A 113,397-nucleotide genomic window follows, 5' to 3' on the forward strand; every position below is an offset into this window, starting at 1 on the left:
AAACCATTAAAGTTTTGCTCTATCAGTCGTTGATGTGTTTAATAATTGAGTCGTCATTCTTATTCGTCTCGCTTTTTCATTCTTACTATTCCAATTTAAAAGGCAGATTGTACTTCTTGAAATGCAATATGTGCCATTCCGTGCAGTGTCCTCCTAATATTATATTCTCTAACTCCAAATCATCATGGAGGATAAATCTGGTGTTGCAATATTGTCGGTATGTGCTGAGCTGAGGGATGGAGGGTCATTCAGCACTGTCAGCATGGTAGCACTAGTCCTGCATTCTGCATCCTGCCCCAAGGTGACTTCTCTGCTGTTGGCAGGCAGAGCCTTGAAAACAGCTTATTCTCATCTTGCCTGCTGTTCCTACTCATCAACATTTAGACAATAATATTCCCTCCATCCATCCCCTCCCCCCCATACAAACACACAATTTGTGCCAGCTGCATGATTGTTTTACAAAACAGATCAGAAAAATTCAATCCGCATCCTGTCTGGAGTAGGATTTTGACATTAGCTCCTCTCCAACAAAAGAGCACATGGCCTTTTCCTATTTCAGTTGTTATAGTAGAGAACCTACGCTGCAGCAGCAGCAGCTCTTCACCCTCCCACACAGGAAGATAATTTGTAGTTGCAGAGTATGTGTCTGTGTCTTTAGCTAGACAATTCAATCTTCAAAAGAACATTTCTGTGTGTACAGCTTGCAGGTATTCGATACAGGAACGAGCAATTGAGGCCATCGCCCTGTGTCTACACTAGGGCATCTATTTTAGTCCAGGGTAATTCTTCTCCTGGGTGTAAGTGTGCTCATTTCCTTTATCTGTCTTCCTGTCACTCTTCCCTGTGTGGCATTCTGTCTTTCTCTCACTTGGTTAATTGGTTAAGAGGATCTCAACCCGCGGCTGCAGTCTTGAGCTCAAACCACAATCTCGTTTCTACGTAAACACTCAGATCAACTTTACACACGCTCGTTGACCACAGGGATCTTTGCCTCTGCCCTCAACTTCAGCCTAACACCAAACTTGCTTGGGTTTGTTCACAGAATAGGTAACCTTCAGCCCAAGGCCCATATACAGTCCACAACACCAAGCGAAATTAAAGTTGACCCACAAATGCAGATTAAGAAATATTAATTGCAATTATAATACAGGTACAGGCATTTGAATTTTTCCATAAAAGTCCAAATGGCGTTTTATAGGAAACAAGATTCACACCACTTGCCTTTCACAGTCCAATCATCCTTAATTAGTCAGTTAGTCCCTGTAAAATTGAGCTATTATGGTTAAATATAGTAGTTTCAGCTTCAGACACAGTAGCTAGTATTAGAAAAAGTGGATGTTTGCATGCAGTGCAAATAAGGATGCATCTCTGTTACATACAAGCAATCCCTGAACTTTGCAGACTTGAAAGGGTATCTTCAGGATTTAAATGGCAAAACAGTTTATGGTGATGAATACTTGATGAGAAACGACCAGCCTTCCAGTGTATCATAACTACAGCATCAGCTGTGAACACCTGCAACCATGTTGGCAACTCATCTTCGGCCACTTCGCTTCATCAATCACAACCTTGCTCACGCTCTCCAACTAATAATATCATAGAAATCATCGTGAAACGCAATTAAACCACACAGCACAGCACCTCTTACCTTTGTGACAGTCATGCAGAATCAATGGGTGAGCTGCAGGCCAATGTCCCGTTCAAACAGAGATCGATGCTGCAGGAGTGGCAGAGTGATGAGGAGGAGAGGAGGGCAGCTCTGCTTGCTGGAAATGCAGAGAGAGAAGGAAAAGAGGAGGGGACAGACAGGGTTGTGTGTCTCGCCCACTAAGTACAGAGAGAGGCTGACTGACTGCTGCTGCAGTGAAGTCACGGCTGGTGCTCTGAGTGCTGTTTGGTTACTAACAGAGGGAAAAGCTTCCCCGCACTCTGCGGGACACACCCCTCCCCTCCCCTTCAGCCTTACCACATGGCTCATGCACGCAAGGAAACAACACAGCCTCCGTCCTGCTTTGTCACTCAGTATTCTTGGTGATAGTCAGGTAGAGCTATGCAGGACGGAATGACTCAGCAAAAACACCATTGGCTAAAAGGAAGACATTGTGTGTTGCACTTTGCTACCCGGCCTGCTGAACATTGCTGCGTGTCTTGCATGGCTGATAGAATCAATGTCATTTTTCTGCAAGGGCACCTGCGTGTTATCTGCACAAAATGAGAATGCATATGATAACAGGTCAAGTTTGTGTCTTGTGTATTATTGCACCTTCAATCTGTCGAGCAGAAAAAAAAAACTACTTGATATATATATATATATATATATATATATATATATATATATATATATATATATATATATATATATATATATATATATATATATATATATATATATATATATATATATATATATATATATGTACACTTACATGGATGGATCCATATCAAGTAGTATATATAGATAAATAAATAAAAACAAATATATATATATATATTATTTGATTTAGTTTTCATTGTGCTTTTTACTGCTTAAGATGTTTCCAGGGTGCTCTCCACCTCTCGCCCAGTTCGCTGAGATAGGTTCCAGTTCACCTGCTATCCAAATGAGGACAAGTGGTCAAGAAACTGGACCGATACAGTAAGTTATGAAATTTTGTTTTTCACCACAAACATACAATTGGACTGTTTTCATCGTTTACTGCAAAAATGTTTGTGCTGCATTATATTCACCTAAGGCCAATTCAAATCAGTTGCAATGTAGGATTTAAAATGTCCATCTTCTGCCGATGTTTTGTTCCAATGTCACATTAATAATGAGGTGAGGTAATCATTGGGTGTTGGTATTACATACCAGAAAGTCGGACTCTGAAGTAGCACACCTGTCTCGTGTTCCATCGCTCTCAGCAAAAGTGCAAGTGAGCTGAAATGTATTATGTATGGATGTTCATTTTCAGAATTATAATGTAAACAAGTCTTTATCTGGGTGAGCTTCAGTAATCCAGTAAAACTGTTTTATATTACATTAATACGTTATGGCATGGTGATTGACTGGTTAGAACATCTGCTCCACATTACAGAGGTTGTGGCTGGCAACCAGTTCAGGGTGTCCCGTACCTAATGCCCAAAGTCAGCTGGGACAGGCTTCAGCATGCTCACAACCCTGGTGAGAAGCAGTTCAGAAAATGGTCAGATGGATATTATATTTTATGACATTTTTGACTCTTTGAGACCTCTTAAAATTGACTTGTGAAATTGACAATTGGTCCAAATGTTAATTATTTCCTGCACGGTAGGGGGAACAAAGCCAACAAGATTTAACCTAACAATTACCATCCGTCCATCCATTCTCAGAATCGCTTCTCCTCACGAGAGTCACGAGCTAACCCTAACTAAAATCTTCACAAATTATACATCATTATCAATTCTATTATATTTTCCACTTATATTTGGTGCATACAATTACTGTCAAAGTATAAAGGTGCAATTTTAATGACCACTTATCATAATTCCCAATTATAACAATTCTACTGTAAAAGAAACCTTTTTTTTTTTTCTTAGTACAAACCCCCCCAGAAAGTTGGATTGTCCGTCCAATATTTACTGCCAGTTTCTCAGGAGCGAACATAATTGGCCACCCCTGCACATTACAGTTCCTTCCATAATTAACCGTTTGCTGCCCTCTTGTGGCTTAGTTGCGTTATTACTTTCAAATGTTTAAAAGTGTTAATATCTTCCACCTTCCTGTGGTTTGGCTTGTATCGGCATGACAGCATACAGTCAGTCTCCCCATTCCTAACAACAGCTGTGCAACATATTGTACCTCAACTTTGATCCCTAAATAAAACAGAGGAGATGATTGTACAGCATGAAAACCTTCACAATCACACACAACCATCTAAAACAGCATAATTTTAAAACAGAATTTATGGCAAATATTCACAATGCGCATCAGCCTGGAATGTAAAAAATAATACATAGAAAAAAACTACTATTTATGTGCATTGAGTTCCCTTGTGTATGAATTGTGCTACTATACTATGCAAACTATGCCTTTCCTATTATTGTTACAATTATCTATTATGAAACATGGACAATGCAAATGCTAGCCTGCTACCAAAGCAAATTGACCCAACTTCCTAAGCGAGTTAGATTTTTAACTCAGCAGTTGTAATGGTGTAGTTTTAACCCATACTCACCCATATAGAGCCCATAACAGACCCAGACTGGATGGACCAGTTCTGACCCCACTGCCCACTGAGCAGATTGTAACCCATGCAGCCCTTACTGACCCATGCCCATGAAACCCTTATGGAACCGAGGTGTGGGTGACCAGTTTTAACCCATGTCCACAGAACCCTGATTGCACCCTCCATTTCAGATCAGAGCCCAGATGGAACCCACATGGACCCCAATTGCAATGCCCATTTTTTATTTCGGAAGCCCACATTTACTCCAAATGGGGGCCCAATGGCTGGGAAAGTACAGTATGTTCTCTCTCTTCCACATCTTCTAAAAACACTCTTCATTTTGCACGGAGACCACCAGAGGGACCACCTTCAGGGCTGTAATACTGAGCAGTGATTCTCTTAAAAAGCCCTCCTCTCACTCTTCTTTCAATCCTTAATCACTGCACCCCCACTACACCACAGCCCCCATTATTTCCCCTCAGAGAAACTGTTGCTCTATTGGAACATATAATGTACAGCTCCTCAAATTTCAGCTTCTGGAGCTGACGGCACAAAGTTCCAGTCAGCCGCAGTATGCGCACAAAAACACTTCCTCTAGCCTCCATCAGCAAAATGAAGAGAAAGAGAGGAGTGAAAGAAAGGGGGAGTAGAGTGAGTAGGATTGCGAAAAGAAAAGCCAGAGGAAAATATGTATTGTGACGTTAGGTTGATAGAAGCAGGATGTATGAGAGACAGCTAGTAGTGAGCTCCATTTAGATTCACGTCATTTTCGATCATATTTTGCTCACAGATTCCTTGACACTTCCATTATTTATGGATTTATTGTATCACTGAACTGAAATCGTTTTCCACCGTGTCCTCCTTTCTCAACACCAGTCAATCCTTTCTCAACTTTTCCCTTTCCAGAGCTACTTGTTTTCTCCTTCCCTCTTGTTTTTTCACCTGGCCGTCATTTAACGCTGATTCATCTTCTAATAAGGGAGGGGAAAAAAAGCTCAGACACCTCACAACCCTCACTTAGAGCCTCAATTATCGAGAAGTCGTAGTTGAAAGTTAGGTTTTGAAAGTTAATCGAATCGGTAGATTGAATTAAGAGTTCCGAGCACTTTTGTTGCGGTTGGGCTGTGTTATTTGGAAAAGGGCTCAATATAATCACCATTGTTTATTCATTCTCATGTCTTGCGCAATCTATTTTCACGCTCATTGATTACTTTGTGCTGGCGACCAACTCTTTGCGAAAGACAGCTCGGGATAGACTCCAGACCTTATTTTGGGCAAGAGCTACAGAAATCGAATGGACGCTTGATTATTTGACTTTGCCTTACAACGTCAATAGACATTTTTCTAACATAGGCTGGACAAGTGCAGAGCAAACATGTTTTTCTTCTTCTCAAGTTGTTTTTGCTTGCTTCCTCCACTTTAATGTTTTAAATCAGTTGCACAGAATCTATAGCAACTGTGAAAAACAGACAACACAAAACAAACACAAAAAGTAGTTTTAGAAGGTGCTTTTATTTATTATGGGGAAAATATAGGCAATACTACCTGGACCAATGTGAAAAAGAAATCGACCCCGTTATTATATCATGACTGTGGTTAATGACATCATTCCCTTGTTAAAGTCCGGACTTGAATCTGATTGATAAGCTGTGGCGTGATCCTGAAAAGACCCTCCATGCTCCAAAACAACCAGTGATGCTGAATTCAAGTAATTCTCCAAAGATACATAAACTGACATATGTCGAGAGAAATGTTAAACGTTTGAGAGGGAAAACCTATGGGGAAAAATCTAGAAGAGCGCAAGAGGACATCTTTTTTTTTTTTTTTTTTTTACAGTACGGTACTTCTTTTATCATGACACGTATAAATGTCTTCAATCGTCAATCTTTATTTTAGTAACTCCAGCCTCCATCGATGACTGTTAGTGTTTCTGCTTATTTCGTTTTTTTCACAATCAAATCTATTTCTTCTCTTTTTTGTATTGTTTGTTAGTTTAACAATACATTGTTTTCTTCTTCAGAAAACCACAGCTTGAATTATGTGTTCATTCATTGAATTTAGAACAACTTTTGTTTGGTGTCCCTCATTTTTATGTCATCTGAGGAAATTGTTTTGGCCTTCTGTTGAGATAATAGTGTTACAAAAACAGCCTTGCTCTGTATGCTGTTGTGTGGTCCTCTTTTTTTTTTTCCAGACTGCAGAGAAAAGGCAGGCTAGCTTCTGGTTCAGTACTGAATCCAAAACTCTTTCTTCAATTAGTGAAGCTCCTGCCGTTGCTTACACAGCTTGTTGGCAAGTCTGACGTTTTCACTCCCTCGCTCAACACTAACAGACTCGGGATTATGAAAAAAAGCAATGGAATGCTCTTGAACCTTTAGATCCAACATTGTAAATATGTAACAGTGGATACGGAGGAATATAACATATTTGAATTGTCTTTGAATACACCTTGGAGTGACATGAGAATGAAAAACCTCATCTGGGTAGTTAAATTTCTCTGCTTGTATTTAAAAAAAAAAAAGAGTGTTGTTGTTTTTTCAGATTTTCAAATGTAGTCCCTTTCACCTCTCTATTCTATTGAATTGTTGGAATCAGGCAAATAATCGGAATCTAACTGTTTGGTTTTTGATTGCCTTGCAACTTCCCATCATGATTGTGCCTGGTAATCAAAGTGGGAGCACATGATTACTGCCAGCCGCCCAAAACCAATGGCATATTTCCACCACATGGAACAAGTGACAGCAGAATGGTGGAAACAGTTTCTGTGTGGACTTTGTACGTTCTCTCTGGCCCCTGACTCTGCGCCCTCTCATATTCCAAAAGCATACATGTTAGGTTAGTTGAAGACTTAATTGCTCAGTAAAGGTTATTGGCGGGCCGGGGGGCATAGGATGCTGTGGTTGCCAATGCGTCTTGGCGTCATTGTCTTGGGCACGCACTTGTGCGCTGCTGTTAGAAGAAAGGTGGACGAGGAGACAATCAGACCAGATCCGGACCAATGTTTCACAATCTTATGAAAAACAGGCTTGCCATTGCCCAAGCAGTTTCTGGGACGGAACGATGGCTAGCGCACTTCCTGAGAGAGGTCTGCCCCTAAAATAGGACCATTTTCAACATGGCAAGAAATTTGCTATGAATTAAAATAGAATAGGCGGCTCGGTGGCACACTGGTTAGCACGTCCCCCTCACAGTTAGGAGGGTGCCGGTTTGATTCCACCTCCAACCCTCCCTGTGTGGAGTTTGTATGTTCTCCCCGAGCCCGCATGGGTTTCCTCTGGGCACTCCGGTTTCCTCCCACATCCCAAAACATGTTTGACAGGCCGATTGAGCACTCTAAATTGCCTCTAGGTGCGAGTGCGGATGGTTGTTTGTCTCTGTGTGCCCTGCGATCGGCTGGCAACCGGTTCAGGGTGTCCCCCGCCTACTGCCCGATGACTGCTGGGATAGGCTCCAGCACGCCCGCGACCCCCGTGGAGACAAGCGGCATAGAAAATGGATGGATGGATGGATGGATGGATGGATGGATGGATAAAATAGAATATTTTTTCACTGTCACTGGGCATCTCACATGATGAAAAAGCTGACTGACTTCAATAAACACTCTCCTCTAGTCGTGCCATGGGTGAAAATGATTATTATTATTATTATGATTATTATTATGATGATGATTATTATTATTAGTAGTAGTAGTAGTGGTAGTAGTAGTAGTAGTATTTAACAAAATTAAGTTACATAATGCAGCTTTAAGCAAAAAATAATAATAATAATGCCACCCTTGATCTGCCCTGATGAGGTTTAGAAATGAGAGCGGCTTCCTAAATCATCCTCAGTGACCAGTGATGTGAAGGTAAATAGAGAATATCATGAACTCACATATTTGGTGTACAGAGGGGAGCCCTTAAGTCATGTTATTGAACAGGATCTCCAACTGTCCACAACCACTGGGGGGCTTAGTGTCCTGTAACTGGCAAAAGGGAAGATAGTTACTTAGCAGCCAGCTAGCACTAAATCACAGTAACAGTAGGTAGTGTTGAAAAAGCTGAAGTCTGAGTCGGTATTTCCAGCTAAAACGCTCATTCCTGGACACCAGCTGTTTGGCTGAGGAAACTGGGGCACCAGCCAGCTGTTTCAGCGGTTTTGGTATAGGTACACTCTCCGCGTCCCTTTTTCCAAAGACTTCTTTCTGATGTTCTTTTTTTTTCTGGTTGTGTGTTCAAGTCTAGTGTGTCTGTGCTGGATGGCTCAGCCTTTCTCACGACAACTCCAGGATGTCTGATGAAATCTAATCTGCTGTAATTCATCAGCTTTGAGGTTACTTGGAAATGAGCTTGAAACGTTAGCTCTGACCACCTCAGCCTCATTATTAATTGGCTGATAAAGTCAATAGGTCATAGTATAAAGAAAAAAAAAAGGTCGATGCCACATGTTTTCCTGTCACAATAACAATAATTTGTCCAAGATTCAACGAGCCGAAGTAATGGATTTTTGTTATTATGATGCTTTCCCCCTCCCTTTGACCTAGAACACGGAGAACAGAATATGATACAATATGATACCATATGATACGGTACGATACAATGTGATATGACGTGATACGGGACAATGCAATACAATTTTATTTGTATTCCACATTTCACAACAAATAACACTGTACCTGGTAACAACCACAAACACAGTGAAAACAGTCCTTCCATCCATTATCTGATCGTTTGTCCGCAGAAGGGTTACGGAGACGAATAGCCATCCTCACTCACACCTAGGGACAATTTGGAGCGCTCAATTGACCCACCAAGCATGTTTTTGGGATGTGGGAGGAAAACCCGGGGAAAAATCCAGACAGGCACGGGGAGAACATGCAAACTCCGCACAGGGAGGGCAGGAGGTGGAATCGAACCCGCACCCTCTTAACTGTGAGGTGGACGTGCTAACCAGTGCGTCACCTTGCTGCCAATGAAATGCAATAATTATTGGAAAAAAATATGCTTTGCAAATCTGTCTGCCTCCATACCAAGCAAACGCCAAGCCTGGTAGAAAAATAAATGTTCAATTTTAAATTTGGACAGTGCCAGCTGGCAGGTTGTAGAGCAACAGAGAATAATGGCTCACATACTGGAGGAGTGAAATGTTGTTCTTAGTATTCCATTTGAAAAGTCCAGGATTTGTGGATAATTTTTGTGTGTAGAATACTGCAGACTGTTTGGTTTTCCATTCAACTCCAAAAGGACAAAAAAAAAAAAAAGCTACAGTTTTTCCATCTGTCTCATCAAAATGCAAGCGCAACGAAAGAAGATAGTGCGCTCTCAACGATGAAGGCATGACCGAAGCATAAGTTTATGTTAAACCACATGACGGCATGACCTAAGCATCTGTTATGAGCAGTATAATTGGATAAATGAATGTGGTGACATATTTTTTTTCACCATATTTGCCCTGGAAAGCAATAAGACAAGAGAAGGGCTTGTATAAGATCATTTTGGACATGTGTTTCATATTTAGTTTTGTAGGATCGCTGTTAAAAGCAAAGAAGACCAGGAAATGATTCATGCTGAAAAGAAAATATATATTCCATAAAATGAATCGAACAAGCACAATCAAAATGAACCACAAGAGGAATTTCTTTATTTACAAATATCAGCAAATTTGAAAACAAATCCGCTAGACTGTTGTACCTTGTGTGTTTAGCTTTCTGACCAATTAGGCGCTAGCATCTCTTCACGTTCCATAAACTTGATTTGTAATTATTTTATTAATTGATCTAATCACGGTATCTTTTCTGCCTGACCTCTGTCACACTCCAGCGCTGTCCGTCTTGAGGCGTGTGGCCTTAAGTTCCCATATAAGTCTAGTTCCCCTCTATTCCTGCTTCCATAAGTCAACCTCGCAGAGATCTGGAAAAGTTCAAATGACTCACTCAAACCCAGACAGAAACATTTACCTTTCACGTTCTGTGTGTATTGATCTTCGCTGTTTTCGCTTAAAATGTACTGTACAGTATGGATTTCCCAGAAGCTCTTGAGATTGTATTGGCCAAAGGGTAATTGTTTTTCTCGGTGGGAGATTCACCCATGCTGAATGGTGAAATAGTGGTGAGCAAAGCTTCACAGTTCTTAGATTTGAGTTTGCAAGCTCTGGCCCTTTTTCATGCTATTGGTTTCATGTCCTCCAGCATTCTCCCACATTCCCAACAAATGCATCCACCAAGGTTAATTGAAGTGTCTAAATTGTTATAGGTGTGAAAGTGAGTATGACCAGTCATGTGTGCTTCATTTCTGATCCAAAACATATTTCAATATGCTGCAGCTCACCTATAATCCTAATAAGGATGAAAAACTATGGATGGATAGTGATGTATCCAGAACGGAATGTGCTACTGCGCCAAGTATGTAAAATAGGTGCCATGTATGGAGCTGATCCCATGGTTTATCTATACCTTACTCCTGAAATGATTCTGATCCATAATTAATAAACAGTTCTTGCCCATAGGGCCAGCAATAAACAGCAGGCTGCTTAGCAATTTTTCATCTTCTGCTTAGTTGGTCATCATAAAACGTTTTACACGTTGGTAGCAATTAGCACACATGACTAAATTCAATAATCAGCCATCTCAAGATGTATTTTTAAAAGAACTGCTCCAGATGATGTACATGGCACAATACAGTTGCAAAATATTATATTGCACCTTTTGGTTTCTTTAATTGCTGGAGAGGCTTGACTGGGGATAAACAGATTTTTGACCCCTGCCCTCACTGCATCTGACCATGTGTCAAGTTAGAACTAACAAATACCAAACACACGGACTATCAACGGCTTCTTGTCCAAATACATTCCACGTGATACAAATATGAAATATGCCTGAAACCACTGAGTTCCTCTCAACCTTTCAGTAACATTCGCCTTACCCACTTCCACTCACCATGCACTGATTTGCGTAACCTCAACAGTGGTCAGCGACTTCATCCCATTCCAGAAAAATGATCTCATATTCATTTCTTTATTCCGGTAAAAGCAGTGCTGCAAATTTGCTCGTTGATGTTTATGTCAAACTTGCAGTTGACGCCGCGATACGTAGCACACTTGTATTGTGTTATCAACTTCTACAATCATGAAAAACATGTTATTATCCTAACATTGTTTGATTATCATGAACTGTTTAGAAATAGAAATAAAAAAAAAAAAAACTAGCTGTGGAGTAAGTGCTTCTTCCTGCAGATTTCCTTACACACTCTAATATTTTCTCCAGATGAATTCTGCTGTCCTCACAAACCTTGTTTGATTGAGCTACATAAAATCATTCATTGTTTCATCCAGCCTTACTTGGCTGTGATTTGTGGAAAGTGACATCCCCAGTGACGGCAATGTGCTCCGGTGTGTAGTTACCGTTTTATGTCTGAAAGATGATTTCTACGTTTCTCTCACTGGCACACCAAATTGTTCTTTAGACAAACAGGAAATGGGTTTGGGGCCTTTCAAGGCAACAAATTGCGGTGCTATTGTGAACTTGCTTTTTCAACTGGCTCATCCGTGAGTTGAAGCGCATATCTTTGTTCTTATTAATTGTTTAAATTAGGTGCCATCTCCTTTCATTATTACGACAAATGTTATTATTGTTGTATTCAATCGGGATAAAGAACACGTTTCCATTTCTAATTGCATTTTTCTTTGTCCTGGCACATTGTGTGGTCATGCGTGATGCAAAACAACACCAACCACCAATATAAATTTCAACAATAGCAGAAAAAAATGATTATTTTCCCTGTTTTTGTTAGTGCTTGAAAACCCATGCAGAGCAAAAAGCTATTGTGGACTGGAAGAATGATTCATTTTTTATTCTCCACAAATGTTTTGACTTACCACCCACCCACCCACCTTGAAGGTCTCAAACTTGACAACATTATGATAGGTAATAGATGCTAAGCCCCAACATGAGGCACGCATCCAGGCTGAACTCTGACGGGGATTAGCACTTTGCTGCTTGGTGTTTTGATCCCCGAGGAGTCGTGTTGCTACCGTTCTCGCTTGAGGAGACTCATATGGATCATCCAAGGTGATTGAAGTAATTGCTTGCAGTTGTGCTGCATTGTTGTTGACCATCTCAAATGGTGGGGTAAATGCTATTCCTTTTCAGTGTTGATTTTATTTACTAATCCTACGCATTGGAACTTTGGGTTGTTTGCAATTGGTGACATTGACGTAGTGTGCATAATTTGGGATGACAATGGGTCCCCTGGTATAAATTGTTGTGCGTGATCTGTGTGTTGATAGGTGTGGCCTTGCCTGTCATGACAATGCCTTCTCCGTGCTACTGAGGCCGTGATCAGGCTTCCACATAGGAGCGGCAAGTTTACACCTGTTTTGTCTAGACATTATTTGCTTCACTCAAACTGTATGTGGCAATGAACGCTAGATTTTGGGAATCAAATAATGTTGTGGAAAAATTAGATTTCTATTTGGTTTTTAATTTGAGAGATCGGGCCCAAAATCGGGGAATAACAGTTTTCATGCGCTCTGATTGGTGCGTGGTGATCGGATTATCAATCGACATAAACCACCACTCTCATTCGTAATAAAATATTGATCGGAATGGTCTTAATCGGGTCAGACTATTCTGAGTGTGGTCTGTACATGCATCTTTTTTATTCCTATCAGTTTTCTAATCTGAATAAATGTGTCTATGTAAACATATAGCCACTGACAGATCCTTGAACCGCACTGGCACATGGCCTTCATTCACAGCACTTGGTTTTAAAACTTTTGATCTGGTTCATCATCTGTCTTGCAAGCTCTGGGGGGCTCTTAAGATACTTTTTCTACCCACAAAAGACGATAATAATCCTTATTATGAAACATTTGTTGTTCATGAAGAATGCTTTAATGTTTTAATTGCAAACAACCCATGCAATCCCTTGAACGTCCCTCCAATTTACATGAGAGCTGGTGTTTTCATGTGCTGTGCAGTTTTACTTTCTAGAGCAGGGGTGTCAAACTCATTTTTTTCGCGGACCGCATTGTAGTCATAGCTTCTTTCGGAGGGCCATTATGACTGTCAACCCAAATAAATGTATGAGCACCTCATATTATATACAGTAAAAGCGACAAAACAAACTCGTCAATAACTCGTTTTCAAATCAGACGAGTAAAAACTGGTCGAATATTAACAAAAAAAGATATTAAAAGCGAAGACAATTTGCAATTCTAGTAATGACACACGAATTTGATGAACAATTTGTCTTCGCGGGCTACATAAAATGATGTGGCGGGCCGTATTTGGCCCCCGGACCTTGAGTTTGACACCTGTGTTCTAGAGTATAAGAGTATAATGCCAATGTCAGTTTTACTTTATGAAGGGTTTTTAACTGGCAATAAGCTAAAGATGTTTGTATCTCAGGCTTATTACTTATGTTGGGTAATTGCACTTGTGTCACCTATTCACAGTCCTAATTGTTGAAAAGTTTAGCGAGAGGATTTGGCGTGGGTGGAGTGTGTGTTTCTTTCTTCGCAATAGACATAAGTAAGAATTTGCTCAGAACACAATTATATTCAGGGTTTCTATGAAGCTGGAGTCTTTTTTGCTCCAGAACTTTGCGGGAAAATATATGAACCTTAAGACGTGACGATATATACGATGACCACAAATGGATTTTAGGGAAACTAATGTACACACAGTGTGCAATATTATCTAAGTAGGATCATTATGTATTCTGTTAGGACTGGATGGTCTAACTGCGAGGGGATGAGGTAACATACAAAGACCAAGTTTGTGTTCCACTGTTAATACTCTGATTAGGTTGTGGTTGGAACATGATGAATACTTTGAGTCAGCCAGAGGACTGTGGCAATGCTTAGGTACTGATATTTTTACTTGATTCACTCAAATCTTTGGAAAGTTCAGCAACTCTGCGTACAAATGTTTGCAATCTGTGCTCTATTCTCAAAATCACTGACCCTCAACAGTGCTTTTAGTAGAAAACAATAGGTCACCTTAGTTCGACTATTGCCAGGTAGATTTAGCAGTGAGTGACATCAAATCAAATAAATATACGTATGAATAGATTGTAGAAAATGAATTCATTTTTTTTCTCTCTCTCAGGTTGTCTGACTGCATTTCAATGCACCTCACGTCTAATACAAGTTGCGAAACGTCAATGTTTACACTCCGGAGACCTGTGCTAGCTGTCTCACCACCACGCAGACTAACTTCGAAATAAAAAATGGTGTAAGATCAGATAGTATGAGTGTTGCAAAGTACAAGATGGAAATAGAACAAGTAATGGGTACTGTGATCACCCTTGCCACCTTTACATCACACACCTGCGGAAATCTGTTTGCAGTTCCTTATAAACATGCTTTGCGTGCTTCAAACTCCTGCACGGATTTCAGCAAATTAGTTTGTCCTTCTGCAAAGTTAACGACTGATATTAGTAATCATAGTTTGTTGGTGAAATAGCAAAGCCCGTACACATGAATAGCAAAAGTGATGCCATTTCTCTTGAACAAAATGAAATTGCAGGTATCCGAAATGACAATTCTGGATCGGAAGAATGGAGATACGGCTTTCTGAGCGTCTCTTTGGGACTGACCTTGACTTGAAACTCAATGCCAGCTAGGACATCTTAAAACAATATATATTTCTCAGCTCAGTTTTGTGAGGCAATAAATCTCAACTAAGATTCTTGGTAGTTGATGACCGCTCATTCTGATTTGGATTCACTGATTTCAATGACTCTTAACATTCATCCAATTCATTTTGTTCTTTGCTCATCAAATGAAAATAACTGGCAATATCTAGCGCAGGCTGCATTTTCACAACACATGTTTTTCCATAGCTTCACATGGGTCATTGTAGTAAAATATTGAATGACTATTCCCGCCTGTTGTCTACAGATGTGGACCTCCTCCTCCTGCTGCAGCTGCAGTCCCCTCCTACTTCTCTGAGACATAGGCAGTGCTTTAACTAAAAGTTGCAGTCAATCAGAGTAGGATCTTTAACAGGGCTTTCCGCTGGATTTCTTTGCCTCGGTCAACCTCACACACACTCACAGCAGTCATGCATGCATGCTCCGGCCCACATATGGAGTACTACTACTTACTTCTGCTATGGATCTGCAGCCAGCTGTTAGGTGGGTGAAAGTTTGTTAGATGTGCATGTGTATGCCATTGTTTTTTATTTATTTATTGATTTCATATATTTGAATCTATAATTTGGGGGTTTGGTGGACCCATACCACATATGGTAACATTAATATTGTTATGGCTGAGAAGTTGATGTGAAAATAAATGGAATAACTTTTTAAAGTGACGTTTAACCAAAAGTGAATCTTGGTCTTTGTTGTATTTTAAGAATACTCTTGAATATCACCCCTGAACAAATAGCTGTTAATGTGAATAGCATCCTTTCCTGGCCTTTTGACCTTGTGTCATGGGTGCGGGAGATCAAGTCAAGAGACTATTGCGTACTCGACTGTTTCACGTCAACAGAGGTACCCTGTGTCTCATTGGAAGCAGACGTGTCTGCTTCAAAAGGAAAGTTGATGCTTTTCTTCTCACAGTCAAGTTTCCAGGGACAGTGTTCTCAGCCAGAACTGCGGTCAATTACCAGTGAAATCACTGTGGCAGTCACATCTAGACGTAGCAAGAGAGACAGACTGTGTGAGAGCTGTCCAATCATATTGTTTCTTTAGAACACAACTAACGTCTGCATCTGTACGACGATTAGTGTTTAGAGGACCCATGACGTGCTAAAATGGCTATTTGGAGCTTTTAGTCATATTAAAATGCCAATCTGCCACTTGAATATGGGTGGTTTCCTTCTTTCGCTCATCGTGTTGGATTCCAGCTCCTGTCTCAGAACCAGCCTCACACAATCCAATAAAACGACCGGGTCTTCACCTTGTGATGTCACACCGCCCCTGCAGACTAAAAACATGCCCGCTTTTTCAGAACAGCTGTCCCTGCAACTTGAGGTGGCATGTGGCTGTTCTGATTTTGGTGCATCAAATCACTTAGAAAATGTTTCTACATACACTCTGCTATGTTCAAATACTTGTCATTGCTGTTTGCAGGTTCTTTTTCCCTATGTTCTTTGAGATGTCTTGCTTTGTGAGCGGAATCCGGTTGGCTCCGGCCTTCCACTGTGGAGTTTGCATGTTCTCTCCGTGCCTTTGTGGGGTTTTTCTGGGTACTCCGGTTTTCTCCCATGTTTAAAAAACATGCATGGCCGTCTGATTGAATGCTCGTATTGTCAGTGGCCGTGGTTGGTTGTGAGTATGAGTGGTTTTTCTCCTACCTACCTACCTACCTACCTACCTACCTACCTACCTACCTACCTACCTACCTACCTACCTACCTACCTACCTACCTACCTACCTACCTACCTACCTACCTACCTACCTACCTACCTCCCTCCCTCCCTCCCCCCCCCCCCCTCTCTCTCTCTCTCTCTCTCTCTCTCTCTCTCTCTCTCTCTCTCTCTCTCTCTCTCATCTGAACTTCCTCATCTGTGAAAGGGAGAGATTGCTGGCTATGGTGGGAGGACAGCTGTTTTGTCAGACATATTCATCAAATGACAGCGATTCAGATGTCGTTCGCTGTTTGTGTATTCTGGGGTTTAGGGTCAGATGATTCGATCACATCAAGTGAGAACATGCTGTATCATCTGAGGGAGGAGACAAGTTCTCAGGCTCAGATAACTGTTTCCCTTCTGAAGGTCATAGACCCTTTTTATGGGACTTCAGTCCACTTGCACTCTTTTGAGTTGCCTCCCCTTGTTTTTTTCTTAGCCCTTATTCTGTTTAGCAAAGCCACTCTACCTGTAAACATCTAACTTCTCAGTCAGCGTCTTTTCTAGTCAAATCTTTTTTTCTGAAATGACGTGGCTATACTGTAAATTACAACGCATGGTAAAATCTGTATTGAGCAGGCTTTTCAAAGTCAAACTTAAAAACAAAGAAAATGTACATTTCTCCAAAACCTAATGTGCTTGAAAAAAAGTAAAAACATTTTTAACAGTGTAACAAATACATAAAGTGACACATGAAGCAATTCAATTCAATTAATTCAAATTTGCTGTTTACCGGTGTTATATGTTCCTGTTTTTGCAGGACAATCCCTGATCATAACTAACTGCTATGTGTTCGGGGTGTTCATAGTCCTTGTGTTGTGACGGTGGTGATGGCAAATTCCATCTGATCTATTCTTTCATTTGTATTTGAGGATGTGTTATGGTAGAAACTCGGGTGAAATGGCTGGAGAGTCTTTTTCTGGTTCATGAGGTTAATAGCCTGTTAAGGAGAGCACAGTTGGCTGTTGTGTGTCAGGAACATCTGGTTTCAGATACGCCATTTCTCACACTATTTACGTTGGCGTAGATTAATAGTAATGTAAGATGCCAAAATGTTTACAATACAAAGTATTGTCCGCTGTTTTTTTATCCCAGAAAAAAACATTGAAATAGAAAACCCACAGTGGCTCAATGGAAAAACAATGCAGCCTTGAGACTTTGAAATTCGGTTAACACAGAGAATCTTATTGTCTTTTAGCCTGATGTCAGGAGTATGCACACCCACATCGACATCCCAGGACGGGAAGCAAACATCTCCATAACAAAAGAAAAAGCTGTGAACCTTATACTTAATGTTCAACCATAATTGCATGCAACACACTTGGGCATGTCTGATGTAAGTGGCTAACATGATGAACTCCAACGGCTGTTATGCGTCATTGGATCTGTGGTCGAGCTCCTACGGCTTGATTTGGGGCCAAATGCAACGTCAAGCTAATACGGGTCACACCGACAGCCACCGGCTTTAGGTTTATTTGTTTGGGCATGGAAGCGGGTACACAGGAAATCCAGCAAGACCCTGACCTTGCATTTAACACATCCTGATATTTCTTGGAATATTAAATCGCACTGCCACTTGAGCAGCTTGAAATGGAAACTGGAATCCTCATCCATTCTCATATTTTCACATGCGCTTACTTTTTCCTGTCCATGGCTTAGCTTTCACTTAGTTCCTGGTAGCACATTATAGTTCCTCTGGAAATTCCTGTCTCTGTACATGAAGTACTCACTGGACTTCTGGTCTTACTAACTAAAAGGAAAAGAATCCTAAGAGCCGTTATGACTTAAAATGGATTGAAGAGTAAACTTTTAAAATGCCTGAATTTGCATCCATTATTTTCCCACGTGCAATTTCATCTGAGTTTTTCCAAACATTTATTGTTCCTCAATAAACATCAACTAATGTTTAGCAGTGAAATCAAACATCGGTTTAACATGGAAAGCATTCATGCAACAGGAAATGAGCGTGTGGAGAATGTGTCAATATTTACAAGAAGAGATCAGAGTGGTGCCTGTGAGATAATTGCGCCTATTTATTTGAGTTGAGATTTATTTAGTTCCGTTTTTTTTTTTTTTTTTTAAACCAAGCAAACTGAACCGACGCTGTGTGTGACAGCCATGACTAACTTGATTGACAAACATTGACGCTTCTTTTGACTCGGCGCAGCTTTCCAAACACTTTCAAAGGTACCAGGGAAATAGATGTTTGGTTTTCTGTTTGTTTGTAATACAAACATGCCTAAATCTTCTCTATCTAAGGAATGCACATTGTGTCAAACATCTGTTCACATGTAGCGATCCTTAAAAACTGTTGCACAGCTGCACAGCGTTCCAGATGAGAAACAGCAGATACTAGGAGTCCTTTCACACGATCATGTTAAACAGGATTATGCCGTATGAGCTGCCATTTTCAAACATGTTTATTGTCACTTCGATGGAATAGCTCAATGATCATTTTTTTCCCTCTAGAATATCTTTTACCTGATCATATCACATATCCAAAGCCCAATGCTCATTGCAATTCAAATACCAAACAAGGGTCAAAATGCAATGTGTCCTTGGACAGCAAGCCAACACAAACAGGAATTTAGTTGCAATTCATACCTAATACACAAAAGCGAGTGTTGTATGATTTAAATATATTTATTTCACAATTGCAGAACTGCTTTCCCTTAAATATAACATGATATTAAACCAAAAAAAAAAAAAATCACACACTTGGGCTTAGTCAATCAGCTGTCTGCTGTAACATTGCTTGACCCTCATTCTATGATAGTGACTTCAGAGCAAAATCAATCCATATCCAACATACACACAAATATGTGTCCATTTAGGAATAATTGGCTGCACGAATACAAAAATATCCTTGTCTCAACTGTTCCTCTTGTTCTGTAGCCTAATTTGACTTGCACATTTTCAACCTTTCCCCTTGTTTGCATTCAACTTAAAGATCCCCTAGCGGGGAAAAAAGACACACTTGACTTGACTTGACCCTGTGTCCTCACATATGGGGAGAGAGATCTAAGAGGATGTTTAGCATGTGGGTGAGTGATTGAATAAGCCTCACAGTGTGTGGACAAGAACTGCTGAGATGTAACAAGTCACAGTTTGTAGTGGTTAGGCCAGATGAGACGCTTTTGTGTTTTCAACTCAACTATGCTACAAAACAATGAGAAAATGTTAGGACGAAGCAATAATATTCACAGCTTCATCGGAAATAATTTTATACAATATAAAGTGCATTGTTGTTCTGTAGTTTGACTCTGTGCAGGAAACAGTGTCCGGGGAATTTGATTTATTGTCTTTTTAATTGTAAAAGTCAGTCGGGTCCTTGACTTTTTATCAGCACTGGAGACGGAAAGTTTCTGGAAAATGGAGAAAAGACTATCAGCTGATGTAAGTCGATGACAGATGAGTGGAGAGAGCTGGACTGAGAGCAGCACAGAGTGAGTGGTTGCTGGTTATTTTTGTACATCTTCACAGACCAATGTAAAATCTCAATTGTTCAAAATGTGCACCAGTCCTCAGATGCAAATGTCTCCATGGCTCTTGTGTGTGCTTCATGTCAAATCTTAAAAGCGTGTTTTATCTTGTGTCTTGCTTTTTTGATGGAAAACGGGCTCACTGTTTTTTTCTACCACCCGCATAGCTGTCAGCTGATGTCAGTGACAGTTTGAACACAATGGGGATAACATGTTTGCCATGATCTGCAATCACATCAGTAAAACCAAAATGCTTTTGAGGTTTCTACGCTTTTTCTTTGCTTGTGTTTTGAAACAGCGATGGCTGAAACTGAGCACATCATTGACATTACTGCAGCACTGCAAAGAGCATTGGAGGATAATATGGAAACAATTGTGTGAATGTGTGCTAAGGAAATGATGAGTCCCACTCGTTCCAGTTTGCACAGTACAACATGTAATTATAAAGCCATTAAGCACACTATATGTCAGAGTACGCTGTATTTTATGTATAAGTACAGTTCTGATTTTTTTCCATCCTAGGACTGTTCTCTATTCAGGCTTCAATGCCTTCACATCGCTGAATTGTCAAACAATGATATCACAGTATTTTGCCTTACTTGCCCTCCAGATCGCAAGGCGTGCCTTCACTCTGGTCGGTCATATTTGTAGAAATACCCCCAAACGGATATAAAATTATTTCTGCTGCACATGGAGGGATTCGAGTAAACAATCCTGGGGTCTCCAAGTGCACAATAAAATATAGAAAAGGTAAAAAGGTGTATTTTGCATATGTCACCTTTTAAATCTTGTTATTGATACAAATATTGATGAAAGGTGGCCATCTCTCAAACAACATTATAGCCCACACTAGACAGTTAACTTTACAATTTACAGTATGTTTGCAAATTTTGCACCTTACTTTTCAAGTGTCAAAATAATGAAATAAATTAAAACCAGATTTAAAAAAATACAAAGTAACTTAAATGTGAATATGAGTTACTCAATCTACAGCTAGTGTAATATTGTAAGGAATCTGATTTCTTTAAAGTGTAACTAACTATAATAATTTGTAATGTAGTAGAGTTTCTAAGTTACTCAACCAACACTGGTTAGATTAACTCAACACTTACTTGCCAAACTGCTAAAACATACAATGAAGCCTCAAGCTTGAGCACCATCTGTTCTGTCGCAGCCTTTGTTCATCCACAGCTCATCTTCATTCTTCTTATCTTTATCCTGCTCAGTCATCAGTTTGGTTACTAAACATAACATCATCTTTTGTTGGCATAGCAAAGAAATATTCTCATATACTTACAGATGCCCTCAAAAGCACAGACTCGTGTGATGGTATAATAAAGAGCCACAGAACGTTTGTTTATAGCCACACTGGATAAAGTGGTCCTTTTGGAATCAGTGCTGAAAAATGCCCCAAATGTCACAGAAACAAACAAAGGATACAAAGTGAATCCTTTGCGAGCCAAACTGATCTCAAGTTAAGTCTTTTAAGGTATGCTGACATCGCGCATAAAGTTTTTGTGGCTGAACAGGAACATTTCTGAAAACACTGCAATATGAATTCCGACAGACAGACAGACAGACAAACTGTCAGACAGTGTGGGTTGAAAACTGTGTACTGATTGAAAAAGTGACTACTGAACTATTCAATATCTAGATTTAAGATTTTAAGTGGATGGTTATATTGCTTTTCGGTTGAATCATCATGAAGTGTCTGAAGAATGAACATATTGATTTCATAACAGTTGAATAACTTTCCATCTTGATTTGATCATTTTTGTGTGTGGTTACTGAAAGTGAAGCATTTTCTTTTTGTCTTATTCTAGGATGCCATTACTGCTTTAATATTGACACAACAAAACACCGGATCATCAAAGGTCCAAAGCAAGCACAGTTTGGATACACTGTTCAGCAACACGTGTCGTCTGGCGGAGAAAAATGGTAAGCTACTCATCCTTTGAAACATTTGCCTTCTGAGATCCTGATCGAGTCTATCATTCATTTTCAAACAATACGAAAGGAGACTTGACTTTATGTCTGGTGTTTAGATTTTGTGTATCACTTGACTGTACTAATTTTTGCCCTTTCCCCAGTGAATTTGTCTTGGATACCTCACAATCATCATATTACCTCAGGAAGCATGCTCCTGACTCACACACACGCACATCAGTTAGCCAATTGGCGCAGTGGGATGGCCAAAATTAGTTTCTGGCATTCGCAAACTGTGTCCAAAAAGAAGTGTGTGTGTGTAAGTGTGTGTGTGTGTGTGTGTGTGTGTGTGTGTGTGTGTGTGTGTGTGTGTGTGTGAAACACATTAGTTCTGTTAATAGATTTTTATGGATCCGCATCTTACTATTTATTACCCCAGTGACAACCCGGCTTTACAAATAGAAGGATAATTTGTATTACTGCGGATATATTAAATATCTTTTGTTCTCACTGACCCAGTGTATATCTTTTGTGAATTTATATCTCACTGACGGCGGCACGGAGGGGCACTGGTTAGCATATCCGCCTCATAGTTCAGAGGGTGCGGGTTCCATTCCACCTCCAGCCCTTTAAGTTTGCATGTTCTCCCTGTGCCTGCGTGGGATTTCTCCGGGCACTCTGGTTTCCTCCCACATCCCAAAAAAATGCATGGTAGGCTGATTGAGTACCCATAAGTGTGAGTACAGATAGTTGTTCGTCTCTATGTGCCCTCTGATTGGCTGGCAACCGGTTCAGGGTGTCCCACGTGGGGACGAGCGGTATGGAAAATGAATGGATGGATGTATCACTGACATCAGATCGAACCCTCCTATGCCACACTTTGTCCGGTCAGGGCAAGTGAGTAAGTATTGGCAGCCAGTGCACAATATTACATGAATGACAGTATTGATGAACTTATCCTGAAATCATCATCACACTGAGAGGAAGTAAAGCATAATAGTGAATTACTGGCATGAAGAATTTGGTTGATTTTGTGTGGAAATGATTTATTGTGTAATGAAGCATTTTAGGAGTGACTTACTTGGTTAAAACAAAAGAGGAACAGCATAATGAAATGTTGATTGTTGATTTTACCCTTGGATAAAGGATGTTCAAAAAAATGCCTTTCCAAAACAGGAAGTGAAAAAAACAGACATTGTCTGCTTTTTTGAAAGCTTTTTGTTGATGAATGCAGAAGAACATTTTGTTGTAGTTGAGGCTGTGGTTCTGTTTGGTCAAATCTTGTCACTCCTCACCAAACTCTCTTGCATTTTGTGGGCTGGTAAACTGTTGGGTCGTGTTGGAAACAACAAGGGACTTCCCCAAACTAATGCCACAAAGTTGGACTTGAATAATTGCCCCAAAATATGATTGATGATTGAGATTTAATAGAAACTGAGGTTCAGTTGAGCCACTTATTCATGAACTCATTAACTATGAAAAAAAGTTAACTTTTAATCAGCATCTGGAGTGCAAACATGAATATTGTGCATATGTTTAAAACCTGTAATTATTGTACTTAATCATTGAGAAGTGTTCAGTCATAACAGCAACAGCAGAGTACAACCTTTCAGCAATATTAAGAATGCACAATACAATAAAATATGGATTTTATAGCAATCTGCTAAATGGTAGAATAATGCCAAAAGTATTTATGGGGACAAAAACATACTTCTTGCACTGTCCAATGTTGATTTATCTGACTGTTTTTCATATTATTAATCTTCTTTTGACCTCAGGCAGCTCTGGCTCATCATGGCCTTTACTTTTGTGTATATTGAAATGAAATAGAGTATTGTATGCAGGAGGCTTCAGCTGCCAATAAAATCAACCTCAAACCTCAAAGCTTGACTGACAAAATGTTGAGAGGTTTCTAGAGTGAGTGAGTGAGTGAGTGAGTGAGTGAGTGAGTGAGTGAGTGAGTGAGTGAGTGAGTGAGTGAGTGAGTGAGTGAGTGCTATTTATGTCACTGTTTATTTACATAGCTCCGAGACAGATCATATGCAAATGCTCGCAAGGTGCTACGGGAGCTCCATGATAACGTTAGCTCCCCACAAGGCATTTTAAGAATCATACCAATGCAGGTGGATAACCATAAGCGGTGCATAAAGAGCCCTCCCATCATCCCCAACTCGTCCTTTTCACATTGTCATCCTGAGCCAATAAACTAATGAGGAAACCGCCCAAGTCAGAGCGTCAAGGTAAAGCAGGAAATTCTTAGTACGCCTGCTCTTGCTGGATTTCTCCCCTGGCTTCAACACCATCAGGCCGTAGAACCTGGTGCAAAAGCTGAACATTCTTGGGCTGCGTCCATCACTGGGGAACTGGATTTTGGACATCCTGACCAACAGACCACAGACTGTCAGCAAGTCAAACAACTGTCCCCTTCTCCATTAGCCTCAGCACTTGAGACATTTCCCAAGCTCTCATACAGACAACATATTCGCAGTGAGATGAACAACGATGAGTCAAAAATACAGAGAAATGGTCTGATGGAAAGGTGATAACCTTTGATGACCTTTGCACCAATGTGCAGTAGATGGTGGTGGAACTCTGGGAGAAAAGACGTCCCCTTGTTATTCTTGCAAATAGTTGCAGCTTGCATTTTCATCCAGCGTCATTCCACAGCCATGCTGCATTGGATTTTTGCGCACATTCAAACCTTGAATAAGCAGCTCCCTTTTTATCATATTTGGCGCCAAGCCAAAATATCTGACAGCAAAGTACTCAATTTTAAAAAGTGATGAGCTATATGGAGAAGGCTTCCTCGTAACATACACCTCAGCACATGCCAATGTTTGGTTTTCTACTTTTGTTTTCGGGCACCCAGTTGGGAATTTGACCTTTAACCTTTGCTCAGTTGCTCATTTCGCATGTCAGAAATAACTGGTAGTAGCTCATAAAATCTAGATTGAGTTTATTACTGTGAAATTATTCTAGCTTTACTTGTAGCTGTCGGTAAAGCAGCATAGAAACATGTTTATACCTTCCCATAAAATATGACATAAATGTCATTGGATCAATTACCTTTTGATTAAAACACAACACTTACATTAAGTCATATCATTTTTGTGCAGCATGAGAATGCACTGCCCCATGTTGTTATACATTGCACAGTGTGAGGACACTAAATCCGATACATTCCTTGCAGGGCTTGCATGCTTATCAGACATTTGGCATGTTTAAGCATACCGGAAGATTCCGTTACGTGCAAGTGCTCACAGAATTTACATTGAGGTAAATAGGACCAATGCAATGCTACCTCAATTTACGAACAATGCTTTTTACACATTTTTCAAGTTGAGCAATGTTGTTTTCTTTGTAGAAAAGCTGCCTTTCGTAACGTACGTTTTTAAGTGAACCGTCTCAGCATGCACGAGTGGACGAATATGTTTTGTGCTTTCTTGTACTATTGAAACATCATTGGCTCTGTGTGTAACTCATTAGTTGTGCTTATTTTACTCTTACTTAGACTTCATAATGAGTTTCCTGTTTATTGCATCAAAACCCCACATTAAACGTGATGTTTATTTTGCAACAGGAGATTGGTAAAAAACTGTTGTGTTTGTAGCCGAAATGTCTGCTTACACACATGCTGCTTCCAATCACAGTTCAAACAGTGGTCCCCGAGATTTCTGACTAAGAAGACAAAAAAATGTTTTGTTCTTGTACAAAGTGTGTCAGTAAGCAAATTAGGTTTTTTACTTGTGGTATTGTATTTGGTAGCTCAAAATAAATATTCTGCAAAAAAACGCAGAGCTGAATTTTGATCATAGCAGATACTGAAAATGTTTTCTTTTTGGCACCTCATTGTTAACAAAAATAAATAAATAAATAAATAAATAAATAAATAAATACATGAATTTAAAAAGATATCTATATTATTGGCCACTTCTCTCTGAGAACATCGTGTTTTAAGCCACGCAATGGTGAGGTACTGTTGACCAGCTCTTATGTGTTTCGATGACAAAATGGGAACACCGTGATGAAGAGGACTGTTAAGCATTTGTAATTGAACCTGCATGTTAAATAAATTCCTAATGTACTTTATTGGTCTATGAATGACTCAGACATCTGTTGTGAATGTTTTTTCCTGTTGCATGTTAGAGAATAGCAAGTTATGCAAAAACTATTGAAACTATGAGCAATTTGGACAATTCTAAAGTTTGAAAAAAAAAGTAACAAAGTAACAAAATACAGCCATCTATCAATCTAATTCCTGAAGAGTTGAATAAAAGCTCTATAGAGTGCAACAATTGTATAATGTATTAAAAAATAAAACTAATGTTGACCTTTTTTGTTTGTTTTTGCAGGTTATTAGTTGGAGCACCATATGAAATGAACGGTGTTTACCAGACAGGGGATGTATATAAATGTTCATTGACCAAACGAACCAATGGAAATGGTTGCACTAAGCTTAATCTCGGTAAAGTAACACATTATCACCAAAACAGAAAGCAGTGCACAACTTGCATGACTTTATTGAATGTAACCCATTGAATCTCGTGGTGGCATGTGTGAGACAGACAGTGTTTACATTCTTCGTTTTATAATGTTGTGTGTTCTTTACATTTCCATGTGTTTTGTACCACTAATGTCACCACACAGCATGCCAATTAACAAAAAGTTTCTGTTGGCCTTGTAACTTTTGACATATGCAGTTTTTGCCTGTAAATCTGCGTGTGACCAGGAAATACTCTGTGTATGTACTGTAAATCTGTTTGGTTCGTAAATGAGCCTTTGAGATCATTTCTTGTTTTGCATCAAGGAAGGATATCTCTGACCAATGTATCTGAGCGGAAGGACAAGATGAGGTTGGGAATGACGCTTATGACCAATCCCAAAGACAACAGTTTTGTGGTGAGACCATCTAACTACACATTGAATTGCTTGTCAGATTGAGGATAAGGAAAAAGGATAGTATTAGTGAAATTGTCTTTCTTCACAGAAAATGCCTATTTACTGAGGGTGTTGATCTTTATGTATGAGGCCTGAATGATGCTTTTTTTGTTTTGTTTGTTTGCACAAAACTGCACTCTTACACACTGACACTTGAGCTCAGATTTACTTTGTCAAGCTCCTGCCTCATCTGGCCCAGGATCCAGCTCACCACAACCCTGCTCCGGACATACATCATAAATAATGGATTAGGAATTCCTATCAGATTTTATTGTTGAAACAATTGCGTCAGAATTCATTAATAAGAGACCAGTGGTTAAGTTGCAAAAGTCCAAAAGTGTCTCAGTTTTGTTTAAGATTGCAGTTCCATCATCACCATCGAATCATTTGAGGTTGATTATAAGAATGGATACGCATTCCTTCCAGATTAAAAAAGAACTACATAGTGAATGCTGGGTTTTTCTGCATTCTAAATATTTGGCAGGAACACTAATACTCTACAAAAACAAAAGAACTACAGTTTACAATACGACTTTAATACTATTCTTTGATTTTTCAGGCCTGTGGTCCACTTTGGTCATATGAGTGTGGCAGCTCTTACTACAGCACTGGTATCTGCTCCAGAGTCAATGCCAGCTTCAAGTTCTCCCGAACGATTGCACCGGCCTTTCAGAGTAAGCCTTTAAGACTACAAACCTTGACCCAAATTTATTTGCATGTATGCCGAGACAGCATTTTTACCATTTGTCATGTTTTTTTAGGATGTGAGACCTATATGGACATAGTTATTGTTCTGGATGGCTCCAACTCCATCTACCCTTGGACTGAAGTGCAGGCTTTTCTCATCAACGTTCTTCAGAAGTTCTATATCGGACCAGGTCAAATTCAGGTGTTCTTTTTTTTTTTTTTTTAATCCCCGCAACATATTGTTTAACTGGAGCCGTACTCATTGTGGTTTGTTATCGTGTCTATTTTACCAGGTTGGAGTTGTTCAGTATGGTGAAAAAGTTGTGCACGAGTTCAAACTCAATGATTTTAAATCTGTCGAGGAAGTGGTAAAGAGAGCACGCAATATTGACCAGCGGGGCGGAGAGGAGACTAACACGGCGCTCGGCATCAACATTGCACGGTACCTGCCAACGGATCTAGAGTTAATTTTTAGAATGTCCTTTGGTTAAAATATGATGCATGTTGCGCTAACAGATCTGAAGCTTTCAAACAAGGAGGTCGACGTGGGGCCAAGAAAGTGATGATAGTGATAACTGATGGAGAGTCTCATGATAGTGCTGACCTCCAGCCAGCCATTGAGGAGAGTGAAAAAGATGGCATCACCCGTTACGCCATTGCTGTGAGTCTGCTAGACCTATTACTCACTGGGGTTTGGGCTCCTCTTTTATGAGGTTTCGTTTCTGGTGGCCACAGACCTTCAAGAGCAGCTTTAAAGCAGTAATGGCATGTTAACAGTAGTGACCTCATCAGGTTATGTAGGAATCTTATGTTAACAGTGGAGCCAAAAACAATCAGCCCAGAACTCCACTGAATGGATGTACAATTAAAGGTGTAAATGATGTTGTCCAGACCACATTATACTGTGGTTTGGGCCTCTACTTCTTGCTAATAACATACTCACGTCTGTGATTAATGACCAAAAACGAAATGGAATTGGTAAGATCAAACTTATTACAAAACCATATGCCCTTTGCTGAACATGGCTTGCATCTTCACAGGTTCTCGGTTACTACAACCGGAGAGGGATTAACCCTGAGGCATTCCTCAATGAGATCAAATACATTGCCAGTGACCCAGATGACAAACACTTTTTCAATGTGACGGATGAGTCGGCACTGAAGGACATTGTGGATGCACTTGGTGAACGCATCTTCAGTTTAGAAGGTTAGATTGATAATCCTTTCATTCATTCCAAACATTATTTCTTCAAGAATAAAAAATGCGTGGAAGCAACTGGGTTTGTTCCGAGAGGAAGACACGGTCATAGTCAGGCCAGCGATACCGTTAGAAGTGTGGCTATCCAAAAAAGTTGTTGGGGTGCGCGTCATTGCAATAAGTTAATTCACAGCTAAAATAGTAACCAAATTTCTCTTCATCACACTGGAGAACAAAGGTAATTCAGTTTCAGAAACAAAAAAGCATTATTTATGTAGGTGTGTATTGTTCTTATCTACAATACCGCATTATGTACCTTTAAATTATGTGGGGCTTTTTTTTTGTTGCCAGTTCATGTAGGTATTTGAAGTTTTTACAGGTCAACACTTTATGCGTCAGTAGGTGATAATCTCACATTAGTCTCGTCTTCTTAATTATGGCTATACGTAATTCTCAATTGCCATTTAGTCAGACTATCTATTTTACATGTTAAATATTCAAAATGCGACATTAAAAATGCAACTCCAATATCATCGCTCTCCATCTGTATGGTATGCCAGATAAAATGTGTGTGTTCCCAAGGCCTTCAAGACTTATTTGTTTACATAGGAACCAGTAAAAATGGAACAGCGTTTGGTCTCCAGATGTCTCAAGCTGGATTCTCCGCTCACAATGTTGAGGTGAGTCGCACTTATGCCATCACGTCGTCTCATACCGTCTGTCATCATATGGAGCAACACATTGTCTCAATTTTTATGGCATTATAACGCCTCCTCATAGCCCACCATTTATCACTTTTCACTCCCCCTCAGAGGTGCCAGAGGAACCCATAGGTCTAGGTGATCTTGATTTAGGGGGCCTTGGCAGTATATACAGATTTTTTTCTTTCCACTTCAGTCATGCAGGGATGGGAAATAAAACACCGCTTCTCTTCAGGGAGACACGTTATGTGGACTTGAAACAGTCGGGTTAGCTGCAGTCTGGCTTTTTGCTTTGCAATCTCTTTCTGGGTGACACAGCAAAAATCGAGAGGGGAGGCTTGTTTCACGTCTTGGACACTATACAGTACCCTTGCTTGATGAAACTCTATGCTAACTCAATGGGTTAATGCGTCGGCTTTTAAATTTCCCCTCGCAGTGGGATTTGTCAAGAGGCAAATCCATTTATCCCACTTATGCTGAAAATAGCAGAGACTTTGCAGATGGGCGAAAAGGTCGGAAATTCTCTCCACAAGGCCAGATTCCGTAGATGCTCTGCAGCAGTCAACCTGAGGGTTGAAAGGAGGAGAACTTCTTGGAAGGAATGTTGGGATTTAAACGAGGAAGAATGTCCTGAAGGCCCAGATGTTTTTCTTGAGACTGCAAGCTGCTTATGTCATATACTAGCAGGCATTTTATACATCAGCATTTTATTGTTTATCCAGCTGTTGTTTGTTTAGCATGCTTAAACTGAGCGTAAATAAAGTTTTGTTTTCTTATATTCGGCAAACATCAGCTCTCCACAGGGGCATAGTTGCAGAAAATCGCTGTGTATGGATTCCATGGGATTTCTTTTTCATGGTATACCCTGGCAGAATAATCAAAATAAAAAATAATTGAAAGTTTTCTACTAAAAGTCAAGAGAGAATAAAGCAATGTGCCAAGATGTGCCATTCATCAGGGTATATTATAGACGGAACACAAATCCCTATTTAATTAGCCTAATTTGACCCGATCAAAATCAGACAAATTGATACAACAATAAATAGTTTGGAATCTATTGCTATCTTTGTCTTTCCACATTAGACATAAAATAAACCCACACAGTGCAGTGAATCTGTCAACCTTTTGAAGTCTGTTTTGACAATGATGTCAAATGTCTCCCATCACTAGGATGGAACTCTGGTGGGAGCTGTCGGGGCTTATGATTGGAACGGGGCAGTATTAAAAGAGACACGGCAAGGGAAGGTGGTCCCTCCAAAAGCTTCCTACATGCAGGAGTTTCCAGAAGAGCTCAAAAACCATGGTGCCTACTTAGGTGAGTTTCCCGCCAAATTTATTAACATACAAAATATTTTTGTTGATAAAGTAGCTCTGCCGTTGACATGAATTCAGTTCCTTGACTTTCCCCATGTGAGACAAATAAAAGAACATCTTATCTCATCTTATCTTATTTTAGCTTATTTTATTTAAGTAATTTGATTACAATCTGTGGACTTTGTATTCAGGTCGAGTCGGTAATCTTTTGTCTGTATCATTTACATACGTCTCAAATTTCAACATAAAATTACAATAGATTTTTGCCACTTTTCATAGAGGTCAATTTGGTTTGAGTCTGAAAAGATACACTAAATCAGGACCTCCCCCCCTTTTTTTTGTCTTCATTACGGACCCCAGTGCCCCACCTCTCAGTCTTTTCCATCCTCCCCAGCACCATCTATCTCCTCCACCACAAAACCTGTGTTTTTACCATCAGTGGTTTGTTTGACTAAGCTTATCCAGCAGGCCGCCAGCTAAAGTAGCTTGAGTCGTAATATGAGGTGGAAGTAAAATTCTAGACAAGGAGTATTACGGTGGTGGAAAAGTACATGTTGATCAAGCGGAATAAAATACTGGAAAAAGCGGAGAATTCGTTGAGTTTCAGCTCTGCACATTGCTGTACTGAGATTCTGGCAAACATCTGTTTTAATATACCCTCAAACCTTACTTATATCAATGGATAAACTTTATGTATGAACTTTATTCAAATGACAAATTTGCTTCAAGAATGTCTCTTCATTTGCAGATTTACTCAGTGAAAATATGGGCTCCATTGAACTTTCAAAACTAATAGTCTTTTTTTTTTCTGACTAGGATATACAGTGACATCAGTGGTATCAGCCAAAAGTGGGCGTCTACTCGTTGCTGGAGCACCACGCTTTAACCATACTGGCAAAGTGATCATTTTCACTTTGAAGACCCCTGGTAACCTCACCATCCTCCATTCCCTCAAAGGCCAGCAGGTGCTTACATAAATTACTTTTGTTTTGACATAAATATGAATAATTTTAATTGTTCTATTCTATAGAAATTGCTTCAAAAGTTAAACTCTGGGTAATGCTACTGTCACTTTGACACATGTGCTTCTGTGTCTTTGGAGTAAAGCACCCAAACATATACATTTAAATTAAAACATTTTTGTGAGTGAAATAAATAAATACACTGCACTGTTACACTTACCAGTAAAGACTGTTGATATGTTTATATTTGACTTCACTTTGTATATTTTGGTTTAATTCAAATGTGTTAATAAAAACACGACCGCATAAAACATGCATTTGTTGACAGGTTGAGTAATGTGAAGCCAGTTAAATTATTGAGGAAATGAGCCAACTCATGTTTCCTTCTGGGGAAATGTCCAAGTGACTCTGAAAACCAAAAGGGCTACTGTAGTATGTTCCTTTGTATAGTCGGTAGAATGTATAAAACAACTGAAGAATGATAATTTGTTACAGTATGAAAAATATATCAGTGTAAATTATTTCCATCCATCCAGCAGGAGCTTGTTCTAGTGATGGTGTGCAGTGTATATGTAAATTCCTTCAAAGATTGGATCATATCCAACCAGATCAGATAATAAGACAACCAGACTGATATTTTCAAAATATTATGCCTAAAATAAGTGACGTCCACCTCACAGTGTGGAGGTTCAATTCCGGCCTTCCTGTGTGGAGTTTGCATGTTCTCCCATTGCGTGCGTTGGTTTCCTCAGAGTACTCCTGTTTCCTCCCACATTCCAAAAACATGCATGGTAGGCCACTTGAGCTCTTTAAATTGCCCTTAGGCGTGAATGCAAGTGTGGATGGTTGTGTGTCTATGTGTGCCCTGCGATTGTCCGGCAACCGGTCAGGGTGTCCCCCGCTTACTGCCTGAAATCAGCTGTGAAGGGCTGCGGCACGATTCAGAGAATGGGCGGATGCTTAAAATACTTAATACTCTCCAATCTGATTTTAACTGTATATTGGATTGTGGTAAAGGTCCTTGGGACAATAAAAACGTATGAAATGGCCAGTACAACAATATTCGTCTCAATGACTTTTTTAAAGAGAAAGTGGCAATGTCTTCTTGACCACTACACTCACCACTAGAAACTGGCCTGTAGCCGCGCGCCAGTAGCAGTTTACATTTTATCTTGGCAGCAGCAACAAATTACAAACAGCATATAAATTTGAACGGAACCTGGTAAATTTCTCCTCTTTTCAGATTTTTTTTAAATGACTATTTATTTTTTAGGGGCAGATGTTACTAATCAAAAGCCAGATAGACAATGTTCCATGACTGATCCAGTAATGTTCCCACAGTCAGAACACTGACAAATATGTCATAACAGTTAAATTCGTAAAACATAAACCCACATTTGCTTGGAATATTGAGGACATAGCGCCAACTTCAGCCAGCAAAGTAGTAGTAGAGTATTAGTTTGAAATTTGAAGATAATGCTCATCATAAATAGATTGATCTAGAGGTTGAAATGTTATTTTCATGTGGTGTGTTTTCAGATTGGCTCCTATTACGGCAGTGAGATTGCACCAGTGGATATTGATGGAGACGGTGTCACTGATAACCTTTTGGTGGCGGCACCTATGTTCTTCAGTGGTGGCATGGAGAAGGGAAAAGTATATATCTACAGAGTGACAGAGCTGGTAGGTGGAAACTCTTCAACCTTCAAGAACGACACAGAGGCAGACCATATACGTACATACGCATATGCTGTACTGGCATGAGCCGAATTGAGGCCAGGAAAACTGTTTTAGTAAATTAGGTCATCACCTGTTCGAACTCCAGACATCCCCGGAAAGTTCACAACACACCTCAGCAAAGTTGTCCCACCAATGCACAAAGAAACAGATTGTTGCATTCCAGCTCTGCAGTTAACTTCAGGCACACATTTGCCCCATGACTTTGACCAGATCAAATGCGGAGATCAAAAAGGAAAGACTTTGCAAGGCCTTTGTAGCGACTTTAATAGATGTTCTGTAATGAACTCAACAGGAAAGTATTCTCTCCCTGTTATAGAATAATCATTGCAGGCGAGAACTTTCTGTAATTGAAGGAAATTCCAGTTCCAGGTCTGTCTTGCTCATTGGAAAAATAAATGGAAGCGGGCACTTTATGGTATGAACCAACCACATGTAGCTGAATAGACTGCATGTGAAAAGTGAAATCTACGTGGACGTCCAGTTGGAATCCCAAACTGTTTTAGTTGGGATGATGATGATGAATGATATTGCCAATCAGATCAATTTAGATCAGATCAACATGCTCGGAGTAATGTTGAAAAAAAAAAAAACATCCATGTAGTAGGACTGACGTGTGACAGTGTCCCTGTGAGGTTAAAGTCATCATTTGGGAGAAATTGGCAACCATTCCAAACCTTGACCCGAGATATATGGTAACTGCTCAAAAAAACATTCTGTTCAGTGTCTAAACATTTACACTTTAAACAGATTTCCACTATCCTGGACCAAACCAATGTCTTGACCAGCTCTGAATTTACCTTTCACGCTCACTCTGGATACTCATCAGGTAGCTGAAACGCAAAACCTGCCCTCATAAATCAACTCCATTCGCATTTATGCAACTAGGGAAAAAAAAAATGGTCATCTCATGTTTCGTCTGCTCTAAATTTTATTATGAACTGAAAAGCCAAGTAGAGCAATGACATGCATGACTACTGGTTGAGTTGCGTTTTCCTCCATTCAGTCAGAATGCTTTCTTTGAAACATTTTCCAGTCCGTTAATTACTTCCATAAACTTGGATTTTTTCCATCTGACCTTTTACTTGGAGTCATTCCGGAGCGTTTTTATCCTCCAAGGATTTAACGGCCACTTTGTTTCGTCAGCAAATTTGATCTAGATTTTACAAAAGTCCTTTTGTGACTCTTTAACTCTTCTGCTTCCTACATTCCATCATGATGTGGTCACTAAAAAGCTAAGAATAAATACTTGGATTCTGCCAATGGTAAGATCAGTTGGCTCACCTTGTCACGGAAAAGTTGAGCAAGTTGAGGTGAAGAGCAATCGAGACAGATATTATTGTCTTTTCAGGCATTTTATCATTTCAAGTTCTTCAGTGCCTACACGTAATTCCACATCCCTGTCGTGATCAGTAGCTGTAATTCATCAAGTCAACTTTGACTTGTTAACCCCAGACGCTGACATAAGTGCTTCTCAAAGTGGAATGTGACTTTTCCCATGTGTCTAATTTCCTGTTGTTCTGTTTTGATGTTTTACGAGATGTTTTTGCTGATGAACAAAAAACAAAATGGTCGATGATTAAGTATACTCTAGGTTCATACCATCACTATCTTAAAATTATTTTTTTCCTGAGATAAAATTCCTTTGTTTAGTACTAATCCTCACTTGTTCACAGATGTTAGAAACCATCAAATTCAAGATCAAACAGACAGAACTAATGGATTAATCATAAATTCCAGAAATTGACCAACATTACTTTTATTATTTGGTTTGTTAATCTGGCTCGCCGATGTGAAAAGTCACTTGGTACTTTTCCTTCATAATTGACCTAAAAATTATTAACAATCTGAATACCATCATCAATGTATGTTTTAATGATGGAGAACTAGATTTGAGACTGTAGTCCTACAAATCAGCACATGTGCTTATAAAGTCCAACGTATGTGTCGTTGAAATGTGAGACTCTCACAAGCCCTAAACATACAAACTCAAATTGCTTCATCGCCCACTGATGTGCGGGTAAGATCTATTTTAAGCTCATTTCAGCATTATTTCTCATCGAGAGCCCGGAGCCTCTCGTTCTTGTATTTATTCGTCATTCTCCTTTAACATAAAAGTCCACAAAAAGCTAACACATATGTCTTTCATTTTTCAAATCTTTCAGAATCGTTTCGTTTTTGAAGGTGCATTGGAGATCCATAACGGTGGCCAGAATGCTCGCTTTGGCTCGTCCCTTGCACCCGTACCTGATTTAAATGGAGATGGTTTCAATGACCTGGTGGTCGGGGCCCCGTTAGAAGACGAGCACAAAGGAGCAATCTATGTTTTCTTCAGTCAGCAGAACAGAATACTGCGCAAATACAAACAGGTATGTTGTCATGTGAACTCTATTCTACTTATATCATGTTGCTGGAGTCACTTCCAAAACTATCACTTGAAACACAAGAAAATGAAGAGGGGAAAAAAACGGCTTGTTTTTTTTAACTGCAAACATTGCATTGTTAAACCATTCAAGATGATAATTTGTAAAACACAATATGGGGACTGCCAATGGTATCAATTTGTGAAGTATATGAAAAATCCAAAATATGCTGCTAATAAACACCCGTAGCAATCCGATGTAAGCTTTGAGGGGAACATAACTGGTCACAGAAACAGCCAAGGCGAGATTCTAATCCAAAATCTTTGACTGTGAGGCAGACGTGCAAGCCACATTCACTCCCGTGCCGTGCCAGAAAAATATAAAATGAGAAAATACAATATTACTAGAACATTGATGTCCATGCCCAGTGTTCATACAAATATTTTACCTTACAGCTATTTAAGTTGGCCTGTTTAAATGATATTATTTATGTGTGGTACTTCATAAAAAAGATTTTTCCAAGAAATGTAAAATCACAATCATAGAAGAGTTTGGTGACCATTCAAAAGAAGATCTCTCGTGCAGACTGGAAAATTGCAAGCAATTGTTCAGTCATCTCTCTCTCTCTCTCTCTCTCTCTCTCTCTCTCTCTCTCTCTCTCTCTCTCTCTCTCTCTCTCTCTCTCTCTCTCTCTCTCTCTCTCTCTCTCTCTCTTTCTTTGTATTTTTTTATATCAATGAAAAGTAAATAATTGAAGGATGTTTTTACTTTTCTTCTCTTCTGGAAAGAGTATGTGGCTGCTTATCAATTTAGATGTTTGTTGTTTACTGTGGCAGCACATGCCATAAGCTTAAATGTACAGATACTTAATGCTTGTGACAGACTGTTTGTCTTTTAAATCTCCTTCAGATGCCTAGCCTTGACAAACTGTTTTGTAGGGTATTTCTCGATGGAGATTTAGAACAATTTAATCAAAATACCTGATTTGCCAGAAAACTAATGAACAGCCTGGCATTAAGAAAACGGTTTGACCAAACAGTTATGGGGTGTGATTCTCAGTGACACTGTCAAGCTACTCACTGAGATGTGTGACAGAAAGAAGGTCTCTCGATAAAAGGCAACAGGCGAGTAAATATATCATGTGAGGGGTTTAAGAGAAGTTCACGTAAAGCATGAGCACATGGAATCAACCAAAAGTCGCAAAGAAAAAAAAACTATAATCAAATGAACTCCAGCACAGATTGCCATTCCAAATGGGTTTGTGACAATAGAAGTATTATTTGAAAAAAAGAATTGATACAGTGGTTCTGTCTAAAAAAAGCCACAATGCTTACTGAAATTACAAATACCAAGATGCATACTGACAAGCCACAAACGCCCCTGGGAAGTTCTTTCGACAAATGAAATAAAACTCGAGCGCTCTGCAAACTTCCATCAGTTTTATGTTTATCGAGGGGAAAAAATGAACAAAGAAAGAAACTCTGATGTGTCTTGTTGATCTTCTGTAGCTCCTGTGCTGCATCCAGCACAGTATCTCCTAAATCTCAACAGGATACAATTTCCAATGCCTAATTACTTTTCGCTATTTACTTGCTCTATAAATTGTAATCTAAAGGAAAATAAAAATTTGTGGAAGGAGCTGAAAAACTCCTGGAGGCACACATCAAATTTGAGACAACTGGAGCAGTGTTTTCCATAAGGAGGGGCCAAATTCCTGATGGCACGGGCATAAATCTCATTGAGAGTTACAGAAATTATTTTGATTGCTGTGAGTCCTTCAAAAGCTTGTGCAATGAAAGTTTGAAGAATGAGTCAAGGCTACCACCATTTTTTTGTTGTTGTTTGTTTTAAATATTTTTTTGTTTGACAGCAATTCCAAAATAATGCATGATTTATGCATTTTCAGTCAATCCCCTTGTAAACATCTATCTTTATGTTTGCCAATTATGAGGAAGACTAACAACAATTTTGACAATGTGTGTGAAAAACACTACATAAGACCCGGTTTTGTATATATCTGTTGTTCTTTGTGTTTTGTAGAGGATTGCAGCAGCTGACTTGGCACCTGGCCTGCAGTACTTCGGCCGGAGTATCCATGGAATGATGGACATGAACAACGATGGTTTAGTGGACCTGGCAGTGGGATCACTTGGTGCAGCTATTCTCCTCTGGTTAGTTTAAAATAAAGATATAAATTGGCATAGCTATGCTCTCACCAGTTAATATGACATCATCTAGCAGACAACAAACTGTTCCAACGTTGTTTTCAGAATGGTTTCAGTCTTGATGCCACTTATTTGTAATCCTGATTCTTCTTCTTTTGCCTTCACAAAGAAACATTGTTGCAATGGTAAATGCAATAATTGTCCAATGTTTCATAAGTGTTCAGGCCGTTCTCCCACAAGATCCATAAAGTCCTGAGCATTTCCCCTTCTTGCTCCATCAGCTTGAATAGTAAATGAAAAGCATCAACTGAAAAGTTCTTGATGAAGAGTTATTTGTAATTTACATATCTTGTCTGGCCGTCCATCCACCATCCGTCTGCCCATCTACCCATCATCCACCCATCATCCACCCATCATCCACCCATCATCCACCCATCATTCACCCATCATCCACCCATCATCCATCCATCATCCACCCATCATCCATCCATCCATCCATCCATCCATCCATCCATCCATCCATCCATCCATCCATCCTCCCCCACTTTTTACAGTTATCTTTTGTAATTAAGTTATGTGGTAGCTAAAAACTGTAGTTTTTGGAGAGAAAAAACATCTTGTTATCAATGTATTTATGCATGACAGACTAAATGGAGACAACACCTCTCCCCTCTAATGCCAAAACACTAATGACAGTAGTAGTAGTAGTAGTAGTAGTTTCAATTTTGCATTTTGTTGTCCACACAAAATTCGAATTCATGGATGACAATACATCAATAGTTGATCGTCAGGTGCATCAAGCCATTCTTTGTTGGCCTAAATACGATAAAAAGCACCAAAATCCCATTAATTGGTTCACAAATGTATATTTGTTTTGTTTCTTTTGGCTCCATTGCTTCCAGTTGTGTAAGAGGACCAATTTCATTTTATTTGATTTATCGATCCATCCAATACCTTCAGAATCAGTACTGCCGGCTGATCTATCACAAAGTATATTATCAATAGCAAGTCAATGATTTTATATAGCCCCCAGTCACAAAAGTCACATCTTTATTGTGTGATGTACTATTTCATTAATTTTTTCATCAAAGTGGACAAATATTGATTCTGAACTCTAGTTGATGCCAGCATTGGTTTTGTATAGTACAGATGGATTCCAAATTTATAAGCACATCTGCCTTACAGTCGAGAGTTTGTTTGCGGGTTCAAATATGGGCTCTGGCCTTCCGGTGTGAATGAAAAATTCTCTCTGTGCCTGTGGGTGCTCCAAGGCTCTGTTTTCTTCCCTTATTCCAAAACACATTCATGGCAGGTTAGTTGAAGACTCAAAAATATCCTTAGGTGTGAATGTAAGTGTTAATGGTTGTTTATTTATTTATTATTTAAAGGTCAAATATTCTGGAACCGTTGGGTCTTGACGAAGATACTTTCTGCATGTGTTCACAGGTCAAAGAGCGTTGTCCGCATTTATACTACTGTCAGGTTTGAACCCAGTAAGATCAACATCTTTGTGAAAGACTGTCAGAGGGGTGGCAAAGACGTGACCTGCATGTCAGCCATTGTTTGCTTCAACATCACCTCGAGAACAGCCATTTCTGCCACAGAGGAAATTGGTAAGCCAGAACAAATAATCAACTGCTTTCTAAGTGCTTCAGTCAAGTTTTTCACTCATGGTTTGGTTTCATTTAATATCGTTCGAAACACATTTTTAAGGTCCAGTACAAAATCACACTGTGCTTCTGAGAGAAGTGCTGACAAGTGTTCTGTTGTCACTCTGCAATACCTCGTTGGTCAGCTGTTATTTTGTACTCGGTGAACCATGACAGGAAGAAACCTGGCCGGTTTCAAGCGGAAAAAGCCGTAAAAGCCAGTACAGTATATCCTTTATGTCCTGCCTGAATCTACATTTTCAGGGTGTGCTTTCCTGTGCAGTGTCTCCCGGTTACAAGTGGCACCAAAAGATTTGTAGCGATCTTTACGATTAATCTCACCGCTGTTTCCGAGTCTAATGTTGCTGCATCTACAGCTGCTTAACCACATATTTGCAGCCAGACGTAACGATTTTTAGAGTCTCCGTTATTGTACCAAGGCATCTGCAATTCCATCTGTTTTGCTCAATTGTAAACTGATGGCTCAATCTGTCAGATGGCTGGTTGGCCACCTACACAAATTCTCAGCTTCTTCCCGTAACGTTTATTTGGAGAGATATAATCGTAGGTGTCTTTGAGTGTGGAAAGATGGCAAGGAAGCTGAGCTTAAGGTGGAGTGTGTTCTTATTCAACCTCTTTGCCCCATACACCTTTTTCAAATAAATCAGACATGTCAAAAACAAAGTGGAAGGAGCACAGAGGGACTTATCTTGTCTTTCCTGCATGCATACGTACAGTGCAACACATTTATTTAATTTTCTGCTCATTGTTATGGCTGGTGAGTAATGCTCGGCAGATGTGGTGCATTAGTCGTGAACTAAACTATGGAGTAAAATTTTCATGCAAACTTGCATTATGAGTATCTCAAAGTGTTGTTGTATACACAATGTTTTAGGAAGTACCCTGTCAGTCCTAAATAGTGTTGTCGATGGAAAATGTTTGAAAGGTCAAGATCAGTGTACTTCTTTTAATTTTTCAGTCGGGCCTAGTTTCAACTTAAACAGCAGTCACTTTTTCCAGTCACAAAGTAAGATTCAAGGCGATACTACATGGAAATTGTCTAAACAATGTGGCTTGGAAAGGACTCAGTTCTGCAGTTCGGGATTTGGATTCTTGGATAAATCAGTCTCAAAATCATCTCATGCGAAGCTTAAATTGCACTGGACCGCCACAATGATGTCATTAGGCATTGCCACTATTTGACAATTTTTTTTAATTTATAGGTCTCTAAATAAAAGTCCATCTCTCGTCTTGCACAGAGTTTCTTGTACAAAAAGATTATTTTTTTCATTTAATTCTACAAATATTATTAAAGTCAATATACATCAATGAGAAATCGCACCACTCCAGTCAAGTAGCAAGAAAAACAAAGTCAATATTTAGGTACATTTTTTAATATTTAATATTATCTATATTTAATATTTAGTTTGATATGATTGTGATAAATTGTTTGTGCCTGTTCCTGTAAAAGTAGTTGTTAAGTTCAACATATATATATATTTACGTATCTATATATTTACGTATCTATATATTTACGTATATATATATATATATATATATATATATATATATATATATATATATATATATATATACGTAAATCTCGCAGCTTGATTCTCACAACATTGCAGTGTCTTTCATTTAATATGTACTGTAAATTTTACTTGTATTCTCTGAAATAGTTTACTTCATTATTGTAACCTAACTTTTTGTCATAATTTTACAACAACACATATTTTATTGTGCCTTAATCATACTTTACAAATTTATTTTATGACCTCGTAGGGCTTAAATATAACGTGTCCATTGCGGAGCGACGTTTCAATCCTCGAGCCATCCTGGACAACCCAAGCAAGTCTCAGCCTCAAAACCTGACCCTTCTTCCTGGAGATGAAGCGTGTGAGCACATTTACTTCCATGTTATGGTAAGGCCAGTCTCAAATGTCAGCTACTAATGCAGCACTATTGCATTGCGTCATAATTTAAAGGCTAAATGTTTGTTGACTAATTTGTCATTGCTATCAATTACATTTCTTTACCACTTGATAATGTACATAAAGAATGACAATGATCAACTACTTCTTTCAGTTTTTTAATTAGAGATGCAAATAAAGTTTTCTAGATAAATTTTTTTGTGATGATTCTGAATCTCTCCTTGTTTTTTCTCTAGCGCAAAAAGTTTTTATGATTCGTATATTAATAATATAACCACAATAATATAATATTTATGACTTGAGGGTTAGGTTCAGCAACTGGTGGAGTATTTTCTTCAGAAATGTCAAAGCTTTAAATTATAACGAATGGTAAAATCTGTATTGCACAAACTTTATATAGGTCAAACTTAAAACCAAAAAATGAAAACATCTCGAAAACCTGTTGTGCTAGAAAAAAATAGACATTCTTGAAAACATCAAAATATTTTTAGGGAGATATAAAACCGCCTAAGATTAAAATTTGCTGCTCGCCAGTGTAATTAAAAAAATGATATGCAGTAAATAAACACTAAAAAAGCCTACATGGTTGATGGAGATAGTTTTTTCATACATTTATTTCGCAAGACATACTAAATACATTAGATAAGGTAAAACATGAGTGTTAGCTTAAAGTGCCTCATTCAGTGGGGTGAGCAAGTCTATAAAACTGCAGGTTGTGTGAACAAAATTCCAAAATGTGTTTTGAATCAAGGTGGTGATGCTAAACATATTCATCAGAATATCAGAAGAAAATAACTGTGCATTATCTTTGCGAATAGAATGTTTTTTACAAAGCACTTGGACTCTAATCAACATAGCTACTGTAAACAACATTTCAATTAAACATTTCGGAATTTGTTAATTCCGTGCATCTCAAGCTTTCTGTATTATAGGAGACAACCGACTATGCGAGGCCTATCGTGTTTGCTGTACAAGTCGGGCTGCGGGATCCACACAATGGACCAGTTCTAGATGAAAGCTGGCCAACGGAGACAAGAACTGAGGTCAGAAGCAAATAATCACAACACAGACCTGAGCATTGTTTTTCTCAGTCTCTTTCTCTCTCAACACTTACTTTTCTTTCTGTTTCTAGTTGCCTTTCTGGAACGGATGTGATGAGGATGACCGGTGTATGCCAGACCTAGCCCTGCATAGTGTGACAGACCTAATGACTCAAAGGTAAGTATCCACATAGAGCGGAGGGGGGGGGGTGAATACTGTCATTGTTTGATCCTCTGGTGATATTCGAAGTGCACTCTAACAAATAAATGAGTGGTCTTTAAATTTTGACGTTTCTGAATCCAACTGACTGCCTCCCTCCTTGTTCTGTACACGGAATTAATATCTTCTATTATACATTTTCAACCACAATCGGCTATGTAGTGTCAACTGGAACAGGCTACAAATCCATCAGAAGTAGCTTGGTGAGAAGGGAAAAAAAGAAATTGTTTTTAAATGAAAACGTACAAACTAGCGGTCAGTTGCTCATGGTCTGGAGACGAGGTGGGCTATTGTAAAATCTTGGTGATTATGGGCTGTCAATGGATTTTTGAGTATGACAAAAATATACAGCCAATGCAACAAAGGAATTTGACTCTGATGTGAATGAAGATTCAAGATGATGTTTCTTGTAATAGGGTTAACTTCCAAAGTCAGGAATGTCATAATTATTTTTTTCATTTAATCCGACAAAGCGTATGGTATGGTACACCAACAGATGTTTGTTCACATGATTTACGGTATGATTTCCATGTTGTATTCTCACCTCACTGCCTCCCAGGCAGTTCTGCTCACAGGCTGTTCAGTCCGGAGGTGCTTTCTGCCGCCATCTCAATGAAGGGGGTTCAGAGGGATCTCTACGGGTTCTTGAGGCAAACAGGAGAAGGCTGGTAGTGGATGCCCGACTGGAAAATAAAGGAGAGAATGCCTACAATGCTCGTCTCAATATCAGTTATTCCCACAATCTGCGTTTCTCAAGCCTCATTTTGAAGGTGTGTGCTCATAACGAAGGCTTTAGTTTGTTTGTGAGGGAAGATGCTCATACTTTGTCAACTGCAATGTTCTTTGATACTAGGACAATGCTGATATCAAGATTGATTGTTACATTGAGGACATAGTGAAACACGAGAAGATCTGCAATGTCAGTGCTCCATTTATGAAATCAAAAGCGCAGGTGAGCTATTATTTTGTTCTTTCTCCAAGAATAATAATACAAATATGAATTCATGAAGTGCTTATTGCGATTTATTTCAGTTTGATAATCGCCAGTTGTTATACTCAATGATGTCAGCATAGTCGTTGTTGTATGGCGAGTGATTTTTGCAATAAAAGCATACTGCAGAATTCCAAACATGCATAGTTGATAGATAAGCCCCAACATATTCTCAAATCATACCGTTTGTACCATTTTGATATGCAAGTAAACCTTTCTGAGTATTTCATAATTTCATAATAATAATGTTAATGATATAATCGCAATAATACAATATGCAATACAATAATATACAGTATTCATATTTCAGAATTAAGGTTAGGTTCAGCAAGAAAATACAACGCATGGTAAAGTCCGTATTAAGAAAACTTCTGCAGGTCAAGCATACAGTACAAATCAAAAATTAAAATGTATCAAAAACTTGGAGTGCTAGAAAAAAAGTGAAGACCTTTTGTTACATCAGCATAAAAAATACATTAAGGGCACAAAGGTCCATCTCTGACTAAAATTTGATAAGCAGTGTAATCTGACAAAATGGTATCTAGAATTCTAAAGAAAATAAATAATACAGTAATTATTATTTTTTTCCTCGTAAGGAGTAAGACTGTTCTATTCTGTCACCATCAAATCATTCAGATTGCAAATTAGCACGCAACAAGCCAAACCACAGGCCAGACTTGAAGATATAATTTGTTATGTCCTCTGACATCAGTGACAGTGGTGTCGCCGCTGAATCACATCTGTTAACGGACAGAAAAGCATAAATTATACTCGTTGTATTATTTTTAATGAAATGATGAGTGGCCATGATTTGGCTCTCAGGCTCTATATCAAATATTTGGATTGTGGAATGATCAATTTCAGTCGACACTATAACTAAATTCCTCCAGAAATATTTTTGTATTTTTTTTTCTTGCCAGTTACTGAATGTAATTTTCTGTTACATCATGTGTATAAAATTAAATTGTGGTGAAAGAATGTAATATACATTTTAGTATATCAATACATGTCTGCCCTTGGGCGCAAGTTCTATTTATGAAAGGTGGAAAAGGAATATACCTACATGGGAAAGATGGATAAAAAAGAGATTTGTGTTACACAGGGCAAAGCTGAACATCACTGCTGATGTTTTTATTCCCATATTTATTATTTCTTGCAAAAGACATATGATGAGTAGCAAAATATGTGGGGAAGAACGCATAACTTACTTTGGATAACTTGGAGAATTCCTGTGAAGCAGGCCATAATGTCTGTCTGTCATGTTTCCATCATTTTACACACATTTGCATGTGAGTCAGACAGACTGATTTTCCATGACAAAGATATTTCCTATACCATCTTGTTATGGGATAGAATTTATGTGCATCCAACTCAATGGAACCATTCTTCAAACCTTTCTTTCATCTTTATCCTGCAGGTGGGAGTCAATGAAATCTACTCCTTGTCATCTGTTTCTAATTCTCACGTTCAATTCTTGCCTCCCCCCCCCCCAAACCAAGTCTTTAGGAAGGCTTCTAACGTCTGATATATTTATGAGGCACTGCTCTCTCTGGAGCACTTTCCAATAAGGTGTCGGGTTTCACTTTCAAGAAGGCGATGTTTGAATTAGCTCCGATAAGGATGACACTGATGGCACTCCAGACGGGGCAATTAAAGATATTAAACTGAAAGCAGATTACACATAAGCCTTCGACCCCATTGATGTCTGGACATGGTTGCCGTTGTGTTGACAAAGACGCTAGGAATGAAGTGCAGACAGTGATTGAAAGAGTTTACGCAATGTCCTAACCACACTATTATCACAAACAGCAGTCATCCCCCGGGTAACAAAAATATCGCATTTCTCTCGAAGCGCTCCCCAGCAAACTAAACCGAGACGGCTCCTGTCACTGTTAAATTTTCCCACTGATTCATACCCACTCATACACTTTGAATGGCATCCATAGCCACAATATCGTTCGGCTCTCATCCGAGTCAAACAAGACTTAGTGTAAATCCATTGCTTTTGTTTCCACCCATCGTTCTTCGTAAGTAAAGACGGCAGGATCGTTGGTTCTCCTGACCTTAGTAGTAACTATGATAAACTTACTGCTGCGCTGTCAATTTTTAGAGCTTCAGACTTGATTATTGATTCAAATGACGTATGGCTCTTTATTAACAGCTACAGGCAAATCTAATTTCATTCTAAACTCTATTGTCACTTAAGTACACGATCCCAAAGTGTATTTTGGAGTTTGCTATGTTTTCTTCTCGCCTTCATCTTTTGGTACCCAAGTCTTTTAAAAGGGGCCACGGAAAGGAAAAGATAAGCCTTCTTTTTCCAGGGTATCATGGGTCCTTTTCCACCGCATAAATGGGGTTGGAGGAAAAGAGTTCTTCATTTGTTTATGTACTATGTCTGTGGTCTGTCAGGGATGAGTCATGCTATGTGGAGGAGGGAAGCTACAGTAAATATTGTTTTACATTCCTTTTTGCTCAAATGGAACCGATCAGCATTTCATGACGGCCTGAAGAACCGTGAACAAGGCACAGCGTTGCTCCCCGCTGACATTCGACCGCCATCACCTCTTCTCGTCTCGTCTCCCCATTTTTGCATGGGCACTCGAGAGTTCATTGTTTTACTTTGGGATTCCTCCATGAGTGACTTCATTTTTTTCCCCAACAATGATAATACAGTTTCCTGACTCCCGGTTTCTTCTACGCTACTTTTCTTATCTCGGAATAAAAATTCCGGACCCCGATTCGGCCAGGGGCATTTCCGGTTGTGTTTGGCTGACATTATTTCGATAGCATTGTGTTGGCTGGAGCACTTCATTCTGTGCTTTTTAAGATGCACATGCATGATTAACAATGTGTTGGGTGTTTTTGCATAGGTATTATTTCGTTTGGAGTTTGAGTTCAGTCGCATTGTCATCCTTGATCATCTCAGAGTCATCCTGGAAGCAAGCAGGTGTGGTCGCTTCAACAACAATTTTATCGAAATACATTTCAATCCAGTTTGTAGAGCTTTGAACAACTTTTTGCTCTTCACAGCAACGGCGAGGAAACGAGTACAGCTGATAACTTCAATGATATTTATTACTCACTGAAATACGAGGCAGACCTTCTCTTCACAAGGTTTTTTTATTAGTGAATTTTTCAAAATGCTGTACGACGCTTATTGCTTCTCACACATTGCATTTTTAATGTGTTTATTTTTCACTTCAAAAGAGATTCAAATCCAACTCGTTATGAGATCAAATCAGAACTATCACTGGAGGAGTCTGGAGTTATTGGTCCTCCTTTTAACTTCACTTTTCAGGTAAGCCGACGGTGCTGTCAACAACATGCCCGAGAACCTTGTTTGCAAATACCCAATTTACTCTGGTTCATCCCTCAGATCCAGAATCTTGGCTACTTTGCTGTGAAAGATCTACAGCTGAACATTGAGGTCCCAGAAATGACAAAAAATGGCAACCAGCTCCTGCAGATATCGGATTTGCACATTGATCAGGTGAATGCAGTGAGCAAATAAATGTTGCATATCTGAATAAATGACAAACTGGCTCATTTGATGCCAAACACTCACTGTCTCAGTTGAAGTCACATAAAAACACAAGTGACTTTTCAAATGCATGCTCGTAACGGATATTTTCCCTCATGTCCTGCAGAGAGATGGTACACACTGTGTACCACCCCAGCATGTGGCACAGAGCAGGGCGTCACCTGAGGACCTCACCCGCTTCTCTCGCTTGGTACAGAATTGTCCTAAAACTCACTCACCAAAGATGAAGCTGTAACTTGAGGCTTTTTTGTGTGTGCTAATTTTAAATGTCTGGTGTTGCAGAATCGATCCAACACCCTGATCCTGCCTATACAGTGCACAGTCAATGTCGCCTCCTACAAAGAAATCTCAGTTAGAATTACAGGAGTTCTACGAGTACATACTTTACATGCAGTGAGTATCCTATTTAAAACACCTTTTAGAATTCAATACATGCAAGAGTTACAATAATTTTGTCGATCCAGTTTGTAAAAGTAAAACAATTGTGTGTTTTTCTGCTGTCTAGCTGAAGTTTAAAATCCTTGAACTGGTCACCAGTGCATCAGCGGAGCTGCCCTCCACCAGCCAAATGTTTCTACATGAAGAGAGACCTGTCAGACAAGTGAGTCAGCAAAATACGCCGCCCCCAACAATAGTTGCCTTATTTTTGATATTCTGTTTTTGAAACTCTTGAGGCCACAATTACTTTTGTTATTTTGACATTGTAAAACAGGATAGAGCAGGACAAATGCACACATATAGTATAGTACATGCACACATACGCACACAGACGCGCACACAAGCACACACACACACACGCCGATGACGATTGCCTTTGCTATATATTCTGGGAACTGCTCAACACAAATTGTTTGTCTGAAAAAGGCACTAATGCTAATGCAAGGCCACTAATGCTGGCTAATTAACATCTTTATGTCTTCATAAACATCTAAAGACAGACAATACATACACGTTTCAAGCAAATGCACGTCTGCTGCATTTGCTTGAATCTTGAAACACCATTTTTGCAATAATAAATAATTAATGAATTCGATTTTGCAATGAATGGGATTTTTAATTCATTTCAAACGTGGCCTTTCATTATTTATTAGCCTTGTTTTTTTTATTTGCTAAGCACACGTTCAGTATTTGTCTTTGTTAATGTTTTATTGTTTTTGACAATTAATGTGATTTGAAACTTTTAATGAAGTCATCAAACAGAAGGTCAGTGCCATACTTAAGATCTAAAGCAAAGTAGAAGGTTCTGGCCGCGTGAAGCTGCGTGGTGCTCAGGGACCGAAAGGACCAACAGCAGCACGGTCTGGCCTTACATGCTAGAGTCTCTGCTGCTCTCTATTGGTGAATACAGGCAGAAAAACGATGCTTTGTTGGATTTTCCACATCTGTGTGGATTGATGACTGCGGAATGGGGATTTTGGGAAGGATCCCAAGATTTTACTTCCATCTTCTGAACGGATGTAACATTGTTTGTCAGTATCATCCACCGGAGATCATTATTTCATCCTATTTCTTGCGCAAATCGACATTCTCTGTTTTCACATCATGTCACTTTGGCTATTCGTACTATTTGACTGGAACGAATGACAAAGCAAAACAAATGACTAAGTCGTTTCTTTTCTGTAAAATTCATAGATAATATTGGAAGTGAGAAAAGAGGGAGATTACAGAATCCCAACCTGGATAATCCTAGGCAGCACGCTGGGAGGACTCTTACTGTTAGCCCTGCTTTGTTTGGCGCTCTGGAAGGTAAGTGCTGTGTAATCAGCAAGGAGAAAAATACAGCAATTTGACCACATTCAACGTTGTATTTGGTACCGCAAGTAAATTACTATCAATCATTTGTCATGAATAGAGATAGAAGAATAAACGCTGTTAAGAAAGAGGGATAAAGGCGGTGACCTCGTCCACTTTTGTCATATAGTAAACAGGCATGACGACAGTAGTTCACGATAAATATCAACTGTGGAAAAAATTGCTTTCTCGTCACCATCTTGTGCCTTTGTAATATAAGAAATTCCTGCTTAAAGAAATTAGGGGGGGGGGGGCAATCGGAGACAGAAGGTGTGACCTATGATTGGTCAATAGTTGCTGGAACAACCTTGTGGCCTCACTGCAGATACAATTTTGAGGCTTAGTCACGCCAATAAAAAGAAGGTGCTTTTCTGGATTATGTTTACACTAGACATATTTATTTGGATAAAAAGCCTGATTGGATTTCTGAAGCGATCAAACCCATTCCGATCAAGTCTTTATACCAAATGAAAGGAGTGGTTTATGCCGATTGATCATTCCGCGTATTTAACACTTATTGGAAGTGTCGGAACAAACCGTCTTTCCCGCGCATGTCAGTATCCGTCTTTGTTAAAATAGACGAAATAACGCTGAAGTAGAAATGCATTGCATTGCATTGAAATTCAACAACCAGTGTGTGTTTGACATGCAAACATTGATCGATAACATTTGATATTTAGTCATCTATAATAAGATTTAATATTTAGAAATTACAATATAGTATTTGGGAAGAACCTTTCAAAGTAGATTGTAGGAGTAAAGCGAAGCATTATTTTTAAGCTTTAGCTTTGAAGATGTGTTATTTCTCCTCCCAGTTGGGCTTTTTCCAGAGGCAGAAACGGAGAGATGAGGACGAACGAGAAATGAATGGAAAAGTGGCTGAAGAACGATAATGCAGGCTAGGTGCCCACAGCCGACACCTTTCCCATCGGGGAGCCGACACTCAGGGACCACTCCTCCTTCTTCCTCCCCCACTTTCTCCGACATCCACAGTGGCGCCATCTAGACAACTCCTTGCGATAACTGAGGCAAGGCAGTACCGACGCAGCGGATGTGCCCCCCCTCCTCTCCCTCCCTCCCCAGCCACGAGTCAGCACTGCCACACTCACTTAGTTTGACTGCACTGTTCCGACTTGAGGGCCTTCTTGATCCATGTATCCCAGCGCCCTCAGTGTCAAATCCTTCACAGGTCTCTTGGCTCTTTTTTTTTTTTTTTTTTTTTTTTTTTTTTTTTTTTAGCTTTCTCTAGTCATTTCTAAGGAACAGTAGAGAAAATGTTGACTGCTTTTTGGGGAAGAATTTTTTTTGCATTTATTTCCTTTTTGTAATATTTATTTAAACTCTTATGGTATAATGTATAATACATGAAAAACCTCAAGGGTAAACGTCACCCAGAAAGCTGCCACAAATGGAAAGATATATTATTGTATTTTGAATTAGATATTTAAAAGCAGCAGTTGTAAGAATGTGCCAAAGTCGCCAAAAACGTAGGTTGAAAAGTAATTACGTTAACATAAAGAGAGTTCTAGTTTTTCGGAAAATCCTGTTTTTATTCCATTCATCCTTGAAAACATGCAGGATGAACTTATGACATTTGATGCACTTTTACTTTGTACAAATTTAACTTGAATTTGTAAATAGCTTTTTTTATACCCTCTCAAATTATATGAAATCTTATTAATCTCCACATGGCATTATGTGTAAAAAGAAAATGAGAGACCATGGTTGTTTCCCGTGGTAGCGCACCTTTTACCATCCCTTGCATCAGGACAAAACACTGCGGTAACATTTTTCTCGTGCATGAGAAATTGTAACAAAATGTTGACGGTGAGTAAGTCAGTGTGCCACAACTCTTCTGGTATTGCCAATGAATGTCATTCTGTCCTGTTGGATGGGGTGCAAAGAGCTGTAATACATAAATGAATAAAACAGTATTTATATATTTGTTTGTCTCTCTGATGGTGCAGGTAGTTCAATCTCACACTTAGGATTTTTGTTCAACAAATTTCCAACTGCCTGTGAATCAGGAGCAGCTAACTGGATGTTATAGGAGTAACCCATTTCATGTGTACGAAAGAGATTGTTGATCGACCGCCTCCTTGAAGTCTTTTCAACAGACTCAGATGCTCGGGTAAATCCACTTTCAGACTTTTCCACACTGCACTTGATTTTCTTCGAGCAGGGGCAGATCACCGCAGGGCAGGGCACAGAGATTTTCCCAGAGTGGAAGGGGTCGCTGTCGGTCAGCCAAGAAACCACCGACAGGCATCCCCTGCTAGTTTGGAGGTGAAGTTGACGGCACCTCAGCGATAAGGATTTGCCATTGTTGCAAAAGAAAGCCTTGGCTTCTTCTAAAAAAGGAGTTGGCAGTTTTTAATCTGCCTTCCACAGTGGTTCTTCACCTTGTTGGAAGTGCTGAACTCCGAAATTTGCATACATGCAGTCACCTCTTGCGTAATTGCAAGTCGGTGGTGTGTTGTCCTAATCGAGCCTTGTTTCATGAATCGATGAAGCATTATCAGATGAGAGGCGAAATGTCTTCTAAGTCAGTCCAGTTGCAATCAATTTAGTGCCCTGAGAACACACACCTGATCCAAGGAACTCTGTAGGTACCACAAATACTTATTTGATCATTTATGACATGGCGCTGAGTCTGTAAAGACATTTTGTTTGTCCTTCATATAAAAACAGCACTTTTGCCACATCTGCTCAGATCTTTTTTTTATTTATGTAGTCATTTCCACAGGAGTGAGCTGAGCTGTTTTAATTACAGAGGAGCTTAAGGGCAAGGTTTTTCAGATGTCTTCTACTGCCTGTCTCTCTCTGTGATCAATAATTATGTTCCCTTATCATAGCATGTGTTTCAAAAAACCCACAGGGAAAGCGCAGCTCACATTCCGTGAATACTAAATACCAGCATGTCATGGAGATGAAGGTTTATAATTTGCTACTGGTACAAAATGATTTTGTTCTCCACGAAATGCATGCTGAAGACAAAGTCTGTGACTTATTACTGTACTTTGATATTCCCCAAACGAGCCTTTGACCGATGATGAAAAATAGAGCCCGGCTAGAAGCGGTGAAAGGCATCATTAGTAAACACCAGTAGCTGTCGGAGTTGCCTGAGACCATGTGTGGCTCAACATTTTTTTTGTTGAGTGAGTTGCTGCGGGATACTAAATGAAATGTTCAGCGCTGTCTCAGATCAGAGAATCTGTGGAGAAAAAAAGGACATGGATGTATTTCATTCTCTTAACTTGTTGCTGTTTAATTTTTAGAAAATGTCTTTTTTTATGATTAGAATTTTTTCTTTTTTTTTTAGGATATAATGAAAAGGGACACAGGGGCTGTGGCTCTAAGGATCTAAACTAGAAGAAAAAGAGGAGCGAGACATGATTTTTTTTCCTCCTCATTGTTGTGGACAGTGGCAGCAGATCCCATGCAGACGCCAATGGTGTGTCGCACAGCACCTGTGTCCCTTTTCTTTTTTCTTTTTTTGTCTGCCTCTGTGTATAGCTATTCTTGTCCTTGTCAACCAATCAGCTCCCTCAGCCACTCATACCTTTTCCAGGTGTTCCCTGTCGTCTCATCTATCTGCTTAGTTGTATTTAGTTTCCTGCTTCCTTGCCACATCATTGCTTTGGCTTCCGTTGGTGACATGACAATTCTGTTTGTGAGTCCATTCCCACTATTGATTTGCAAATTTCTGCCTTTTTCTTTAAATTACATTAGTGTTTTAGTTTTGATTGCATGCCTTGCTTTTTTTTGAGTGCACCCTGCACTCCTGCCTTGCCTCCCTGATTTCCTGCACTTTTTGCCCCCCAACAACCTGCAACCTCTGATTTGGAAAATATAATTAGCACATTTTGTGAAGACAATTCACATTTGCACGCTCATTAAATCACTCTTTCACTCTTTCCTTTTCCATAACACAAACGCTGGACAAACATAGATCAGATTCTTTGGTAAAGGAAAAACAGTCATATACCAGAAAAAAATGCATTTATTAATTTTTCTTGACATAAACTTAATGGATTTATAAAGTGTACATGAAAAAAAAGGTACCTGTTTCTTTCCTTCACAACCAGAATGTAAGACTTCAATACCGTCGCTATGATTTCATCACCCCCTCCCTCCCCTTCTCCACTTGGATCGAAATAGCGATTCACGGTTTCGTAGCAGTGCAGTGTCGTAATGTCATCCGTGCGAACCTTGCTTAAATTAGTAATAAATAAATAAATAAATAAATAAATAAAACTTTGACATGATGCCATATATATATACTATATTTACCAATATGTGCTCCGTATTTGCTGTAGCATTACGCACGATGATGTATTTCACAAGGTCCAGCGAGGCTTTAAAGTCAAGATCATGAATTAAAGGACTCCATTAATTCTGACGCTTGTAAATCATCCGTGATCAATAACAGACAAGGTGAACTCAACATTGTCAGTCGTGCGGACTGCTTGGATGTGCCCGTGCGTAAGAGAGGGCGCCCTACAGCAGTCCTTGCCGTTGTTGTTGGCGCATGGGCTGGGAGCTCTCCAGAATAAAGCACTAAGCATCTTTCTGATCTCTGGCCTCATGAGACAGTACAACATGGGGTTCAAACAGCTGTTGGCGTGCGCCAAGCACACGGTGACTGGGAACACGTACGCGTGCACCGTGTAGTAGGATTGATCCCAATTGACTGCGTTAAATTTGACCAAAACGCCCCAAAAAGTGATGGCGTGGTTTGGCATCCAACAGCAAAAAAAGGATAAAACAACAATGGCAACGGATTTGGTCACTTTCGACCTCCTATTTCGGTTGCTGGTGCACATGCTTTTGCGTTTAATGAAGCGCAGAAGCAGCAAGTAGTTGACGGAGACGATAAACAAGGGGATAATGAAAGCTACGAGTATTTTTTGGATGTGATAAAGGGCGAGCCAGTCGTGTCCTTCCGGGAATTTCAGGAGGCAGAGTTTTTCTCCGGCGACCACGGTGACCGCGGAGAAGAGCGCCGTGGGAGCCGTGGCCACCGTGGCTGCGACCCAGAGCACGGCGCACACCCACTTGACACACCTCGACCATCTGTGCGTGGATCTCTTGAGCGCCGAAGTAACGGACAAGTATCTGGTGACGCTCATGGCCGTGAGGAAAAAGACGCTGGCGTACATGTTCATCACCGTGACAGAGAGCACAACTTTGCACATGGCGTTCCCGAAGGGCCAGCTGAAGTCCAGAGCCGTGTCCACGGCCCAGAAGGGCAGAGTCAGCACGAACTGGAAGTCGGTCACGGCCAAGTTAATGATGAAAAAGTTGATAGCCGACTTCTTCCGACCTTGTCGTAGCCTCATGAGATAGAAGACGAGGAGATTCCCCACCAGCCCCACGGCGCAGACCACCGAGTAGACCACCGAGATGAGAATCCTAAGAAAGGGATTCCCGTCCGCTCCTTCTTCTATGTCATCGAAACGAAACGAATCCTCGCCGGGCGCGCTTTGGTTCCAAACGTCACTCTGGTTTAAAATGACATCCATCCTCAACTCGAAAAAAACCACTCAACGAGACCAAGCATACTACTCGATCAGAACGTGTCAGGATTGTTAGCCATGTCACTCCTCTTTGAGAGACAGCTGACGGCACCGATGCTTTTATTGGGTCGTGCCTCGGCCGGGCTACGATTGGCTGGTAAAGAAAATTAGGGGTTTCATAAACAAGTGCGCCGCATCACTACCTCACTTCATGCTGAATTATGATCTACAGTATAGGAAATATCGTTACCAAGGAAACATTGCCGGAGGGTGTGCGTAAAAGGCGCATGGAGGCTGGAAAATAAAACAAACGGCGTTAAACGTAACAAATAAATAAATGAATGAATAAATAAATAAATAAATAAATAAATAAATAAATAAATAAATAAAGCTTTGATTTAATCAAATTAAAATTTTCTATTGACTCAAATCTGTGCCCTTAGAAAAATGTAATAGATGTCTAATTGGTCGTATGGTTTGAGAGTTCCTTTCCAATTATCTAAAAACGTAGACTGGCTTCAACACAAGCCGCGCTTATTTTGCAGCTCATTTATGTTCTTTTGACACCCTGTAAAGTACAGTACGACTCTGTCTGTCTGTCTCTCTCTGATTATCTCCCCCCCCCACTCTCTCTCGCTCTTTGTCTCTCTCCCCCTCTCGCTCGCTCTCGTTCTCGCTCTCTGGTGTGAATGCTTGTTGGATCGAATCGATTGATACGTCCTTTGTTCCACTAGATGGCAGGAGAATACAGTTGGGGTCTAAACGTTGTATTTTTTTTTTTTAAACATCTTGTTTTTTAACGTCGTTTTATATATTAGGGCCGACTAAGCACTTGTTGACACTTAATTCATTTACACAAATTGTACTCCTGTGTGTCACCATGAGATAAAAGTTATTATTTGTTGCGTGAACCCGAGAGTCCTGAATTGACCGATGACTCTAAACCTCTTGACGGATGTGCATCATGCAGGCAGGGTAGTTCTCCGATTACGCGGAGTCTCCTTTAAAACGCCTTGGAGGCGAGCTGAAGAGAAAGCCTATTGTCTTGGGGTCCACCCATCTGTGGGGGTGGTTCTGCTGCAAAAGTTTGCAAAGTTTTCAAGCTGTCACTGGCAGTCGGCGAGAGGCGGATGGAGGAACAGGCGATTCTAAGCAAAGGCAGAGGCCGACAAACAACAAGCCAAGCACGGGGAATAAATAAACAATAGAAGATAAATATGAAACGTGAATTGCAGAAAGTAATTTAAATGCGCGCTCGAACCCCGTGACCACGATGGAGCTGATTTGAATTGCCATTCGGCACCGTGTTAAAGGCAATAAATGAATGTAAACTTCAGCGTTCTGTGCTGACAAGATGACCCGTTTGGACTGCAGGTTTCACACTGCGCATGGAGCTTCTGCCATCCACTTCTTCATAATACTTGTAACCGTGCTGGACAACTGCAAGTCTGGGCTTGGATTACTACGACAACCAGGTCAGTCAAGTTCTCAAAACAGCCCTGACACGTGAATTGTGAATCACTGCAATTGCAAGAATGACTTCACGATGCATCCCCCAAAAAAAAAAAAAAAAAAAGGGAAGAGCAAATTCAGGAGCCGTCCTTAGTTCATACAAAGGAAAGACAGCTCCAAGGCTCACATCGACCTCTCAATAAAGGATGGAAAAGATCATTCAGTGTGCATTTGTAGAAAAGCTGAAAAGCTCAAAGGACTAATTAATTATTGCCTAGGACATTGAGATTCTGTCCTAAATGTTGAAATGCAGAATCGTAAGATTTGAGCAAATGAAATTCCACAATAAATGTAATTGCCTGTTTGATAGTGCAACACATCGGGCGAATGGTGGTTGCCTCACATTTCTGAGATTCAGTGTTTGAATCTTTGCTACGGCCTTCCTTTGTGCAACTTTTCACTGTTTTCTAAGTTTATCCCACATTCCAAATATATGCTAGTCTGGTTAATTGCAGACTAAATTAATACAAATTAAATGGGTTTCTCTGTATACTACAGCATCAAATTGATGAGTTAAGTTTCCACTTTTTCAATGCACAGCCGATACTGCAGCTGTTCAGAAGGACAGCAAAACCGACATACGAAACACATGGATGGCTGATCAAATTGCTCAATGGATATATCTGTCTGCTGGGTTGCCTTAGAAACCACATACAGTACTGGTATTCTTCCTGTGCCATGATTGAGTAGCTCATCTTTTCCATGTTGTGTTCCCACCGTGGCTGCAACAGAGAGATTCCTCCAGGACCTTCCTCAGTATGAAGTGGTTCACCCCACTAGAGTGAATGTCAGAGGTCACTTCCTGTCCAACTTCCTGTCTCATCGTGCTCGCCGCATACAACGTCGCCATGCCTCAGGGGAGTCCACGGATCAGGAGCGAGTTTTCTATCAATTGTGGCATGCTGGCCACAGTTTGCACTTTAACTTGACTCTCAACCCACATCTGCTGGCCCCGGGCTTCCTGACAGAAAGTCGGTACAGTGGAGTTAAAGGGGTAAAGATCCGCCCCCCTGGATCCGCTCAGTGCCATTTCCTGGGTGAAGTGTGGGATGGGTCTGCTGTCAAAGGGAACGCAGCAATAAGCACCTGCGACGGACTGGTGAGTTGTACACTAGCAGCTAAAATAACACAATACCAGTCAGAAAATTACAGCTGAAGATGGTCACTCCATGATCAGATTTACTTTGGCAATAACTGGGCATGTGAAATGTTAAAAATAATATATAATTATAACTACAGTCAAAGGTATTTAAATGGTTTAATTTTCTTTTCAATGAAATAACTTAATTAACCAAGGATGGAAAATCTTTTTACACTCTGTCATTCTCATTTTCATTTCTGGCATCACACCACAAAGAGCCAGTTCAAACACACTGAGGCATACAGTGGGGAGGTTTCTCATCAATCCTAATAATGAATTTCAAGTTGACCAGGACATTGTAAAAAATAAAACAGAAATGCAAGAATGCAATGAGTAACAAAAAAAATCAAGTAAAACAAATAAAAAAAATCACACCCCTTATCCCTATCCCTTATTCAAAAATAAAACAAAGAGAGCATGCATGAAAATAATAAAATCAATGAAAGAGTGATATCATAGAGTACAAGTTTTTATATAGTGTTATAATATTTATAGCATGCCTCGTTGGAAAACATCTGAACTAAAATATAGTTGAGTGACGTCTTCGCTCGTTTGCGACAAATCAATAAGCGGAATTGGCAGGCCAGCAAACAAATGATTCATATGAATCGAGTTACTGGGGACTGGTTCATATGAAAATATAAAATCAATTTGCAGCTGTAATGTTGAGTTGGAGGAAAATGTAAGATGACTTGCATCAGCTGTGAGTGAAAGAGTTCTTTGGGTTGGATAGATCATCTGGATTTGGAAGATGCCTGAATGCTCAACATTCCTGCAGAAGGAGATACGGGTTAGTTTTGGGTACTTATAATTTGGCATTGAAAGAAATGAACAGATGGTCAAATGAGGTTTAGTCCGAATCAGTGCAGTTAGAAGACATGACATCAGATCTGAAAGCAAGATTCAGGATATGGCTGTTGGAGGAGGTAGGAAGTTGTTGCGGTGCAAAACTGCTCAGCGCCTAGACATCTATTTGAATATTTGTAAACAATTCCCATATGTATCCATTAGGGCTCACTACAGAATATTTTTGCAGCCGATTATTCCATCAAAGTATTGACTGCAATTTTTATTTGACTTAAAGTGTATTAAAAATAGTTTTCCTGATTCCCGTTTATCAACCAATTATTTTTGTTTATTTGGTGTTATTTTGTGATTTAAAAAAAATTATAATAATCATCATCAGCTAAGTAATATGTATGACACAAGTAGGATGGTCATTGTTTTTCAAAGTAAAAGCAGATTTTTGGAAATGTCTTATTTTGGTTAAAAACAAAAGATAAATCAGTCTGAAAGAGAATAATTATTTTTGAGAGCCTGAAATCAGAAGATTTGGACAATCTTTAGTAAAAAAAAAAAAAAAAGGCAACATCATTGGCACGCCAGATCAAATTACAAATTATTCTCCCTCAAAATCTATATCTTTGGACCAAATGTCCCTCTGTCCTCCCCTGTTACGAATTTAGGAGTCAGACTTGACTTAATTCTTTCATTTCATTTGATATATACATAGGTGTGTGTTTTTTGTAACATTTCCACATCTTGTAATTTGTCATGATCTCAGCTTTTAGACCGGTATGATTCTGGTTTGGCCGTCGTGTGCATGCATGTCTGATTTTGCTCACAGTGGTCCAAAGGGATGCTCATGGGGTTTGTGTGAATGCACAGACAGACTATGAAGCTAAGCACTGACACTCAAACTTCCCTTCACAAAGTGTAAAGACAATTTCCCTTGGTGGATAAAACTAGAAGGAAAAACAACATGGGTATTAAGAATCCGGACTCACCAATGATTATTTAAATTGTCTACATTGTTTATTATTCAGGATGGCAAGTTAAAGCAGTTGCTGACTCTCTTGATCTCTTTAGTTTGCCGGCCAATGTGATGAAGTGACTGATAAATAAGTCTTCCAGCTTTTGCGTGTTTGGCTTTAGTTTTCTCTCTTCAAAGGGAGTATTCTTGGCATCATTGCGCAAAATGTGTTTTCCATACACTTCATGGACACTGTGTATGTAGTATATAAAATAATGTCAAATGCAATACTGTACACAAAACCTTTCTGAGAGGAGACCAACATAGTTTTGCACATTATATATGTAATCATTAGTTCCGATTTATTCTACTAAAAGAAAATGTAATCAGCTATTGTATTCCACAGTAGGATCATTGACTTCATACCCTCAGATATTCATCAAAAGTTGACTGTTCATTGAATATTAATTCAAAGTTAAAGGTCTGAGGGTATGGATACTTTGACCCTTTATTTCTACCAAGCCAAAGATACTTCATCTCCGAAACAGAGACAACATATGAGATTTAAGCTAAAATATGTGAATGTCATAATGATCAACAAGGTCAATTTCAAGATCAAATTATAGGTCAAAAGGTCGAGTTACTAAAATAGGCACCAATATTCTAGATGCTTCTAAATCACAATCTTTGTTCAATTCCCTTTCCAACAATACCTGTATTGTGATGATTGACCCGGTAGTTCCTGAGGTTCAAAGAAAGTGGCCACACCCTTTTTGCCACAAAATGTCAAAATTCTGCTGTGTTATCACTATCAAATACAGCATGTTTCTTTCAGATAACAATGTTTATGTTTCAAAATTTCATTTTTTTTAGGCATGGAATGAGCCTTGCTTCGTTTGCTTAGTCTCATCTATGTGTTCAACAGATTTTCTGGCACATGTGAAGACCCTTCCCACAGAAAACAGTTTTTATCTAGAAGTCTGGAAATATCAAATCATTTCCCCGATGCAGTTTAGTTTATACAAGCACTGCACACGAGTCAGTGTTATGTGTGCAGGCTTGTCCACCAGTAATATGGACCATTATCCATCATATGGGATCAACATGCTGCCCTATTGTCACGCTGTGGTCCATCTGGGCACCACGTTGGAGAACCATTTACCACATCCGCCTCACAATTCTGAGCTTCGGGGTATTTGTGCAACCTTCGGCCTTCTGTGTGGAGTAAAAGGTTGTATGTCTACATATATATATATATATATATATATATATATATATATATATATATATATATATATGTATACGTATATGTATATATATGTATATATATGTGTATATATATATATATATATATATATATATTTATATATATTTATTCAAATGTGCTGGAAAAGAAACGCCCAAATGGAAACGACAATAGTCGACTTGTCATGATGTCTGACTGAATATCTGATCATTGCTCATTTGGAGGCACATAATATCAGGGTGAATGAATAATATCAGAGGAATTACACAAGTATGTTTAGAATTCTTTGACTCCATTATATGTCTGGCTTTTTTTTTTTTTTTTTTTTTTTTTTGATGGTATCGCATTTCTTTGACACCCTGTATCTGCCATTGGCACGCAGTGCATCTGAGGACTTGACCTTCAGGGAGACTTCAGTGACATAATGCACCGAACTCATTGATGAACAAGCAGAAAAAAATGACAAAAACAATATTCGAGAGCGCATCACTGAGGTGACCACTCGTTTATGTGAAAGAATGTCAAAAGCTGGCAAGTGTCATTTTGACAACTTTTTGCTGATGCTCGTAGTTATTCACATTTGTCAGTGGCACCCCATCAATACTGCTCCACCCTTCTGAGACATACCTTCTTTGAAACCAGCAAAGTTATTTTTCACTCTTTTCACTCGCTTGGCCAGCCGATACCCATCAGCTGCCTCGGGAGTCCCCCAGGCCAAAAAGGCTCAATAGGAGTCTTTTCACTTGACTGCATCACTTACTGCTGGTGTCCACTAACACGTTTTGGGATTGCCTTCACAACAGGCAATCACATCCTTCCTTGTCAAATGAATACCCAGTAGGAACGCCACACCATTGTTGTTTTTGTAAAGGGAGAACATTTTTATACCTAAAGTTGTGGGTGTCGATTTGTAAAATTACGCTAACGTTTCACTTTTCAATATTCAGACAGGATTGTTCAAGTTGTCAAATGAAGAATTCTTCATCCAGCCTCTGGAGAAGCCACACGGTGAGCCCTCGTCACCACAGGCCCATGCCATCTTCAAACGCCATGCCCCCTTCCTGTCATCGTGGAGTCCAGTTGTACAGCCCATCTCAAGGGAACAAGCAGTCAATGGTTCATGTGGCGTCAAAGGCAAGTGAGATTTTTTTTTTCCAATACAAACCGTGTAAGTCGTTAATTAATATGACCTTTCGGCATTTACACTCAATAATACGCTACATGTTTGGCATTTAGGCAAATTGTAAAGGAAAGAAAGACTACTGCTATTAGTTGCACCATCAGGATTACGCCAAAACAAATTTTAATGGACTATTCTCTTACATGAAATGTATTCAACAAACCAGATCATCTCAAATGCAAAAAAAAAATAAAAAATAAATGCTATAATGGAGATATTAAAAAAATAAAAATAAATAAAAAACAATGGGCAAAATTGTGCTTAATTATTTTTTATTTGACTGTCATATATTCACGGCCTTGGGGTGTTTTACAGGCATTTTTTTTTTTGCTATAATTATGTCTTTAGTACTGCATTGGTGTAGATACCAGTAAGCTATACAAGAGTATCCACTGTATGTCACTAGAGAGTGTGTAGCAATTTAAGTCATCTCACAAATTTGCTGTCTAGACTCCCATCACAGTTTGGAAGAGATTGAGCGGAAGCGGGAATATTGGGAGCAGCATCAGAAAAGGAGAAAACGAAGGATCCATCGACGGTCTATCAGCAAAGAGAAATGGGTGGAAACGCTCGTGGTGGCAGACCCTAAAATGGTGGAATACCATGGCAGCAAAAGTGTTGAAAGCTACATTCTTGCTGTGATGAATATTGTAAGTATGAAACCAAAGCGCAATCATATAATATAATATAATATAAAATATTGCTTTTGTGTACCTTACATAAGTTCAGCTGGATCCATCAATTTTCTACCTGGTTTATAGCGTCACAGGGAAGCTGAAGTCTTCCACCCCCCGTCAATTTAGAATGAGAGGTGGTCTGTCAATCACTGGGCTGCAGTGAATTCATTAAAATGCATCTTGTATGACTTGGAGCTGGATAAAGCCATCATTTGTTGAATGTGTGTGCAGACTCTTGCCATTCATGCGAGACACGTGGTTTTAGCCACAAGTCAGCCAATGTGTGTTAATGTGTTGCCAAAAGGAAAAGGAATATTTTAGCATTTGCATTTAAATGTCAGTGCATCCTAATCATCAGTGGCCCATTGTCCAATTGTGTTATGTAAAGCAACGAGGACAATTTCAGCATACCCGTGATTATCTGTGAATGACTGAAGCTGTAATTCCTTTTTTAATTATTGAACAACATACCTTCACAACAGAATAGAATTTAATGAAGAGCTATAGAAACATGTACTGTAATGTAATGCTTGCTGATGGATTCATCAGTTTGAGGTTGTATGTAGTGCAGTAGGAAATGTAAAACATCAGACTGTGTCCATAACGTGTATGTTAAGTGCTGATATTTTTTTTTATTTGATATTTTGGAAACAGTTTTCAATATGCTGCAGGGCATTTTACATGTATTAACATGTTGGTAAATCCTAAACCCCCTTACAATGCCGCAAAAACGAATTCACCTTGAAAGTATTAATGTTGTTTGTTCAGAAAGCAATCAAAGTTTTAGCTAATTGGGTTGTGCAGGGTTTGTTTTTTTCGCCCCAAGACCTTCAATGCGTTCCATGATTTTTCCCCTCACGTCATTGTCTGGTTCCTGATGTTTGATAGTGGCAGTAATTACTACCTCTCTGTTTGGGGTTAAGTAAACGGACTTCTTTTGCTTTATTGCGTGCGACTCCCAAGTGATTTTTGCCAAATTCAGCACTGCATGTCAGCTCTGGCAGCAGGTAATTAAACTCTTGTCAGAGTCTCAGGGAAGGGAGGGGAATTCACTGACTGAGAAGCTTCTGGTTTTGAAGACAATAATAGAGTGAGGAAGCTGTTATTATCCCACATGCTTTGAAGGGTTTGCATTTATGAAAACAATCTTGCACAATGTCAAGATAGACATCCTCTCCTTACAATAAGTTATGGCATCATCTTCCTCCGTCAGCAGATGTTCCATTGTCTACACCGTGTTAAGTTTTGTTCCTGCTGCTCCACTGTACGGTGTTGGACATTATGCACGTCCGACTGCTGCGAAAAGTAAATGGAGGCCGAACTAAAAGCAAATGAATCGAAAAGGGATGCTGTCTGAATTCAAAGGCAACGTTTCAAAATCAGGATGCCGGGCAGACGGACAGCATGTGGCCATTGGGCTGAAAATCCACAACTGCGCTATTTAAACCAGCAGGCCGGAATCCTTATATGTATTCATGGAAAGAGCCCATATAGGCTACTAACAGAAAAAAAGCACTACTGCTAATAACACTGGGGAAGCTCTACTGATTCACTATTGAATATTGTCTAGCCACTTGAGCGGGAGCTGCCCGGCCGGGTGCATATGGAATAAGACTCAATGAATCATTGCTCCTTTCCAACCTGGTGCCTAAGCATGGGTTGTGTTTTAAGCTGTTCATCCATGCAGCAATCTGCAGCAATCTCGTGTAAATTAAAGTTATTAAGCAGCCAATTCCATGATGTGACACGCCTGCTCCAATGAACACTGAATTCAAAGCAGATTTTCAGGCTCTTATTAGCACCGTTGAAGTGAGTGGATCCTTAAAATAGCTCATATCAGGATGATTGGTTGGATTGCATAGTGGCCCTCCTCACAAGATTTAAGATTCAGCTTCATACCATTTTGAAAGCACCTTTAATCTTCAGATATATTTGAGTTACATTGCAAAAGCATCCTTTTGAGTGAGCCTCAAGATATGCTCGAGGTAATGATTGGACTATAATGGACTATAATCATTTCCCACCATCAAAGATTTTTCACCCAGAGCAGTTTTCAAGGCCACCACGGCAGTCTTCATTACTTCATTGTGACAAGCCACAAGTTTAGAGAGCAGAATTGGAAAAGTTCTGTTCACAGTACAGTATACAAACCACTTTTCATCTCATCACAGGTGAAGGATTCACCTCAACTCAACATCCAAGGATATCTATATTCAAAATCTATTCATACTGTTTGTACTTGTGCTCCTCATTCTGTATGTTGCACGCACAGATTGATAAAAAAAGGAAGGGTACGTATATTTTTGACACGGTACATATACCTGTGAGAAATTTAGCCGTTTTTTGAGTCACTATGGCATCAATTGAAAACGTCAAACCAGAACCAAGAAGCTACACACTAACAAAACCAGTCCAAACCAACACAAGGGTTTTTGCGTGAGTACGAGACAATCAAATTCTAAATTGTCTTACTGACACGACAAATCCATTGGTGGCCAACCTCTTATATTTATTTGAATTCATTTTTGCTTCCGGTTATTGATAGCAGCATTACTCTTTTTTTTTCCCCTAGCAGCCTAGCAGACAATTACAGAATCACCAAAATGAAAGGCAAAATCATCCATGCCAGCAATTCTGCACAATTTTCAGCCAAACGTCAAACTCAGGTGGATTATTTGTTTCGTGATTGGATTTGGATTGATGTTGATGAGAACATCGCTAAATTAGCCACAGAAAATACTGCAGGTATTTGAAGGAGTAGAGAGAGAAAATCTAGAAAGTCTTTGAATTGACACTGATATCTAGTGGCTCTTCACGTAAATTTCAATCACTCGCTCATCTTTTCTGCATCCATCCATCCATCCATCCATCCATCCATCCATCCATCCATCCATCCATCCATCCATCCATCCCTTCAAGTTGGCTTTGATGACGACGCTGGCTGGAAAGTTTTCTTTTGGCAAGGTCTTCCTCTTGAAAATAACCATGGGGGGAGGTTTCTGCCCATTAGCCAGGCAAGCGAGAACTACCGTGAAGGCTTTCTTCTCATTCCCTGTGGTGCGAACGTTTACCGTACGTGCTCTCGTTTTATCCACAGTGCGGTTCACAGGAATATCAAAGGTGAGTGGTACTTCGTCCATGTTGATGATGTGCTCTGGGCGGATATTTTTTTTAGTAATCTTATTGTTGGCCATCTTTTCTTGGTAGTCTTTTGGCAGTTGCTGTGAAACAGTAGTTTGTGTGCGGATGGAGAGATTACATCTTTTCATAAAGCGAAAGCACCATTTTTATTAGATGTTTTAAGTTTGTTTTATTATTGTTATTGTTGTACGAATAAGAAGGGTGATATTGGTGTTTGTGCTTGCAGTAAACAGGCCAGGTCCCATCATGTCAGATTTTTAATCCAAATCAAATTCTTCTCCATTTAAACCTTTCTCTATTTCAACTTCAGTCGCAACAAATTACTTTATAATCACAAAATAATGATTCATAGTCTTTTTTGCTGTTTGCGATCTCAGTGAGTGGGCGGCGCGGAAGCGCAGTAGTGTGTAGGTGTGTTGTCTTTTTTTTTGCCTTTCCCTGTGCAGTCACTTGCGGGGTCTCTGATTTTAGGGTCGCCTTAGTCCTTGGTGTGTGGACATTTGAATGAGGAAGTGTCTCTGTCACTGAGTATTTTACAAACAGACACTTGTGTGCGCGTGAACTGGAAAGAGACAGAGGAGACACGCTCGCAAACAATCATGAGCGCTGGCTCATGTGCGCGTTCCCGTTAGGATGAGTTTCATTTCTGTGGCTCGCTCTAGGGTGCGCAAGTCCCCGCAACAGTGACAGCTGGCCACTTATGATTGATTTTATGACACATTGCTTCAGGTCAGTTTAAATTTAGACGCGGGCCGTATTTGGCCCGCTGGCCAACTTTGGACACGCCTGCTGTAGTGGCTCAATATTGATCCATAGATAAGGTGCAGCGGATTATAAGGCGCACTGTCGGCTTTTGAGCAAATTGGAGGTTTTTAGGTGCGCCTTATAGTGCGGAAAATACGGTACTTTTTATTTATCTTAAATTAAAGAAATTCAGTAACGTTCATTACAACTAAGTTTTACGACATTCCATTCTGCTCCATGTTAAACAAAAAAGTGAAAATGTATATTATTCTGCCCTCTGTGTATTTCTGTTGACAGGTAGCAGGACTTTTTCAAGACCCAAGTATTGGAAACGCCATCAACATTGTTGTGGTTCGACTCATCTTACTGGAGCAGGATGAGGTAAAATGCTTTGTCTTGATTTTGGATTGCGATGCTAATTCCAAATGTACAGAATGTTAATGTAATTCTGGCATAATTAAGGTCTCCATTCTCCGACACTCATTTATGCAGCCATGATTAGCTGCTGCTTCGGTGAAAGACAAGTGAAAGTCATTATTCTAGACTCTTTGTTGAATATTAACTCAGCAGATAAAATGATTGGCACCCTGCAGTTCCACAATCAAACCCGAAGTAGTCAAGAAAGTGACGGGCTTGATTGACATTTCAGGTGCCCAGTTGCAATTTAAAGTCAAAGTCAAAGTCTGCTTTATTGTCAATTTCTTCACGTTAAGACACACAAAGAGATCGAAATTACGTTTCCCATCGTCCCACGGTGACTCGACACTTTGTTAATGTCTGTATCCAATAGTTTGACTTTCTGTTTGAATGTGGATTTGAAGTGACACATTCAGTAGATCTGTATTTACAGTCATAGAACACACACAAATTATTTGGGATATGCAGACAGACTGGTGGGCAAAGTCCCATACAAATTCCAGAATCATGTCCTTTCCTCAGCAGTTTTTGAAAGCAGCACGTATGAATGATATTTAAGAATGTCATTAACAGCAATAATTCCTTTTGGAAGTTAAATCGTCGTTGACTATGTTTTTCTTCACGCTCGTTTCCCATGTAATTTTGCTTGTCATTTTATATTTCACATCCTGCCCACACTACTGTAAGTGATTGCTTTTACCTTACCAGAGCAGTATCCTTCAGTGTTGAAAGTAAGTAAATGCAATTTTCTTTAATGGGATATGTTCACTTTTACATCCAGTATCAGGCAAGTTCAATTTCTACACTAAGTAGTTTAAAGTTCAATTCTCATATTTAAAAAAAAAAAAAAAAAAACTCGTTCATTTCAGAAGTAACAATATAAGATTTTGAAGTAAGTTCACTGTTGCAAAAATAAAGTAGTTCAAAGTGTTTTTATTTCATATTATGATGTCGCGGCATGCCATTACTGGCATTAACCCATTGTTGTTGCCACCCATTCAGTCCATGGTACTCACCAGCTACAGTCATCACACTGCAGTCTCAAAGCCACGAGAAAAAACATGTTGCCTGAATGCTTTTTCTTTTTCTTTTTTTTTTTATTGACGATTAAAACAAAAAGAGCACTTTCATCCTTGACATGCAAGCATAACCAAATTCTGAGGTAGGAACCAGGCTGAAATAGGAATTGGGCACTGCACTTATGTATGTCCCGCTAACTGCCTCACACACTCCAACTCCCCCCAGTCTTCAGGTGAGTTTTTTTTTTATACACCGTATCCTGTAAGCTTTGATGACCCAACTGTGGAAAAAAACAAAACAAAAAAACACCAGCGACTTCAGAGTGCTCCGAAGCCAAAATGATTTCATCACCACAATAAGCCCCTTCCTCCAAACCCCAAAATATGAATGTGTTCATTAACTACCATTTATTGAAATTGTTCTGCGACAGCACTGTCCACATCTATTTTTTTCTTCAACTGATTTTGGCCCAAAGGTAGGCAACACCGTCGAATGGCTGCAGGCCAATCAGAGGGCACATAAAAACAAATAAACAACCAATTACACTCGCATTCACCGCTATGGGCAAAACAAAGCCTTCAAAAAGCAGAACAACCATTTTGTCCATTAACCTATCACGAAGGTTGTTGCTTTTTGCATGAAATAGAAATGTATTTCTATTTAAGTGACCGTTTCCATTTTGTCCACCTCATATATCAATAGGCAACATCTGTGCTTATCGATTTGACACTTTTGAGCAAGTATCAAAATAGTGTTGTTATCTCTGCTGGTAGCAGCATCCGTTCAGCTATAAATGCTTTTGAGATGACTGCTATCAATGTCTGTTTGGATGTGTGGGATGGGAATTCAAACAGCAAACCAACATCATTTGTCCATCAAATACACATTTTTCTCTTTCCAGTAAGCAATTAGGGATTTTTCCTCACTTATAGAACATTTTCTTCAAAACGTTGACCTTTTTCTTTAATTTCCCACCCTCTGCTCTCTTTTGACATTTGATGTGCAGGAAGACTTAAAGATAACTCATCATGCCGACAACAGTTTAAATAGCTTCTGCAAGTGGCAGAAACAACTGAACATGAAGGGCGATGATCATCCTCTGCACCACGATGTGGCCATTCTCCTCACGAGGTATATAAAAACTTTGCTGGAAGTGAACTGGAGTGAACTTACTGGTGGGGAAATAATTAGAAGCACTTTTTGATGCGATAGGAAGCCCTTGTAGAAAGAAAGATGAAAGTTGCATAGTTTAAGGGCTATATAGACAAGGCCATTGCAGCTGGTGGATGAAAGGGGTGATGACACTCAAGGAGTTTGTTGAAAGTTTGTTGAAATATTGTAGCTCCCATGTCCATTTCAAGTATGACTGTCTTTTTGACTGCAAAACTAATTACTACTCTCCTCACCACAAACTTCTTGCTAGATGTTGGACGATGACCTCTAATTTAATAATAATTTAGTGCATCTACTGCTTTATGCCTCCCCTTTCCAAATTGGTTTCAGAATTTTTGACTATTAAACTATAATGGCTAAAATGAGAATACTACTACTTATTGTCTGATGTGTTTCTTTCACAGTTTGTGGGATAAAGCATATATAATAAACAAAATATGTATCCCCATCTAGACACTAATGACCAAATGAATGGCAATCTATGTACACTTATGGCACAACTATTAAGATTACCACAGAAAGCATATTAGTTAATGAACAAGAAATGTAATTGCCTTGCGCTCTATCCGCAGGTCTAAGGAGGACCAAAAGTGCCAAAATCTAAAATAAAGAAAAGTGAAGATAACAACAAACAAAAGTATAATTGAAAAAAATAAATTAAAATATATACAGTGATCCCTCGTTCATCACGGGAGATGTGTTTCAGAACCACCCGCGAAAATCAAAAATCTGCAAAATGTATGCGGTCTATGTATTAATGAGGAATTTAAACACCATTGTATTGAGATTTCCAACACGTAGTATTTCTTGTTGGCTGCTAGAGGGCATGTGCATTAAGCAAGTCATTTCGAAGAGAGGTTTTCTTGCCAAACAATGCATAATGTCCATCTTCAGAATTACCAAATTACACTAATTCATCATGTATATCAAAACCAAAGTGAGTCACGGTTGCGCATAATTCTCCAATTGCATTGTGGTCCAGTACACAATATTAAAGTTTTTTAAATCCTCCCCAATACTTTTACGCTACATAAAGCTTTCCCATTTCCTTAATAACCATTCCTCACTGTTCAGTGCATGTATTGTACCTTTCCAATAAATAAAAGAATAAACGTGTGATATTGTCACGTGTCCTGACTCCTTCTGCACCGGTTGGTGCTTCTTCCCTCGCGCGTGGTCGGCTGCCGCCTCCTGCGCTTGAATTCAGTCACATAGGCAGTGATGCACAATTCGCAGAGACACACCCTGCGCTATCAACGTGTATTTAAACACCATTCTCCCGTCACTTATAAACCCGTGGAGTATATTTACGAAAAGTGAAGCGAGAAGTCGCGAGGGGTCACTGTATCAATTGATATTTAATTGTATTGATATTTATTTTGTATTTCCACATTTATTTTTCTACTTTTTATTTGTTGCATTTACTTTTATTTTGTATTATATATTTTTTTTCAGACTAAACATTTTCTTTTTTTACTGCTTGAATTGAAAATGATAGATCTTTGTGAAACCTCTTGAGCAAAGATATTAGACATAATTTTTAATCAATCATTGCAAACGTGAAGTCATTCTCCCACATAAAAATCTGTTTTAAGATAACATGCCATACAGTACTCTTCATTTAGTACATGAAGGGGGTTTGAGCACTCGACGTGGCATGTAAATACCATTGGTTGTTTATATCGATATTCCTTTTGGACATCTGAGATTGCATCCTCTGTTTCCACAGGAAGGACATCTGTGCATCCATTAACATGCCTTGTGAAACACTGGGTTTGTCCCATGTGGTAGGAATGTGTCAATCACATCGGAGCTGCAGTATTAGCGAGGACACGGGCCTGCCGCTGGCCTTCACTGTTGCGCATGAACTGGGTCACAAGTAAGATTCCAAGACACACTATTACTACACGCTGTCTTTAACACAAGTACACAAAAGGTACATTTAAGAACAAGGTGCTCAAAGTTGTAAAAGAGGCACATATTTTTTTTATTATAAAATATTGTGGGAACTATATGGATGCACAACAGGTTCATTGGTTGTCACTTAAATGTTGAATAGAGGCTGAGATGTACCGAAGTCAAATTCCTTGTTTGGGATGCTCAAACATGGCCAATGAGAATTCTTGAATCTTCTTGAATCTTGAACATTCTTGAATGCAATACAAATGTGTATCTCCCTTACTGGCGATTTAGCCAAGCAAATTAATGGCTTGTTTAATGGAAATGGTAAGGTAGAAACAGGTTGCGTACGGCGAAACTTGGCAATAACACAACATTCACGACTTTCACAAACCCTCCCGAATGCTTCAGTAGTGTACAATAATATTTTTTTCTTAACTCAACAATACATTCATAATACTGTTGATGGACTGATTTTACTCGATATTTCTCAGAAAGAGGAACATGCATTCATTAAATAAGCACAGCTTCCACTGAGTTAGAAAGAAAGAAAAAAAAAAAAACACAAACTTTGCTGTCATACATTTTGCTGGACAACAATTAATTGATTTAAATGAGGAAAATAATGTGATGGCATTACCTGACATGTTTTGGCTTGTACTTCCGCCTTCATCAGAGTGATCTGAAGAAGGCGGAAGTACACACTCTTATTTGAACACCGACGCACACCAGCAAAAAACAACAGAGTGATCTGATGAAGGCGGAGGTACAAGCCGAAACATGTCAGGAAATGCAACCTAAAATATCTTGTTAGTGATAAAAGAACCAGTGAAATAATTGACAAGTGAAAACAAAATGAACTTAGTACAATTATATTGTGAGGGATTTTTTGCTGGTGTGCGTCAGTGTTCAAATAAGAGTGTGATTTGCTATGTCAAGTGTGCAGTCCGCATTAATTGTTCCAACATGACTTTCCACTAAATCAAATGTGCTTTTAAAGGTGTCACAAACAACAGTATCCTGTTGATTTCCAGCCTTAATATCAAACGCATCGATCGCACACGTGTACTGAAAGAGGCTCAGCCGTCTCTTGCCTACATATGTGCCTCTGTGTTTGTGCAAAACACACGGGGGTGGGTGGGGGTTTGTGATTGGGTAAACACGTGCAAACCATTTTAAAAGGGTCGTTTGAACGTTTGTTGACTTGAATACAGCCTACGCCGTTCAGGTCCTCTTTTTTCCTTTTAAATTCCTTCCATTTGGCATTAGTCATCTCTGTTCACGACTCTGTGAGTCGTCACCTTATTGTGGTGGAGGGGTTTGCGTGTCCTAATGATCCTAGGAGCTAAGTTGTCTGGGGCGTCATGCCCCTGGTAGGGTCACCCATGGCAAAAGGGTCCTAGGTGAGGGGCCAGACAAAGCACGGCTCACACGAACCCCTTATGAAGAAAAATATTAATGGATTTCTCTGAAGCTAGGCCTGGAGTTGGGGCTCGAAGGCGAGCGTCTGGTGGCCGGGTCTTCTCCCATGGGGCCCGGCTGGGCGCAACCTGGAAAAAAAAAACGTGATTCCCCCTACCCATGGGCTCACCACCTGTGGGAGGGGCCAAAGGGGTCGGGTGCAAAGTGAGCTGGGCGGCGGCCAAAGACGGGGACCTTGGTGGTCCGATCCCCGGCTAGACTTTCTTCCACTCTGGAGTTGCCCACAGCGAGAGACGTTGAGCAGGTGTGGGTATACTTATTGCTCCCCGGCTGGGCACCTACACATTGGGGTGAATGAGAGGGTAGCCTCCCTCCACCTTCGGTAACTTCTGACTTTCTGCCACGGATTTGTCATTCTGCTGGATATCATTTCCGCGCTGTACGCCATCTACAAAAATTGAGCCCTTGGTTTTTAAAGATACAGAATCTTGGTTTTACTCTCGTTGACCTCTTCAGCTTCACCCTCTTTTCCACAGCTTGTACTAAAATTTGTTAAAGAGAATAAGACTGAAGAAGAATGAAGTTGCAGTTTGTCTTTTTACCAGTAAGAAAACCAACGTATCAATTCTTGATTGATGCTATTCAAGACTTTCACGTCAGCCATTTTCAGTATTCTTTTTTTTGGTCAGACTACTCCCTTCAGTGAATCCTTTTTTTAGGTAAATATATGCTTTTACAGTATTCCATTAGTCCCTTACATTTTTTTTGTACCATGGACTCATTTCATGGAAAGCTATATTTTTACCGACAGTCATTACTGTCATGCACCTCACAGTTCTGTTGAATGTAGTTGTTATAATTAGTGGGAGCCTTGCACTTGTTTCCCTTTGAGCCGATCCCATCTTGGGACTTACTGCTCCTTTTCACATTATGGGATCTTAGGATGGTAGTTTTAACATGTGAAGAGAGTATATTTATTTTTTCAGTTTCTCTGTGCAACCTGATACCAAATTACCCACAAGCCTGTGCCGGTCTTCAACCCATTGTTTGTAGATTGTTGCTCATTACGGTTTGAATCTGGAGTTTAAACTTTCCATTTCTTTCCCTGAATGAAATGTCTTATTGTATTGTTAGTGGCGTTATTGTTAGTGGTGTTTTGTGCCATTATCTTGCTGTGTAGTAAACAATCTGTCAATCACTTGGTTTTCTACCTTTTGGAAATCTGGTTCTTAGGTGTTCTTTTCTTTTTTTAGGGCATTGCTTATGGTTAAATTGGCGATGACCTACGTATGTTTGATCCCTAACTTCTGTCAGTGTAAAAAATATTTGTAGGCCATTATGGGGTATTCTGTATAAATGAAGTCATCACAGGGAACCCCAAATCTGAAACTCAGCATGGACATGGACAGGGGAAACAAAAAACATTTTTCAATCACAATTTGATTACTTTTGCCCACTTGAAAAATTGGTAGGCAAATTGTACCGTTCTTTCTGTTATCCAGTCCATGAGCCAATTTCAATCCATCCCCAGTTTATATTACAATCACATTCTTTTCCGACTAATGTAACTGGAGTCCAATCTGGAAAGCCCTGTTTTGTTGATAGCAAATGTAGTTTTAATAGCACATTCTCAAAGACTCAACATAAATTGGCATTAAATTGTGATAGAGAAGCACCATGGGGACATTTTCCATATACAATTCATGTAATGCACTTTTAAATATCGGAGAGGGAGCAGCAGTGGTGTATGTACTCTCCATATATTTTCTTCATGTTTGATATTTTGCTTCTCCACAGTTTTGGGATTCAGCATGATGGCAACGGTAACGACTGTGAACCCATTGGGAAAAAACCTTACATCATGTCTCCGCAGTTGCTCTATGGCACCTTACTGCCCAGGTGGTCCAGATGCAGTCGGCAGTACATCACACGCTTCCTGGAGTGAGTTTCACACAATGTATGAGCTGCAATCACAACTAATCCCGCAGGCGATTGATACTCTGGAGCGATTAAATGTGAAATTATTCCAAAAATGTTCAAAATTAAAAAATCTGCGATGTCGTGAAACCACGATAAACGAACCGCGATGTAGCAAGGGATTACTGTAATTTGAACTGCAACTGACGTCATATGAATATATATATATATACACACACACACACACACACACACACACACACACACACACACACACACACACACACACACACACACACACACACACATACAGGGACGGAGCCAGGAATTGCATGATTGCCATTTGCGGACCGGGGAGGTGGGGGTTGATGGTCAATTGTACAGTCTCAAAAATATTCAAAATTGAATTCTTTATAATGTAATAACATACAAAACTGTATAGCAATGTTACAGTCTGTACAAACTAGAACTGAACTTGCGTACAGCCTACACCACCATGAAAGGTTTGAATGTCAACTGCACAATCTCCAAAAAATTACAAAAGTACATAGTTTATTTTACAAAATGTATATGCTGTCCTTATTAAGTTTGTTAGCAGTTTACAGCATTTTGGCGTAAAACACAGCTTATGGCATTTAGAAAAATAGACCATCTGGATTTACTGTGTCTGCTCTGACCTGCTGGTGAAACATTGGGTTCTTGTGTGTGTTCATCTCCTCGACTTCTCTGTCCAGCTCCTGCAAGTTGATTACTATCACAGCTGACACTGGGGCTGGAATCTGTTTGCTTCTCCTCTGCACTTGATCCCTGTTTCTTTCGAAAAAAATGGGAGGTATCACCTTCCCTCCTCATTCTTCCCTATATCTTATTCAAATGTCTGGTTAACTCACATACAGAAAGCGAAATGTGGTAGAACTTTTTTTTACATTGTTTTAACACCATGTTAAAAATTAAGTGAATTGCTACTAAATTGTCTGTTGATAATATAAACAGACTTATCAAAACTTATTTTGTGGTAGCTCTACTGTATTTGTGTGCTTTAAACAAAGGTTTTCATGATTGATGCACTTGCCACATAAAAACTAAGCTCAACAATCAAACAGTTACTTTGAATTTCCCAATTTAAAGTGAACATGCCAGCAGCATCTAAAGGCTCTTTGCTGGCGCTGCTGTTTGTGATTTTGTCCACTAGCGCTGTATTTTGGAGCCTGAACTGTTTGTCAGCTTATCCAATGAACACCTGTGCTGCGCGAGGATGCATTCACGGAGTTTTGTTCGAAAATGCTCCAACAGTGCTATTTAAACGGGGCCGTCTTCAGCGGGGTCACACTGGGCGTGGCCAGGGCTTGGATGGGGGTGGCAATTGCCACCCCATGCCATCCTTTTAGCTCTTCCAGTGCATGCACACAGTTGAGAAATAATGACATCTCTGATCTTAACTTTCGGTAAAAACTGGAAATAAAGAAATCCTCCATCTGGGGGGAAAAAAAAGATCAATTCTGCGAAGGACGACCATCCTGCAATGGATGCCTAGTAGGCAATTTTTAACATAATGTAATACTATACAATATTAATTAGAATAACATGAAAGTCCATTTGATAAGAAGAAGCGCACCAGGAACACGTCATGAGTGAAACAGGCCCCCCCAACTCCCCCACCTAGTTGCAGAAAGCTTCATAGCGCGGCCCACCTCAGATCTTGTCAAGGTCAGTCAGTGCACAATCATGACAGCGACTTCAAATTTAGTCATCGTCACCTACCCTGCTTGAAGGCGGGGTGGAGGGGGGTGGGTAGGCAAGGGAGTAGAGGCAGCAATCAAATACACATACTTCAATTAAATGCGAGTGTATCTGAATCAGTCATGCTTTAAACATTTCTATGGAGATACATTATATACTAACATCCATAACTTGAAAATCCTTTACATTTTAACCTTTAAATTCAACAACTAAGTGAGGTTTCAAATCATGAGTGGAAATCTCCTGGCCTGCAAGCCAACTGGCTCAGAATTCAGTTACATCTGGCTCGTGGATATATGCGATCACTAGCTTGGAGGTGTCTATGCATTGAACATTATTAAATCACAAGTGTCAAATCAAATGTTCAGAGAGCCAAGAGTGTCAATAGTAGGAGTAGATTCTAGACTCAACGCCACCAAAAGGCTAATAATAGGCTAATAATTATTCAACTATACATGACTAGAAAAAAAACTCTATTTAGTGCATTGTAACTGTACCACAAACACATTAATGCGACATAAGACAGTCAAAGTAAGCATTATAATCACTGCAAAAGCAAAGCATATTTTTTAACGGCAAGAGGGCTGTTTAATAAAATGCTCGAAGAAGTAAAGCCAATCTACTGTGTATTTATTTGTACCCTTGCTCGCAGCTCCAACACCATAGCAAGAGTAACAAGACTTTAATATGGTCACTATGGCAACTCTTAATCATGATACATGCACCAGAGGACAAATATAACATGCATTAATTTGAAGACAGAGCAATAAATGTGAAGCCACTTTTTTATTTATTTATCTATAATGCACCTTCAATTGTGTGTTAACTATTTCCCTGCAGTGGCCACAGTATCTCAGTTCCAAGAATGTGGAATTCATTTGGTGGTGGGTCAACAAAGGCAAGAGGGTCCTGGTAACAAGTTCTCCACAGTAGAGCGGGCAGGGTGAACGTTGTACTGACAAGATTTTGTCACAGACGTTAAGATATGAGCGAGCGTTTTTATGTTGTTCTACTGGGCCTCCTTTAAAGATTAATTTTGAATACAGATGTTTATCACTCACAATAGTTTGGAGCCTATATACATTCAACTGGAACAAGAAATGGCCTATGCGGGACACCTTATGCAGATAATTTGATTTATTCTTATCTAGCAGACCAGACCAAAAACCTTTAAGAAAATCTCAACATCTGCTGTGGTTTTGAAAGCAAACTGCCATTTGTATCAAAGGTGAAGATTTAATGCAATGGGAACATTATTAATTGAGTCTGCACAAGAACACCTTCTTTTTTGAGAAAATTAAAGGTACCTTTTGGTGCGGAACATTCGGTATGGAGAACTTTTGAATATGAGCAACCCGTAAATGGACACCAAGTACTAAACACAATACACTGAAAGAGAGAAAAGCCAACTAGAACAAATTTGAATATTTGTGTAATATCTGAATCTGACACACACACAATTAACCTAAACATGCAAATTCAGTTCATTCGCTTTGAGTTGGCTACACAAATGTAGCATAAATATTTCATTAGTGTAGGGCTTTGTGGGAGGGCAAGGTCGTCAGCCACATGAGCCTCCATTTAGTGCATTCTATACAGTCAAGAGGCAGAGGCACTCATGAAGAACATTTTAATTGCTCCTGGTTTAAATCAGGCTTAGTCACACGGCTCATGCTAAAGAATTGTGGTCGCCATTGTAAATGAAAAAATGTTCTCAATTGGCTTACCTGGTAAAACATTGAATTAAAAAAATAATAATAATTACACACAATTATCTTACTCATTATGTATTCAATTCAGTTAAGTCCTCACATTATAAAGTATATTTCTATGGAGGTGACACATTAGGAGATATTAGCATCATCATCATCATCCTTTTAAAGTCCGCTTTCCAGGCGCCGCTGGGTTGGACTGGATTCTCGATATGGCTTTCTTCCACCGGGAACGGTCCATGGCCATCTCGTGGTTGATACCGAGTGCCTTCATGTCAGCTGCCACGGTCGTCTGCCAGGTCTTTTTAGGCCGACCACTGGGTCTTGTTCCCTCTTCGTTATACGACATGACTTTCTTCACCCAGTCATTCTCATCCTTCCTCACTACATGTCCGTACCATCGCAGTCTGCCTCTCCTCACCACATCCACTATGGCCTCCACTCCCATCCTCTTTCTCAGCTCTGCACTGGTCTTTTCCTCCCTCATTGACACACCACACATCCATCTGATCATCTTCATTTCTGCTCTGTTTAGTTTGTTTTCCTCTTCTGTTTTCAGGGCCCATGCTTCACTTCCGTAAGTCATAGCATTTCTGACGCAGGCTGAGTACACTTGGCCTCTCATCTTCAGGGATGGTGCCTTAGATGTTAAGAAGGGCATGAGTTCCCTTAATTTCTTCCACCCGCTTCTCACCCTTGTGGTCACTGCTAGGTCCACCCCTCCATCAGCGTTGAGCATATCTCCAAGGTAGCAGAAGCTGTCCACCACCTCGTACATCTCCCCATCTACTACGAGCCCCTCTTGCTCAGCTGGGTCTGCTTGGGTGACTTTTCCCCTGCACCGCTTGCATTGGAAGGTCTCACTTGCAGCTAGTAGGCTGCCTTTTACTCCGCTGCATCTCCGGTGTATCCATCTCTGATAACCCTTGCACCGGATAGAGTTATCTTGCACTCCCTTCCCGCAAACTCCATGTGGCCATGCTCCTGACTGCGGTATCACTCCCAGGCCAGCACCACCGACCATGACCTTTGATTTTGCCACATTCACCTTCATTCCTTTCACTTCCAAGCATGTCTTCCAGGCCACTAGCTTCCTAGCTAGGTCTTCTTGACTGTGAGCCATCAATATCAGGTCATCCGCGTAGAGCAGTAATCAGGTCACCCGTGGTAATCCACCCCTCACTTCCTTCGATACCACATCCATCACAATAGCAAACAGTAATGGGCTGAGCACTGATCCCTGGTGCACCCCTACCCTTACTTCAAACTCATTACAGTCGCCAACTCCTGTTCTAACAGCTGTGTATGCTCTGCAGTAGAGAGCCATCACAGCCTTAACAAGTCCCTCTTCCACGCCCGACTTCCTTAGGACCCACCTCACCACCTCCCTTGGCACCCTGTCGAATGCTTTTTCCAGGTCAACAAAAGCGAAGTACAACCTCTTCCTCTTCTCCTGGTGTTTCTCTTGCATCTGTCGGGTGATAAAAATTGCGTCTGTTGTACCTATACCAGGTATGAAGCCATACTGCATCTCGTCCACCTCTACCGGTGACCTCACCCTCCTTTCCAACACTGTATTTTTTTAATAGAATCAAAAATATTGCATGCACATCAAGTTGTTGGCCTTCATATGAATGTACTATATACACCAATGTTTGTTAACCTTTTTTCATTCACATCACACCTTTTCATTTGAAAAAATCTCAAGGCACACCAACAAAAATCTGTTAAGACGTAGCCACCTATATTAACAATATAGTCATTCTTATCAAAGTGTCTTGAATAGAGTGTTTATTTTTACTTGCCCTCTTAAAAATGAAATATTAGTTTTGTTGTTGAGTTGTACAGGTTATTGTGGTCGAAAGAGTTTTAAAATCTTATGGATCTTCATTTATGCATCACAAAACCATGGCATTCTGCAAGACAGACTTTGAAATTTAAAACTAAAAAGTGTAACGTGACCAGAGCGCTTGCTGTGTTACTATTTCAGTCGTGGATGGGGTTGGTGCCTTGATGATGCCCCTTCGAAGGATACCATTTCACAAGGCTCGCTGCTTCCTGGGGTTCTGTACAGTGCTGCCCACCAATGCCGGTTGCAGTACGGCTCTGGCTCCCTGCTGTGCGATGACATGGATGTAAGACAAGCCTTCAACAACACGTACACCACAACTCACACTTTCTTTATGTTCTGTGATCTTTTATGTGTTCTTTTTTTTAAACTTCATTTATCTGGGTTGTTTTTTGTTTGCTGGCTCAAATTAGATTGATATTTTACATTTCAGTGTGTATGCTTCAATTTCTGCAATGGGGGAAAATATTAATGACACTTATTATTATTATTCGTAGTAGTAGTAGTAGTAGTAGTAGTAGTAGTAGTAGTATCCATCCATCCATCAATTTTCTATACCGCTTGTCCCCACGGGGGCGCGGGCGTGCTGGAGCCTATCCCAGCAGTCATCAGGCAGCAGGCGGGGGACACCCTGAACCGGTTGCCGGCCGATCGTAGGGCACACAGAGACGAACAACCATCCACACTCGGACTCACACCTACGAGCAATTTGGAGTGCTCAATTGGCCTACCAAGCATGTTTTGGAGATGTAACCAGAGTGCCCGTAGAAAATCCACGCAGGCACGAGGAGAAGATGCGAACTCCACACAGGGAGGTGGGTGCAATCGAACCGGCACCCTCCTAACTGTGAAGCGGACGTGCTAATCAGTCCGCCACCGAGCTGACTTAAATATAACGTAAATAACAATTTAATCGAACCATCCGTATCACTTCAAATCGTTAAATCCATCGAAATCTTCGTCCTTTGTGTCGCTTAAAAAAGATTGAGTTGCACCCTTGGCCAAACTATGAAAAAAAACTGAGATTTATAGTCCAGAAATTACGGTACATGTGTATTTATGGTATTATGTGGAAGATGCATAATAAAGAAAAAAAAAAAACATAAGTTGCACCGGAGTACAAGTCCGGGTGATAATGCCCCTCTCACAAATGCAGTCATTGGTGCATTGGGCCATCAGATTGGCTTCCAAATTATTTTGGTGGGTCGCCACACCCCTGACTTCCAACACCAGTGACTGATGATCAAATGCAAATGGTATTATCCGGTTGGGTCACTTGGCATTTGATGTTTGTGTCAGGAAGGATGTTTGCCCATCCGATGTGAAAACTGTGCCAGACATTATGCGAGTTTCAGCAATCTCTGACTAAAAGGGACAAAGCCAAAAGTCAAATAACAACAACCACTGTATGTCAGTGTTTTGGTGAAGTAAAACAGCTTTTTTTTTTATTTGTATGTGCTTTGTCAACAAAAGCACATTTGACTCGTTTGTTTCCTGTTTAGCCAAGCACAGATATGAATACTATATATGCAGTACATCAGGTTGGGGAGATTGAGTAACGTCCACAGACAAATGGACACGCTTGTACACAAGCACACGCAGACATTCACATACACGTACACATCCATCCATCCATCCATCCATCCATCCATCCATCCATCCATCCATCTATCCATCCACACATAGTAAATACATTCATTTTAAGTGAAGGCCATGAAGTGGAGGAACAGAATTTGAAAGAAAATGTGTGTGCATATATGTATGTGCATGCACATGCACACGTCTGTGTGTTTGTGTGTGCATATGAGCGTGGATGAGTAGTATGTTTCATGTAGGAGTATGAAATTTGTCAAAGCATGACAAATGTCTCACATGCTGCCCCCACACAAAAGCTGAAGCAAGTGTGGAATGCTAATAGACATACATAACAGTTATCATAGATGTTCCACAATTACAAAGAAAACGTAATTGTAATGCAAATAATCCTATTGCAAGCTACCCATTTACACACACACATCATCATCATCATCATCATCATCATCATCATCCACACACACACACACACACACACAAACACACGCAGGTTAGGAAATAAATTTCACACATTTGCAGAGGACTAATTAAAATGTGGATGTATCTCTGAGGCCCGAATGAAGTGAAATGTGTTAAATGCATTTAATTTCCACATTTGGAAAGATGGTCAACTACATGCACAGCGGAGGATACCTTTAAAAAATACAGTGGAGCCTTGGTTTTTGACCACAATCCGTTCCAGAAAGCTGTTCGAGAAGTGAATCGTTCGAATTCCGAATCATGTTTTCCCATAAGAAATAATGGAAAAAAATGTAATCCGTTCCAAGCAACAACAAAAAACCCGCTGTTTTTAAGCATTTTTTCATGTGCGCATTATTTTTTTCTGATCGCGCCACTGCAGCGTACCGCCAAACGCGCAACCATAGCGCGCCGCCAACCGCGCAACGAACGGAGTCAGTTGGCAAATGGGTCTTCTCGGCTCATCTCACGAGGTTCCACAACCAAATTTTGTCCGACATCTGAAGCAAAAAAAAATCTCGAATTTTTTGTTCGAGAACCGGAACGTTCGAAAATCGAGGCTCCGGTGTATATACATATACAATATATATGTACATCAAGTACTACATCCTAAAGTTTTCATGTGAGGGAACTAACCATCCATGATTAATGTTTTCTTCGTATTGTTTTTAATGGAATGGGAAAATCTGTCTTTCTCGAAATGTTGTGTAGTGATGCGTAGGGCACAATGATGTGCAGTGGAGCACAGGGGCTTAAGCAATTTTGCAGAGGTGTGAGGGAAGGAAGACAAATTATTCAAGCAAGCCAAATTTATTAACAAATGATTATCCTCTTGCATTCAGCTGGTCGTCTTTATAGTGGCTAATTGTTGCTCTCAAGATCCTATTCTAACATGGTGACAGTCTAGAAATGTTGCTCTCCAAATAGAAGTTGAGTTTGGCACCAATAACACGTGCTTGGATTATGTTATAAAGCAGAACCAAAAGAAAAACTGGAAACTTAAATCCGGTGCCGGAGGATATAAATCTAGCAGATACGCTAACACGCACAAAAGCATGCTAGTACCCAGGATACAAAGGAAAATGGCTGATTTGGAGACCATCCAGGCGGATATAAGAGATTTCAGACACGTCACAGCAGACAGTCTGTACAGCAATCGAAAAGACCTTCGAGTGCCAAATGGCAGGATTGATGATGTCAGAAAAAAACTAATGGGGTACCTGGAGGAGCGTGTCTTGGGCGTCAAGGAGGTTACATGTGAGCTTATCACGCCAGAGAAGGGAGGATCTTGGAAGAGAAACTCGCTCACCATGAAGGAAGGGCCAGGAGATATAATATTCACCTACCAGGGATCAAAAAAGGGACTGAGTCCTTGAGTACATTTATGGAAGCCAGACTTTAGGAGAACTCTGAGCTTGGGACAGAATTTGAACTGAGCTTCAAAAGCGCTGGGCTCCTGCCCCCCAGACAATGAGTCATCGCAAATGACTGTTCTAAAAGCCTGTGAGAAGAAAGGTTTTTCTCTGAAAGAAAATGTATGTTGATGATTATTATGCACCTGCAGTGATAAAGACGGGAAAGGAGCATGCTGAAGCAAAGCAAGTACTCGGAGAGAACAAGATTAGATTCCAGACACCATTTCCTGCCATGTTTCGTGTTTTCTACGACTACATTTACATGTAATCAATATTCGGGTTAAGGTCAAAACTCCAGTTTTGGAAACATTTGAAATAATGCGTTGACATGCCTGAGCGGAAAAAATTACTCGTGCATTTGAATATCCCCATTGAAATCACATTGACACCATGACACAAATCGTCATTTACGCTTTTTAATTTCTACTATCAATGAAACACATTATAGTCATGTCACTCACCACAGAAAGTTTGGCTCGAGGAAGCTGCATATATAAGCTCTTCCTTTACTACAAAGACCAAGATTCCTTGTGGATAGAGCAAGAGCGTGACCAGAACATGAACCAATACCTCCTAACTAGACCATAACTCGAAAGTGTATCCATGCTGAAATATTACGGTTAGAAAAGGGGTCTTCTTATTTGAGTTTTTGTGTGCGTTTACATGGCTTTTAAAAATATTTGGGTTCTAAGAGGGTTATTGACTGCTTGCAAGTGAGGGAAATAAGGGAAATACATGTATGTACGGCCTTGCAGGCGAACCGACGAGTGATGGAGTTCAGTTGTAGCAAATATGGTGGGACAATGGACGGTGAAAATTAGTTTGGGGTAAAACTTCAATGGAACAGCAAGATGAAGCACTTTAGACAAAATGAAGGGAAAAGGAAATGCTCTTCTTACAGGAGTCCAAATTAAGAGTTAAAGAGCATGAAAAGTTGAAGAGAAACAGCTAGAATTAAGAGTAGGGGAGAATGAGTATGGTTGCAACTCTTTTCGCTTCAAGACCTTTAACTTGCTGAATTTTTTAGTTTGAGATCTCAAGATTAACTCCAAAAACTCCACATTTCTTTACTATAAATGGTACCAATTGAAACCTCTGAAAGTATCATTTGTTCCCTATAAATGGTACCAATCGTCCATCCATCCATTTTCTGAACCGCTTAGTCCCCACGGGGGTCGCGGGCGTGCTGGAGCCTATCCCAGCCGTCATCGGGCAGTAGGCGGGGGACACCCTGAACTGGTTGCCAACCAATCGCAGGGCACACAGAGACGAACAACCATTCGTGCTCGCACTCACACCTAGGGACAATTTGGAGTGCTCAATCGGCCTATCAAGCATGTTTTTGGGATGTGGGAGGAAACCGGAGTGCCCGGCGAAAACCCACGCGGACACGGGGAGAACATGCAAACTCCACACAGGGAGGGCCGGAGGTGGAATCGAACCCGCACCCTCCTAACTGTGAGGCGGACGTGCTACCCACTGCTCCACCGAGCCGCCCTGGTACCAATCGAAACCTCTCTAAAAATATCACTCTCCTCGTGAGACCACATGGCGCTTCTTTGTTACAACTTACAATACTGCCGTTGTAACACGCTGATTAGGTAGACAAAATGCAAAAAACAGAGGCCAAACCTGGGGATATGCTTCAAAAGGAGATTTGTACAAGTAAAATAAACAAATAGGAATATTATTAATCATAAATTGAAATTCTATAAATCATCCCATCAAAGTTGAATGACATCTGTTGAAGAAACATTCCACATATGTTTAATTAAAACGTGTGTAAGGCAGGTTGCTTCTGGACTCCTTGTTGACAATTGATTATGTCTCATGAATATGAACCAGTCAGGCTTTGCCATCTGCTTCTCAGCCCGTGTATGCTGGTGTTTGATGTTACAGTATGTACTACTGGCATCTGATATGCAAATCTGACCCAAAAAAAGAGCGAAATAGAAAAGCCACAAAAGTATGGAAAGTACCTAGTATGGCACCTTGTCTGGCTTCCAACAGCTTTCAGATTCACGCTCTCCTGCAGAAACTGATATCAGATTAAATGGAAGATTAAATTTCCTCTCTGACTGCCGTGAACAGGTCATTGTCAATAATTCTCGGTCCAATATTGTACTGAACACAAGTGCTCCACAAGAGAGACCATTACTTTTGTCTTTATACAACTAATAATGTATTGCGGCACAGGAAAAGTTTGTTCTATGTACTCTGACAATATGGCCTTGGTTGCCTTATTAAAAAATCGGAACTCAGTGGCAGGAGAAGCATAGAAAGCACATGTATCTTCCCTCCAGAACTTCTATGATTTAAGCTCCTTAGAGATTAATGTCTCCAAAACTGCTATGATTTAAGCTTCTTAGAGATTAATGTCATGAAAACTAAGGAATTATGAAAAGAACCCTGTGCAGCCCCTGCAATTAGAGGACACACTAGCGGTAGTAAACAATTTCTCATATCTTACAGTAAGTACTAAGTACTGTAAGAAGTAAGTATTTACATAGACGGCAACTTTACCTCTTGCGATAACACAGACCACATATTTAAATCTTGTAACTTTTATCTATTTTGCAAACTCAACTAGTACTTCAGCGTGAAAAAGGACATTATGGAAACTTCTGAAAGAACCTCGAGGTTCACTATTACAGACAATAATGAACCTCGCCTCAAAAGTCATTGGGAAGGCACAGAAACAATTTAATTGTGTTTACAAGGAAGTGCTTGGGGGGGGGCCTTTAAAATGCCCAATGACCCACTTTGTAGGCGTTCCAACTCCTCCCTTTGGGTGGACGTTACAAAGAACCAAAGGCAAACTGTAATACATTTAAAAACTCTTTAATTCCCAATGCCATCCGGGCTTTGAATCATACTATCTCGTTAGACCTGGCTGTTAATCTGTTACCTGTTTTGCATGTGTTTGTTGTTGGTGCTGTTCTTTTGATGTTTTCTCGTGTAGAGACGAAAGACATATTTTGTTATTGCAGACATTAAATGAAACTGACTAACTTTAAATGGCTGTAAAATTGTGTGGAGATTGGAAAGACAGATTGCCCACCAACAGAAGACTTGACATTTAGTTAGATGGTGCACTTTGTATTACATACTTAATCAACAATTTGCCCCACACAGTCAACCATATTTTGACAATCAACCAACCATTTGAGTACCACCAATAATGTATAGCTGATTTATCTGGCGCCACTGATATTATTAGGCCAATTGTATTTTATTTATTTTATTTTTTTCCAGAGGATCAACTTCAGTCCTCTCGGTCAACTAAAATTTTGATAAACCCCAAACCTAAATATTTAAGAGAGTAAAAGTGAATTCTGGCTTTCTTAGGAACATTTCTGCGTGCTCAATTATTAGTGTGCACTATCAGTGTGCACAATTATTATGCAACTAAAGTAAAAATGGAAAATTTCCCATCTCACTTGTTTATTTTCATTTATTCAAGTGAAAATAATAAACAACTCAAAATTGATAAATTAACAACAAAACCAGTGACTAATATAGCCACCCTTCTTTTTAATAAGTTATCCAATTTCCATCCATGGAGTCTGTCAGCTTCTTGATCTGTTGACATTTAACTTTTTGTGCAGCAACTACCACAGCCTCCCAGCGTATATCTCCCATATAGCAAGGGCCCACAAGTTCTCAATAGAATTCAGGTCAGGTGAAGAAGGGGGCCACATGTATCATCTTTAAGGCCTTTACCGGCGAGATGTCAAGTGGAGTACTTTGATACATGTGATGGAATATTTTCCTGCATAGTCTCAGTCGATTATTACAAATTAATTTTTGCTTGAATTTGAGAGTTAATTCTAAGTCCATCTTTAACTCGAAAAAGTCCAAGCAGCTGATTTAAGTATTACCAGCCCATACCAGTAACCCGCCTCCACCTTGCTGGCGTTTGATTTGAAGTGGAGCTCTAAGGATTTTACTGATCCAGCCACGGATCCAGCTGGCCTGTCAAGAGTCACTCATCAGTCGATAAGCTCTTTGTAAAATCTGTCTTATGATATTTGCTGGTCCAGTCTTGACGTTTCAACATGTGTGTCTTGTTCAGTGGTGGTCAAGTGTCAGCCTTCAATACCTTGGCCATGTCTGTGAACACTAAACACCTGGTACTTCTGGGCACTTCAGGTAGATTGAAGATCCGGAATATGGTAGTACTGGAGGTTCATGGGTTCCTGGTAGCTTCTTCTCAAATCTTTTGCAGTTGATTTAATTTTGCCTTAAGACGTTTCTTGCGACATTGTTGACGATTTTCAATTAAACGTTTATGGTTCTGTGATCACACCCCAATAGCTGAGCAATTTCAAGAGTGCTGCATCCCTCTAATAGAGTTTTTACAATATCTTTTCTGCCCCATTTTCCTGAGGAAAAAAATCTGCCTAATAATTATGCACACTGTGATCAGGTGTTGATTTGTTCATAACACAAAAACACATCACTTGGTATGCTTGTATTAAGCATTCACGCTTATAAAGCATGGAGTTGGAAAATAGGCATGAAAATATCCATACAGTCAAGATATGCACTAATAAAACTGTACACAGTGTATTTGGACAAAAATGCTTGATATGCAAATGCACTGTGGCAAATCTAAATCTCATATGCATGTCAGTATTGTTAGCGTGCCAAAGCACCTGTGCACCTCTTAGGTGCACCCCTGCTACTTTCCAATTATTTTTCTTATCAAAATTGTGTTGGTTTTTGGTGTTCAGTCCCTGTTCTTTATTCTGTAAAATTAGATTTCAGGTCATCTCAATCATTTTTGGATAGAAATTATAAATTGATCAATTAATTGTAAATTCAATGGATTAATGATCACATTTTTTTTTTCTGTTGTTTTTAAGCATTGATTATTTTACATTAACGAAATACATTTACACTGTATAGGCCACAAGGCATACTCACCCCCACCCATTCAGCAGAAATGTCAAGGCAAGATTAATGGTGCTCTCAGTAAGCAAACTCTCCGATAAAAAGCACATTTGACCTTTCATGTTATCACTTGTCAAAACCAATTATAACTGTGTCACACACATTTCCACTTTTCCTTCTCTACCGATTATTGGGAAATATTCACAGTTGGATTTGTGTGTTAGGCCCTCAACTTTGTACCAATGACTTGAGTGCACTTTGTTCTCTCACTCACAGTCAAGAAAAGCACTGAACTGTCAAAATAAGAACAAATCTATTCTGCTTCTCGAGGCACAAAACTTGCAATGAATGTGCATGTTTATGTGTGGCCCCGTTGCTTTGACAGTTACCATACATCTCCCTAGCTTGTGTGTGAGACTTGGTGTAACCCACAGCAGGATGTTTGAAAAGTCAGACAAATGTTTTTGTCTTTTTAAGAATGTGTGTGACACATTGTGGTGTACGGTGGGAGCAACGTGCCACTCCAAGCTGGATGGGGCTGTAGATGGAACCAGTTGTGGCCAAGATAAGGTGAGTCTTTTGTTTCATCAGTTAAGATGTTGTTTATATTATTGTAGTATCAATGAAACAAAATAAAATATAAAAAGAAAAATCCCAAAGTATAATCATCCTGTTTTCTACTGTTTCTTGACAAATATGGAATCCTTTGGTTCAAAGCAAAGTTATTTCAGTTAGGGGGACCAACAAAAATTTTAATGAGATAAAAATGCCTTTGAATAATACTACTTTGTACGTTTATAAAACTACCCGCTAATATTGGAAAAAAAAGCCTGAAAATTATTAGATGTACAGTATAACATGACTTACAGGACATATTTATTGACAAATATGGGATGTGTTTTTAACTCTACCATACACCTATGAAAACTGTATTTTTTTTTTGAAAACTGTATTTTTTTAGATGATACCAAAATAAAATTAATCCAAAAAAGTCTTCACCAAAATGGAATGAAATGTTTCTCATTGACTTGGAAAATGTAATCTACATTTTATTTACAAATAAAATTAAATGATTATTTTTCTTATTATTTGTATTATATTATTATTATTACTACTACATTAACAAATGAACATCAAGTGTTGATTTACTCACTCTTCTAAACGTGTTATTTTCTTGCCAGTGGTGTTTCAGTGGGCAGTGTATCACAGCTGGACATTACCCTGACAGTGTCAACGGAGGCTGGGGTACGTGGAGTCAGTGGTCATCCTGTTCAAGGTCATGTGGGGCAGGAGTTGAGAGTGCCCAGAGGGACTGTGATGACCCAGTGTAAGTATTATTTTTTTTATGCAATAAGTTTTTCAACCAAGTTTATATACTCGTACTGATCATGCATTTCATTAGTTACACTGCACAGTCGAATTACCGTATTTTCACACTTAAAAACCTTTCATTTTCTCAAAGAACGAAGGTGGGCCTTTTAATAAGGTGAGCCTTTTGTGTGAACCGAACTCCAAAATCTGATTGAATTCGCATCCTCTGAACTGTAAACTGTAGATGTGCTAACCAGTGCAGCGCCGTGTACTGGAAAAATATTCAAAATTTGCCCTAAATAGTATTTTCAAAATACGTATACAATGCTTTATTGACAGCATATGTTGCCTAAAAGTTTTTAATAAGCCAGACATTTATTTATTTATAAAAAAATTATAAATAAACCAATTGGATTTAAATTGGACGTTTTATAGAAGTCTCTATACTCAAAGTGCTCACAGTAGATGTATTATTAATTCGCTCACTCATTCACACTCTGTTGGTAGTAAACTATTTATGTAACCACAGCTGCCCTGCGGTAGGCTGACAGCAGTGCGGCTGTCTGTGTGTGCCCATGGCCCCTCCGGCCACCACCAAACATTTGCACATCGACCAGTTTGCAAGCTGTGTGAGGTTGAAGTAATACCAAGTTCTACAAATACACACCAGGGATCCAAAGTATTTATATTCTGTGTGTTTACTTTATTTATTGTTAACATCATAACAAACGCAAATCAATTGTTTCCATATTAACCCAACCCCCACCCTCCTGCTAAATAATTTTGCTCAGATAGGAAATAATATTCCATTGTATCATTTTCTGCCCGAGAACAATTCAAGACCAGAGAGTGCGCAAATTGTGGCAGTCACGCACATGTGATTTGTCAAGGGGTGGGGGATTACCGTTACGGCTGTCACATTTTTAGGCTCCTATAGTTTGTGTGTTTAAATATGTTTCGAGTGTGTTTAAAAGTACAGCTGTCACGTGCCAAAACGGAATCAATCCGCAAAGACGAGGCGACGGCGAGGGTATAAAGCGTCTGCCGCGTGTCTAAACGAAATCGTATATGGGTGGTTGTGGATGGTGGGTGGTTCTTCCCCTCCACATCTTCATCCTTTGTCTTCTCGACATCTCATTCTGCCTTCCTTCCATTGTCCTCCACACTGACATAACAGTCAAAATTACAGACGTAACAAATTAGTATTCAGTGATTTCACTACCAAAATACAGACAATCGGAATTAGTATTCAGTGATTTCACTACCAAAATACGGACAATCGGAATTAGCATTCAGTGATTTCATTACCAAAATACAGACAATCCGTAACATTTGCCAGCTTTAATAATTGAATCAGAATCACCAAATTTCATTTCACAGGGAAGAGTGGCCTTTATTAAAAACCGCAAGCAACTGCAGCACTCTATAGTGACCACCATAGATGCTTGAATACAGCGACTCTGCACTTGAAGTGCAATTTAGTGTTGTGTTTGCATTTGGGTAATAACATAATTGTTCTGGGTGAAAATTAATACGTTATAATTATAAATAATTATTATATTACCGATTGGGGTAGTGATCATGTAGGAACGTCCTATCCTTTAAGCATAAGTAGTCATAAAGTTCAAACAGCCTTTACCCACTACCGTCTTTGTGGTCGCACAATGGAGTGCTGTTCCGACTTCTTATCAAATGCCTTTAAATTAATCGCAAAGATTTAAATCACTAGCGTTAAGGTTTAGGCGGTTTGGCTTTGTACGGTCTTCGTACATCCATTTAAAATGATGGGGAAAAAATTGAGGTCTATGACCAAACCGCTTCAGACATAAAGTCGATCATAGTCAATATGGCCTTAAAAACGAGTATGGAGGAAAAACTGTGTAAATGCATACATGACATTTTGACTGCTGTGAGGTGAGGAGAGGTTATTCAATTCACACTTGTCATTATGTCACTGCCTGTCTCTTATGGAGTGACACAGATGGTTTGATAATATTGTTGTTATCTAAACCCACGTCTTTCCTGGTACTTTGTTAACGCTACAACATAGTTATATACTAGATCTCTGCAGATATTTTTGTAATATGATAGTTATTTAAAATGTCACGTTAGCATACCGTATCGTTTAGCCCACTGTTGCTGGTTCATGTCTGTTCTTGGTGTTGGATTTTGACAAATAGATTTGCCCCAAAAGTGCGAGTTATACTCCGGTGCGACTTATAAATGGTTTTTTTTTTCACTTTATTGTGCATTTTATGGCTGGTGCGACTTGTACTCCGGCGCGACTTATAGTCAGAAAATTACGGTACCTGTAGCAGGATCAATCTGAAACTTGAAGCCCTCGTTGAGGCTCATGATCTTTTGGGGGGCAATCCTCACTTTCCCTCACTTTTCACTCACGCTTTCCTCACACCAGGATCTCGACTATGTTAAGGGAAGCACTGAAATCCATAAGCAATTAACTGTTTCGATCCTAACAACATTGTCCTTCAGTCCCAGGAACAGAGGCAAGTACTGCCTGGGAGAAAGACAGCGGTATCGGATCTGTAACACAACACCATGTCCACAAAATGTGCCCACTTTTCGAGATATGCAGTGCAATCACTTTAACAGTGCACTCTACAAGGGCAAATTCTACAAGTGGGTGGCAGTCATAAGCAGAGGTGAGCGAGCCGATATGATTCAAATTGACAATTTCACAGTCACACCATGTCTCACACTTGCGTGTCCATGTTCTGCTTCAGTCAGTCCTTGCGAACTCCACTGTCGTCCGCTCAATGAGGACTTCTCTGAAAAGATGCTTGATGCTGTCACTGATGGTACGCCATGTTTCGAAGGAAACAAAAGCAGAGACATGTGCATCAACGGCATTTGTAAGGTAGCAGTATGTCTCATACATTTCAAAGAGAATATTTGTTCAATTAATTTAAACCACAGGTATAGACAGTACTACATATTGTATTCCTTTTCTGTGTTTGTTGAAATGCTGAAATTGCTACATCCCCCCTACAGGCGAGTGTTATGCATTTGACATTTTGCATTGCATGTTATTCAAAATACTGTGGCCATCATTTTCAAGATAACATCCACTTGACAGTCCAGGCCGAAATGCCATTTACTGATATACTCTTTGGATATGGATTAGACTCCAGATTTCATGACATTTTGTGACATTTTTGTCCGACACTCATTTTTTCACAATTTTTCTATCATAGCAACAAGGTTATCCGGTAATCCATTTTTCTATAGTGCTTGTCTTTCTTAGGGGCAAAGATGACTTTGGGCATGTACCCCACACACGTCCAGGTCCAGGTTGCAAGTCAATTTCTCGCCACACAGACAAACAACGGTTGAACCAACACGTGGCCAAATTTAAGATTTAAATCAAAGCCAAGTAAAGATAACTACATTCACTGACATACCGTGTGTTTAATTGCCATTTACAAGTACAAATTTGTCAAATTTGTAATTGCAAAAAACAGCTATTAGCCAACCTTGATTATTCACCAAGTGAGGATTTTCTTAAATTAATCCAAAAATTTTACATTTAATAGTACTTGCTAAAAAGGCTAACATATTCATCTTGATAACACCCGTTATTACAAACTTGAAAAAATTTTACCATTTCATGCCAAAATACCTGATTAAATTACCGTATTTTTTTAACTATAAGGCGCACTGGACAATAAGGCGCACCTTCAACGGATGGCCCGTTTCAATTATTTGTCCTTATATAAGGCGCACCGGACTATAAGGCGCACCATTAATGCATCATGTCAGATTTTTAATCCAAATCAAATCATTCTCCATTTTATCTTTTTTATTTCAACTTCAGACGCAACAAATTACTTTACAATCACAAAATAATGATCTGTAGTTTTTTTGATTTATGATTCATAGTCTTCAGCGGGCCACTTATGATTGATTTCATGACGCAATGCTTCGGGCCAATTTAAATTTAGGAATTTGGTCCATATATATAAGGCGCACCGGACTATAAGGTGCACTGTGGCCTTTTGAGAAAATTTTAGGTTTTTAGATGCGCCTTATAGTCCGGAAAATACGCTAGTACCCACTCTGCATAAGAGTTTCTATTGAAAAGTTCTCCTGAAAAATACCTTTGACGTTACCCATTCCTAATAGCTGTCTTATTGAAATGATTACCCATTCGACCAATTATTTTAGTTACCTGTACCCGTACAAGCATGAAGTATTTGAGCTCCTTGATCAGGATTACATGAGCATTGCCTGCTGTGTATGAACAACTGGAAATAAGTCAAGTTTATTATGACTTAAGTAAAATAAAACAAGATAATTTGTTGAATTAAAAAAAATCAATTTGAGGAAGGCTTTAAATTTTTTTTCAACCCTGTGTGACGATTGTGTAAAGGTGTGCATGCATGTCTTCAGTTGTGATTATCCTTCTAAACATACATTCACAGTGTTTGCATTCATCCACCCATCTGACATTGCAGCTAAGAGTTATTCAAATATCTATTCAGTATGATGTTTTGAGGTTAGTGGGGTTTTTTTTGCCATTGTTGTGCTATTAGTGGAGTCCATGTTTAGTGTTAAGTGTTCTTGCATGCCTATCACAGAATGTCGGCTGTGACTACGTGATTGAGTCAAGCGCTGTGGAGGATCGATGCGGAGTGTGTCTTGGTAATGGCTCCACCTGTGCAACTGTGAGGAAAACGTTTGAAAAGAGCGAAGGACTTGGTATGTTTCTCACAATTTGTCGCAATCTCAACCGATTTCTCGACCTAGTTGATTATAATTGGAATGAATGCTCTTACTATAAATGCTTTTCAACTCAGAATGGACCCCATTGTCGATTGTTTCTGACTTGGCAATCATTCTTGCCGCAAAAGTCTGTTGGAAGCCCTTTTTAGTCTCCCTTTAAAATTATGCTTGATTTGTGAGGAGCATATATGTATGTAAAGAGCAGTATTGCTGAATATTTTTCAAAAGGGCAGAATACTCTTCACCGTCTTATGCTAAAAAATTGTTTTTATAATGACAATCCATCCCGCCGGGCAGCACTGTCAAGAATCATCTCACGAATGTATACCCCGTTGAAAAGGGTTAGGGTTCATGGAAATTGTTTAATGCTAATAAACCTTGTTACAAGATAGAAATAATCTACAACTCTTTCCCGAATTGTATTCCTTACGTTTATGAAATAGTGAAATAGACTTGCTATTATTGAATACATCCTGTTTCATAATGTATGCATGAACTGTGATTTTATAAGCATTGTCATTTAAATGAAATGCTTTGTCATCAAGGTTATGTGGACATTGGACTCATCCCAGAGGGATCGTGGGACATAAGGATTGAGGAGATGGCTGAAGCTGGGAATTTCCTAGCGCTCAGAGGTGACGGCCCCAACAAGTATTATCTGAATGGCGGCTGGACTATACAATGGAATGGCGAGTACAAGGCGGCCGGGGCTGTATTTACATATGAACGGACAGGACATCTAGAGAATCTGACCTCACCTGGACCCACCATGGAACCACTATGGATTCAGGTGCGATTGATCATGAAATTCAGTGGGTTTTTTTTGTTTTGTTTTTAAATGATACTATGCAGTTGCATGAGTCAGTTTAGGGCCAGTCTATTTAACATATCACAAATCTCAACATATTACATTTCTTCAGTTTGTTTTAGATTGTACTAAGGTCACTATTAGAGGCAATTATTTAATCTTTGAAAAGTTTTAAGAATGTAACATAACCTTGCTGTAGTCATGCGAGGATCATTAATAGTTCACATATTGCTGGACTATTTCTCAACCATTTCTCTGTGCTGCTTGTGCTCTCTTTTTGCTCACTTTCTACATAAGATGACTTCTAAGGAAAGTTTTTTTTTTAATGGTAGATGAAAAGGCATCTGATTATATGGCATCCTCTTCTAATGTGAATAGCAGACCTCAAGGCTTGCCCCCCCCCCCCCAACAACCACCTCATCTCATGACCACCAGCAAATCTATTTCAAAAGACGGTGCATTAGTGTCATCTGGCTCCCTACTTGAACAACGAGGTTGCTGCTCTTATAAAAATGGTTTCAAATATGCTTTTAGCAGTATCAAAGATATGCATTTGATATTTTCAAAAAAATCATCAATGAACATGTAGATTAACTGGAAAAGAAAAAAATTAGAGGGAATAGTGGACACATGGAAAGACTTGAATGCGAGCCACATACCTAGCCTAAATTGGCGCGCTCATGTTGGCGAGTCAAAGGGTGACTAACAACAATTCCTTTGGCTGCTGACATTGAAAGATAAATTTTTCCTAGCCATAATGGTGCGCCACATGTTCTGTATTTTTTTTTTGGGCGAGATACTTTTTGACAACTACAAAGAGGAGTGGAGATCTCAAATTTATAGCAATGTCTCTGTACTACCAGTCAAAAAGGCCCCAAACATATTGCTATTGCACTGCAAGAAGAAAGGCAATGTTGAAAGAAAGGCGGAAGACGCCCCATTTTCCATTTAACATTTTGTCACATTTTAACAAAACATTTACATTTAGTTATTCTTATTATTATTATTTTGCCTCTCATAATATGGATCAGACAGATGTGTGAGCTGTTGGGCTGCCGGTAGGTAAGCCATGGATGAATCCTAGAAAAAAAAAAGTTTATTGAAAAAAACTAAAAAAAAAAAAAAGAAGGTTGATTGATATGCCCTACATTAATTTATATGAAATACAAGCATCACTCACATAACGTCATAGATAAAAACTTGGGTGCAAATATGCAATTAATAATCCCAATTAGCGATTATTTTGCAAATATCTTTTTGACACAGTTAAGCAAAATATTATGTTTTAACTGAAGCTCAAAACTGCTCCACATTACTGAACGCAACTGAGGATGTGTGTGTTGCATCAAAAGAGAAAGATGGGCATTCATTTTCGTCAAAGCCCCCCCATTCCTTGCTCATTGGTTTTTGATGCGTAAAAGTCCATCTGCTACTGCGCGTACGTGTCGGCATTCATTACACATTTACTCTCGACTGAGGGTACTTGTCAATGGGACAAAGAAACACAGAATTTTTGGTCCGCTGCAGGTGGGTCGTTAAAGTTTCATCAATACAAAGAGAACTCAAATCAATAGATGTTGACCGTGTTATTTGAAAGTAAGCATCTACATCTTTGTACAGAGATGAAAATGTTTCTGTTCCAAAAAGAAATCGGATCGTGCATTCTGCCGCACAGCTCTTTGATTTCATGAAAGCAACACACACTTCTGCATATGCAGCCACCCCCCAATAAGAATAAACCATGAGTGTTGCTGTGTTGTCTTTTTATAAGGAAAAAAAAAGCCTTTTTTTTTTAACTCCTAGCAAATTATTTTATATGTCCCAATGGCTCTTTGAGTATTTAAAGTTGGTGACCCCTGATTTAGATTTTTTTTTTTTTTTTTTTAAATATTCCTGCAGTAGAATGATCCAATCAAAGTGCAGACGTAAATCCCATTGAGCAGCTATGCCTAGACTTGAAAATTACTGCTTTCAAATGGTGTCTGTCCAATCTGACTTCGATGGATCTTCTTTGCAAAGAACAATGGGCAAAACAAGCCAATGTCCAGATCTGCAAAGCTGGGAGGTAAATACCCGAGAGATGCAGAAGATGTGCAGCAGTAATTGCATCGAAAGTACCCTTCAAACTATTGACTCTGGGGGCTGAATACAAATGCAATTCTTCCATGCGTTTCACATTTCTCAGATTTGGATATGCCTACAATTTTGAAAGGTTTCTTTGTCACTTGGAAAATCCTAAACCCAAAAGGTGTTCCGTTACGTTTTATAATAATTAAATGTCACGTAAAAATTTCACATTATATTTTCTAAATCATCACCAATCATCGTTTGTTTGACTTGACTATGACATTTCAAGAACAAATATGTCAGCTGTTTTCTAAATTCATATGTTAGTAATTTAATTCATCATTCAATTCATTTCGACAAAATAGCGGGACTGACTCACAAATTCAATGATGCTGCTCTCTTAACTGATTCAGTTGATTTTGCCTCACACAAAGTGTTTGTTGGACTTTTTTGTAGCTCCTCTTTCAAGAGACCAATCCAGGAGTGCGCTATGAGTACACAATCAGTCAAAATATTTCTGAAGACAATAACAGCTCCGCCTCAATTTTCTTCTGGAAGTGTGGATCATGGAGTGAATGTAGTGCCACCTGTGGAGAAGGTAGGGGAACATACCACTTGTTTGTTGAGTTGCAAAATAAAGAAAACATTTTATGCATGTTTTTCCAACTCAAAACTGTCCCTTGGTATTCTACAAACATTACTGTACATGCTTTCAATAAAATACCTCAAGGATAAAGAGGCTGCTGCCTGGGTTTAGCAACCATCAAGGCTTTTCTGGCCACCTTTTGACATTTTGCTGCAAAGTATATATCGTACATAATAATGGTCCGGATCTATTGAAAAGTGTGAGCGTCTCAGCAGACTTGCGTATTTTCAGTCTCTTCTGCATTACATAGCAGACTAGCTCTCGTTTTCAGTGAATCAAAGTCCTTTTTCTTGCCACATATTCATTGTTTTACCGAGTCACACTAAAACAAGGTAAATGTGTACAAAAGAATGCAAATGAGATTCGTCTTTGACGACTTTCAATTGCACACCTCTTCTGGTGCATTGAAAATAGATGGTGCATTTTTCCTGGCGCAAAACCTCTCATTTCATGATCATTGCAGGTGTTCAAAGGCAAATTTTTCACTGTGTGGAAAGAACCAATGGAATAGTGGATGAGTCATCATGTGACCCTTTAACCCGACCTGATGACAACCAAACAACCTGTAACAAGGAGCCTTGTCCAGCTATGTGAGTCCATATTTGCAATTTGCCTGTAATGACATTTTGTTCATTGAGTCTTATAATTCTACTCAAGGTTATATCATCAAGTACATAGTACCATAAAGGGTTGGTAGAAGTCCATTACTTTTTAGTCAGAAAACCACAGTACTCTGCACTCAGTATTGTCAGTTCCCTTTTAAATTTCTATTTCACTTCCACTGGCAACAGACAAGAAAGATAATTTTTGATGCGTCATAAAACGTTCCAACTGAAAGAAAAAGTGACTTTGAAGAGGAAACGGTATTGGAGAGCAGTTGAATCGCTTTGATTTTTTTTTTCACTCTTAAGGACACTTGTTGAGCTTTAAATCGCACACATTTTGAAAAATTGCAAGACTGGGTCAAGTATAGACATTCAGCTGACACTTGACACAATAGTTGGTTATTTGTTGCTTAAAAGTACATGTTGAATAAAAAACAGCATGTTCTTCCTCAGCCAACGTCCTACTACTGATCACGTTTGCAGTTCTTAGTTTCTTAACAAACACATGTGCTAATGAGTAATATTCAGAGCCAGTGCGTGTGCGTGTGTGTGTTTGGATTGATGCATTAAGCCTCACATGTACACACGCATGCTCTTGTTTATCGTATTTGCTCTAAAAGGTCAAATGCTTGAGTCATTGTCTCTGAGGTCTACTGTGAAATTTGACAGTTTCCATCACAATTATGTCACAATTCAACTAAATCTGTGTCTCTGAGTGCAGATGGTGGGTGGGTGAGTGGCAGAAATGCTCTGCAAGCTGTGGGAACTCTGGCGTGACGAAAAGAACAGTGTTGTGCATACAAGCCGTCAGCGAGGAAGATCAGAAAGCCCTCCAGCCCAGTGAGTGTGAACACATCCCAAAACCCGAGTTCGTCTTGTCCTGTAACACAGAGATCCCATGCCCGGCCGATTGGATCACTGGGAGTTGGTCAAAGGTGAGTGTAGCTGTTAATATAAACATAGCAGGAGAAATATTCTCTGCTTTATATTTCAATATCGTTTTTACGTGCAGGATTTCATGCTTGTCTTTTGTTGATTAGTTTTGGGTTTAAGTCAAAGTCAAAGTCTGCTTTATTGTCAACTTCTTCACATGTCAAGACACACAAAGAGATCGAAACCCTAACCCTATCCCACGGTGAGAAGGCATATCACATATTATATATATATATATATATATATATATATATATATATATATATATATATATATATATATATATATATATAATATTATATTATATTATATTATATTGGTCCACGAACAAACAAAACATTCAAGTAAACAAAACAAAAAGTAAAAACAAGAAGTACATACAATGACTAAATAAAAGCAATGAATAAATAAATAAATAAATAAATAAATAAATAAATAAATAAATAAGAGCAACATGGTTGGAATGGAGCAAGTGTGCATACAGCAGAACATAGCGCAAAGTACAGGAGGAGTAGTGCAAGGCAGCCAATGTGGCCCAAAAGACCAGGACGCTATGCAGCTGAGGGTGGAGGGGGGAGAGAGTTCAGGATCCTAACAGCGTGGAGTATAAAGCTGTTGGTGAGTCTGGGGGTGCGGGAGCGCAGGCTTCTGTACCTCTTCCTAGAGGGCAGTAGATGAAACAAATTTGAGCGGGGTGATTCACATCACTCACAATCGTGGTCGCCTTGCGGGTGAGATGGGAGGCGTAAATGTCCTTCAGGGAGGGGAGTGAAGCACCAATAATCCTACCAGCTGTGTTCACTATGCGCTGCATGGCCTTCATGTTGTATTTAGTGCAGCTACCACCCCACACAGCGATACAACTGGAGAGGACGCTCTCAATGGTGCCACGGTAGAATGTGGTCATGATGGCTGGTGGAGCACTTGCTTGCCTGAGCTTCCGCAGGAAGTACAGGCGGTGCTGAGCTTTCTTTGCCAGTGACTCAGTGTTGGTGGTCCAGGAGAGGTATTCACTGATGTGCACTCCCAGGAATCTGGTGCTGCTCACTCTCTCCACCACAGCACCACTGATGGTCAGTGGCATGTGTTGGGCGTGACCCTTCCGGAAGTCAACAACAATCTTCTTGGTCTTGCTGACGTTCAGCAAGAGGTTGTTGTCCCTGCACCATGTGACCAGAAGGTCGACTTCCGACCTGTATTGAGTCTCGTCGCCCTTGGTGATGAGACCCACCAGAGTCGTGCCGTCAGCAAATTTCAGCATGCGGCTGTTGCTGTAGGTTGCAGTGCAGTCATGCGTCAGCAGGGTGAAGAGCAGCGGACTGAGCACGCAGCCTTGGGGGGCCCCCGTGCTCAGCGTGATGCTCCTTGAGATACTGTCGCCAACACATACTACTTGAGGCCTCTGACAGAGGAAGTCCAGTAGCCAGTTGCAGAGGTAGGTACTGAGTCCCAGTTTGTCGAGTTTGCAGATGAGTAGCTGTAGTACAATGGTGTTGAATGCAGAACTGAAGTCCACAAACAGCAATCTCACATATGTCTATTTTTTTCCAGGTGGGTGAGGGTTGAGTGGAGGGCAGAGCAGGTTGCATCCTCAGAGGACTGTTTGGCTCGGTACGCAAACTGGAAGGGGTCAAGGGTGGGGGGGAGAACGGATCTGATGTGTGTCATGACAAGCCGCTCAAAGCACTTCATGATAATGGGTGTCACTGCCACGGGGCATTAGTCATTGGAGCAGTCTTCTTCGGCACAGGTATGATGGTGGCAGCCTTAAAACATGAGGGGACGATGGCTTGCCGCAGGGAAATGTTAAAGATGTCTGTGAAGACACCCTCAAGCTCATCAGCACAGTCCTTCAGCGCTCGACCTGGGATGTTGTCTGGGCCTGCCGCCTTACGAATGTTGATAGCAACAAGTGTCCTCCTCACGCTATCGGCAGAGAGGCACAGGGGCTGTTCGTGTGGAGGGGTCTTCAGCAGGCAAATGCTGTTCTGAGCGTCAAAGCGAGCAAAGAAGCGGTTCAGATCATTGAGCAGAGGGATGTTGCCCTCACAGCTCTGCGACTCGGGCTTGTAGTCCGTGATGGTCTGAATGCTTTGCCATAGGCTCCGTGCGTTCCTGCTATCTTTGAAGTGGGCGGTAATCTTGCAAGTGAACGCTTCCTTGATGCTCCGGGATAGGTTGACCCTCGCTGTTCTCATGCCAGCTTCATCCCCAGCTCTGTAGGCTTTGTCTCTGGCCCTCAGCAGCCTGAGGACAGACAGACCCTGTCAGCCATGGCTTCCAGTTAGCCCGAGAGATGATGTATTTTGTGTGTGTCACATCAACAATGCACTTTATGATGTAAGAGGTTACAGAGTCTGTATACTCTTCTATGTCAGCCTGATTGCTGTAAGTGGCTGCCTGCTTAAACATTTTCCAGTATGTTGTGTCAAAGCAGTCTTGAAGAGCATCAGAGGCCCCCTCAGGCCACACTCTTACCCGCTTGCGAACCGTCTTTCTTATTGTGTTGAAAGCCTATAGATAATAATTCTACTATTTACCACTTCTACTTCCTATTTTCTCTCCAAGCACATGGTGTGCCAGAAAAGATTATTTTGCGATCCTCCAAAGTTCCATTGTCATGGCAACCGTGATGCCATCCACATCTTTGAAGCAGGTCTCTTGATGACCCCATTAACTTGAGGAAAAAGGAAAAATTCAGACAAAGGCAGTTGTCGTTAATGAAAACTAACTAACTAACTAAAACTCAATTAAAAAAACGAACTGAAATGATTGCTTACGTTTATGAAGCTACTGCACATAAAAGTAACTATAATTATAGTCTTTGTATATTAATACATGAAGTTTCAGGATTCATGTTAAATCTATCTATTTATTGCGGTACATCTGTCAGCTGTTTAAAAATGGTAGTTTATTTACATTAACACACATCTTTGTCTCTCTCTCTCGCTCTCGCTCTCTCTCGCTCTCTCTCACTCTCTACTATCTATCCATCTCTCTGTCTCTCTCTGTCTCTCTCTGTCTCTCAGTCTCTCTCTGTCTCTCAGTCTCTGTCTCTCTGTCTATCATATAGTGATAAATCCATACCTATCAGGTGACAGGGACTGTCCAATGCTTTGGGCATGGTGAGCGCATTTGTTGTCATGGTGAAGCTACCCCGAATTCACCTGACGCAACCTCTCCTGCATCTAATGAATCAAACATAGCAGCTAGTTAATCGTCTGGGTCACATTAAAGTCAAAGTCAAAAACAAAGTCAGATTTATTGTCAATTTCTTCACATGTTAAGACACACAAAGAGATCGAAATTACGTTTCCCACCGTCCCACGGTGACTAGACACATTACACAACACATACAAGCAAATAGCACAAAGAGTAAAAACGAATAGATGAGCGATGAATAAGTAATAAGCAAATAACCCAAATAAATAAACAATAAATAAATAAATAGCTGAAAAATGCCCCAACTCACTTGAGATCCCAATGAGAACAAGTGTAAAGGAAAATGGATGGAGATATTTAAAGTATGACTGTGTTTCACACTCACTATATTGGTCCTTGACCTGACAGGATTGTCTCAAGCAAAACACTTCTTGTGTATTATTGTGCTCACCATCCTGCAACTTTTAAGTCTTCAGCTTTCTAGCAGATGCATGAAGGTTTATGTGTCAAAAGGAGGTCGTGTTTGGAGCTGTTCAAAATGTCCCCCAGTTTAGGAAGAGAATGCTTCTACTTGCCTCAAATCATTCTATATTGGCGCATCATTTTTTGTTATATGATTATTTGGACTCACACAAATGTCTTGATTAGCCATTTTTTCCAGTGTCAATCGTAACATTCACATTTTAGATATAACATGGGATTTCTTTTTTGTCAAAGAACAGGAAGTATTTTTATAGCTCAGATTTAATTCATTCATTCTTTCATTCATCATCTGAACCGCTTATCCTCACGAGGGTTGTGGGCGTGCTGAATCCTATCCCAGCAGTCTTTTGGCGGTAGGCAGGTACACCCTGAACTGGTCACCAGCCAGCCAATCCCAGGGATTTCAATAGGCATATGTATAATCCTGAGTATGGACATTCATACATGATATATTATGTCCCAAAAGTGTTTTTAGGACATTTTAATTTCAACAAATACATTACAATGGGTCAGATTTGTGAATATAGTACAAGTAAATGTTGCCTGTCATATAATTGCAATTATTATAATAATAATAATTATAATAATAATTACATGCTTTCACTTTGTCAAAGTCGCTGTCACAGTGAGAGATTGGACTAATGGTTTCTGTCATCGCCTTGTCCATGCAGTGTTCACTAACGTGTGGAAGAGGACTACGTCGGCGTAACGTTACCTGCTCCAGAAACACTGGCGTTGACTGCGACCTGCAGCAGAAGCCCCTCTCTCTCAGTACCTGTTCAATTCAGGACTGTCCACAAATCGTGGATAATTTTGGTGACAATGACTCGTCGGGAAGTGGATGGACAAGTGAAGACGTGTTGAATGAAATTAATTTCATACCTGTGGCCAAACTGCCTCCGAAGTACAGTCCCACCAAAGTCCAATTAAAAAATGAGAATCCAAATGACTTGAATAACATTTTTGAGGACTTTCATTATCACAATAAGATAGAAAGTGAAGACAATGCTCCTAAAGTGGATGACTTTTACTATGACTACAACTTCATCAATTTCCATGAAGACTTAACAAACGAGCGTGGCGAAATCGATTTTTTATATGAGGAAGAACCAACTGGCCGTGTGAAAGACACAAGTCATTCTTCGAAACCTGCAGAACCACAGAGCATTACTAAAAACAACCTGAAGGACAACGGAAAGCCTGGAGATGGAGAAGCCGCTCAAAAGAATTCTGAAAGTTTTGACGACTACCTTGCTCAGGATTATCTTCTGCCTGTCTCCGCCACTCGGCCACCACCGGGACATTCATTCCGAAAAGATGGGATGAAAGATCACCTGTGGTCTGAAAACAATAACACAAGCCCCCCTCTGGATGCCACCACCAGGGAGCCCACACGTAGCAAAAATATGGGGCATGATAGAGAAGATGTTAAAAATAACCACAATTCCACAGAGGAGGAACGACACTCTGGGGAATTAACTCCATCACACGCTGCTTCGGTTCCTCGAATACACGCAGAGAACAGTCACACTGTCACATTGACAGCAAACACCCGAAGAGAGAACGATTTAAAATTGCACCCAACTTACACTATGCCACAAACCCTTAAGGTTTTAAAAACCTCAGTGCAAGGAAATGTAGGAGATTCCGAATTCGATTTTACACAAGCTACCAGTGAATCCAAAACATTTTCACCAGATTTTAGACTGGAAAATGTGCATCCAACCCATCTCAGTCCAGACTTGGTTACCATTAATGATGATGATTCCAGCGTGTCTGACAGTGGCCTCAGTATGACCTCACTGCCTCCCTCTGACAGTTCCACTCCTCCCTATTTCCCAGATCTGTACATGTCAGGTAATCAAAAGGCTCCTGATGACACCATGTTGTCTGCTGGAACACAATTCCAGCCGCCTACAAACCAGGAAGGATACACTCAGCCTCCCCCAGATGATTTTCAGCCAGCAACAGCGGAACAAACTCTAACAGAAGCCTCTCCTGAAAGGACTTCAGCAGATTCCTTTTTGTACACATTAGAACTTCCCTTTGATGACTATGACTACAATCAAATTTCAACTCCCCCGACTGTAATATCTGGTATTACGAATGATCCTGACTCTTCACACATTGTCCCAATGTTGACGACTGGAGCCTCTCAACCTATCACCACACAGAAAACAATGATGGATATCTCACCAACCCGACAGTCAGATCTTTGGACACTTCCTCACACAATATTAGAACAAACACCAGCCGCCACACAAGTTGCAGCTTTTTGGGTCACCGGCAACTGGAGTTCTGTAAGTCTTTGTGAATTAATTACACTCTTGTTGCATTATAGCAGAGGAACAAAAGTGTCTGTCTCACTTTTTTTTCTAGTTTTAATTTGTTGCCCGCAGGTATTAAGTTGAAAGAAATCCTAACAAACACAATTTTAAGAGTAAGCTAAGATTATACTAGAAATGAAGTGAGGTTGCGCATGTAGTCACTTGCTCATCCGGTGAACAGCTTTTTGTTTGTTGGGATTTGTGACTGTGTTTCTGGACAGTGCTCCACAAGCTGTGGTCTGGGTGCCATCTGGAGGACTTTGACCTGCAGTACTGGTTCAGAGTCTGATTGCGACTCAGCCAAGAGGCCCACACCCGCCCAGCGTTGTTACTTGCGCCCCTGCTCCATGTGGAGAGTTGGGGAATGGACCAAGGTGAGCTGGGTCTTGTTTGTTTGTTCTTTTCATTTTTGGGGGGGCAGTCCTCATTTGAATTTTCAATACTGGAATTGCAAATGCTGTTAATTTGTTTGTTTACATTTAGCATATTTTAGGCCAGTTGATGGCCACGAGGCAAGAAATTGTGATTGATTTTTCTTTTTACCTCTTGGGTCCAGACTGGGCTTTCTCTGGCATTAGTTTAAGCAGGAGTGAAAAATTATAATGGTTGTAGAAGACATGTTAACATTTCAACCGCAGATAGTTGCCATAATAATTTAATGTATTTCAGAGCAAAACGTTTAAGTGAATCCCAGTTAAAATCATGTCCCCCTCAACGTACTCAGAGCTGAAGTCTTCAATGTAACATGAACTGAAACTTAAAGTTGCACAGTTTAGCTATGCCTGGTTATTTATTTATTTATTTATTTATTTATTTGTTTATGTATTTATTTATTCATTTATTTATATGTTTACTTTTTCATTTATTTATTTATTGGAATCAATAAATACTTGAGATGCCTGGACTTGGTACAATATTTGTAAACAGGCAGCCAAATCTGCTGAATAGGCAGACTAAAAATCAATACTTTTAGAAGAAACTCTGGTTATATTTTTGCAGTGTTCCAGGAATTGCGGAGGTGGAAAAAAATCCAGAGAGGTCCAGTGTTTCGACATGCGAGATCAGAGACCTCTACGACCTTTCCACTGTCGGGCAATGTTCTCTAGGCCACATAGCCAAATGCCCTGCAACATTCGGCCATGTCTGGACTGGTACACTTCTTCCTGGGGACAGGTGCTTAGCACTTTAACTGTGATATTTGCTCCTCCTGCAACACCTACTTTGACTGCCTCAAGGAGAGGTTTATGAAATACAATGTTTCTGACAATGTGCCTCATATCACTTTCAAACCAGCTTGACATTTTGTGAACCTTATTTAATGCATGCAACCAAGCGAAGTACAAGCTTATTTTTATTTCACCATTTTATTTCAAAGATGATTCACTCAGAGGAATTGGTTTGCTTTCTATTTTCTGAAGGCAATAAGTTCTTTTCACCATACATCATTTCAAGGTTGAGCCTGTCTCACCTTTCACCCTCGACTGTGTGTGTGTGTGTGTGTGTGTGTGTGTGTGTGTGTGTTTGTGTGTGTGTGTGTGTGTGTGTGTGTGTGTGTGTGTGTGTGTGTGTGTGTGTGTGTGTGTGTGTGTGTGTGTGTGTGTGTGTGTGTGTGTGTGTGTGTGTGTGTGTGTGTGCGAGTGTGCGTGCGTGCGTGCGTGAGTGAGTGTGTGTGTATCTGTGGGCGTGTCTGTGGGTGTGTCTGTGGGCATGTGCGTGTGTGTTGAGCTCAGTGTTCAGAGGTTTGTGGAGGTGGAGGACAGCAACGACTTGTCACCTGCCCAGAGGAGGATCTCTGTGACACTGACCTTAAGCCCAGCAATATCCAGAAATGCAATACTCAGCCTTGTGCTCAGTGGCTAACTGGTTCTTGGGGACAGGTACGCTCTATTGAAACAAATTACATGTGAACTATATTTTATCACTGCTTCAATGCTATATTTTAGTTTTGCAAAATTATTATGGATATATGATCTTAAACTTGGTCACAACAACATACAAAGAGTAAACACAAACATCTGCAAAAGTCAAACTTTAACACACAAAATCAAATTTGTACACATGTACATAACGACAAAAAAACAGTTTGACAAAGATTGTTCCGCTTAGGGCAAGATGAGGGTGAAAAAGGACAAAACTATGTCCCAAAATTCTTATGACTGTGAGGTCGTAGTACAAATGAATAGACTGCGCAGAAATATACTGTATAGCTCGATGGAAAAGAAGAAAACAAACACCAAAAAAAGCATATATTGCTCAACATGAATACACCCCGGCAGAATTATGACATAATACTCTCAAAACTGAGACACTAAATAAAAAAAATAAAAATAAAACACCTTTGAGTTGCCTGGAGAAGTTGGCCATCGATTTAAACAACAAAGGCGCATTTACAAGTTTGAATATGGCTTTATTGGTGCTTTACTGGTCTTTATAAAGTTTTCATTCTCACAGTAGCAACCCCACATCCTCCAATAACTGTCACATGTACAGTGCATATGAGACACTGTGCTTTGTAAAATAAAATTCAGCAGATACTGGAATGGAATGGCTGCCATACATATACTAGATAAGGGAATTAAAGAAATATGAAACACTTTCCTTTCCCCAGTGCTGCATTTTCAAACTACTGTATAACTCAATCACCACAGTGAATCTGCATGTCACACTATTATTTATAACCAAGCACTTGGCACTTTAATTAGCACTTTCTGCAATATTTGAAGTGACTTATATGTATTGTGAGTGACACATTTTTCCCTTTAGTGCTCTACTTCCTGTGGCGGTGGAGTGCGGCGGCGACTTATTAAGTGTGTTAACACAAAAGCTGAGACAGAAGAAGTGTTGGATGAAACTCAGTGTGGCCATGAGGTGCAACCGGGGAGCACACAGAAGTGTAACTTGGATAAGTGTCACAGACACCCTTCTGGTAAAGAGTTAGAAATAATACCCACGCAATTAATAAGTGTGGCAATTCTCCATATAGCTTTTTTTTGGGGGGGGGGATAAGATAAACCTTTGACTGAATTTGCATTACTTCAAGAGGCTCCTCCATTTAAGTAATAATGCGTCTCAATCAACACATAATATGACAAAATAATTGAAAATATCTATTTTATGTGACTCTTAAAATCAGCATAACCCAATGATGCACATAATTTCACACATTTTTCTGATTTTATTATTATACCATTTGTTGCATGCTTTCTAGCCCTCCTCTCAAATGAAAACAACAACTGTGAAATGAGGTTTCAAGTGCCCAATAGCAGATGTGACTGCAGGATTCTTATAATTGGTTCAAACAAAATGGTGGTTGGAGCAAAACTAAAAATTATTTTGCTCATCTTTGTAACAAACAAATAGTAACGTCTTTCACTTCAGAAAAGAATACTATTGAACTAGGGCGTGCCAGAAACCTCTGGAGGGGCAGGTGCTCAAAGTTGAAGAAGAGGGAAATTAAGGTTTTATGATGATTATCATCATTATTATTGTAAAAACATTACAAATATACAGTAACAAAAAAATGCAGTTGTCTGGCCATGCAATAATCTGCAACTCCCAACAGAACAGAACAGAACAGAAACCTAGAGCTCCTTTCACTGAAAGGCTTAGGATGGGTTATGAGGTCGGAGCTTTAGACAATGGCTGACATATTGTTTGGATTTTGAGAAAAGAAAAATTCACCAAATGTCACCACATGTAGCAGAGCATAAGAAAATGAGGTTAAAATATTTGTATAAATGTTATTAACAGACCCTCAATGTGACACGTGGAGATTTTTTTTTTCCAGTTTGAAAGCAGTAAACTGCGATCTATGATACAGGTACATGAGAATGGCTCTTTGTGCATCACAATATTTCAACTCAAATCAGCCACTGATGATGTTCCACATTGCCATTTGTTGATTACTGTTCTATATTGGGCCTGCTGGAGCCCTAGAGATGCGTGAAGCGGGTCAAGCATAGCCAATAGAAGAAAAGACATACGCAGGAAATGAGACATATTTAGCTGCAGCTGGTGCCTTTGTAGCGCTCTAATGCAATCAAGTGTTTATGATGGCATACACGTCTAACCTACCACATTAGAGCAGGTTTAATGGTCTCCGCTTTTGCAGTTGGCTCGTCTTTCCATATTGGATTTTTAATCTTTCGAAAGAAATATCCATAGTCCAGGGATCAACCGAATCGTTTTGAATAATAAAGTTATGAAACTGACCTAGAAAAGTGGTATACATTTAACTTAAAATGTTGTTGCACAACCATTGTCAAGTCAAGTTTATTTGTATAGCCTCAAAGGGCTTCACATAGACAAACAAATTGATAATTATTCTCAAAGCATCCCCTGATCTTAAGATCCCAAAAGGGCAAGGAAAAACTCAAAAAAACATTGGACAATTACTGCAGTCAAATGAATTCTGTCGTCTCAATGAAACAATGAGAATATTAACACTGTCTAATACAATGTCGAGAGAAGCAAGCTAATACTAAACATTCTGTACATATGATACATTATATATATAGATATATAGTATAGCCCTCCCCTTACAACTAATGAATACCTTGCATTTTAATCAATGGCAAGGAAAATGTCTCCAAGCAGCAGTTAATGTCCAGTATATGTAGGCTATATTTAATATTTGAGTGTGCGGGTTAGCCTCTGTTCAAACAAGTAAAATGGCCAATCTGAGCAGTATTCACCTATTTTATGGCGCCACCTATAGAAATGTGATATTTTAGTCCAGTCGTTTTAGCTGTGAATGTGAATGGTTGAATTGTGACCGTTCGTTTGGTAGTGACCAGTCCACGGTCTCCAGCCGCTCACCAAATCCGGGATTGGAAAGTGGATGGGATGAGAATATCAAGACAGTGAGAAAGCATTGTATAGTGTTCTAGGGAGTAGTTTGTCCTGCATTGTTCATTTCATTTTCTTTTTCATCATTTATGTCATTTGTTTTAAATGAAAAAAAGCAAGATAATAGATGTTCTCCGATCTAGAAAGAAGACCTGTCTTATTTTATCAGCCTTTTTTGTGCAAGAATTAAGTTACAATTAAAAAAAAATAATACTGTTCCATAAAGAACAACAAAAAAATAAAAGTTAATGTCAAACACTAGAACAAAAATTACAATGGTGTACGATCAAACATGAAAATGCCACTATGGGCCATATTTTGGTAAACAGGTTTGTGCAGTCATCATATATGCACGGACGCATCTTCATTTTAGTGCTGGGGCAAGTGTAGTTTTACCATGTTTGGCAGACCTGTTGAGCCTTGTTGGGGGTTCCAGCGAACTGAGGGTATTTTTTACTACATGCCCTTGGCGTATCTGGCAATTTGGAGACAGAAAGTAGATTAATCTGTATTGGCAGATTACATGCAAAACAGTTTTAGGCTGGGAGTGTTTCTTTGAGTCAGTACTTTACCCAGTCAGTTATGATTACAAGAACCCACTTCAGTCCTTGCTTAGTCCGTCCTTTTTTAAAAGCTTCTCGTCCTCAGACCTTTGGCCAAAATTTGGATGAATGCCCATAACTGGATCCCATCTTTTATAAGTAACAGCCATTTTACCTTGCAGTCTGTTGCATCACACCAAGGAAGGTACTGATCCCATTGCGTCATGTACAACTTATGATACAAACATTTGCATCTAGTAGAAAAAAAGAGTGTCCAATACGTGGAGGAACTTGGAAGTACTTTCGGTCATAAATTGCAAACCCTAGAGGACTTCACAGTCACCATACTTTAGAAGAACAGGGCTCACTCAGAATAGCTGATGAACTGCAGTTAAATATTTGTCTTCTTTTAAAGTCATCAAGCTCCTCGTTTGGCCTCCACATAATGCTAACAGGAAGGCATGGAATATTCTTTTTTTTTTTGTAACCCCCATGATGGCACTTTTGATTACAAAAAGGCTCTTGTGATTAGCTATTGCCTCTTCATAATGAGACAAAAAGATATTGAAAGCAATGAGTGAAAGGATTTTTAAAGAATTCACTCAGTCTTGCTGAATGCCCTGGTTTTTTTTATATCACACTATGGAGCAGTTTCTTTCCAGTTCCATGCTCATCCCTGGAGATAGTTTGAAAAAGCCAAGTGTTGTTCCTCAGTCAGTGCAGTACATCAATATGCTGACCTTATTTCATAGCAGACAATCATGTAGAGTCTACAATTGTGATTTCTACATTGTAGACTCTACATTGTAGAGGTTGAATCCGCATAGCATTTCCTCATGCTGCATGAAAGTCGGCTATAGGTCTAGTAACCACAGCAGTGCACTTTACATATGATCCATAATTCTCTTGTTTGAGACAAATGATCCAGCTTTCAATGTAGTTGCATCATGGCTATATAAATTTGAATTATAATATACACGGTTGCACTAATGTGTAAACATTTAACAGTTGCTCTCACTAACGTGAAATTGTCGGTAACGTGGCACATTTTTTAAAATCATTGATACACAGTGACCGAAACAATATCCAAGCTCGTCGGCATTAATTCCTTTACAATCCAAAAGATGACAGGAACACTTTGCACACTGTTGGCGTGTAATATACTATGTTCTGTGTCACATCCGGTTGCACAAAATAAAAACAATCAATAACTTAAAACATGTATCTTGATTCAGACACGTTTATTTTGGTGCAAAAAGCTGCTGAAGTAAATTTGAGTCAATTTGACACAATTTTTTTCCAGTGTATGCATAATACTGTATTGATTTAGCCTAAATCGAAACATCTTTTCTAATACGTTTGTATTCTTTGTATTTATAAACCATTGGTGTAACTTGGAAATATCAATGTACAGAAAATCAGAATAAGAATATTTCTCCCTTAACTTTGTATGCACAAACCCCAAAATGTATTTTTCAGCAACATAAGCCGAGGAGAATTCACTAAGAAGAAATCCAGATGTTTCCTTTCCTCCCTGACAGTCCCAAAAAAAGGAGAAACAAATCTGGAACATTGAAATATTATCATCACTGATTTCACCCAAGGCGCTCCAAAATCAGTTATTTGGCACAGCTACTCATGAAAGAGAATCAGTTTATTGCACATGTCAATAAATGCATCAAAGGTTTGAAGATGTCCCACATTTCCATCTGTTGGTCTCTAATATCACTTCTGTGTCCGTCCCCCAAACAGGGGAGGTTTGTCTCCGTGATCGTCTAACCTCCCGCTTCTGTCAAACTCTTCGCTGGTTGGGCCGTTGCCAGTTGCCCAACGTGCTAGCTCAGTGCTGCAAAACCTGCAAGGAACAACCGGACCGGCCGGGCCAGCCGCATCAATCACCAATGAGCACTCATCGTTAAAAGTATGGATTTTATCACCTCAACAGACTGCCGGCTTAACTTCTCTGTTTGCTAATGGAGGGAATGTAAATGTTTAGTTTCAATTTGTAGATAATATATTGCCCAGAATGGCAAAATTGTCACTGACAAAAAGCTACAGAAGATAGTGCTTTGCCATGATTGCCATCAATGTAGCCAGCTTAGAATATACAGTATATATACACTAGAAAAACGACACATAGATTTGTGCTTGGTAGCAGGTACGATACAAATGAATGTAAATATGAATAAAATAGCTAATTACACATGTACCGAGTGTGATAAAACAATGTCAGGTGCTTGCATTCTTCAAGTGTCTGTTTACCAGCACTTAATTACTGCACATATTCAGCTAACAAAGGGTGACTCATAGCAGATGTGATAGTATACGTAGAAGTGGAAAATGATTGCGGAGATACAAAATTGAATTGTCTCGTCTTGGGAGATGATTCGGTACATTTTTGGTCAGATACATTGAACAAAAATTCAGCTGTGCACTCCATCTCAACACAAATCTCTGTACAAGTGACAGTGAAAGGGTAAGACATTATCCACTATGTACATTTTTAATGTTTAATGTGATCAAAGCTGCAGGAAATTTGGTGCTCAAGGCCACATGGCCTCCTAAATTCAGGTGAGGTATGGGCAGGCCCAGTGCCTTTATTAAATATTTCAATATTGTACCTTTCATGTCATTTCAGATTATGGATAGTCAATTCAGTAGCAAGCAAATCTAGCTTTTCATTACTTAGATTTATATGTCCAGCTCATATTGTGGTCCAGGTATTGTGAATTGTATTTTGTTTTTTATTTGGTCATTTCTACACTTAAAGACACTGTGGTACGTGTAAGGATAGTGGTTTTCTTATCTTTTTCTTTTTTTTTTTTTTTTTTAAAGCTTCTCTGAAACAAAATTGGCAACCACAAAGTACAAAGTTATCTGTCTTTAGGGTTTTACGAAAAGATTTTCGATGTAGCATAATAAAGCAGAAATACACAGTAGTCTGTCTCATGACAATTGATAACAGTCTGCCCACAATCACTTTGTGTTGAAAAGAAAAGAACAAAACAGCTTTATCGCCTGTTGGAAACATATAAATCTGTGACTGTTGATAAAACTCTCAAATTTGTTTTCTTAATGTATTTTGTACCTTCACTCTGAAAAGTCACTAGCTTTTTGTTTGCAATTTATGTACAAAGTATTTCTCAGGTCAGCAACCAGCAAAGGCCTGAAGTGCTAGGTTAACCATGAATACATCTCACACAATATGTCAGTCAGCAGTAAGATTTTATTAGGGCCCGGCCAGCGAATGCTGTGACAGCAGTATTGTTTTCGTAGTTTGCTGTTCTAATTTAATTGAATCTTCTCTTAACATTAAAGATAAAGATACATTAACT

General features: G+C 39.6%; 3 protein-coding genes across 4 annotated transcripts; 2 read left to right on the forward strand and 1 right to left on the reverse strand.

The window, feature by feature from the left end:
* The first annotated feature begins 15,170 nt into the window (after positions 1 to 15,170).
* On the forward strand, positions 15,171 to 51,086 carry itga11a (integrin, alpha 11a). 2 transcript variants are annotated; one of them, XM_085907276.1, is made up of 30 exons: positions 15,171 to 15,301; positions 21,827 to 21,941; positions 26,282 to 26,394; positions 26,737 to 26,828; positions 27,427 to 27,541; positions 27,629 to 27,756; positions 27,848 to 27,996; positions 28,071 to 28,215; positions 28,595 to 28,760; positions 29,361 to 29,431; positions 30,623 to 30,767; positions 31,583 to 31,731; positions 33,268 to 33,411; positions 35,631 to 35,834; positions 37,869 to 37,999; positions 39,440 to 39,606; positions 41,428 to 41,567; positions 42,509 to 42,619; positions 42,709 to 42,794; positions 43,396 to 43,606; positions 43,690 to 43,788; positions 46,701 to 46,777; positions 46,861 to 46,944; positions 47,038 to 47,128; positions 47,207 to 47,320; positions 47,478 to 47,561; positions 47,654 to 47,764; positions 47,877 to 47,972; positions 49,004 to 49,117; positions 49,978 to 51,086. In XM_085907276.1, the coding sequence occupies exons 1-30, from the start codon at positions 15,229 to 15,231 to the stop codon at positions 50,053 to 50,055; spliced, it is 3,603 nt and encodes a 1,200-aa protein (XP_085763402.1). In that variant the 5' UTR covers positions 15,171 to 15,228; the 3' UTR covers positions 50,056 to 51,086. The 2 variants fall into 2 exon arrangements, with proteins under 2 accessions (XP_085763402.1, XP_085763403.1); XM_085907277.1 differs by lacking the exon at positions 15,171 to 15,301 and adding an exon at positions 19,904 to 19,967.
* A 2,383-nt stretch (positions 51,087 to 53,469) lies between these two features.
* LOC147059034 (relaxin-3 receptor 1-like) lies at positions 53,470 to 54,687 on the reverse strand. Its single transcript, XM_085907762.1, has one exon. It carries the CDS (start codon positions 54,685 to 54,687, stop codon positions 53,575 to 53,577), a length of 1,113 nt encoding a protein of 370 aa, XP_085763888.1. The 3' UTR covers positions 53,470 to 53,574.
* A 1,003-nt stretch (positions 54,688 to 55,690) lies between these two features.
* On the forward strand, positions 55,691 to 112,920 carry adamts7 (a disintegrin-like and metallopeptidase (reprolysin type) with thrombospondin type 1 motif, 7). Its single transcript, XM_085907761.1, has 24 exons — positions 55,691 to 56,156; positions 56,925 to 57,292; positions 61,281 to 61,467; positions 61,964 to 62,163; positions 66,373 to 66,456; positions 68,519 to 68,643; positions 70,415 to 70,564; positions 73,804 to 73,947; positions 79,366 to 79,510; positions 88,065 to 88,157; positions 88,769 to 88,914; positions 91,392 to 91,561; positions 91,643 to 91,776; positions 93,497 to 93,617; positions 94,187 to 94,431; positions 96,973 to 97,114; positions 97,626 to 97,752; positions 98,489 to 98,702; positions 103,017 to 104,645; positions 104,894 to 105,046; positions 105,672 to 105,845; positions 106,403 to 106,549; positions 107,436 to 107,598; positions 111,815 to 112,920. Exons 1-24 carry the CDS (start codon positions 56,036 to 56,038, stop codon positions 111,979 to 111,981), a joined length of 5,349 nt encoding a protein of 1,782 aa, XP_085763887.1. The 5' UTR covers positions 55,691 to 56,035; the 3' UTR covers positions 111,982 to 112,920.
* Positions 112,921 to 113,397: the final 477 nt, after the last annotated feature.

Source organism: Syngnathus leptorhynchus, chromosome 3, assembly GCF_054491065.1.
Source record: "Syngnathus leptorhynchus isolate UIUO chromosome 3, UIUO_Slep, whole genome shotgun sequence".
NCBI classification, from domain to species: domain Eukaryota; kingdom Metazoa; phylum Chordata; class Actinopteri; order Syngnathiformes; family Syngnathidae; genus Syngnathus; species Syngnathus leptorhynchus.

Bases quoted from the DNA above. Each gene is read 5' to 3' on its own strand.
- itga11a (XM_085907276.1), top strand. From the start codon at position 15,229: ATGCATGCATGCTCCGGCCCACATATGGAGTACTACTACTTACTTCTG. The intron at 26,829-27,426 runs GTGAGACCATCT...TTGATTTTTCAG, and splicing joins CCAAAGACAACAGTTTTGTG to GCCTGTGGTCCACTTTGGTC. The intron at 33,412-35,630 runs GTAGGTGGAAAC...CAAATCTTTCAG, and splicing joins TCTACAGAGTGACAGAGCTG to AATCGTTTCGTTTTTGAAGG.
- LOC147059034 (XM_085907762.1), bottom strand. From the start codon at position 54,687: ATGGATGTCATTTTAAACCAGAGTGACGTTTGGAACCAAAGCGCGCCC.
- adamts7 (XM_085907761.1), top strand. From the start codon at position 56,036: ATGACCCGTTTGGACTGCAGGTTTCACACTGCGCATGGAGCTTCTGCC. The intron at 73,948-79,365 runs GTGAGTTTCACA...TTACTATTTCAG, and splicing joins TACATCACACGCTTCCTGGA to TCGTGGATGGGGTTGGTGCC. The intron at 106,550-107,435 runs GTACGCTCTATT...TTTTCCCTTTAG, and splicing joins TAACTGGTTCTTGGGGACAG to TGCTCTACTTCCTGTGGCGG.